This window comes from Dipodomys merriami, unplaced genomic scaffold, assembly GCF_024711535.1.
Source record: "Dipodomys merriami isolate MVZ:Mamm:240054 unplaced genomic scaffold, mDipMer1.0.p SCAF_4, whole genome shotgun sequence".
In the NCBI taxonomy this organism is placed as follows: domain Eukaryota; kingdom Metazoa; phylum Chordata; class Mammalia; order Rodentia; family Heteromyidae; genus Dipodomys; species Dipodomys merriami.
The window spans coordinates 39,614,239-39,758,417 of record NW_027205603.1 but is presented as its reverse complement, the minus strand read 5'-3'; the positions used below and the strand labels follow the sequence as shown (position 1 = coordinate 39,758,417).

At 41.6% G+C, this 144,179-nt stretch overlaps 3 protein-coding genes, 1 long non-coding RNA gene and 1 pseudogene across 7 annotated transcripts; 2 read left to right on the top strand and 3 right to left on the bottom strand.

Moving 5' to 3' along the window:
- The first annotated feature begins 32,689 nt into the window (after positions 1–32,689).
- On the top strand, positions 32,690–82,506 carry LOC138805766 (uncharacterized). Of its 4 annotated transcripts, none has more exons than XR_011365638.1 (5): positions 32,690–32,799; positions 55,958–56,011; positions 56,621–56,758; positions 57,656–57,767; positions 81,779–82,506. It is a non-coding gene; the product is annotated as an uncharacterized lncRNA (long non-coding RNA). The 4 variants fall into 4 exon arrangements; XR_011365639.1 differs by lacking the exons at positions 32,690–32,799; positions 57,656–57,767 and adding exons at positions 52,141–52,290; positions 69,183–69,289; XR_011365636.1 differs by lacking the exon at positions 32,690–32,799 and adding an exon at positions 52,141–52,290.
- Vxn (vexin) lies at positions 38,503–61,130 on the bottom strand. Its single transcript, XM_069990827.1, has 6 exons — positions 60,666–61,130; positions 56,609–56,664; positions 52,039–52,195; positions 47,554–47,615; positions 44,093–44,184; positions 38,503–41,068 (listed from the first exon to the last, which is right to left on the bottom strand). Exons 1-6 carry the CDS (start codon positions 60,730–60,732, stop codon positions 40,882–40,884), a joined length of 621 nt encoding a protein of 206 aa, XP_069846928.1. The 5' UTR covers positions 60,733–61,130; the 3' UTR covers positions 38,503–40,881.
- Positions 70,018–70,553, top strand: LOC138806252 (deoxyuridine 5'-triphosphate nucleotidohydrolase, mitochondrial-like; annotated as a pseudogene).
- Adhfe1 (alcohol dehydrogenase iron containing 1) lies at positions 74,045–112,414 on the bottom strand. Its single transcript, XM_069990826.1, has 14 exons — positions 112,341–112,414; positions 108,492–108,529; positions 106,704–106,750; positions 105,300–105,353; positions 104,230–104,384; positions 103,623–103,819; positions 101,826–101,903; positions 100,122–100,227; positions 93,306–93,458; positions 90,743–90,841; positions 88,087–88,165; positions 87,761–87,857; positions 84,859–85,016; positions 74,045–77,496 (listed from the first exon to the last, which is right to left on the bottom strand). The coding sequence occupies exons 1-14, from the start codon at positions 112,394–112,396 to the stop codon at positions 77,413–77,415; spliced, it is 1,401 nt and encodes a 466-aa protein (XP_069846927.1). The 5' UTR covers positions 112,397–112,414; the 3' UTR covers positions 74,045–77,412.
- A 1,593-nt stretch (positions 112,415–114,007) lies between these two features.
- Rrs1 (ribosome biogenesis regulator 1 homolog) lies at positions 114,008–116,203 on the bottom strand. The gene has a single exon (XM_069990825.1). The coding sequence runs from the start codon at positions 116,135–116,137 to the stop codon at positions 115,043–115,045; it is 1,095 nt and encodes a 364-aa protein (XP_069846926.1). The 5' UTR covers positions 116,138–116,203; the 3' UTR covers positions 114,008–115,042.
- Between the last annotated feature and the right edge of the window lie 27,976 nt (positions 116,204–144,179).

The window sequence follows — 144,179 nt, the reverse complement described above, 5'->3', positions numbered from 1 at the left end:
ATAACAGTTATGGGCATATATCTCCACATACGATGGAGATCCCTGCACATCTATGTTTATAGCAGTACTATTTACAACAGCCAAACTATGAAATCAGCCTAGATGTTTGCCAGCTGATGAACAGATGAAGTAAATGTGTTGGATCTATATGTGATATATATATATATATATATGATATATATGTGATACATATACACACATACACAAGCAGTATTATTTAGCCATAAAGAATTAAATTATATTGTTTCCAAGGAAATGGTGGAACTGGAAATAATCATATTAATGGGAATAAGTCTGACTGAGCAAGACCAATATTGCATTTTTTTCACTCATATGCAGAATGTAGACAGAAAAATAAAGATGATTGGAAAACAGGGGACTGTTTGGGAATAAGAGGAGTAGCAGGAGGGTGAAAGGAGAAGGTGAAAGGGGTGAATATGATTCAAGTACTTTATGTGTGGAAACAGAATAATGAGTCCATATATTTCTGTACTGGTCCTAGGGCTTGAACTCAAGGCCTGGGTACTCTCTCTCTGAGCTTTTGTGCTCAAGGCTAGTGTTCTACCATTTGAGCTACAGCTCCATTTCTAGTTTTTTTGGTGGTTAATTTGAGAAGAGTCTCATGGACTTTTCTGCCAGAGCTGGTTTGGAACCTCAATCCTCAGATCTCAGCCTCCTGAGTAGCTAGGATTAGGGGCATGAGTCATAGGTACGTGGCTAAAACTGTATTTTATAAAGTGAGAAAGGAAGATAAAGAGTAATAGAGAGGATGAATATATTTTCATATGAGCATACATTATATTGTGGAAATACCACAATATAATTCCTTGATATAATTAATTTACACTAATGATTTTTTAAAAAGAAAAGGAAATATCTATCCCCAGAAATGTATTGTGATTTCCTTTTTAATTTCAAAGCAATAATAAATGCGGTTCCTAATTTTGTATTCTTTTTATTTTGGTAGTCCTGGGGTTTGAACTCAGTGTCTTACCTTTGCTAGGCAGGTGCACTATCATTGAGCCACACCTTAGTGTGCTGTGCACTAGTGATTTTGAAAAAGGGCCTTGGTTTTGCACTGGGATCATGCCTGGACCACAATCATCCTATTTTATGCTTCTTATACCTGGAATCATCAACATACACCACCATGCTCAGTTTCTTCAGTTGAGATGGAGTCATGTGAAACGTTTTGCTTGGGGTGTCTGGAATTACAATCCTCCAGATTTCAGTCTCCTAAGTAGCTGAGATTATAGGTTTGAGTCATTACTCTAATTTTTATATTCTTAAAGAGGGCTTCCCAATTTTTAAATACTGAGACCCATAAAAACCTACCTCTGACCTTACCTTTAGGTGATAAGCCACAGAGTTGGGTTTGCATTCACACTTTCTGATTCTAAAAGCTGTAATTTTTTTTTTGGGGTCCGGTCATGGGGCCTGAACTCTGGGCCTGGGCCCTGTCCCTCAACTCTTCAGCTCAAGGCTAGCGCTATACCACTTGAGCCATAGCTCCACTTCCGGCTTTTTTCTTTTTGCTTATGTGGTGCTGAGGAATCAAACCCAGGGCCTCAGGCATGCAAGGCAAGCGTTCTACCACTGAGCCACCTTCCCAGCCCCAATATTTTTAGACTATATAAAAACACACGAAAGTAAGAAGAGGACATGGAGTGAAGCAATGAAGGCAGAATATGGGAATTACAATTGCAGTGATGTAAAATTTTCTATCTGGTAAAAGACCAAGAGGAAAACATTTTCAAGCTAAGAGCAAACTGGTAGCGTTTGTAGCAATTCTTCGGCTTTCAGAAGAATTTTCTGAACTCCTAAGTTGTTTTAATAGTGTAGACAAACTGGAAATGCTGGCTTTACAAGCTACCGTACTAATGGTTCAAGTTTTATAAACACCTATTGAACTTAAAAATTCAAGTAAACTTTGGCAAGTCGTTTTCTCTGGTGGTCTGATTTATATTATCTTGGTGGAAGAAGTAAGATAGAATTTTTCTTCCAAATACCTTTGGTGATTTTTATTTTGCAACAAACATTTGATATGCACTGTGTTTAAGTACGTTTTTCTTAGTAGAAAGGAAATCATATCCCATAGCACGTGAAGCCTCATTTGTATATAAAGGAGATGGTAGAACTGGATGAGAGCCAGGAAGGGGGGCCAGGGTCCCCATCCTTGACCCAACAGCAGTCTACATTGGTTAATACAACCTCTTTGAGTTTCAGCCTCCTCTTCTACAGAATGAGAACAGACATAACTTACTTCTGTGCTAGGATGAAATGAGTTCGCGATGTGTGTGTGCCTGCCACCTAAGAAACTGTGTACAAAGATGAGAGATAATTAGTGGCCGAGTAATCAATTATTATGCTATTAGATCAGGAAAACAGGGCGCTGTAAATAGAAACCCTGACTCAAAGTCTAAGAGCAGGTGGTTCAATTAGGTAGGACAATTAAGAGGGTAGGAAACCTCATCTGTCTTGTTTACAACTGTAGTTCAAGCACAAAGTATCCTGCCTGGAATATAGTGTGTGCTCAATAGATATTTTGAGATTTGTGGGAAAAGTATATAAGGTTAAAGAGGTGTTGTAAATGCTTTGGGATCCATAAAACCTATACCTATACATTTATCTATGTATCCATATATGTATATATACCTATTGTCTATGTATCTATGTATTTATCTTTCTCCTATATGCTGATATACAAGAACTATTTGGGCTACTCTGATGGTTTCAGACTGAGTTCTAATATTAGGATAAATTTGATCAATGGAGATGGTGGAGGTACATATTAGGCAGAAAGAACAAGAATAGGTAAAGGCTAGAGAAATGGAAATCAAGGACTCAGAGAATGACAAATGGCCCACTTTAACCTTGAGAAACAGTACTGTGAAAATACACATTGGGGCAGTCCTTTAAAAGCTCAAACTTTTATCCGGAAGGCATTTGGAAGCCTATACAACTCTGAGTGGGATCAAATAATAATGTTTAAGACCTAGAGTAGATGTGTGGATGCAGTTTGAGTGTGCATCATTCCTAATGAAGAACAGGAGTACTTGAACTGGCAACAGGTGAGACATGCCATTAGGAAAGGCTGACTTATTGACGACCAGTTCCAAGCTGTGATGCTATTACTGGTTAAAATTTACTCTCTCACTCAGTCCACTATCAAATACACCTTGGGTAAAATTAGTTTCTTAGGTAATGGTATTTATATCCATTGATAATTGCATGATTTGACAATCGTATGTACTATGGTTGTTTAAATGAACATTTCTGTTCCTGGGAAGTATTTCAGTAAAAGAGCAGTTTTGTTCAATAGTTAAGGGTAAAAAGTGTATGTGTATGATTGTGTGATTGTATGTGATTGTGTGATTATGTGTGTGTCCATACACACACAGAGAGGAATACTGAAGCAAATATGTCTAAAATGTTATCAACTGGTGAAACTAGTTTGAAGGGCTATTTGGAAATTTCTTGTGCAATTTCTTATTTTTTTTTCCTTAGTGTGAAATCACTTAGCCAATGTGTGCATTTAACCAATCAGAAATAGTAAATATAGTTTGTGTCTCTGTATACATCTTACTGTTTACTTTCCAAAGGAAAACATATCTGATGGCACCAGGGAGCCAGAAATGAATTTGGGGAGCAGGAGTCATGTGTGACAATTACCAGGGACTTCTGATCCACTGCGAGCCTGTTTGTATGGCTAGGGTCCTTTCATAAATCTGCCCCACTGTAACTTTATTGTGTGTGCCAGTCCCGGGGCTTGAACTTGGGGCCTTGGCTTTTTTTTTTTTTGCTCCTGGAAAATGCTCTATCCTCTGAACCACAGCTCCATTTCTAGTTTTCTTTCTTTTTTTCTTTTTTGGTGATTCATTGGAGATGAGTTGCAGAGACTTTTCTGTCCAGGCTGACTTCAAATTGAGATTCTCAGATCTCGGTCTTCTGAGTAGCTAGGATTATAGGCATGAGCCATGGGTGCCCAGCTCTCTATAACTTTTTATATGGTTTGGAGGGTAAATATTTCTCAAGTTTTCTGATGCACAGGAAATTATTTTGAAGGTGTAGAAGTAGGGTTGGGTGGGAATATTTGGACCAAGACAATAAACTATATTTGATTGTCCGAATTCTAGAATTCAGCTTAATATTGTTTTTCAGTATCTGAATTTGGATGAAGAACTAGAAATAGATGTCTTGTTGAAAATGTTTTACTAGGTATATTTTAGATTACAAAATGAAGAGTTCAAGTCATAATATTTCTTTTCAAAAACAATGAAGACAGTCCTTATTTAGTAAATCTACTAGACCTATATGACTATTCACATTCAACTCCCCAATTTTTTAAAATCAAGAAATAGAATCCAAAATGTGGGTTACTACTCGGGGTTCTTAGAGATGACATCCAATCCCAAAAGCTGCTGAGAAAGATCTTTAATGTTCACTATCTTCCAAGTACTTTCACTATTGGAGATGTTTATTATTATTATTATTAATATTATCATCATCATCATCATTTTTTTCTTTGCAGGTCCTGGGGCTTGATGTCAGGACATGGGTGCTGTCCCTGGGCTTTTGTTGTCAAGACTGGTATCTTATCACTTGAGACACAATTCCACTTCTGGCTTTTTGGTGGTTAATTTGAGATAAGAGTCTCATGGACCTTCCTGCTGGGGCTGGCTTTGAACCTCAATTCTCCTATCTCAGCCTCCTGAGTAGCTAGGATTATAGGCATGAGCCACCAGCACTATGATATTTCTTATAATCTTTAGTTGTACAAAGGGGTTTCAAGTCAACCTGTCAGATTATGGATACAGTGTATCTTGACCAGTGTCACCCATTCCAACATTTTCTCCCATCTTTCCCAATGTGGATAGTCTTTAACGACATGAAACTTGGTGAAAATTGAGATTTAGCTCTTGTTGTCTGTTAAGTTTTCTTTTGGCACAGTATATCTGAATCTCCTTTTGCAGTGGATAGGCAGGTAGTTGTTGTGTTATATAGAGTAGGTAAGAATATGGAAGCGATAGATTTCAGTTAAACTGAGGTATTGCCGCCTTGATTGTGCTTCAGTAGAGTAGCAATTTTATATGTGGGATCCTCATAGCCTATGGAGAGCTGTACTGAAGACCAGAGGGACCCATGGGGAAACAAGGCTCAATGCTTTCTCAGCAGCTGCAAGGATTTTCTCCTCTTATAACTAGGGAAAATGGCTTTAAATGACAAGGCAGGATGTCTACTTAGAACTAGCCACAAAGCTCACTTAGCTAGCTGAGGAGGTACAATGCTGGGTGACAGAGATGAGGGGAACTCTAGAGGCAGAAGGTCTCAGGCTGTATAATTAAATCATCAGATGTCAGCTATCAGTTTTCTCCTTGGTGGTAAGGAGAGAGCTACCATTATATCTATGATTATTTCCCCTCCCTTTTCCTGAAATCAGAAGATGGAATACATCTGGAAAGAGCTACCAGAGCACTACCCTGTTCAGCATTATGATCTTTTTTTATAATTCCTATTTGTTTTCCTCACTTGAGACAAAGTAATTTCCTGAAACAGGAAATTTTATTGCAAAATTGGAGTGCTGAAAGAAAAGAAAAAAAGGGAGAAGAGAGTTAGGTACCTTTGTAAAGGTGGCTGTATGGATTAACCAGCAAAAGTAATAACACTAAAAATAGACAGGACTTAGTTTCTACTACAATATCACAATTTATTACACGTATAGTAGGAAATGAGTATTGTATTTATACCTGTAATATTGAAGGGATATAAAGAAATAGCCATACCAAAGGACAAAACCTGAAAAAGTCTTGAACTTTAGTGTGCTGGCTGTTATGAAAACTTGGGCCAATGTGACTACCCTACCCTTCCTTGCTTAGTACTCAGTGTCCACTGACAGCCCTTTTGAGGTTCTGTAGTCCCCATGAGAGCTGAGTTTTCAGGGGAGGATGATTCAGAGGGCAGTGGTAACAGCTGTAACTGAAAGGACCATACAACTTTCTCTCAAATGAGGACAATTTGGAACTTGAAGTCTCTGTAGTTCTAAGTATTTGTCTTGGTGATAAGGCAAACAACACTGATATGTGACTCTCGGTTGTTTTTGAAAACAGGATTTGAAATCAGAAGACCTGTGTCGGCTGAGGATCTAGTTCAGTGCTAGTGAACTTGCCTAGGGTGTGCAAGATCCTGGGTTGGACCTCCAGTACCACAAAACAAACAAGAAATGCAAAGATCTATGTTTACCTTTCTGAATTTTGATTTCCTCAGCTCTAAATAGAGCTTCTTCCCCCTCCTTTTGCTTTTCTTCCTTCAATATGGATTGACTGAGCTCCTATTTTGTCAGTTTCATTTGAGGAACCCAAGGAATGAAGAACCTTCCTAGTTCTTGAGGTACTCCTGGCCTAATTTTAGAAACAGAGATAATGACAATTCTTGCTCTCCATGGTAGTTCTTCCCTCAGTCTTTTGATGGGTGTAACCCTTAAATGAAGTCCCCAAGTCAGAATAGATGGGAGAAGCCATTTCAGTAAGGGGCTGAAAAACATCAGGACTCAACCTTCTGGAGTGAGGATCGGTCTGTAGGGCGTCTTTTCCTGTGTAGCACCTGGAGCACTTGAGTTGGGGCCCATTACTGTGTGAGAAGAACAATGCCTACAAACTCAAGCAGTCCTTTAGGGCTGCTGCAATACCCTCCTCTGGGGATGATCCCTTCTCTGGGGGGTCATTCTCACCTCTCTTCTTGGGCCTCTATTCACTGTTTGCTCCATGTTCCAATAGAATAGAGACACACAACCACAAATATCATATCCTATTCCTGACAACCCTTACCAAGTTCCCCAGGTAGCACCCTCGTCTATTCTCTTTCTCTCCCTTGTTTCATTCTGTGGCTCACCCTCCCTATCCTGTGGGTCCCCTGCCTTCCATCCTGCCCCCGCCCCCTCAGCTTGTCATCCTAAAGGCCTCTCTGCTCTCCCCAGCATCCCTTATTACCTGATATATTCATGATCCTCCTATAGTGTGGGCAGGTTTAAAGTAGCTCTCCTGTGACCCTAAGCTCTTTTCTGTGGCTCTTCACAGCACCACTCCACTTCCTCACCCTCTCATTTGTTCTGGTAAAAATTCTACCCATCAAACCTAATGCCCCTTTGCAGTCCTGATCTCCTTAGAAGCATTGACAGCCAAGGATCTTTCCTGCCTGAATTTCCCCTTCACCTGCCTCTGGGATCCGTCTGCCTTTTCTTCTGGCTGTCCCTTCCCAGCTTCCTCTCCTGCATCCTATATCCAGCTTCAAAATACTGGAGTTCCCAAGAGCTTTCAACTGATCAACCAACCTTCCCTCCCTCCCTCCCTCTCTCCTTTCCTTCCTTCTTTCCTTCTTTGCTTGCTTGCTTGCTTCCTTCCTTCCTCTCTCTCCTCCCTCCCTCCTTTCCTTTCTTCCTTTTTTAATAGATTTTTTTTGGTCAAAGGTGATGTACAGAGGGGTTAAAGTTATATAAGTAAGGTAATAAGTACATTTCTTGTCAAACTTGTTACCCCCTCTCTCATTTTTCTTTCTCTTATCCTGTCCCCACCCCCCCAAGTTGTACAGATCATTTCTGACATATTGTCTTGTGAGTATCACTGTTGCATTGGTTCCCCCTTGTCCTTTATCTCACCATTCTGTTGTTCCCTTCCCTTCCCTAATTCAAATAAATGTATATACAATACCAGGGTACCAAAATCAAATACAGTGCCAACAGGGGCTAAACAATAAGAAGAACAACATTCCAAAGAAACAAGAAATCACATAGTACATTAAAAACAACAACAAAGAAAAACCTCTTGTGTCCATGTCTTGGAGTGCATTTCACTTAGCATCATCTTCTATGGTCACTGGGGAATCACACCCAGGGCCTCACCCTGGCTGGGCTAACACTCTCCTCGTTGAGTACTATTAAACTTGTACTATTAAAACTTGTTTCCAGAACTTTCTTCAACATAAATTGTATGTTTGGATATAAAGTCAATTTCAGAGAATCTGGGCAAATTTGTAAAAAGACAAACAAAAAATCGTGTTTCCGAGCTCAGAAGAGCACCCAGCATGTACCTGGCCGCTCCACCGCGCGACCCTGCCAGGACACTGCGCTGCCGTGGAGCGCACAGCAGCACAGCAGCACGGATGCAAGCTCTGAGCGGCCCGGCTCCTACACCACCTTCCTCCTGCCGAGGCCCAGGCCAGGCCACCCACCCCTGTTGTCAGAAGCGGCTGCGTGTGACCCCTCGGCCCCGGTGCCCGCGTCAGGCCGGCAGACCCGGGCTGCACAAGTGCGCAACCGTCCCGGCGCAGCGGCGAGGAGGGGCGGGCGGCCGTCTTTGTGCGTGCCAGACGCCAGATGGGGCGCAATTAGGGACGGCACCAGCGGGTCAGATGGCAGGCTCCCTGCAGACCTGCTGCAGACCAGCAGCAGCAGCAGCACGTATTTTGGCGGGAATGGGGAATTAAAAATACATAAATACATAAATAACTAAACGCGCTTTTTCTTTGCCCAGGCCCTTTGTCTTCCGGACCTGTGTGCCTCGGGGCGGGGCTGCGCTCACAACCAGGCTTTTTCCTTATGGGATAAAAGCCATTTGCTCTGTTGGGATCCGGGCCAACAAACGAGGGGGAGGTCCCATCTGGCCTTTGAGGGCAGAGACCAGAGCGATGTTTGCACTCGGTGAACACGGCTTTGTTCTTGTTCGAAGGGTATTGTCGAAGGGCTTTGAATGGGAAGACTGGCAGTGATGATGGATTATGGATTTGTGCTGGGGCCAGGCTGGCCCCAGGAGTGCCCAGGGTGGGTGTACCTGCAGATAAACAACACTGTGGGAAAGAAGGAAGGACACCAGGACCCTTCGAGAGAAGTCTCCAAGCACATATTGGCCCAGGGGTGTTGGTCAGAGCAAGGCCTGACAGGCGAATGTGGGCAAGCGCCCTTCCATGTGCGGATGGAGAGCCAGCGGCAGGAGCGGCAGGAGGGGCCAGCAGCGTCTTGCTCTGTCTGTGGCTGCATGCCCCTAGCCTCTACCCTCTGGCATGGACGTTCTGTTTCTTTACGTTGGGAAACAGAGTCAATTATAGTAAGTCTCACTTATCTGGGCCTACAGCTGGCCCATGATTTCCAGTGGTAAATACATAGGAATTGAACAGAACAGCTGGTGTTGTCCTGGGAGAAAGATCAGAAGAGAGAAGGCACAGGATCCACCATTCCATGGGACTGGTTCTCTTCAGGTCTAGGTGCTCTTTCTACAAGGCCATATGTCTGCAGCAGTGACCTCAGTCACCACAGATAGCATGTCTCATCACTGAAGCAAGGAGCAATGCATAAAGGCAAAGGAGGCATGAGAGAAGGGAGGCCTGCAGTTAGTATAAAATAGGGAGGACAAGCAGATGGAGATGAGGGTCCCTATCATGGGGAAATGACAAAGACAGGAGGGCTCCAGGGGTACCCCAAAAGCTACTTCTCACTTGTTTGTCCATAGCCAGCCAGCTTGGATCCTACCTGACCTACCCAAGTCTGTCTGTCTTTCCTTCCTTCTTTCCTTCCTTCCTTCCTTCCTTCCTTCTTTCCTTCCTTCCTTTTTGTAGGTTGTGGGGTTTGAACTCTGGATCTGAACGCTGTCCCTCAGCTCTTCAGCTCAAGGCTAGTGCTCTACCACTTGAGCTACAGCACCACTTCCGGCTTTCTGGTGGTTTATTGGAGATAAGAGTTTCATGGACTTTCCTGCCCAGGCTGGCTTTGAACTGGGATCCTCAGATCTCAGCCTCCTGAGTAGCTAGGATTAGAGTTGTGAGCCACTGACACCCAGCTCCAAGTCTGAATTTCTAAGGCACCATCTTAGTAATATACATGGGCGGGTGTCCCTCATAATTTGGGTGGTGAATCACCGATCTTCTAAAAGGATGAAATCTGTGTGGAAGGAGACAACCATGCCAGAAAGATGCCTTCAGAGTTTCAAGGATTGTGTCTTGACACTGCATATCTGTGTGAGGATAAAAGAGCCCTGGACTGGACTCTACACCCTTCCGATATGACCTTGGACAAGCCCTTAGTCTACTGACCCTTTGTTTTATTTCTTTCTTCTGTGTCCCCTGTCCTCTGGTGACAGGGCTTCTATTTATTCATAATCAGGAGAGAAGAATAGACTATCCACAGGGTCAGGGGAAAAACGGAATGGCTCTTTGAAAGTCATGCCAGTATCCATTAGGGAGACATGGTTTGGTGACAATGATGGCTTTTCAGCTTTTATGATGGCTTCTTTCTAGAGGATGAGCCACTCTTTCCCTCCCCTGATGCAATGCCAAGCAGCCAGGTATCCTTAGGTTTTCTTTCTTTTCACTTTTTCTTTCTTTTCTGTCCTTTCCTCACTAACTCTGAGACACTCAATAGAATAACTAATAACTGCATGTGACAATTCATCACTTGAAATGTGGCTAGTTTTCAATGGGATGTTCTCTAAATTAGAGTCCATACCAGATTTCCAAGATTCAATACAAAAAAAAGAGTTAATATCAGGTGCTAGTGATTCATTTCTATAATCCTAGCTGCTCAGGAGGTTGAGAATCTGGGGATTGTGGTTAGAACCCAGCTTGGGCAGGAAAGTCCGGGAGACTCCTGTCTCCAATTAATGACCAGAAAAACTGGAGGCAGAAATGTGGCTCAAATGGTAGAGCACTAATCTTGAGTGAAAAAGCTCAGGGATGGTGCCAAGGCCCTGAATTCAAGCCCTAGAACTGACACTAAATACATACATGCATACATACATACATACATACATACATACATACATACATATATAAAGACATAGGGGACAGCAGTTTGGCCTTAAGTTGAAGCCCAAGTACCCACCCACAGAATGTTAAGCATCCCATATGTTGATTGCCTATGGAAACGCTAAGTGAATGCGTTAAAATTAATTTCTGTGTTTTTTAAAGTATGACTTCTAAAAAGTAAACTTATCTTTGTATAGTGCATTACAATTGGATACTGCTATGTATTAGGAAAAATGACAACCTTTTTACTGTCTGATGTTCATGCTTCCTCCGAAGCCTGACTGGTCACACAACAGAATATCAGATCTGTTGTTGTCTTACCTTTCACTTCAATGTTTTTTGACATGAGGCTGCCTCATCACTTTAGAAGCAAGGCTGTGACTTCAGATGGACAAGGACTGTTCTGAAAATAGAAGCTCTGGGTCCTAAACTCTGGGTCCTAAGCATAAGTGATTAGAGAAAGAGATATATCTGCCAAATGCCTTTTAATTAAAAAAATTTCCCCCAGTTTTTAGTTTTTTGAGATAGTGTTTTATGATGTGACCCAGGGCTGGTATTAATCTCTCAGTCCTCCTGTCTGAACCTCCCCCGATGTTGGCATTACAGATGTGTGCCATGATCCTTGCCTCTGCCAGTCACCTTTAATGCTTTAATGTGCTCTGATGCCATATTTAATGGTATCTCTTTCTTTCTTTCTGTTTAAATGAAGGTGTTAGAGGATAGTTTAACATGGGGAAAATCTGTGGTCACCACTTGGAGATAGAGGCATCCTAATTTCTCTTTCTGGGCCTGAATCCTTCATCAGGAAGGACCTCCCCTCCACCACCCCCCCCCCCAGCGATTCTCCACTGGGATTACAAAAAGGAAGGCATAATTCCTTCTCACCTTCACTGGGAAGCACTGAGCGTGTCGCACTTCGTTCCTGTGGAGGAAGTGATTTCACACCACTCTCTTGTACTTTGGTCTAGGCCAAGCAGAATACGTTGTGTTTCCTTAACTTCAAACTCTCTTCTAAAGGTTTAAGCTCTCATGGCATTTCTGTTTTTATGAGTGAAAACCGGTCCTCAGAACAATAGATGGGAGTGGAGATGGGGCTGGGAATGTCCAGGCTGGACTGGGCAGGTAGCCTGCACACTGCTGTGGTCCGGGGTCTGTGAAGGCCCCCTCCAGCTGTCCTGTAGCCCACAATGAAACTGTAACTGGCCTTTCCTGGGAACAGAACAACCTTACGGATGTAGGGGACCAAGAAGCCCTTACTTTCAAGGGTGGGAAAATGTCAAATTCTCCTTTAGCTTCATATTTTGGTATAGTTTTACAAAAGCTGTACAGTTTTCCTCTTAGAACAGCTCATATCAAGAAACAGTGCAGGGCTGGGAAGGTGGTTCAGTGGTAGAGCGCTTGCCTTGCATGCATGAGGCCCTGGGTTCGATTCCTCAGCACCACATAAACAGAAGGAAAAAAAGCCGGAAGTAGCACTGTGGCTCAAGTTGTAGAGCACTAGCCTTGAACTGAAGAGCAGAGGGACAGCGCCCAGGCCCAGAGTTCAGGCCCCACAACCAGCCAAAAAAAAAAAAACAAAACAAAACAAAGAAAGAAAGAAAGAAAAAAAAAAAGAAACAGTGCAGACTACTTAAAAATAATTTAAAAATTAAGAAAATATGTAAAACTAAAAAAATACAGATGAGATAACTGTCAAATGATGTTTCTTATCATCCTCTTTGGGTTAAAGGGCATGATTGGTGATAATAATGGAAACCCCAACTTTATAAACCGGTGGCTTTAATGCTTAGAGTCAGCACCACCTGTGCTCTGGGAATGGGGCTTGGGCCACTTTCTAGCCTTATACTCCAGTCCAGTGGAGACTGGACTGGAGTATAGCTGGCCCATAATAACTTGAGATGCTGAGCATCTATTGGCTTCGTGGCTGACAGGAAGTGGAGAGTAGCAGGCTGGAAAGATATGAAAGGAAAGTATAATGACTATGTCTTTCACTGGGAATACAAGAAGTGATAGGTCTTATAATTCTTACCCACTTTTGTTCCCTCCCTCACCTGACCAGGTCTTTAGGTACTCGTGCACATTTAGCTCGTGTCATTGCCTTAGAAAAAAACCCAGATACTTCTTGAACTGATGTAGGAAATGAAGCTGACACCACAATGTGTGTACCAGGTCTGGTGTAGTAGCCTAGCAGGACAGCTGCAAGGCAGATGAAATGAGATCTAAGAGCAAATGACTCCTGACCACCTCAAAGCACACAGGCTTCATTTTCTAGAACTGGATCTTCTGAGAGTCCATCAGCCCACGCTGCCTTTCAATGAGAACCTATTTTTCTCCTTCTCTTTTCATCTTTGAAACCCCACACACCTGCATCCCTCTCAGATGGAATAATGGAAGAAGTGGAAACACAAGATGTACTTAAAGAAAAGTACTAATTTTGGGAGATTATGTTGTGGTTAGACTAATCCCACAATACAGAGAATTTCGTTTTGATCATTTTCTGCTAATGGTTTACTTTCTTTTTAGACTCTGTTTAAAGCATGCTTTAGGATCTCAGGGTCTCTAAACCAGCTCACAAATATGAATGTGCATATACCAGAAAATGGCCTTATTAAATATGCAGAACTCCATTGTTCAATAGGTTTCGGTAGAGGCTGTAATTCTGCATTTCTAACAAGCTTCAAGTGGTAACTTACCTCTGGTTCTGTGGACCATACCTCCAGAAGCAAAGGTTTTATAAATAATTTTCACATTGTATACAGTAACTTTATCAAACCACCTCTCTTATTTTGAATTTCCATAGTATCTTGTTTGTGCTGTTCTCTCCCCCACCCCTCTCTCTCTGTGCTGGGACTGGTACCTTCCTTCCCCTCCCGTGTGTGTGTGTGTGTGTGTGTGTGTGTGTGTGTGTGTGTGTGTGTGTGTGTGTGTGTGTGTGTGTGTGTGTGTGTGTGTGTGTGTTGGAACTGGTGTCTGAACTCGGCCTGGGCACTGTCCTTTAGCTCTTTTGCTTAAGTCTAGTACTCTATCACTTGAGCTACAGCTCCACTTCCAACTTTTCTTCTGAGTAATTGGAGATAAGAGTCTTATAAAGTTTTTTTCAGCCTGGGCTGGCTTCAAGCCATAAATCCTCAGATCTCTTCAGAGCATCCCACTTTTCTTGGTGAGCTTCCTGTCTCCCCAGAGACAACCAGAGTCAAGAAACAGTGCTTAGCCTGCTATTCTAAACACTTCCTTCTTGTCAGCCTTTCTTCTACTCTTTCCCACCATCTATTCTTCTCCCATCGAAGGCACCATTTTCCAAACCCCAAGCCCATTCTTAGACCTTGATGCTTTGGTTTTCCTCTCTTTATTTTTTCCCAAACTCTCATTCATTCACTTAGCAACCTCTTATGTCTGCCCCTGAACAACGCCAGCCTTCCATGGGTCTTTCTGATGTCCTAGGCAGCATGGAGGGAGTCAGTCCTCCCTGGGCCCTGTCTCAGCTCCTCTTCTATGTATCTGCATGTCACCTTGCATTGTCACCAGAGCTCTACCTTTGTCACACCTGCCTTCTCCCATGTATCTTTAGCACCCAGTGGATTCAACTCACCATGAATGAAGTCAGCAGTTAGCTGGCTACTAATCACTACAGTGCCTTTCCCCTTCTCCTGCCAATACAGAAGTAATTTATATCCATCTAACACCCATTGTGTGCCAAGTTCATTCCTTTTCTATCTTATTTATGCTTCTCAACTTCTCCATGTATAGTAGGCGTTATTATTTTTACTTTTCCTATGAAAATATCAAGGATCAGAAAAGTTCAGTCACTTGCCCCAGGGCTTCCTGAAGTTTCTGCCTGCAGAACGGGGCCGGGGAGGAGGGACAGAACTGAGCCATCTGCTGCAAGCTGGCGTTCTAGAAGTCCTGCTGCCTGGGCTGATAACACGTGTCTTCTCAATAAGGATGGCAGCATGGCCAGGGAGGCTGCCAGTGATATGAGTCATTCATTCCTCAATCAAGACTTCTGATGGCAGTCTTGGTTCCACCAGAATTTTCCCTGTCCTTGCTACCCTGAGGCCTTAAGTGGAGGGCACAGTAAGTCCAGAGCTTGCTGATTTGGTAGGTCAGACATTGAAGATGGGGCATCATTTCTAAACCACAAATAGCCAAGTTATTTCCTTTCTCAAGGCGGGGGAGGGGGTCAATGCTAGCCACACTCATGTAGCCACCAAGTGAAACAATTTTCTAAAGACTTCTGCTTTTGCCTCCTCTTTTAATCCAAAGACAAGTGATTTCATGCTTGTTTGTCTAGTGTTTCAGATACACTGCAGCTGTGGGCTAGGGAGCTGACCTGGGAACAGATCAGACACACTCATGTAGCATCTCTGCAACCTTGAGCAAGCTATTGATCCTTTCTGAGCTTCCAACTTCTCAGTTAAAAAATGAGGTTGGAGGGAGAAAACTAAGAGTATAGGTGAAACAAAGAATGGTCTTAGATTGGCCACTCACAGTGTGCAATGGGGAGGGCCACACCTTGTCTTCCCTAACTTACATCTGCCTCATGTCTGCTTCTCAGTCCTTTTTTTGTTTGTTTGTTTTGCTGGCCAGTCTTGGGCTTGAACTCAGGGCCTGGTCACTGTCCCTTAGCTTTTCCACTCAAGTCTAGTACAGCTCAAGTGCCAGCTCTACTTATAGCTTTGTCCTGGTTAATTGGAGATGAGTCTCATGGATTTTCCTGCCTGGGCTGGCTTAGAACTTGGATTCTCAAACCTAACCTTCCTGAGTAGCTAGGGCTACAGGCGTGAGCCACCAGCAACTGGCCTCAGTGCAGTCTTTTTTTTTTTTTTTGGGTCCGGTCGTGGGGCCTGAACTCTGGACCTGGGCAGTGTCCCTCAGCTCTTCAGCTCAAGGCTAGCACTCTACCACTTGAGCCACAGCGCCACTTCCGGCTTTTTTTTTATGTGGTGCTGAGGAATCGAACCCAGGGCCTCGAGCATGCAAGGCAAGTGCTCTAACACTGAGCCACCTTCCCAGCCCAGTGCAGTCTTGTTTAAGCAATTCTAGAATCAGGTTGGCCATAAATTATAAATAAATATTCAATAATGGATCTAAGTATATGAGAGGTGTCTTAAAATTTGAGTTCTCCTACTGGAAAGCATGGAGAATGGGGAAATGAGGTGAAGATCAAATGAAAGTGACTAAAGTTAAGGATTTAGGGCCAGTCTGATTACTAGCATTAAAAGCCCAGCTTTTATTGCTGTTAGCTATTTTTTAATGCCCTATCCTAACCTATCATAACTTCTGGGTGAGAAGCCCAGGAGTAAATATTTATATACACTCATCAGGAAACTTTAGTAAAGATTAAGACTCAAATGCGTTTCTTAATCTTGTAAATTTCACTAGCAAAAAGTGTGAATCTCTCTGCTGGTCTATAGTTGGTACTTGCCATGCCTGTCGTTTATCTCTGTCTGAAGATGATTAGCTGATAGACATTTTGGCAGGAAGACTGTAGAGATGTTCAAAAAAGCTGTCATTACTGCTGTCACTGACAGCACCTAAATTTTTAACCACTTCTGATTAAAAATAAGCAAGAAATCAGATTTTGATATTCTGGTATGGATACCTGGCATTGTGTTTTTTTTTTTTTTTTTAAATTGTATTTTATTTTATTTGAGAACATACTGTACAGAGGGGCTACAATTACATGGGCAGAACAATGCATACATTTCTTACCAAGCATTGCAGCCTCCTCCTTTGTTTACCCTCCACTTCCCTTCCCTGCTTCCCCCCTCCCCCCACCCAATTTTACCACCTGGCATTGTGTTTGAGCATTCAGAAATTCCATTTCACATCAGGAAAATGGTTGAATCTGATTTGCTGTGACAGAGGGCATTTCTTACAGGCAAAGTGGTTTGTGAATTACATTGACATGGTGGGGCCACAGCATCCAAAGGTGTGAGGCCCCCCTCTGCCATATACATGGCTTGGCTCTATCTTTTCCACCTACCTGTACCCTGCCTTGTTTCTTCTAGGAGTAGGAAGTTAAGGCATTACACTAAGTCTGAGAGTCACAGGGCCTTTTGTAGTCACTGTGTTACACAAACACTTTTGATCCAGCTGTTAAGAAGAAGGCTGTAAGAAGCAAAAAAGGAAGGGGATGGAGGCATGGCTCAGGTGGTAGGGTTCCTGTCAATGGTGAAAGTATCAGATATCAAGGTCAAGTCCAGGTCTTTGACAAAAAAAAAAAAAAAAGCTGTGTGCCAGTGGCTCACACCTGTAATCTTAGCTTCTCAGGAAGCTGAGATCTGAGGATCATAGTTCAAAGCCAGACTGGGGAAGAAAAACCTGTGAAACTCTTCTTTTTAAGAAAACATCCTTTGGGTTTTTATTTAGCTTTTTTTTAATTGTCAAGGTGATGTACAGAAAGGTCACAGTTGCATAAGTAAGGTGACAAGTACATTTCTTGTCAAGCTTGTTACCCCTTCCCTCATTTCCCCTTCCCTCAACTCCCCCAAGTTGTACAGATCATTTCCAACGTATTGTCTTATGAATATTGCTGTTGCATGCTTCCCCTCCTTGTCCTTTGTGTCACCATTCTGTTGTTCCCCTTCTCTTCCCTAATTCAAATAAATGTGTATACAATACCAGGCTACCAAAATCAGATATCATGACAAAAGGGGATATACCATAGGGAGAAAGAACATACAAAAAAAAACCCCAAAAATCACCTAGTACATTAAAAACAACAACAACAAAGAAAAACCTCTGTGTCCATATCTTGGAGTTCATTTTGCTTGGTATCATCTTATATGGTCATATGTACATAGCTATTGAGATATTCTGCTCATCTGATAATATTATCTTCTACATAGACTAATTATTAAAAATAAGAGAAACCATAGGTTGACCCATTGCAACAATGAGATATACAAGACACTATGTCGAAAAACAAACTTTACAATTTAGGAAGGGAGGAGGGAATGGGGGGGAGTGTAGGTGTGGAGATAGGAGGGAAGGGATGGTAGGGAAAAACAAAAGAGGAGGCAACAATGCTTGATAAGAAATGTACTCATTACCTTGCTCGTGTAATTGTAACCCCTCTGTACAGTATTTTCACAAAAAAAACTTATTTAAAAATAAATAAATAAATAAATAAGTAAATGGGCTAAAAACTTAAAGAGAGACTTCTCTGATGAGGAACTAAGAATGCCCAATAGACACATGAAGAAATGCTCAACTTCTCTGGCCATAAAAGAAATGCAATTCAAAACAACATTGAGATTCCACCTTTTCCCAGTTAGAATGGTTATAATCAAGTGATCTAATAACAACAGATGCTGGAGGGGCTGTGGCCAAAAGGGAATGTACTGCACTGTTGGTGGGAGTGTAAACTTGTCCGAGAGACTCTTATCCCCAATAAAAAGAACACTAGAAACTGGAAGTGGAATTGTGACTCAAGTGGTAGAGCACTGGCCTGGAGCAAAGAACTAAGGGACCAATGTCCAGATCCTGAATTTAAGCTCCAGGGCCAGCCTGCGTGTGCGCGTGTATGTGTGCATGCGCGCGCACACACACACACACACACACAAACAGAGCAAATTTTTTTTTCACATGAAGGTTAGTTTTTAGATTATTTTACTACCAAATAAGAACTTCATCCATCCCAAGTCTTCATCCAGTTCCTGAAACTCACCATGTCTGTTGCTCTAGAATACCTCTTAGATTGGGGGTGGGGGCAAGATAGGGGTCAGTTATGTGTGTGACGTCTCCCCAGAAGGGAGTAGTGATTGAAAGCCACAGGAAACAATATAGTGCCATGTTTACCACACATATGCCCTTGGGAAGTGCAGAATTTTTGGTAATGCTTCAGCTCTTCTGAGAACCAATCCAAGTCCTGAGAGCTTGTACCTCAAGTCAAAGTACCTATACTTTGTGATTTTTCAAGCTGAATTTTGTTTGGACACTAAAGAGGGGCAGGGGCAGGGGCAGGGGAGAGAAGGACATACTCATCCATTCATAAGCACATATTCACATGAGATCCTGCCTTTTTCATACAATACTGTGTCTTACATCTCATTTAAAAATAAGTGGTAAGACTAACAAAGAAGAGAAAGAAAGGGAAGAAAAAATCCTGCATAAATGCTGGTAGCTGAGGATGGACAAACATTTGGATGCACACAGGGTTTGGTGATACAAGAGTATTGGCATGCAGTGGGACATTCATTTAGTGATATCATCTCCCAAACATCTTTGGAACCTTTCCTTTAGTAATTGTCCTTCAGTCTGCAGCACAATTTGTTTTCTTGTATTTGTTAATAGCAAACCCTTGGGAGCCCTAAGAACTGCCTATGTACCCGAACTTGCCAGTATAGTCATTCTGGTGTTGACTCTTTATAGAGCAAAAAGCAAACCAACCCTTAACACAATCCTCACCTTCTTACTGCCTGCTTTGTGGTATTAAAAAAAAATGTGGATTCAGGGGCTGGGAAGGTGGCTCAGTGGTAGAGTGTTTGCCTTGTCTGCATGAGGCCCTGGGTTCAATTCTTCAGCACCACATAAGCAGAAAAGGCCAGAAATGGCGCTGTGGCTCAAGTGATAGAGCGCTAGCCTTGAGCTGAAGAGCTGAGGGACAGCGCCCAGGCCCAGAGCTCAGGCCCCACAACTGACACACACACACAAAAAGTGAATTCAAGAGATCCCTTTATGTTTTAGAAAAAGAAATGCATATGTGGCATCTTGCTTTTTTCTGACATACTTTATTAAGTGAAATCCAGGAAATTAAGATAACAGACCTATTCTAGCCACATGAGACTACTTACCACATAGTAATTGACCTGTTTCTTACTGACTTGTCTCTCTCTCCTCATTGTTGCTCCCATCTCCCTAGGGTATTCCACGAAGGTGTAAGTCAGGTATGTTTGTTTTTGTTAACTTACATATCTAGAGATACATTCTTGTTTCACTTCTCCCTTTTTTAATATGCTAGAAATTGAATCCAGAGCCTCACAAAGTGAGAATAGTGCTTTATCACCGAACTATAGCTCCACTCTTTACTTATGTGTCTAGAACAGAATTTATACATAGTAGGCTTTCTATAAACATTTGTTGAACGAATGAGTGAATGACTTCAGCTTTTTATGTAATCTTTTTTTGTAATTGTGAAAATACTGTACAAAGGGGTTACAATTAATTCACCTTTTTTTTTTTTTAAGAACTTCACTGTGGTTAGGAAGGGAGCAAATACACATCCAAGAAATATGTAGGGAAGATCATCAGGATATATGAGACCGAATTTCAGATTGCATGGTGGATTATAAGTGCTATTAGAAGTCACAGGAAGGAAATATCAGTGAGGGAGGAAACAGACTTGAGCTGAAGCTTGAAGGAAGTGTGACTCAGGCGTAAAAAAAAAAAAGAATTTGGGTAGGTATCAAGGAAGGAGGTAGAACTTTGGTTAGAAGAATGGTAGGCAATGCTACAAGAGCTAATTCTCCAAGCACGCACTTGTAAAGCATTTAGTGAATAGGGCTGAAGCTGCCATCTTTTGGGAGACAGCTACAGTTTTAGCCTGAGAGCAGTAAGAGAGGAGAGCCAAGCAAACAGAAAGAAGGCCAAGGAGGTAAAGAGCACTCTGCAAGTGTTTTGGGGGGCCAGAATCACAAGAAGAAGAATGTAAAGAAAAGGGGGACCCCATTTTTCATCACTTAATAGGTTTTGAGTTGCTAGTATGTTTCTTGGAGTAGTTACTGCAATTTGGACAGTTGCCAATGTAGGTGCTTGCCTTGCTCAGGCTTAACTAATTTCAGCATGACAGATTGTAAATTACTCTGCCGTTCAGTCCCTTAACATTTTCTTCCAAAAATGTATCTCCTTTGTGAAATAATCTATTATCAATTTCTGTTTAGAAAGAAAAGGATTCCTGATTTAGAGTAATTGAATGTGAATTGCATTCCATCATTATTAAACTCAGTTATTATTCATTACTGCTTTGCTAAATCTTGGCTTAAAGGAAATGTTAAAATTTCCTTCACTTATTAGGGTAAAATTCTAAGTCCTGGCTTGCATAGAACAGGCTCTGACTGTTTCTTATTCATTCTGGCCTCCTGCCTGAATTAGCAATTGCCCCAGAATTTTGTGTGTGTGTGTGTGTGTGTGTGTGTGTGTGTGTGTGCCAGTATGTTCGTTTGATCTCAGGTCCTGGCCACTGCCCTTTAGTTTTTTTTACTCAATGCTAGTATTACCATTTGAGCCATATCCCTGCTTCAGGCTGTTAGCTGAATGTAGATAAGAGTGTCAGGGATTTATCCTTCAGGGGCTGGCTTTGAACCTCAGTACTGAGATCTCAGCCTCTTGATTAGCTAGGATTACAGGTGTGAGCTACAGGCACATAGCCACCCAGTTTTTTTGTTTTTGTTTTTCTGATCCTGGGGCTTGTACTCAAGGCCTGGGCACTGTTTCTTAGCTTCTTCAGTCAAGGATAGTGCTCTACCACTTAAGCCACAGCTCCACTTGTAGCATTTTGCTGGTTATTGGAGACAAGATTCTCATGGACTTTCCTGCTTGAGCTGGCTTTGAATTGAGATTCTCAGATCTCAGCTTACTGACTGTGAGCCACTGACAGCCTTATCCCCTACGCCCAAAAAAAGTCCAAATCAGCAAAAAAGAAAAGCAATGGTTATATCTTATCAGGTTTGGCATGGCCCTTAACTTCCTTATGTTCTATTAGGAGATTCTGAACTCCACAGAAGAAGCCTCTTCTCTTGCAATGACACTAACTCCATACATTAAGTGAGGGCTCAAAACAAAGACAGCTTGCTAATAACGCAGCTCTGGGAAGACAACTTGAAATTGTGGATGTTAGATACTCATGGAGAAGCAGCAGCAGCAGGAGAGGAAATTAAATGGTTTACTAACATTTGCCTCATTCTAAAATTCACACAGTAGACTATGTGACATCCAAGCTGTGCCATAAATAGCTGTTTTTTTGTGTTTATAATTTATGACAGGCTAATATTCCTGTGATTTGACTTTCTGTATTGCCCATGTTATTTTTTATGTTTAATATTAAGGGAGTAGATATTTAGAGAGTTAACTGGTCTCATGAGGTGGCTTATATCGGGATGTGAAATTTTTGGACAAGTTACAAGTTTTTGGCATAGTAATCTTGATACATTGTGGCCTCACAAGGCTGATGTTAAAACTGACCTTTATGTTTAAGCAAACAAAACAAAACAAAACAAAACCAACAACAACCCAAAACACTACTTACTTATTGGTTTGTCCTGGTGAGGAATAAAAGGGATGATTGATTCCCATCACAGGTGTAGTTAATGCAGTGCTTTAAGGTTTGGAGCACTTGCAAGACTGTGGTAGAAACAGACATTTGAGGGCACCACACATTGGAATCACATGTTTCTGCGCAAGAGCCAACCTCACTGCATGCACTTTGACTACAGTGTTAGAAGTGTTCTTTAGCTGAAGTTGTGACTCAGTGGACTCTGGGTAAGAGTAGACATGGTTCACATTCCATTATTTGTAAAAATTCCTGTATTTGCTTTCATTATTTTTGCTACATATTTTATTTGTGTTTACTTGTTTTAGGGAACTTAAGAACACATATGAAAGTAAAGGTGCAGTAAAATGAGCTGCTTGGTATTCAAGCACAGCAGCAAACAAAAACCTCGTGTATGTAACTTTCTTTTAGTTAGTTTTGGTAATTTTTTTTCTTCTTTGATACTTGCATAACATGCAAGTTAAAATGACTTACAATACTGAACAGGAAAATAACTTGAGAGGATTGCTAGCTTTGTTTAGTGTCAGGAATTTTTCATGAGCAATCCAAGAATGATGATAAAGGACACATGAATTAAGCAGAATAAAAGGTAAATGGAATAAAGGGTGTGTGTGTGTGTGTGTGTGTGTGTGTGTGTGTGTGTGTGTGTGTGTGTGTGTGTGTGTGTGGTGCTGTGTTTGAACTCTTTGTGTTTGCTAGACAGTTGCTTTACTGCTTTTGCTTTACAGCAAAAGTTTTATAAATGGAAAAAATCTATACCTAATTACATGTTGCTTAGTGTAGTAGGCTGAATATTGTGAATATCATTACTCCATGTGGCAAAAAGAATTTTCAGACCTGACTAAATTGAGGATCTTGAGTTAGGGAGATTATTCTGGATATTCCACGTGGGTTTGGTATAATCAAAGGTTCCCGCAAGTGGACACAGAAGCTCTGAGTCAGTAGAGGTTACTACACCAGATCAAGAGACAGATATGAAGTAAAAAGGGGGTCATAAGCCGAAGAATACAAATGGACTCCAGTTACTGTACAGGACAAGGATTAGATTTCCTTTAGAGCCTTCAAAAGGAACACGCTTGGTGAATATTTTAACTTTAGTAAAATTGATTTTAAGCTTCTTATCTCTGGAACTATAAGATAATAATCTTGTATTGTTTTACACTATCGAACTTGTGGAAATTTGTCATGGTAGCCACAGGTAACTGATATACTTAGTAATGCTTTTTAAACATTTACAATAAAACTCTGCTAACAATCAGCTTACAAAATAAAAATTTCCTGGGCTTAGGTGGACATACTAGAAACCCAGTAATTAGGAGGCAGAAGCAGAAGAGTTATGAATTTGAAGCCAACAGGGTGAGATACTGTCTCAAAAAAAAAGGGAGGGAGGGAGGAAGGAAGAAAGGAAGGGGAGAAGAAAGGAAAGTGGGAAGGAAGAAAGTGAATAAAGAAGGGAAGGAGTGAGGAAAGCAAAGGAAAATAAAAAATGAAAACTTCATCTTTAATGAAAAATTAAGGACCAAGAGTGTAGCTTGATGCCAGATCATTTGCCTAGTATGCATGAGGTTCTAGATTCAATCTCCAGCACTTGAGAGAAAGAAAAAAAAGAGATATTAGATTTTTGTTTCTCAAGAGAGTCCACAAATGAACATGTAACTTAAGAGAGTTTATTATGTGCTGTATGCAGTTATCTCTATTTTTTTATGTTTTAGTTTTTTGTCCCCTTTGTCTTGTATATTAGTTTATCTGATCTATGGAAGGGAAAGGGGCTCTCAGAAACAGCAGGACGAAGAATGAACGAATGCAACAATCATACTCACTAGATACTATGTTAGAAATGAACTGAACAACTTGGGGGGAGGGGGTGTAGGGAGAGATCCAGGGCAAGGAAATGAGTGTTTGTAAACAGTGTTTGAAAAGATATGTACTCATTACCTTCCTTATGTAACTGTAAACACCTCCCTCCCCCCTTTACAATAAAGATATAAAAAATAAAGAGAAATCTCACTTTGAAACTGTTTTTATAAAAAGAAAGTTTGGTCAGCACTCGTGATCCACAGTGTGGGGCCATGGCCATGGTGAAGTCACTGACCAGGAAAAGCAGAAGATGTCCATTGGTTGCTACTCAAAAATTTGCTTATATTTTGAAAAAACTGGGCAGGAAGACAATGAAGCTGAAGAGGCAGATCATTCAGTTACAATGTGACTTTTCATTTAGAAAAGCCTTTTTATTTCTATTTCTTTTAAAATTATTTTACTAATTTAAAATTTTAATTCCATAAATTTCCAATTTCATGAATGTTAAAAAGCATTGCTAAACGCATTCATTTCCTTTTCCATTACTCACATTTTCTATTTCTTTTCTATATGCAAAAAAGAGAATCCTCTTTTTTTGGCTTTTCATCCTTTTTATAGCCTTAATATATGAATTGTACAAAGGGGTTCCATTGTTATATACATGCATGTGATGCATTTTGATCAAATTCACTCTCTTTTTTTTCTTATTCCCTCTCTTCTAAAACACAAACTCATTGATATTAATGTGGTGGCATCACTAGAAAAATCACAAAGAAACTTTATGTGTTAAGAAACTCTCTGGACCAGAAATAGTGTTCCATGCCTGTAACCACAGCTAAGTGGGAGGCGTAGATCTGAAGCTAGCCCTGAACAAAACAACAAGAACCCAGCTGAAGCAGTCTGGTGCAGGTGGCTCACACCTGTAGTCCTAGCTACTCAGGAGGCTAGGATCTGAGGATCAAGGTTTGAAGTTATTATTTCCAATTAACCACATAGAAGCTAGAAATAGAAATATAGTTCAAGTGGCAGAGCATGAGATTTGAGTAATAAAGCTAAGGGACCAGTGCCCAGGCCCTGAATTCAAGCCCTAGCTCGCACAGAAACAATGAAAGAATAACTGAAGTAGAAAAGGGTTGGAGAGTGTGTTTCAAGCAGCAAAAATGAGGCACTACATTCAAACTCCAGTATTGCCAAAGGAGGGAGAAAAATGTTGGCTGCATCTAGATTAAAATCAGCTGACTCTAATTGGCTTCTGGTGGAGGAGGTGATGGTGTGTGAGACCTTCTTGCTATAAGGGCTTATTTTAGTTGGAAGCTTTTAGGACCCATGGTGTTGCACAGTGGATGCTGAACCTTGCCCGTGAGGGAGCTGTGGTTTGTGCAAACCTCTAGTATGTGTTTTAGGAGTTAGGGTAACCCTGGCTTGGGAGGCTCCATGTAGACTTGGGACGCATTTCTCTGACCCACTCTGCAGAAATGTTCTGAAGATTCCACTTCCTGTTGCTGCTCACACAGGATCCACCTCCGCTGGTTGTGTAGAATTTTTGTTTCCCCACCAGTCAGCCCTTGCTCATTGTGGATTGTGGACCTTCTCTTTTATCAAAAGATTCTGAACTGATTCTTTTTGCATGAGGACTTGGGTTCTAGACTCAAAGGATGGAGGGACAAGCCACTGTGGCTCAGGTCTTCCCTACGAATCCTAAATTTTTGCACTCAGCAAAAATTTGTCTCAGTGAACAACTCTGGATACTCAAATCCCCAAAGCAGAACAAAATAAAATACTTCTCTCATTTATTTTATAATAGACACTTGTTACAGCAAATTAAGAAAACTACACTGTGTAAGTAATAAAAGTAAAATCACCCCCAATCCCACATCCAAAGGTAATCTCTATAAAGTTTTGGTTACTGCATACATAATATTTATGAGCTAAGGTAGATCAGGGAAAATGAGGCAGGGGAAACAGCAGCCAGGATTTCAGAGACAAACACTATTAATGAGCACCTCGATTAGAAATACAGACATTACTATCTTTTTTGCTTTAAGCCTTACACTCCCTCATAAACTTCAGTGTTGGTTAAAAAAAGAAAGAAAGAAAAAGGAGAGAATTGCTTTTTCCCTCTCACCTTTCTTGCTTGTCCAAAAGAATTACCATTATTGGAAACCCGAATGAATCTTAAAGGAAGATACTCATCCTAAAAGGCATAAAATCAAATAAAAAGAACAACAAAAACACTTGGAAAAAATGACTCCTGTTAACCCAAAATGTGTTTAAATTTTTTTTACTTATCTCAAGGATCAACACCTTCCTTGAAGGGAGTGTGGGGGCAAATCCATCATTTCTTTGAAGGGATGCCTAGATATCAATGACCAAAGTTTAACAGCAAGTCAGTCTTAAAAGTCTCCTGACGCTGGGCACTCAGGAGGCTGAGATCTGAGGATCCCAGTTCAAATCCAGCCTGGGCAGGAAAGTCCATGAGACTCTTATCTCCAATTAACCACCAGAAAACTGGAAGTAGTGCTGCAGCTCAAGTGGTAGAGCACTAGCCTTGAACTGAAGAGCTGACGGACAGTGCCCAGGCCTAGAGTTCAAGCCCTACAACCAACAACAACAACAAAAAAACCCAGGATATTTTTACTTTTCATTCACATATCCAGCAAATATTCATTGGGAGACCCAGGTATGCTCTTGGTCAAAGCAAAGCAAGTCCCAGTCCAGGCCTCTAAGAACTATGACTTGGAAGGTGAGATTCTTCAAATAGTTGTGGTATCAACATTTCCTGAAGTAGCAAGAGTGATACTCTCTGTACGCTCCTGAGAACCCACTCAGCACATGAACATAGAGTATGTGAATGTGATACCAGACTAGAAAGAGGGCATCTATGAATGGAGTACTTGCAAAAATATTTGTCTAGATTTTTCTTTATTTTGCTAAATCAAATATGCACATCTGTCATAAGTTATACATAATTTTGGTTAAACATACATAACATACAGTTTATCATCTCTTTCTCACTAGCTCACTCTGGCTCTTTTTTATGACAATCTTGAGGCTTAAACTCATATAATAATTATATATGACATTAATCATATATATAATATTAATTATATCATACTAATACATTAATTATATCAATATATAATATATAGTGCTAGTACACTAATTATATTAATATATACTAATTGAACATTAATATTTTAGTTAAATATTAATGTTAAAATATGCTGTAAGGTTATATTAACATATAATAGATAAAATATTAATACAAAAATATAATAAAATATGTAGGAAAATGTGTTCTTAAATATTATATTACATATATTAAAATATATAGTATATGTTTAATCTAAATATTATTGTAAAGGTGATGGGTACGGAGAGGTTACAGTTAATAAATCAGGTCATGAGTACATTTCTTTTTGTACAGTATCTCCACCTCCCTCATTTTCTCCTAGTTTTCCCCCTTCAGACAGCCCTCCTTCCCAAGCTGTATAGTTCATTTCTAACATAGTGTCTAGTGAGTGTCACTATTGAATTGGTTCACCCTTTGTCCCACCATTTCTGTGCTTCTGCTACTCCTCCCCAAATCAGATAAACTTATACACAAGACAAAGGATACAGAAATTTTAAAAAATGACAAATGAAATGAAAGGGCATGATAACTGCTTTGCAGTACAATAAAAAACAATAAAACCCCTCTTGTTTCCATTTCTTGGAGTTCATTCACCATTTTAAATGATCACGTGTACATAGCTTTTGAGCTCTTGTGATCCTCCCTTAAGAATATCCTTCTTTGGTCAGTATGAATGTTAAGAGTGCTATTTAATCAATCATGTCCAGTTGTAATTATTTGTCTTTTACTATCTATTAGGTTTACTTGTAGATTTATAGGCACATTCTAATAATTACAAATGATGAAAAACATGTAGTCTAGGTTTCTTTGGTTCTGGCATACTTCACTTAATATAATTTTTTCCAAGTCTTTCTATGTCATTTTTCTGAGGGAAGCATAGAATTCCATTGTGTGCATATAAATATTATGTGTATATAATATTTATATTATATATTAAATATATAATACTTCTTTAATATGGCTCAAGAAAAGTGATAGGTGATATATATATATATATATATATATATATCACATTTTCTTGATCCATTCATCCATTGATATGATTCCATATCTTAGTTATGGTAAACAATACTGCAATGAACATGGTGTGCTGGTGGCTTTAGTGTGGACTGGTTTGTAGTCAGTTAGGTAAATGGGGATTACTAGGTCATAGGGAAGCTCTATGTTTAGTATTTTGAGGACCCTTCATACTGCTTTCCAGAGTGGCTGAACAAGTTTACACTCCCCTTTGGGAGTATGTTATTATTACTTTTCTAACTGGGGTGAGGTGGAATCTCAATGTTGTTTTGAGTTGCATTTCATTTATGGCCAGAGATATTGAACATCTCTTCATGTGTCTATTGGTTATTCTTTCTGGGTTGTGGGGCCTGAAGTCTGGGCATTGTCCCTCAGCTCTTCAGCTCAAGGCGAGCGCTCTACCACTTGAGCCATAGCACCACTTCTGCCTTTTTCTGCTTATGTGGTGCTGAGGAATTGAACCCAGGGCCTCATGCAGGCAAGGCAAGCACTCTACCACAGAGCTACCTTCCCAGCCCTCTTATTTCTTCTTTGGAGAAGTCTCTTTAAGTCTTTAGCTCACCTATTAATGGGGTTGTTGTTTCTTTGAGGATTTGTTTGGGGGAGTTTAATTTTTTTGAATTCTAAGTATATTTTTAGATATGAGGCCCTTGTGTGCTAGTGAAGATCTTCTCCCTGTTTGTGAGCTTTCTAGTTATCTTGCTAGTTATGTCCTTTGCCATGCAGAAACTCTTCAGTTTGATGCAATACCACAATATCCAGTCTTCTTTGATTTGTTTTGATTCTGGATCTTTACTTAGGAAGTTTCAACCTGTGACGAGGAACCCTAATGTTTTCCCTATCCCTTTCTGCAATGTTTTCATGGTATCTGGTCTTACATTGAAGTCTTTGACCCATTGGAATTGATTCTGGTGCAGGGAGATATGTATATCTAATTCTGCCAGCACCATTTGTTGAAGAGGCTGTCTTTCTTCCATCTTTTTTCTTTTTTTTTGGTCCGGTCGTGGGGAATAACTCTGGGCCTGGGCACTGTCCCTCAGCTCTTTAGCTCAAGGCTAGCACTCTACCACTTGAGCCATAGCGCCACTTCCAGCTTTTTTCTTTTTGCTTATGTGGTGCTGAGGAACTGAACCCAGGGCCTCAGGCATGCACAGCAAGCGCTTTACCACTGAGCCACATTCCCAGCCCCCCAAACTGTTTTTATTACAATGACTCTGTAATAGAGTCTGAAGTTTGTTGTTGATATTCCTCCAGCACTGTTCTTCCTGCTAAGGATTGTTTTTGCTATTCGGGGTCTTCTATTATTCTATATGAAGAGTGCTGCTCGATGTTGATGGTATTGCATTGATTTTGTAGTTATTTTGGGGCAGTAATGCTGTTTTCATTATGTTAATCTTTCTAATTCAGGAACATGGGAGTTTTGTCCATTTCCTTAAATCTGCTTTAATTTTCTTTTTCAGGTTTTAAAAGTTTTCATCATAGAGGTCTTTGGTAAGTTAATTCCTAGTTTTTTGTAGGTTTTTTTGAGGCTATTACTAATGGAGTTGCTTTTCCTGGACTTGCTTTTCCTGCCCTTCTCATCATGTGATGAATTTTATGGGTTTTTATTTATACCCTGCTACTTTGCCAAAGTTTCAGATGAGCACAAGTAACTTGGGAGAGGAATCTATGGGGTTCTTTAAATACAGGATCATGTCATCTGCAAAGAGGGAGAGTTTTATTTTTTCTTTCCCTGTTTGGATCCCTTTTATGTTTGTCTCTTGCCGTATTACTTTAACTAGGAATTCCAGTACTATATTGAATAGGAGTGGAGAGAGTAGACATCCTTATCTTGTTCCTGTAAAATATATAATATTAAATATATATTATATTTTAAGGTGTATAATATATTAAAATATATCATATTAAATAATATAAAATATATTATAATATATAAAATAAAATATATTTATATATGATATAACATTATAAGTAATATATAATATATTATGTTATATATTATATATTACATAAATATTAATATTCTTATATTTAGTAATATTATATAATATTGTACACAATCTATAAAATAATATATTATATGAACTAATTCAGAAGTGATACTCACTAGATACTGTGTTGGAAATGAACTATAAAATTTGAGGGGGCAGGAGTTTGGGAGGGATAAAATGGAGAAAATGAGGAAGGCAGTGACACTGTTTGAAAAGAAATGTACTCATTACCTGACTTTTGTAACTGTAACCCCTCTGCACAACACTTTTTCAATAAAAAAAATTAAAAAAACCCAAATATATACTATAGTGTCAATATATGATATAAATTAATATATTATTATATTAATTATATACTTATACAATTATATTATTTACAATATATTATATGTTATTTACTATATATAATATATAATCTATAATCTATAACTAATTATATATAATATATTGTAATAAATATAACATATTTTATATAAATATAACATATGTGTAATATAATATAAATATACTATATACCTATAAATATAATATATTTATATCATGTATAATTTATATATTATTAATACAATATTTAATATATCATGGATATATTAATATTATATATCAATAGCTATATAAACACATATTAATATATAAACACATAATTAATATAAACACATATTAATATAAACACATATTAATATATTATTTAATATATAGATTATAGTATATATAATATATTATAAACATAAGTGAATATACTATATATCAATACATATTATATTGCAATATAACATATCAATCTATGCTAAATGTTAATTAATACTTATATAATATATACCTATATAATATAATATATTATATATTAAATAATATATATACTTAAAATATATACTTATATGATATATATTTATATATAATTAATTAATATATTCCATATTAATATATGTTACATAATAGTATAATACAATATTATATATTCATATATTAATTAACACATTAAATTGACATATTAATGTTAATAAATGTCAGGTATAATATTTTAACCTATAATATATATTATGTATAATACTAATTGTATATATTCTTAACTTGGCAAAGCATCCATTATTATTGTATTCCCTTGGTAGGTATTCTGAGAAGAGCACCTATACACAAAGTTTAAAGCTGTTTTCTTTTTCTCCCTCTCTTTGCCTTCTCTGTCTTTGTCTCTGTCTCTGTCTCTTTGTCTCTCTTGGTTGGTATCTGTTTGCTGCCTCTGGTGTCTTGGTCTCTGTGCCTGTCTCTCTCTTCCTCTGCTCACCATCTCCTTGACCAGGCTGATATCTACTCAAATTCCCCAAACCCCTTACCAAAGAGTCCAAACACCTTGGCTACAGCAAGGTGTGTTGTCATGGTAAGAGTTTCCTGGCACCTTTTCTTCAAATCCTTTCTAAAAGACTTAGTCTTGGAATGCCCTGAGGCCCTTGTCCTTTCTTTTCTTGGCAAAACCATATTAGTCTTTGAATACCCAGCTCAAGTGATTCTCTCCATCAGATGTTCTCTTTATTTTCTCCAAGCAACATATAAATGCATTTTAGGGTCATGTGACTTGTCTAATTTGCTCAGGTATCTTCCACTAGATTGTTGCACTGTCCAAGAGCAAGAGCATTTTTAGTATCCATGATTTCCAGTGCTGTTTGCTGGATAATGAGTTGACCTAAATCTCAATATCTCATAAAGAAAGTATCTTTAAAGTTTGACAGGAAATGTACTTATTATCTTAATTATGACACTGAAACCCCTCTGTACATCACCTTGACAATAAAAAAAGAAATGATCACTTTGTGACAGTAAGCTCCTCTTTTCTTTTTAACTTTCTTTCTGCCATCTCAGATTCCTACATCTAATATGCAGCTCACTTTTTTCTTTGTATTATTGTCTTTAAGTTGTTGTACAAAGAGGTTGCCATTTAACAAAGCAGTTTATGAATACAATACATCTTGATCAATGTCACCCCCTTCAACATTCCCTCCTCTACCCATCCTTTCCCTTACTCTTCTTAATTTTTATAAGATGTGCATTGGATTCTTGGCTGCATTCTTTCTTTTCCTCTTCACTCATCTACCCCTTTCTCCCCTAAGTCCACCCCTTCACCTCACTTTTTCTAGAACATACTTAATAACCTAACTTCTTCCTCTTGATTGCCCCATATTCCTGTTTAGGCACTGCTCAGTTCTGGGTTTCCTTAGGATGACTGTTGCTTTTTGTTGTCTTCTAGAGAAGGCAAAGTCTGCATTGCAAAACAACATTCAATTTTGGAGATGGGTGAGTTTCTGAAGTCCCTGTCAGAAATCCAGGTTTCAGTGTGGGGGAAGATTCTCCTGGAGGTCCCTGGCACTGAAACTGTCCATAAGGTGGAAATCAGGCCTGTCATTTATTTACAATGCTACTAACCAGAGTAGAGACTAAAATGTCCCCAGGCTGAAGAACTTTCTCATGTGGAGAAGCTTACTGGTTCTCCCAGAGCCCTGCCCCCTCTCGCCACACATGCCCCAGGGGATTTTGTATGGAGGAGCTGGGGCTTTGACCTGTGTAGCTGTACACTGTTTGTGCTGTTGCCCTGGACACAGGGGTAACCAGGGAGCCACTATCTTTCACAATCACTCACCTGCTGAGTAATGGGCTGGCACAGGGCCTGGGCCCCTGTCTCATCCTCCTGCCTTTCTGGAGTGATTTCCTACCTCTGAAAATTAGCTATGCTTTTGGTCAGGAACACTGAAAGAATTAGGGTCAATGAAGAACCATCCCATTGTTTTGTTTGGAAGACCCACTGAGTTAAGGTACTTTAAACACTTAGCCTGGTATCTAGCATAAGTAAACAATCAAAGTTAGTCCTTGTTTTAACACAGCTGTATTGGTCTTCATGTAAAGTAACCTATTCCAGCCGGACTAGAGGGTATAGGTGGATGTGTGGGTTTAGCCTGAGGAGGTACTAGGGGGGGTGAGGTGAGGGTTGTACCTGTCCAGAGACAGGACTGTTTTCTGCTCTCCTTCTGGGGCTGGAGGAGCAAAGAGTATGGGTGCATCCTTTCTCCTCCAAACTTCCTACTTCTGCTAAGTTCCAACATCCTGAGGAAGAACAAGTAGCAGATGGAGAAACATTTCACAGCTATCTTCAGCTACCAACAATTGCAAGCAGCTTGAGAGCCTGACCAGGTCCTACAGAGCCCAGATGACATATTAAAAACAACCACCACCACCTTGGCTTTGTTCTAGGGTTTTTTGGTTATTGTTTGTGTTTTAGTGTTACTGGGGCCTGGGTGCTATCCCTCAGTTTTTTGTTTTTTGGGGTTTTTTTTGTTTGTTCAGTGATGATCTACCACTTGAGTCACAGCTCCACTTCTGGATTTTTGCTGTTTAATTGGAGATGAGTCTCAAGGACTTTCCTGCCCAGGTTGGCTTCAGACTGTGATCCTCAGTTCTCAGCCTCCAGAGGAGGCTCACTGCTAGCTAGCTATTAGCACTTGACTCTAGCTTCTTTAAGTAGTACTGAAATTGGGTTTTTAGACTCCAGGTTCAAACTCTTGGAGTCCCACACTTCAGGTCTGGCTTTAGATGCCAAACAAAGAGATGAAGTGAAGGGTAGAGAAAGGAGATTTATTGTGTGGCAGCCACAGAAAGACAGCATTTCAGGACTGAATCCGCCATCTTCAGGGATATAGACATTTGTCTTAGCTTTAAATAGACAAGGAAATGGCCACAGGGTGAGAGAAAGGTATGCATAGTTAAAACAATCCCAAGCGCCGTTGGTGGTCTGATAGAGCCTTAGCTCATTCTTCATCTCCAGAGAAATTATTACCATTTCATCACTTGAGCGGTGTAGGGACAAGACTTGAGGGGATCAGGGACAAGTCAATCACCTTTGACAGGTCGGTAGCTTTTGGCTGTTCTCTTCCTTTGTAGCAGTTTTATCTTTTGCTGCAAAAATGATAAGAAGGTATTGCCTGTCTGAGGGGTAGTCTTTAGTCACCAGATGCTTAGTAGGTAAATCCTATTATTCCTGAAACTGATTTAAAGTGACTGCAGGAGAGAATCACTCCTCTCAATGGGCATAAATGAAGAGCTGAGCTGGGTATCTAGCTTTGATCGTGTTTTTTTTTTTTATTGTGAAAATACTGTACAGAGGGGTTACAATTACATGAGCAAGGTAATGAGTACATTTCTTACCAAGCACTGTTGCCACCTCCTTTGTTTCCCCTTCCAATCCCTTTCCATCTCCCCCCTCCCTAGTTGATCCCCCCCCTCTTGATCCTGTTTTGAGTTAATTCATGGGCCCTACAAAAGCAACTTTGAATTTTCTTTTTTACAGTACCAAGAGTGAAGGTCTCTCCACCTCTCAGTCCTGGGAGGGTGGACTGTCTAGACAATGGGGGACAAAGTTCTGTCCCTCCTCCCAGCCTGACTCTACACTGGCACCTGCTAAGGGCCGAGTCTCTGGGGGGATTTTTCATGACACACAAATCTCCTGGGTTATTTGGGGATATGGGGTTTGTGTGTGAGGCTTCAGAGCCTGCTTTGCTAGTGAGATCACTCTTCTTTGTACTATTACCTTACTCTCTTTGGCCTGGGCAAACAGCAGGAATGCTTGTGGGGAATGTTTGTTTGTGAAACACTGAAACTTCACCTAGTTACATCCAAGCAAGTCAGCTTGCTGCCAGACCCTGTCTCTTAGCCAAACTTCAGTCCTGGGGATACAGTGCTCTGTCACCTGCTCAAAACCCCAAGGGCTAGAGGCTTATGCAGAGGATGGGCAGGACCAGTTTCCCTCCTCTGGGTTAGAGCATGTAGCCAGGGCCTGTGGTCTCCAGGCCAATGTGCTCTCTCAGTTTCATGTGAAGGCTAATTTTGCTGGAAGCAAATGAAGGCAAGAGGCCAAAGAAAGCATTTGCCAGCAATCAGGCAGCTCCTGCAGACAGAGTCATTTGACTTCAAAAGAGTCAGCATGCTTCATTTGTTGCTTGTGAACCCAGGGCCACTGGCCTCTACCTGCCTGGCAAGGCATGTAGCCACCTTAGAAGGAAGACCTTGGCCCTGTCTGCCACATCAGGAGCAGGTAGCCTGGTGCTCAGCCAGGCTGGGGCTCCTGCCTGCCAGCTGCTGAGGAGCCTGGTTGCTGGGCTCTGGAAACAATTCTATTTTCAGTCTCTGCCTAAGCTTTCCAGTCCTCACTCCTCCCTTGAGCTGCCTGAGTCACGCCTCCCCACGCCCAGCCCTGCTTCTTTCTGAATGGAAAATATCATAATACCATATGTTAAGAAAGCAATTCACAATTTCCAAAGCCTTTTATGCCCAAGCTCTTTTCTGGTCTTTTCGTCAGCCTGAGAGGTTGACAGGGCAGGTAATTTAATTCATATTCACAGATGAGACAAAAGAGATGCTCAAAGAAATTCAACTGCTTGATCGCTGAACTTTCCCTCTGTGTCTCTCTCGTAAACATGAGGCTAGGTCTCAGCACCAAGCTTCCTGCCTTGAGTCTGGGTTTGTCCAATGCTCTGACTGTCTAGGAGCTCCATGGTTATTGTGATAGCTGGTAGGACACCCTGGACAGTTGAGATCATTTTCTATCTTCTGCATGAAAGACCCTTCTGAGCTGTGTTGTAGTTTGAATCTAAGACATTTCAAATGTTGGTGAGAGATAAGTCAGACTCCCCATAAAGCAAAGGACATAGTCTGCAGTTCCCTCTCATTCAAGCTCTCAACCTTTCCCTCTCTTGGTAGTTCATGCTACCTTCCATACCTAGGGAAATCTCATCTCCAGTCTTCCATTGGGCAACCAGTGCCAACTGGAAATGTAGGAGATGCTTTGGAGTGTTCTGAGCTTGGGCCATTATCAACCAGTGTGAAAGTGCTCCAATGTTTTCATATCTAAGTGGCCACACTGGTGCCTAATACGTGGGCACTGGTAATTTTGTTTAATCTTCTCTAGGTTATTTGGAGGAAGGGATAGCAATTTCTTTTCCACGACTACTGAGGAAACTAAATTCTTCTAACATTCCAAAGCAGCTGTCATACTCAGTGTTTCTGGCAGCTGGAACTTCAGAGGATACTGCAAGAAGACACGAGGTCTTGGAAGTAGAGTCCTGGGTGGCTGAAGATCATGGGGTCTCAGGCCCCACTGGACTCAAGGCACAGAGTATGAGAAAACAAGGGAAGGGGACAAGAGACAGCAGAGAGGAGTATTGTTTGACTGGGAAATGGCAAGTGTGTGTGTGTGTGTGTGTGTGTGTGTGTGTGTGTGTGTGTGTGTGTGTGCGTGTGCGTGCGTGCGCGTGTGTGTGGAACAGCACAGAAAACCAGAACAAGCTCATCTTCACCCACGATTTCATTGTGGTCAGAACTACTCCTAAGAGATATCAACAAACTACTTCCATGGTCTCTTGCCTGCAATGACTATTGTCGCTGTGCTCATCCTTGGAGCACTATCTGTGGCATTTATGATGTTATAAATAGCCATATCTTGTTTATCAAGGACTGATAAATTCCTGATATCTTCAAAGCCCTTCTACTAATCATGCAGTTGCCTCATTGGGAAGAATCCTAGCTCAGTAGAGTATGATGTGAGCAAAGGCAATTGATTGTTCAGTGGACCTCTCCTGGGGCCCAGTAGGTTAAATAGGAAACTAGACACACTCCAGGTGTCTCTAGTCTGTTTGGGGACAAGGCAGGATCCACATTCCCCATCCTTCAGGCCCTTTCAGGCCCCTCTAAGGTTACCCCTGGCCACGTTCTAAGGTTACCCCTGGCCACATTGGGGTAGGATTTGCCTAATGGCAACTGTACTTCAACAGGCTAGCCCAGAATTGTGCATGGTGGTGCACAATCCAGCTACTCAGGAGGCTGAGGCAGGAGGACCATGAATTTGAGGCTAGCCTGGGTAAGTTAGAGTTTGTCTCAAATTTTAAAAAATGAGAAAGAGAGAGAGAAAAAGAGAGAAAAAAGAGGAAGAGGAGGAGGAAGCTGGGCATTGGTGGCTAAGGCCTATAATCCTAACTACTCAGGAAGCTGAGATCTGAGAATTGAGGTTTGAAGCCAGCCCAAGCCAAAAAAACCATCTGAGACTCTTATCTCCAGTGAACTTGCAAAAAAGAATTTAAAGCTAGAAGTAGAGCCGTGGCTCAAGTGGTAGAGCTCCAGCCTTCAGTGAAAAAGCCAAGTGAAAACATGAGGCCCCGAGTTCAAGCCTCAGTACTAGCATACATGCACATGTACGCTAGCCTGTACACACATACTCACCCACAAAATATGGGGAGTAGCTGCGTGTCAAAGTGCTTACACAGCATGTATAACACCCGCGGGTTTGATCACTTGTAATGGAAAAGAAGAAAAAGGGGAAAGGGAAGGGCAGAATAAGCCCAGAACTAGGGACTTAACACTTTAGTCTCCAAGACTGCCAGGGTCAGCTCTAGGCTGTGGGGTGTGGGAACCGCCTATGATATGGGGGTGGTCTGAATCTCTCGGCATAGCTCCTCCACAGACCCCAACAAAGGGACAGAAATGCAGCTGGCTCAGGCTCAGCAGTGACAGGTTCCTTCTGCTGTCGTCATTCTCCATCTCCCAGCTCCCTCCCAACAAGGGGTTCGTTGGTGGGAGTCTGGTCCAACATTCAACCTGAGAAAATAAATACATACATGAGCAGGGCACAGTCTGATCTGCAGCGCACACCGTCCTACGCATCACTGTGCATCACAGTCATGCATTTGTCACAAACCTCCTGGAGGAGGCTGGCATTCTGATAAGAAACTAAAGACAAAATGCAAATTCAGATCCTTCCAAGAGACATCTTTGCCTGTGTTTTTCCTTGCTTGTCCCTTGGTCTCTGCCAATTTAGTGTCAGAGATGTGTCACATGATTCTTTTAAAAATCGGGCTCTGGCTGGTGCTGCTTTTTCTACCCACTGCCCATCTGCCGGCTCTCCAGGCAACCTTGGTGCTGGGTGGGGTGGGGAAATCACCAGAGAGTGTTCAAGTAAGAACTGAAATATTTGACTGGGCCTTGGTCCTAACAGAGGCAATTTTATTACCCTAAATGTCCTGGAAACCCTGTTGCCTCTGGCACAGGGAGACTCCAGGCCTGGCCATTCCCAGACGGCCTGTCTGCAGAGGGCTTTGGCAAGTGGTTGGGCCGTGAGTCATGGGGGCAGTCTGCAGTAAGGCTACACTTGAGGGGCACAGAGGAGGAAGTATGCATCTTTCATAGGAGGCTAGAAGGCTGGAAGGGATCACTGGGCTCCCAAGGTTTATGGTGGAAACTGAGGGGGGTCTCATCAGAGTGGGGAGGGTAGTTTAGTGGACAGGTGCCCGGGCTAAATAGCAGTGGCCCTGGATAAGGGCCCCTAATATCCAAACAAGACATTGCCTTAAGGCAAAAAGACATATTGGGTTCTTTCTTCCTTTTCCTCCCATTTCTAGGAGCTAGAAGGTTCAAATATATAATTCTTTCCCTGTGTGAAAATCAACTTCTGCTCAATGAAGGACCCTCAGACACATCGTTCCAGTGGTTTATTAATTTCACAAAGCACACTTTTATTTGAATTGGCCAAATAATCTGTTTTATACAAGGCAAACACGTCACCATGAAATATTTAAAATAAATGAATTCCATCCAACATGAATTTCCAACTGCCAAACAAAAGGTGTCAGTTATACATTAAACAAGTTAAAATACATAGTGGTAGGAGATTCTGTGAGGTCAGGCATAGATCATCTGCTTGCTTCCTGATGATTCTGCACCCCAGCTTCTCCATCACAGAAGATCCAGGACAGCTCACTAGGGCAAGCTCCCCCTTGAGAAAGCAGCACCTGATGCTCAAGTTTCCAAACCATCTCTGAACACATCAGTCTAAACCAATGGCCTAACGAGCATAGATTAGCCAGGGGAAAGCCCAGAGGCAAGCCATTTACCTACCACAACCTTCCCCACCTCACCCCAGGGTTCACCCAGAGATGAGAAACAGGAAACTCAAGCTACCAAAAGATCATTGAACCACCAAAAGTATCAGTTAAGTCTGAGACCTAGAAAGAGCAAACTCTTCATTGTATCAAAACTCGACAATTTTTAACACAGTCTTTGGCTAAGTTTTACCACAGAATTTCTGTTTTTACCAGGTAGATTGGATTAATTTAACCTCTTAACTAATAAAAAAAAAAAAAGCCTTCTTGGGGTTAGAGTTCAGGTGGCCATGAGAAATATGCTTGGCCAATGCCACACCAATCCCCTCCCCAAACAGGCATTATTCATCAATCACTGCACTAGTCTACCTCAGAGTTCTCCACACAGCCCTCCAGGGGGCCAAATTCGTTCTTAACCTTAGTTCTTCTCTATTCTGAACTATTTTGTGTGAAGGAGTAAATATAACACAGGCATTGACAGGTGCCTTCACAGGAGTCATTTAACCCTTTGAATTGCTAGCTATGTATAAGTAAGTAAGGCTATCTAACAGCGTGGTTAGAAAGAGTAGGATAATTTATATGACTTGCTCAGTCTCATGCCTAGTACATTGTAGGCATTTGATAAATGCTAGTGATTATTACCATTATTATGATTATATAATCATTTTAAGGCTACTGTTGTTGACAATGGGGTTGATGATGACATTTCTATTGTAAAAAGGAAAACATATATCTTAGGTCAAACCATGTGAAATGGATATTCAGTTGTTTTGGGTCCACAAGAAAAGGCAATTTCTTCTGGATCAATCTAATGAATAATTTTGTTTGGTTTTATTTATTTTTAATATGTTTTTATTGTAAAAATACTGTACAGGGGTGTTACAGTTACATGAGTGGTTCTATTTTTGAGACAAGTTTTCACTAGGATTCTTTCACAGGCTGGCTTGAACTTTTAATCCTCCCACACCTCAACAATCCAAGTAGCTGGGATTACAGGCATGTGCCACCACACCACAATTTACAAATCTAATGTATGATAATGTATCTCATTTGAATCAATTATTTCATCTTAATAAGATTTTTCTCTTCAAAAGCTGTCCCTGGAGACATATTCCCACCCTTTAGAAAGTTCCTTACATCAGTCACTATGGAAAGCATACAGATGGAATCTGCTAAAGAGAAGTTGAAGGCCTAGTGACTAGGCCCAATACCTGCTATCTAAGCATATAACATCTAGCAGCCTCAACATCCCCATCTGTAGATTGGGGATGACCATACTTTCTTCAACAGAGGTTTGTGATAAGAAGAGGAGCAGAATGGGCAAGCACTTTTAGAATTTAAAATCATTCTGCAAAGCAAGTTAGATTATGCCACTTTGTGAAACATTAACGTTTACTTTTAAACTGGTTTACTATAGAAAAACTTCACATAAAACAGAGAATTCATGCAATCATGCCATGTGACTATCAAAATAGACCTTGATGCTTCTTGTCATGTAGATAGAACCTCTCAATAAGTAATACATACTGCTTGATCATAAAAAGAATCATACCTCATCAAGGCAAGTAAACACAAGATGGAAATAGTAAGAACCACTGCGTTTCACAAGTGAATCAGATGTCAATCTTTTACATTATGCTTATAAGGAAGAGAAGAACTGCCTTCTCCCTTCCTTGGCAGTCTTTAAAATGGGCTGGGAAGAGTTGATTTTGGTTTGATTTTGCCCGGAGATAGGGATGTATACTAAATGACCTCTCAAAGTGATTTTCAAAACAATGGCTTCAGCAGTGCTAAGTTTTCTTTTGCCTTCTAAGGACTTTCCTATTCCCTAAAGCAGGACTGCAGCTATGGAGGAAGATGATGTGTTTGGAGCAGCTACCAGCAGAGTGGGTGTGGCTCAGTCCCAGTCCTCAAGTTTTCTCCCCACATCCTGTGAACCTGGGTTAATGTGAGACACCCAGACAGGGTCAACCTTTAGTCAGCCTCAAAGGCGCTGTTAGTGGCTCCCACGTATTCGGACTTCTTCTTGTGCCTGGTCCACATTTTCCTGAGGATGCCCGGGACACCACAGGAAGCACTGCTGCCTGTCAGCGGCAGAGAGGCTTCTGCCCCCTGGGGAAGGGTTGGGTACTCTTCTGCCATCTTCTTGAAGTGTCTAGGTCTAAAGAGAAGCCAGAGGTGGGTGGGGACAGTGGTCAGGTCATTGAGCCACACTTAATTTTTGCCTTTAAGAAGAGTGACCTTCTTCCCTCTCCTTCCCTCTCCCCTCCCTTGGTTTAGTCTCCAGCATGGGGGAAGAGAGGAAAGAAAGGACAGAGAGAGAAGAGAAAGAGAGAGAGAGAGAGAGGAGAGAGAGAAAGAGAGAGGGAGAGAGGAGAGAGAGAGAGAGAGAGAGAGAGAGAGAGATGAGTGACTGAGCTTAGAGAGAAAGGAGTCATTCAGAGATCTGCAATTTAAATCAGTGGAAGGTTGGCCTCTGTCCAGATGTGGGGTCTACATGAACAGTTGTGTCAATAAGAGTCAATGACTCTTATTTAGAATGATTTGTGAACCAGAACATAATACAAGCTACGTGACTTTTTAAAAAGTTTCTCCAATGAAGTCTCAGTACATTAAGTAATAACACATAACTTGCTTTTATAATTCTTTTGGTAACTTCTGATATTCCATCAAAATGCTCCGTACTGTCCATCCTGGAGGCCTCTTGCTCAGCCTCCCGCAGCTTTAGTAATGCAGCTCTTGGGTTGATATTAGCTATGCTGTGAATATGGTCAGTCTTCTTCAAGATTCCTGTTGAAACTTAGTCTCTGTTATGACATGTTAAGAGGTGAGACTAGGTAGGACCTTTAAAAGGTGATTAGGGCTTTGCCTTCATAAATGAATTTATGTGATTAATTTGTTATTGGTTTCTCTCAAGAGTAAGTCTGCTATAAAAGCCAGTCTGACTGTGTGTCTCTGATATTCCTATCTCTGGACAGGTAATGTCCTGCACCTCCCTGGGACTCTCGTCATTCATCTCTGGTGTTAGTCCCCTCCTGGGACCACAGCTGTTAGAAAAATAAACCTCTTTTTAAAACATAACTTTCCCTGAGCTGGAGGCCAGTGGCTCATGTCTGTAATCTTAGTTACTCAGGTGATTGAGATCTGAGGATCCCAGTTTGAAGCCAGCCCAAGAAGGAGAGTTCTTGAGATTCATGTCTCCAATTAACCACTAAAAAACTGGAAGTAAGCTGGGTGCTGGTGGCTCACGCCTGTAATCCTAGCTACTCAGGAGGTTGAGATCTGAGGATCGCAGTTTAAAGCCAGCCCTGGCAGGAAAGACCATGAGACTCCTATCTCCAATAAACCACCAGAAAACTGGAAGTGGCGCTGTAGCTCAAGTGGTAGAGCACTAGCCTCGAGCTGAAGAGCTGAGGGACAGTGCCTAGGCCCAGAGTTCAAGCTCCAGGACTACCATGTGTGCACACCCATGTGCACACCCATGCACACCACACACACACACACACAGAAGCCCTTACTCAGTCTATGCCATTGTGTTATGAAAACAGAAATGGATTAAGTTGATATTTTAGCTGAGGATATTTCACATAGACACTAAACATTTCCCAAGTACAGTTTTTCTAACTTCTGGATTGGAAGCATTTAAAAAAAATGTTAACAATGGTTTAAAATAAGCTCTTCATACATGATTTTATTCCATTCTCACAATAACCATTCAGGATGAGTTCTATCTTTCTTCTGTTTTTTCTTCTTCTTGTTGTTCTGTCTGTGTCTGTCTGTGTCTGTGTCTTTTTTCTTTCTCTCTCTCTCTCTCTCTGCCAGAACTGTGGCTTGAACACAGGAGCTGCTTGCTGCCCCTGAGCTTTTTTGTTCAGAGCTGGCTTATATTACTCGAGCCACAGCTACACTTCCAGTTTTTTAAGGGTTAATTTGAGATAAGAGTTTCATGAGCTTCCCTTCCAGGGCTGGCTTCCAACTATGATCATTAGATCTCAGCCTCTTGAGTAGTAGTGTGAGCCACTAGTGCCTTGGATTCTTTTAATTTTCTTTCTTTCCTTCCTTCCTTCCTTCCTTCCTTCCTTCCTTCCTTCCTTCCTTCCTTCCTTCCTTCCTTCCTTCCTTCCTTCTTTTCTTCTCCTTCTTTCTTTCTCTCTTTCTCTCTCCTTCATTCCTTCCTTCTTTCCTTTTTTTGTGCTGGTGCTGAGTTTTGAACTCAGGGCCTTGAGCACTCATTCAGCTTTTCCACACATGAAGGTACTCCACCACTTGAGCCACACCTCCAGTTCCTTTCTATTAATTTTGAAATAGGTGAGGAAGTAGAGTGCTAAGTAACTCCAATGGCCTGTGCCAGTGGCTGTGGCAGGATAGAAAGCAGGTCTGAATCAAGAGCCTACATGCTTTGTCATCTCCTAAACTTGTCTGATACCTTCACGGTGGGGGTGTGGTCATGGGGTCATTAAAGTCCGTGTTGAATTGCAGACTTTCACTGCAGAGAAGGCTGTGAGGGGTGTTGGGGAAATATCCAGGCCTGCTATTCTAGCGACTGGTCTGGACAAGCATTAACAGGATCACTTGGGTTAGAGTTTAGTTTGAAACCTCTCTGTATTTTATACATTTCTTTTTTTGAGACTGGAATACATGTTTATTTTCTATTAATAAAAGTGAATCATGACAAAGTGAATTCTGGCTTCCCCTCCCCCATTACTCCTCTGGGATTCAATTTTCCAATATTGCCAGGAGCTTTTATACATTTAGTGAGAGAATGTAAGGAAGTTAATTTTAAACAACTGTCATATAGGCTGTTCACTGATTTTCAAGATCACCCAAAGCTGACTATCTACACATTTCTTTACTTGTGGGAAGAGGCCCCTAAACAACATTAGGCATTTCTGACACCATCCTGACACTGTGCATAGGAGAGGCTCAGGATAGGGCTCATGACTCCCATCTAATTAACCAAAACTCCTCTGGAATGACACTTCTTCATGAAGTAGAAAGCGTGAAAAACACTTCTGCTTACTCCTCGGGAGATAGCTGATGAGGGCCCAGGATGATGGCCCTCCTTTACAAGGTAATTTACAGATGTCAGGGTTTTGGGTGAGCCTCTTGAGAGTCTAAACTTTGGGCCACCCGTAGCTCTCCTGTGGCACAGAAAGGATTCAGGGCTGGAAGACACAGTACTTACCCTCTCCCCAGAACAGCTCCATTCTCTGAGCTTGGGGCTGCCGCCTCTACCACTGCTGGAGCTTTCACTGAGATCCGGGCCACAGGTGGGATCTGTGTGGAGGGAATGGGATGGGACTGAGGACATGTCCACTCTGATGCTGCCTGGAGCCACTTGAGAGAGGAAACACCCCTTACTTGGGCAACAGTCCTCATCCCGCTGTAGGCCTCAGATACCACAATGGGCTTTGTGAGATGGACCCCATCTGACTCAAGGGTTTTGATGAGTCCTGAGCATCCCACTGGCCTTCAGACACTTGAGGGAGGGCCATTCAATTTGTATGAGAACCATCACCTCCCACCTCCATCACTGGTGTCCAATTGTCAAGTCCTGAGGATTCTGGCTTTCCACATTTGTTTTCCTGAATTTCTCAAGGGGCAGTCACTTGGGACTTCCTTGGTTGTGACCAGACCAGCCATATTTTCCACGCTTCTCCTGGATTCTAGAATTGTCAGGAATTCCCCATAGTAGTGCAGACAAAAGTCAACTCTGTAGCCTGCTCTTCAAAGTTCTGCCATATTGAATTCTACTGTATCTATACAGCTTGGCCTTCTGGGATTTCTCTTATTCTCTCTGTGTCAGTAGTCCTAGCAAGGTGTGGTTTTCCTTTCCCAATGCTCATCCATAGCTCTGTACCCTTTCTTTCCATCTCTGGATGGAGAACTCATTTTTGCCTGCCCTTCAAAATTGTTTTTTTTTTTTTTTTAGAAAGTCTTCCCTGAGGCTGGTCCCTGAGGTTGATCTTTATGTCTACATGTCTCTGGAGTACTGAGTGTCTATGTGACACATTGTAGCATCTCACACTTTGTGTGTGTGTGTGTGTGTGTGTGTGTGTGTGTGTGTGTGTGTGTGTCTACTTGCTTCATTTGGCTGGACAGTGAGTGGCAGAGTCTAGGACTTAACCCATTGGGATCTCTCCCTAGCCTTTCCACAGGAGGCTGCCAGCACTAAAGAAACATGTACTAAATGGGAAATTAACTGATGACCTCACTAGGGCTAAGTCCAGAGGTTGCTTGGTTAGCTGACACCTGCTATGTTTTGTTCTTCCATCCCGAAAGTTTCAAAGTTACCACATCCCTGAAATCTTCAGGAAATTCCAGGTCAAGGTCAGCATTATTCACCACCGCCTCTCCTGAGCGGCCAAAGGTTGTCGGCAGAGTTACTGTGCCACCTTGTGGCCTCTCCCAAGTGTTCCCTCTGCAGGGTGCCAGTGAGTTGGTGAATGTGACACCCAGGGATGGGCAATGGAAAGGCCTTCCATTCACTTCCTCCACTCCTTTTCCAAGTTCCCTCAGTCCCACTCACATCACATTCAATCAGATTGAATTGTCTGGGCACTAGATTTCTGTCCTGCCTAAGAAAAATGAGCTTTCAGCGCCCCGTGGGATATAACCCTACTGCTCTCCAAACTGGAGGATCATCTTCTTCCTGTTTGTCTTTACCTCTCTATCTGCATCGCCATGCTATACTAGCCTAGTTCCTTCTGGGCCTCTGCTGTAGCCTCTGCCTCTCTGACGTGTGCATTATCTGAGCCCAGCCTAAGGGCTAGGGAATTTGACTTGTTTTCCTTTGTACCCATTACCCAGCCATCTTCAGATCCTCTGAGCTAGCTCCCCCCATCCCATCTCCTTTCTAGAATGCTGATGACCTAAATGAGGTCCAATTTATCTTAAAGGGAGGAGGAATTGGCCTCAAATAACTGCCTAGTTCTCTCATTGTACTATCAGTACATCTTGTTTTGTTATGGTCTCATTATGCTGCCCTGGAGTGTAACGAACCACCTGCCTCAGCTCCCTAGGTTACTGGGATTAGAACTGTGTGCCACCACACCTGACCCATCTGTACATCTTGACACCTCCAGCCACTGACAGCCCTGTTACAAGTGAGAGAGAATGCCAGAGTAGGGCCCATAAGTGGACAAAGGAGATGTGTCCCTCAATCCCCCTTCAATGAAGGATGAGCTGCCCAACCACAGGATCACGTGCCAATGGTGGGTAGCAGAAGGTTTTTAGTTTCTTCAACTATGCCTCAGCTGCAGAGGGTCACCTTGCCCAAGGTCATGCCCTCCCTGGGGCAGCCCACACTCCATGACTGAGTGAGGATGGAGCATTTAAAAGCTCATCCACTTTATCCTAGCTCAAATTGGAGAGGCAACACTTACCCAAAAGGTGTTGGAGCTAAATCATGGCTCAGCTACTTCCTCCACCCAAGCCCGAGTCCCCACTGCTATTGAGCCCTAATCTACATCTTCCACTTCAAACTCCAGATCACAGAGTCTGCTCCCTGATAACTAGACTTGTATATAGCAGATGTTCCCAGAGGCACCCCTGTCCTGAGAGACTGGTTGTTATACAGTGAACGTTGTTCCTTCTTGGATTCCTGTGTTGAAGCCCTACTCTCGAATGGATGGTTGGAGAGGTGGTGGAGGGGTGGGTAATCTTTGGGAGGTAATTAGGTTTAGATGATGTCACGAGGGTAGATCACCTAGGATAGGATTAGTGCGTTATAAGAACAAAAGGATTTCAGAGCTTTGTCTCTCTGCCTGCCTGCTGCCTGCCTGTCTCTCTGTGTTTGTCTCTGTCTCTCTTTCTTTCTCTCTCTATAGATGAATAAAGAACTTTTTTGTACGTAAGGGTCCCGGGACTTGGACTGAAGACCTAGGCACTGTCCCTGATCTTTATGCTCAAGGCTTGAGCCACAGCTCCACTTTCAGCTTTTTTGGTGATTAGTCTTTCCTGCCCAGTCTGGCTTCAAACTTCAATCCTCAGATCTCAGCCTCTTGAGGAGCTAGGAATACAAGTGTGAGCTAAGAACATTTACCAAGATGGTAGCCATCTATCTACCAGGCAGAGGGAAAGGGGAAGGAAAGAGAGACAGAGAGACAAAGAGACAGAGACAGAGACAGAGAAAGACACAGAGAAAGACACATCGAGACAGAGACAGAGACAGAGAGAGAACTCTACCAATCACTGAGTATCTTGGACTTCCCAGCTTCTAAAACTGAAAAAAATCTTGTTCTAGACCCTTGGCCCATGATCATTTATTAATGCATCCCAGCATGACGAAGACACTCTATATTGTGGAATTTTGTTGTTGTTGTTGTTGAGAATCTACATCTCTTACTCTATCACCATACCCAGATTAGTTAGGCATTCCCACCTGGCAGGACCAACAATAGAAACCAGTTCTTTCCCTTAAGTATGAGATGCCAGTTGAGTCATAGCTTCTCACAAGAAAGAGAGACACAGTTAGGAATATGCCACAAGTGCACAAAGCAGGGTGAAAGGGCTTTCCACAGCAGAGGCCATGGTTTTGCTTTTCTAATAATCCTCAGGCAAGGGCAAAGGATGCTTAGTCTCTCTTTATGGTGCTGGGGACACAGACATGGTGGGATATTTAAAGCCCAGGTTTATTTTACTTACCAATGATTTCCCGTATGCTCGATTCCCACACAGGTTTGATGCTTTGAGTTCAGAACTCCCCCCTGAAAAGTTGAAGGAAGCAGATATTACACAGTGGTACTCACAGTTCTGCCTCCCTCTGGTTCTGCATCAATTATCTTTTTAGTAAATCAATCACAGAAGAGAATTTCTCAAGGCATTGGTACCAAACAATAAAGTCAGGCAGTAGGATCAGGCAATGGTAATTGCTGAGAGGGGCTACTGGCACCCCTATCAACCTCCCAGGGTGGTGGTGGTGGTGCTGAAACTAAGGCCTACATGGGAGAGTCAATAAAATCAATTTAAAGAGAACAGACTTATGGAAGCAGTGAGCACCAATTCTCCATGCCTTCAGCTCCTCTTCCTTTCCTCCAGCTTTAGGTCACAACAAGTTAAAAAGGTTAGAGGAGTTACATTTTTGTTGCCAGGATCAATTACATAACACAGTGCTCTTGGTCACCCTCTAAATGAGAAACAGAATCTGCCATGGGAAGTTCAGCCCATAAATTGGAAGGCTTATGGGATCAGAATCCTGAGACTGGCTACATGAAAGGTATGGACAGAGACTCTCTCATTTTTAATCACTACCACCCCTGTGTGTTTTTATTCTAGTACTGGGGCTTCAACTCATGCTCCCTCTCAGTTCTTTTGTTCATGGCTGGTGCTCTACCAATTGAGCTACACAGTTCTGACTTTTTGCTACTTGGAGATAAGAACCTCTTGGATTTGTCTGTCAGTCTCCTAGTAGCTAGGATTACAGTATGAGCCATCAGAGTCAGTTCTAAAGCCTTTCCTGGGACACTTGATCAGGAATAGTCTGGTCTCAATTGCACTTCAGCATGTGGAAACATTTCAACATTAATAAAATGAAAAATTACACAACAACTGTTAAATAAAATTTTGTAGGAGGCCATGTATTTGGACTGGGCACCTGCTCTGGGGCCAAGAGATGAAGGCAATAGAGATTGTAGTTCCAATAACTGAACTTTACTGGTTTCACAAAGTCCTGACAGCCACTTAACTGACTGGATCATAACTAACTAGTTAAGTGGGCGATGGACTAGACTATCGACAATTAAGTTGTTTTCTATGCTTCCCTTCTGCTTTACTGTGAGTTGGTTTGATCCTGTTGTTGGTTGTAATTCAAAGAATCTGTTCTGGTTTGAGGCACTGTCTAATTCAAGTCATTTTTAACATTTTATTTTGCTTGCTGAAATTAACTCTGCAAAATTGAATTGTCCTAAGAGGTTTTTTTCCTAGTAAGACTACCAAAATCAAACTATCACCAATGATGTTCTTGAATAAGTAGTGGTAGCAGCTAATATATATTTCACTCTGTGTGGGTCAGGCATTGTAGAGATCTCAGTGGTAGAACAGTGGGTGCTGTAAATATGAACAGTGGTCTCAGCTAGGAAAGGACCTCTCAGCTTGTTTGCATGAGTTGGTTCTGAGGTCCCTGAGGTCATCTCAGTGAAGTCTCACAGGCAGCGGATTTCTGCCAAGCACCTGAGGCTTATGGTGATAGGATCTAGGTGTTAGGGATGGGGGGAACCTAAGGTTCTCTAGATTCCTTCGAGAAACTCCTCTCTCATGAGAAGCTGTATCATCCTATTTCTAAGGCTCAGTAGGAAAACAAAAAGCAAGACCAGAGACATACAGCTTTCTGAGAGGAGGAAGTAAGACAGGAAGTAAAAAGGAGGGGCTGGTGCCTAGACTTTTCTTTGGAGAGCACCAGGGTCTGTTTTTGGCTCAGAAATGCTCCCTCCTACCCACTCTGGAATCTATCAGATTGGAGGCACTGAGGAATTGAATCAATGCCCAGCTCAATCTATTTCTTTTTTTTTTTTAAACCTGACTAGCATATTCTAACATGAGCTGATTGTCAGGCATTGGGCAGATTCTCTCTATTTTATAACTTTCTGCTCTTGTTTTTCAGACTAAAAGATGAACAAGGGTTGTCTAAGTTGCCACAGACTATTTAGAAACGCATGAAAGTAACCAGACTTGATGATGGTACCTGTCTGTAATCTCAGTACTCAGGAGGTTGAAGCAAGAGGGTCATGAAGTTTGAAGACAGTCTGTCTACATAAAAGATTCTTTAGAGAGTGGTATGCAAGTGACCTCAAAAAATGAAACCGTTGGACTGGGAGCGTGGCTTCTCTGGTAGAATGCTTGCTTTAGCAAGCATGAGGCCCTGAGTTCAAACTCGAGTACTACCAATAACACATACATATACAAAACAAACCAATACAAAAACTAAACAGTTGGGTAGTCCTTCTCCCCTGGGGGAAGAGACACTGGTGGGGGACTCAGGAAGACCTGAGAGTTTGTCTTGGGATCTGTAGCTGACAGGTAGAGTGACTTTGTATATAGGGCAAACAGTTTCTGCAGCACAGTGTTCTCCTCTTTAAATTGGTAGAGGTTCTTTATCTCCACTTTTCATGAGAACCATCGAAGGGAGAGGCGCCTCCTAAAACAAAGACTGATGTGTTCTAACCCTGGAATTTCAATAAAATTGACATTTCCAACCAATTTCCAGCTGCTGCTCCTGAGATGGCATTTTGAGAACCATTGTACTGGTATGTCTAAGTGTTTGCTACTTAATCCATTATTCCTGAGAAGGATCAGCACCTAGACCTGAAAATTTCTTAGATAGATAAAACCCTGGGGCTCACCTAGTCCTCCTAAATAAAAATCTGCATGAAAATGAAGACTCCCAGGTCATTCCTTTGCATGCTGAAATTTGAGAAGCTTGACTATAAGTTTACTTCGTGATTTTGTAGCAAAGAGAAATCTTCTGCCTCTTTTTCCATACCCACATGCACCCACCCCCTCACCTATACATAGACACAGAAAAATCTATCTTCTTTTAATCTGCAAGGCAGATTGTGGTTTCCCAATGCTTTCACTCTGTATATGTCCATGTATATTTGATCACTTAACTAGAGAATCTAGCTTGATTTATGTGTTCTTATACATTGGATCAAAAGAGCAGACAGGGAAATTAAGAACAACAAAAAAAGGTAGTATAAAAACAAGAAGCACCCTGCATCTTGTATATACATTTATCTAATTTGGGGAGGGAAAGAGGAATAACAAAATGCTGAAACAAGGACACAGGATGACTCATTGCAACAATGATACTCACAAGACACTATGCTGGAAACGTGCTTTACAACTTGGGTCGTGGGGAGAAGAGTAGGGGAGGGCAAGGATAGTAGGAGAAAAACAAAGGAGGGGGTAACAATGTTCAACAAGAAATGAACCTATTGCCTTCCTCTTGTAACTGTAACCTCTCTGTACAGTATCTTTACAATAAAATAAAATTCTTTAAAAAAAGCAAATAAGTGGGGAAATGGGCAAGAAGAATAGGAAAAGACCAGAGAAGGAACATACTCAATGGAGTCCTCTATACTATACAAAATTGTTAATGCCCAAAAGCTTTGAGAAGGAGCCCTGGACTTTCTGTCATGCATTTTTGGAGTTAAAGCATGAATCAGTTTAGATTTGGGCATAACAAAAAATCCTAAACTATCAATAAAAGCCACAATATTATTCTAGATTTCAATGGTGGTATCTTATTTCAACTTCTTAGTGTGGAAGTTATTTTTTAAAATAGCATCCAAGCCAGGCACTGGTGGCTCATGCCTATAATCCTAGCTACACAGAAGGCTGAAATCTGAGGATTGAGGCTTGAAGCCAGCCCAGGCAGGAAAGTCCCTGAGATTCTTATGTCCACTAAGCTTCAACAACAAAAAAAAAAAAAAGAAGAAGAGGAAAAAAAAAGAAAAGAAAAAAATAAAAGGTCAGAAGTAGAGCTGTGGCTTAAGTGCTAGAGTGGTAGAGTGCTAGCCTTGAGCACAAAAGCTCAGGAACAGTGTACAGGCCCAGAGTTCAAGCCCCAGGGTAAATAAATAAATAGTATCCAAAACAAAATTCCAATATTTCTATTTTTCAGAACAGATTTCAAAAATTAAATGTTTTTATTTATCATCCAAAATTAAATGAGAAGCCTGCCTGCCTTCCTGCCTTCCTTCCTTCCTTCCTTTCCTTCCTTCCTGCCTTCCTTCCTTCCTTCCTTCCTTCTTCCTCTTAGTCTCTCTGTCTCTGTATCTGTCTCTCTCTGTCTCTGTCTGTCTGTCTCTCTCTCATATATATAACACGAGCTTCCTTCCCCTTTATGGGTCATGGTTTTCTCCCTCCCAGAGCACAGTGATTTACATCTTCTGAATGCTGCACCTGCTAGCTGTGGAGCCAGATGGCTCGCGCCTGCCACTTCTCTGGGTGGAAGGTGCTGGGTGTTGTAATTGATGCCCTGGAGCAGGTGCTTTTGTAGTGAATACTCCGTTTATTTGGGGAAAACGCAGGTGCTCACTCACCTGTGTGACTGAGACCACCGGTTGGACTCTGGGCAGATCTCGGCACCCAAAGAGGTTTAGGGGGTTCGGAGGTGAAGGACTCACTTACCAGGCCTGGTAGGCGTTTTGGTAGGATGGGCGCCCGGTGGCCTGGCTGTCTGGAGCCGGCCGAACCTGTGGCTGTCTCCGGCATCGCCCCTGCGGTCACCGCGGTAAGGCAGCAGCTCCAGGGCCCGAGGCGTGTACAGGTCGGACTCGATCACCACCTGTCCAGCGGAGGGCGGACAGCGAGGTTAAACCTCCGCTCAGCACTCAAGCCCTACAGCCCCAGGACCGGAGGCTTGTGTTGGACCTTGTGTTGGTAAAGGAATTTGTGTAGACTTACTTAGTCCAGGGAAAGCAAGCAAGGGGACAGAAATGGTCTTTTCAGCTGACTTCAAACTGCCAAATAACGGCGAGATGGGCGACAAAATGAAGGTCCTAGCGTCCCTCCAAAGCAATCCATCACAGGACCCAAACCCATGTGCCCCAATAGGGTACATCAGCTGCTCCCTGGCCAGACATGCGTTGGTAACAGGACAGGCTATTAGAAGTGGGGATGGTTCTGGAAATCGGGGTTTTGTGGTATTTGTAGAGAGGGGGACAGCACCTTTGTAACTGCAGAGGACTAGGTTTTGGGTGCTTCCGTGAAGGAAAGACATCAGGAAGGAAGTGTTGGGCCCAGATTAAAAAAAAAAAACCAAACAAACGGAAATCCCCACCAGCCAAATGAGGCAGGAATGCTCCCCAGCACTCGCATTCCCTCGCACCTGGGCCTGTCAGGGAACATACAGCTGGCACAGCCATGTTTCGCCGAATGCGGCTGCTCCATGGAAATCCCAGCAAACCAGGACTGATTGCTCACTGAGATTTCTTTTTTAAAAATCCACTGCAGCAAAACTATTTCAGGAAGATCCACAAAGGGAAGGCCCCCCTCTTGGGATAGTGTCCACCACCATGAACCTTAAAAATTGTAATAAAAATACAATTAATCCTTTGCATTTACGGGCTCTGTAGCCACAGGTACAACCTATTGCAGATAGGAAGTGTTTGAGAAAATCCACATCCAGACTTGGTTTATTTCCCTTATTCCCATTCTCTGAACAATGCAGCATAACAAAAGTACTCGGCATTTCATTATTTTAGGCAATGTAAATCATCTAGAGATTATTTAAGGTATATGAATGGGCTGGGGTGTAGCTCAGTGGCAAAGTGCTTGCCTAGCAGGTACAATGCTCAGGGTTTGATCCTTAGTACCATTAAAAAATAAATAAACAAGGTGTATGAAGCTGGGCACCCGTGGCTCACACCTGTAATCTTAGCTAGTCAGAAGACTGAGATCTGAAGAGTGTGGTTTGAAGACAGCCAGGGCGGGAAAGATTCTTATCTCCAATTGTAAGATTCTTATCTACAATTAATCATCAAAAAGCCTGGAGTGGAGCTGTGGCTCAAGTGGTAGAGCACTAGCCTTGAGCAAAAAAGCTCAGGAACAGCACCCATGCCCAGTTCAAGCTACACACGCACGCGCACACACACACACACACACACACACACGTACGCAAATAAGTGGATGTATAAATTTTATACAAATAGTACACTATTGTATGTCAGAGATCTGAACGTGTGGTACCTGTGTATGTCCTAGAATCAGTCCCCCAAGGGTACTGTGGTATGACTATACTTAGGGAAATAATTTAAATGTAAAAACTGGAGACAAAGAAGAGTTGCCATTTTCTCTTAATATGGAGAGTCATGAAGGGAAATCTTAGCAGTCTGGACTCTAATCCTGCATATTTTTCCATATCCAGGACAGTAGGGTCATTCATTCTGAGTGCCCTCACCCTGAGGAGCTCCCAACACTGCAGCTTCTCTGAGTGTGCACTGCCCAGGGCTGGCTCCCTCCTCCCGCAGCTGTTCTGCAAGGACAAGGCTCGCTCTCTGCCAGATCCTGGGCCCACTCTGCCTCTGTGAGGGAGGCGATGGCCCCAGCTCCACAGCCCAGACTTCTGCAGATCCTCTGCACTTGTCCACGTGTAACACAATTGTGTTGCTTTTGGGCGGTGCTGAGGCAAAACCGAATTTAAGGAATTATGATAGGGTGCAATTTCAACTGAGGGGAGAAAAACCTGAATCTTTAATAAGCATTGTTGGTGATAAACAGGCCATCAGGGAAATGAATCTCTGCTCATTTCTGGAAATGAATACTTTTCAGATCAAAGCTTCAAGTTAAACAAACCACAAGCACAAATATAACACATTACCTGTGTTACATGGCATGGGGATTATCTCTATGTTCATAAAATTCTTACAAACCTATGAAGTTTAAAAGAAACAGTAAATTGGGCACTTAAAAATATAAATAGAGGAGCTGGGAAGGTGGCTCAGTGGTAGAGTGCTTGCCTTGCATGCATGAGGCCCTGGGTTCGATTCCTCAGCACCACATAAGCAGAAAAAGCTGAAAGTGGTGCTGTGGCTCAAGTGGTAGAGTGCTAACCTTCAGCTGAAGAGCTGAGGGACAGCACCCAGGCCCAGAGTTCAGGTCCACGACAACCACCACCACCATATAAATCTATCTATCTATCTATCTATCTATCTATCTATCTATCTATCTATCTATCTATCTATCTATCTATCTATCTATCTAGAGAGGGAGAGGGAGAGGGAGAGGGAGAGAAAACGCACAGGGTTCTGATGGCTCACACCTATAATCCTAGCTATCCAGGAGGCGGAGATATGAGGATCATGGTTTGAAATCAGCCTGGGCAGGAAAGTCCATGAGACTTTTATCTCCAATAAATTACTCAGAAAAAGCCAGAAGTGGTGCTGTCACTCAAGTGGTAGAACACTAGCCTTGAGCACAAAGAGGCTCAGAGACAGTGCCTAGGCCAGGAGTTCAAGCCCCAGGACTGGCAAAAAAAAAAAAAAAAAACCACAACAATAATAATAAATAGTGAATAGGCTTTTAAATTTTGAGATATTTAGAAAACCTAGATGGCATTCTATAAAAATTTCCTATCTTATCTCCAATTAACTACCAAAATGCCCAAAGTGGAGCTGTGGCTCAAGTGGCAGAGCACTAGCCTTAAGAGAAAAAGCTCAGAGACAGCACTCAGATTCAAGCTCCAGGACCAGCATACACACACACACACACACACACACAAATTGTGACTAATAGACTCCAGAATAATCAAAGGAACCAATTTCAGTCTCCCCTTTAAAATAAAGTGCAAAGATATATTGATAGATTTTTTTTTACACAAATCTCTACTTACACAACATAGCAGTATTAGGCTCTAAAGATGCTGCATGTATCAAAGTACCAAAATGTTAAAGAAATAAAAGCCAATTTTGGTGAGGTTGAGGTAAATGGTGGCTGGAATTCTCCCCCCCCCCACTTTTTTGCCCATAGTACTGGGATTTGAACTCAGGGCCTGATGGCTGCTCAGATAGCTTGGCTGGGACTCTACTACTTGAGCCATGCCTCCAGCCCAACATTTTCATTTGCTGTTTAATTAGAGATAGAGTCTCACAGACTTTTCTTACCAGGCTAGCTCTGAACCTTGATTCCCCGGGTTCTCTGCCTCCTGAAGAGCTAAGATTATAGGTGTGAGCCACTATTGCCTGGTGAGTTTTCTTTTCTTTGTGCTGGTCCTGGGGCTTGAGCTCAGGGCCTGGACACTGTCTCTGAGATTTTTTGCTCACTCTACTGCTTGAACCACAGCTTCACTTCTGGCTTTATTGTTACTGTTATTAATTAGAGAGAAGTCTGACAGACTTTCTTGCCTGGGCTGGCTTCGAACCCACAATCTTCAGATCTTAGCCTCCTGAGTTGCTAGAATTATAGACGTTAGCCATGAGTGGCTGACAGATTTTTTAAAAAAATTAACTCTATATTTGCCACATCTAGCCAGTGTCACTCAGTTAGGAATGCAAGTATTTGGGGAATGGGTAGATGGATGAATAAAACTTTTCTTTTTCCTTTTTGCCAGTTGTAGGGCTTGAACTCTGGGCCTGGGCACTATCCCTCAGCTCTTCAGCTCAAGGTAAGCATTCTACCACTTGAGCCACAGCACCACTTCCATTGGTTAATTGGAGATAAGAATCTCATGGATTTTCCTGCCCTGGCTGGCTTTGAACTGTGATCCTCAGATCTCAGACTCCTGAGTAGCTAGGATTACAGGCATGGGCCACCAATGCCCAGCAAAACTTTTCTTTTAATCTGTGGATTCTGCTTCGAGAACTATGTACAAAGGAATTAATAAAAAAATTGCCTTTCTACCAATAAGTTCATTACTGTGCTATCTATAGTAGTGAGAAGATGATCCTTAGCAATGCCATCAATAGGATAAAACCTAAGTCAGGGGTACCACAGACCATTTAAACAAGAAAAAGCATGCAAGCAATGAGTTTTACTCTGTGCCTGGGGAAAACAGCAGAGGAGGGGAATTTGCTTCAGGCTATATGGTGTTTAGTTGACATATGTCAGTTATTTTAGTTAAGTGGAGGACTGAGAGTACAGCCACAGCCACAAGATACATAGAATGTCTCCTTGTCACTGGAAATGAGGAGACAGAATGAAAAAGTTGGTGTTGGTTTTGTATTAAATTAGTCAAAGAAAACCCAGATTTACGTTTCCTTACATTCTTGGTTAGGAGGTGTTGAGAGCTTTTGACTCTTCTCCTGGCTGGACTGGACACTGTAAAGAGAGAGAAAGAAGAAGGTTCAGAGACTGCCCATGAGGCTCAGATAGCTACACTAAAAACACCAAGAAGAGTTTCACCTGGAAGGAGGTAGGGACATGGTGGGGGAGGGGAGAGGGGGGAAAGAAGATGTTATTTAACTTAAACAATATCAAACTTCATAGCAGCATTATTCACAATGGGTTAAAGTCAGAAACAACCCAACATTCATCAACTTGTGAATGGATGCACAATTATGATATATCTATACAATGGAATATTACTCTGCCTTGAAAAGGATTATGAAATCCTGATACATGCTATACATGGAAGAACCTTGAAAATGTAGTAGGTGATATAAATGAAACACAAAAGGATAAACATTATATTATTATTCCACTTACCTGAAGCACATAGAGTTGTCTAATTCATAGGGAGAGAAAGTAGACTGGTAATTACTAGTGGCTAGGGAATGGGGGCAGATTATAGTTTACTGGGTAGAGTTTTAGTTTAGTATAACAAAAAATTCTGGAGATAGATGATTTTACAACACTGCATATGTACATAATACCACTGTGCTGTGCACTTTAAAATGGTGAGGCTGGTGAATTCTGCTGTGTATATTTTACCACAATTTAAACAACAACAACAAATAAACAGCTTAAAAATTAGCCAAGAGTGGTACAGGCCTGAGATCCCAGTTATTTGGGAGATGGAAGTATGAAAATTGTGGTCAGAGGCCATTTGTGTGGGGCAAAAGTGAGACCCTATCTGAAAAATAAGTGAAAGCAAATAGAGTTGCGGGTATCGTTCACGTGGTAGAGCACCTGTCCAGCAAGCACAAGGCTCTGAGTTCAAAACCCAGTACTGCCAAAATAACAGCAACAAAACAACAACAAAAGATTGACTATTAACAAAAGACCCTATAGCACTTTGTGGGGAAAAGTTGTCAATTTTATTGCACAGTGAGATATGTATTTTCCACAATCCATATTTTCCACATTCCAGGCATGTATTTTCCACACTGCGGCTAAGATGATCTGCTAGAATGGGGACTCCTACACATGCCTGTCCTGATAGAACCCAAATGTCTTCTTATCTCCTATCAGATGAGTAACAGGCGAGTGTTGTAAAGCCCTTGCCTCTGTGAAGTCTGGAGGACTGGACACTGGCTAACAGCGAGGGTTCCTGGCTCGGTCTGCTTGGGTGAAGATCTGAACTTGACCCCTTGCCTGTTGTGTGAGGAGCAGATGACTCACATTCCCTCTGTGTCTGGCAGGGAAGACAATGGCATTAACCCCAGAGGTCTGTGTCACAGACTAAGTGAACCAACCTTGGTAAAGCCCTTGCTCAGATGTGGCAAAGAGCAAGTTCCTAGGAACTGGAGGTGGTGACTAGGTTTTCCTGTGACAGGAGCGGGGAAGGAGGAAGGTGTAGGTGCCCACCTGGGTCCTGGGGCTTGGACTCACTCCCTTCCCTCTGCCTCCACTGTTCCCTGACTCTACTCCCCTCCCTCCCCTGTGGCTCCCTCCCTCCCCAGAACTGCTTGCTTTCAGCGCAGGAAATCACGTCTGGTACACCTTCTTAGTAAAACCACAGCTTTCATCTTTTGCATTTACTGAGAACTATATGTACAAAAATCTTTTCCTTCAAGTTACAGACTTGGTCTAAGTAACTAGACATTTGCTGTTGCCAAATTCTGAAGTGTTCAAGAGGGTTCTGTTTAGCCCGATGTGGGTGGCTCACGCCTGTTAACCTAGCTAGTAAGAAGGCTGAGATCTGAGGATTGCCATTCAAAGCCAGCCCAGGCAGGAAAGGCCATGAGCCTCTTACTACCAATTAACTCCCAGAAAATTGGAAGTGGTGCTGTGGCTCAAGTGGCAGAGCGCTTGCCTTGAGCTGAAGAGCTGAGGGACAATGCCCAGGCCAAGAGTTTAAGCCCCATGACCAACAAAAAAAAAAAAAAAAAAGAGGGTTTTGTTTTATTTTTATTCAGTTACGTCCCTAAGCTCCTTTGCTCAAGGCTAGCACTCAACCACTTGAGCCACAGCATCACTTTGGACTTTTTCTGTGATTCACTGAATAGTCTCAGGGACTTTCTTGCCTGGGCTGGCTTCATACCACGATCCTCAGATCTCAGCCTTCTTACTAGCTAGGATTACAGACGTGAGCAACCAGTGCCCTGCTAGCGTTCTGTTGTAAGATGTATATATTAGACTGTGCCAACACGTGTGTGTACTGGAGGGAAGGATGTGGTGAACTATTTAGATTCAAGAAAGCTCTCGAGCGTCTCTGGGTGATGGCTTACTGTCTCAGCTCTTGCACTGTTACTGAAATTTGGAGACACAGGTCTTCTTCATCGACTCCAGTATATTGATGGGAACTAAAGGAAGAGGCCACGCAGTTAATGGTTGGACAAAACCTATACTTTTTTTCTTTTCTTTCTTTTTGGCTATGTTGCTCAGGCTGGCTTTGAGTGATCTTTGTGCTTCAGCCACCTAAGGACTGACATTACAGGCATGCATCACCTACCCAGCTTACGACCACACTCTCTAATCACTAGGCTGCTCTGCCCATACTGCTGAGGTTGTTCTTAGGAAGGTTTCACTGTGGCATACTGATGATCATGGCTCCCTTGTAGCCTATGCTTAGCCCTAGGCTAATAATAATAACTAAATAATAACAAATAAACAATAACTAATAATGATAATAGAATTATTATCAATAATAATTATTATACATAATAACTAATTACTATTATTATTGAGATGCAATAATAGTGAATAACTAAAACTGCAGTGCGTGATCTGGCTTGTCACACAGGAGGAGCCCGTGGTACATATTTACCCATCCCTCGCTTACTGGTTTCTTATTCTTAATTTTTCCCTCTTAGAGTCAAGGCTACCATGTGCACCTTACATGGACCTCCACACACACCACATACATATTTATCTGAGCATGGAAGTGCTTGGCTCAGAGGCTTTGACTTTCAGAAGCTCTAGAGAGAATTTTAACTCCTACACATGGGCAGACTCCCAACACTCCCCCGGCACCCCCCTCTCCCTCCTCCTTGACAGTAGATGTCTACAGCTTAATTTCTGTGCTGCTGGCTGTCTCTCTGTGGCTAGGCCCAGTCTCGCCCTCCCCCCTCCCCAACCCCTCCCCCCCAGCACTGGCCCTGTCAGTGGCTGACACAGAGGGAAGAAAGCAATTGTTTGAATGTCGAGTCACAACACCAGCAAACAGCCCATTTCATTCAAGTCTGACAATGAGACCAGGGATTAAGCCTGAGCCAGGGCTCCCCTAGCAAGACAGGAGCTGCAGGACTGAACTGGGAACAAGAGAAAGGGTCAGATTTGGAAGGACTAGGGGACTGCCTTGCAACTGGACACTGCACCAATGCAGCCTCATGCAAAGCCCTCTCTATGGGGACTCCTGGACTTATAAAGTCAGGTGTTGGATTGCATTTTTGGGCTGCACTAGGTCCAGGTGACCCTTGGAGGGGGGGAAGAGGAGGGTCTGGGGTGAGGTCAGCCTGGGGTCAGGGCACTATTGAACAGCTTCACTGGACATCAGGCCAGTGCTAGGATAAGATCTCCAGGCATCTCACGGCATAGCTGGAGGTCATAATTAAGAGCCAGCTGCTTCTCCTCTCCCATCCCATTTGCTCCTAGGAGAAGCAGAAAAGAATCTCTGTGGCTGCCCTGGGAATTTCTGATGCCTTCACCAGGATCCTGTTGTCACTTTCCCTTAGCCTGTGGAGGGGGGGGGGGGGGGGCGCGGGTTGAATTCGCTGAGTCTGGGAGCACGTAAATATCCTGCTTTTCCCTGGGTCCGTGATTGATCTTCATTCTTGTGCCTCCTTGGCAGGGGGTTAAAATATACAAATGAAAGACCATCAACACAGAGAAAGCCATCAGACATGCGGGCCTGAGGGGTCACCGGTGTGCCACGTGATGTCTGCACTCTCCCCCAAAAGGTGCCAGGCTAGGCGACCGCCAAGGACAATCGTACTCACCTTTGGAAGGAATGACAGTGGTGAAAACTTCTATATTTTCATCGCTGCAGCTGTAGATCTGATGCATCCTTCCAGCCCCTCTGCCTGGCGTGCCTGAGCAGCGGCGCTCTGTGTCTGGACCACTAGTGGCGAGGCTTCCTAGCCCAGTCTGACTCTCGGAGCATTTGTTGTGCAGGTCCACAAAAGACAGGCTGGGGCTGTGAGCTCATCTCGTTCCAATCTTCGCTGCAACATTTTCTAATCCCATCTGTCCTCCTTTTCTTTCTTTCTTTCTTTTTTTTTTTTTATGAATCCTATTACTGCAAACCTTTCATTGAGCGTGGAGCCTCTTGTCTCCCCCTTACACCACCCCCTCCCCGCTAGGATGTACTTGACATTTTTATTTTGCCCTGTCTGCCGCAGTGAATTTGGAAGTCTTTTGTGAAGTGATGGAGAAAAGTCGCCCACTTCATTCACGCCAAGCTTGGCTGGAGAATTTCACCAAAAAGGAAGCATGAAATCTTGATACCTATAATTCTGCAACTGCAAAGGGGCTTTCTGACCTCCCTCCCCCACCCCTCCCACCCTGCCGCCCACCCAATGCATACCAGAAGAACAGGGTATGCAGTGGTCTTGGGCGAACTTGGCTTCCTCCAAAGTTTCTATTTTAAACCAGAGAACTATTTCTACAGAGCTGGCACATGACAAAGCTGACCTTTCCAGAGTCAAGTACCTATAGCTCCCTACAGGTGTCTAGGGGTGGGAGGCAGAGTGCACTCATGGAGCCCAGTCTCTTAAGACCATAGTTTTATTATCCTATAGATCCAAATGCACTGATTGAGTACAGTCATAGGTTATGTGTGCCCTGTATTTCCCTATATATTCCTTCCCTTGTCTATATATACACATGAAGTTATGGTTGAAGTACATATGTATCATGCCAAACCCACTGCCTGTTATTTAATACCATTACAATGCCATCATAAGGAAAGACGCATGCAGAGAAAATTTCTCTCTAATGAATCTTTCTCTCTCCCTTTCCTCTCTCTCTGTCTCTCTCTGTCTCTGTCTCTCTCTGTCTCTGTCTATCTGTCTCTCTCTCTGTCTCTCTGTCTCTCTCTCTCTTTCTCTGTGACAGTACTGGGACTTGAACTCAGGGCTTCACCTGAGCCATGACTCTAGTTCCATTTTTTATTTTGTTTTGTTTTTTACTGGTTAATTAGAGATACAGTCTCTCAGATGTTTCTTCCCTGGCTGGCTTTGAATGTCAATCCTCAAATATCAGCCTCTTGAATGGCTACAATTATAGATGTAAGCCACTGGCACCCAGCTAGGAAATCACTTTCACTTGCTTGAATTTATTTATTTGTTGTGGTTCTGGGGATTGAACTCTAGACTTCAAATAGGCTAGGAAACCTTTCCCTTCCATCTCTTTAGCCACTTGCTCAGCCCAAATATGTATAGTTTCCCCTTGGAACTGGTGTTTAAATTCAGGGCCTCAAGCTTGCTAGATTGGTGCTCTACTACTTGAGCAATGCTTCCAGGTCTGTTTTGGTGGTTATTTTACTTTGTTTTGGCAGCACTGGGATTTGAACTCAGGGTCCTGTGTTTGCTAGGCAGGCACTCTACCGCTTGAGCCACACTCCCTACTGATTGTTTTTGAGAGAGGGCACAGGTCTAAGCTGTGATGTGCCTACTTTAAGCTCCAAGTTGCTGCTGGGATAACATGAACATACTACTCAGTCAGCCGCACTCACTGAAGATGGAATCTCAAGAAGTTTTCTGCCTGGGCTGGCCTGGACCCTCTTCTTTCTAATCTTAGCCTCCCATGCAACATGGGATGACATACATCACCTCCCCTATCTGTGGATTAAGATGGAATCCCATAAATTTTTCTCATAATTTTTTCCATCTTAGTTGGCCTCAAACTGAGATCCTCTAGATCTCAGCCTTCCAGGTAGCTAGGATGACAGGTGTAGTGTCCAGTTCTGGAAAAAAAAATTAATAAAAGTAGTACCATTGTTGTCACAATGTTAAAATTATAGAAGGGTATGCAGGAAAAAGTAAAACCCGCTTCCCCAAATATACTTTTACTTCCTTACTTTCTCAAATACAAGTCTCTGTGTTAAATTGTCCTTATGAGAAAATCGCCTACAGAAAACAACTTAATGGAGGAAGAATTTCTTTTGCTCATGATTTCAAAGGTCTCACTCCAAGATTGGCTAGATCTCTTGCTTTGGGCTGCCTAAGGGTCAGAATCTCATGATGGTGGATATGTGTGGCAGAGGCTGCTCATAGGAGGCAGAGCAGGGAGTGAGCAGGGGCTTGGGATGAGGTACAGCCCCAAGGACATCTCCAGGGATCTCCTTGTTGTACATATGCCTGGCCTCTGAAAGTTCCCACCATTTCTCAATGATGCCATCAAATTACAAATCTATCAGAGATGAATCCATTGATTAGATCAAACAGACTGGATCAAAAAATAATTGATTAGATCAAACATTGATCAGATCAAAAAATAGTTGGATCCACCAGCTGGGGACAAGGCCTTCAACACATGAGCCTCTTGGGGAACACTTTATAGCCAAACCACAACCGTCTTGCTTCCTTAAAGCAACCACTATACAAATGCCTGATATTTGCATATTTTCACGCTTATTCATTTATATATGTGTGTGTGTGTGTGTGTGTGTGTGTGTGTGTGTGTTCTTTCTTTCTTTTTTTTTTTTTGTCTGTCATGGGCCTTGAACTCTGGGTCTGGGTGCTGTCCCTCAACTCTTCAGCTCAAGGCTAATGCTCTAGCACGTGAGCCACAGGACAACTTCCAGTTTTCTGGTGGTTTATTGGAGATAAGAGTCTCACGGACTTTCCTGCCTGGGCTGGCTTTGAACTGCGATCCTCAGATCTCAGCCTCCTGAGTAGCTAGGATTACAGCACCCAGCTATATATGTTCTTTTATAACTAGAAATCAAGTTAATAAATACCACATGCACACCTGTGTGCAACATATTTAGTTCTCATTTTAAAAATAAGTAGGCAGGAAATTTCTGAATTATAGAAATGTACATACTATTTCTTGGTAGATCTATAGCTTATTTCCATTTTTAAAAATTCAAGAAGGTAGATAATCGGCTTTGGCCCCCTGTCCATCTCCCTGGGAAGCTTTATATTTTGCTTTGCAATAAACTTCTCTTCTGCTAATAAATAAATAAATAAATAAGAGGGCTGGATGTAGTGATTCATATCTGCAATCCTAGTTCCTTGAGAGGGAGATTGGGAGGATTATGTCTGAAGATTGTAAAGCCAGCCAAGGCAAAACAGCTAGTGAGATTACATAAAGGTCAGTCAACTGGTAGTTCAAGTTTATAATCCCAGCTAGGTGGGAGGCATAAATAGAAGGATTGCCATCGATGCCAGTCTGTTCAAAACAGTAAGACCTTATTCAAGAAATAATTAAAAGAAAAAAATCTGTTGTCATGGCTCAAGTGGTAGGTAGAGTTTCTGCTTAGAAAACCCAAGTTCAAAATTGTTTAAATAGGGATACAGGTTGACCCATTGCAACAATAAGATATACAAGATGTTATGTTGAAAAATGAACTTTACAACTTTGGACGGTAGGGGGTGGGGAGGGGAAAGTGGGAGGGAGATGGGAAGGGATGGGAAGGGGAAACAAAGGAGGAGGCAACAATGCTTGATAAAAAATGTACTCATTACCTTGCCCTTGTAATTGTAACCCATCTGTATGGTATTTTCACACACAAAAAAATTAGAAAACCCAAGTTCAAAACCCCAATACCATTTCCCTACCCTCCCCCACGAGAAGAATGCTGTGAAGTACCTTTTTTTTTTTTTTTTTTTTTTTTTTTGCCAGTCCTGGCAATTGAACTCAGGGCTTGGGCTCTGTCCCTGAGCCTCTTCGTGCTCAAAGTTAGTGCTGTACCACTAGAGCCACAGTGCCACTTCCAGATTTTTTGAGTAGTTTATTGGTGATAAGAATCTCTTGGAGTTTCCTGCCTGGAATGGCTTTGAACCTTGATCTTCAGTTCTCAGCCTCCTACGTAGCTAGGATTATAGGCATGAGCCCTAGTACCTGGGTGTGAAGTATTTCTGTTAATGGATATCTTTAAACATGTTCCCTTAATTCTTCTAAAAGCAACATTGTGGGAATGCAGGTCATAGTGTATATTTGTTTAAAGTTCTGAGTAATTTTTCCAAGTTACCTTTGTTTTTTTTGTTGTTTTTTTGTCGGTAGTGGGGCTTGAACTCTGGGCTTGGGCTCTGTCCTTGTGCTCTTCAGCTCAAGGTGAGCGCTCTACCACTTGAGCCACAGCACCACTTCCAGTTTTCTAGCAGTTTATTGGAGATAAGAGTCTCACGAACTTTCCTGCCCAGGCTGGCTTTGAACTGAGATCCTCAGATCTCTCAGCCTCCTGAGTAGCTAGGATTACAGGCGTGAGCCACCGGTGCCCAGCTTCCAAGTTACCTTTGAATAGTTCGGTATCAGTTACCACCCTTAATCACTGGTAGGACATGAGAAATATATTTCCCAAATCCTTGGCAATGCTTGATATGAATCCATCTTTGTGCTTGTATTCCTGCCCCTGGTACTTTAGAATCCTTGGTGTGTGTGTGTGTGTGTGTGTGTGTGTGTGTGTGTGTGTGTGTGTGTGTGTGTGTGTGTGTGTGTGTGTGTGTGTGTGTGCTCTATGAAACTTCATTTGGAATGCATACTGTATTGTCCATATGCAATAGTAAGTGCATATTATGCCTGCAAAAGCTTGAGGTAACCACTGTCTAGGACAAGATTAAACCTAAGGTGTCAGGTGCTCTGGTCTTCAGTCTCCTCTGAAGTTCTGGGAGTTCACTACGGTGGGTTCCGTGCTGCTGCACTCTGACTGCCACTGTTAGATTTGGCTTCTGTAATTCCTCCAGGGGTAACTGATTTATGTGAATAGAAGACTTTCTTTAACCTAGCAGGCTCTACAAAAATGCTTGCTACTAATGTGATGAATAGGAAATACTAAGCGGTGCAATCTCTGTGTGTTCCTCCAACCTGGAGTTCTGGAGGCTTAGCCCATGGACCGTGTTAGAAGAACCCTTCCCTCTTAAAACAGCCTTGAGGCTGGAACCCACCAAGCCATTGCTCAGAGTCTAGTGTGTGTCTGAAACATCCAGGGAGCTTGCTAAAACACAGGTTTCTGTTCCAACAGTCTATGCAGGAGTGTTTCAGGTCCCAGGGCACATTGGAGACAGCATTTCCCTTTTCAAAACCAAAAGCATTAGAATTATAAGAAGCTCTGGTCATCCCCTGAAATATTTAAATCCAGTTCTATGATCAATCAGACCAGGAAGAGCTCATGCTTGAAGCCAGCCTGGACTACATACATGAGCCCTGTTTACCTTTCCTCAACTTTCCCCCTCAAAAAAGAGGGTTCTTGATGAGCCACCGTAGTTCCCAAATTGTGCCCAGGCAGAAACATAAGCCTCTCTGGGGACCTTGCTTGACATGCAAATGATCACGGTCCATCTGCCTGCCAAGTCAGAAACTCTGATTTGGGTGGAGTCAAGCAATCTGTTTGAATGAGCTCTTCAGGGGATTCTGACTCTTAATAAGTCTGAGAACTTCTGGTGAACTAAGCAAAAAGGGTTCATGTTTTTAATATTATATATTTTTAGTAGCATGCATCAATTATACAAAGGAGGTTTCATTGTAACATTTCCATGTATCTGTATAACATACTCCATCCACCTCACCCCCAACCACTCTCCCTAATCTCCTCCTCCCTCCTTTCTTAAAACAATTTCAGCAGGTTTCATTGTTCTATTTTCTCTTTCTTTCTCTCTCTTCTTTCTTCCCTTCCCTTCCTTCTTTCTTTCTTTTTTTTTTGTGCCAATCCTAGAGTTTGAACTCAGGGCTTGGGCACTATCCTTAGCTTTTTCACTCAAGAGTAGCTAGCGCTCTACTCCTTGAGCCACAGGTACATTTCCAGCCTTTTTTTTTAGTTAGTTGGCGGTAAGAGTCCCATGCACTTTTTTGCCTATGCTGGCTTCAAACTACTTCCTTCAGATCTTAACCTCCTGAGTAGCTAGGATTACCAATGTGACCATATATATATAATTTTGATAATACAAATACAAATAAAAAATGCTTGCTTTTTGTGTTTTTTGTTTGTTTTGTTAGTCATGGGATTTGTACTCAGGGCCTGGCCATTGTCCCTGAGCTCTTTTGCTCAAGGCTAGTGCTCTACCACTTTGAGCCACATCCCCATTTCCTGTTTTCTGGTGGTTCTGTTTTCTTGCCCAGGCTGCCTTGAACCATAATCCTCAGATTTAAGCCTCCTGAGTAGCTAGAATTACAGGCATGAGCCACTAGAGCCTGGTTCCATGCCATATTTTGATATTTACCTTCAGTCATTTTGAAAGAGAGTTCTTGATAGAGCTCTGATATTTGTATCTGTTAGACTTACTAAGTATCTTGGTAAACATCCACACATGCCTAGATAGACTAGGTATTCTTTCTGATCCCAAAGCTCTGAGGTTGTTTCCATGAGTGTGTGGTTTTAAACATACTCAGAGGGTGCTGAGTCAGGGGCCAAGCAGAGGGCTACTAGCTCTCGACCTGAATGGTGGGATATGTGTCACTTTCTGTCCTGTGCTGGACAGTGCTAATCTGTTTACATGTATGGAACCCCATCACATGCTAACCATAATGATAAGCAAACATTACTGTTGCATATCTATTATATATCAAGCACTTTAGATATGTACTCTGCAACCCTGCAGGGGAAACTATCTAGGTCAGTAACCTAGGTCAGTCATAACTCCCAAATATGGACCCTCACCTCTCCAAAAGCAATCTCTGCAGAGGTCTACAAGTCTCTGGGCATTGGAGAACGCTCTGAATTTCACCTTTAGCAGCTTGTTTTGTAAAATGAGCCATAGTTATAATTTTAGAAAGCCTAACATGCTACTTTCAGTTCCTCTGAGAGAAAGAGAGATGGTTTCAATCTTTAACTTATGCAAAGTTGTGTATGAAGACCCTTATGATCACAGGCAGGTGCTTGAGTAGAGTTGTCAGCTAAAATACAGGCCAATCAAGTGACATTTTACTTTACAGTAAATAGCAACTTACTATTTACAAGTAATGAGTGTGCCTAAAATATTGCATGGGCAATACTTAGACTAAAAATTATTTGTTGTTTAATGAAATTTAAATATAACTAGTCATGTTGGGTTCTTATTTGCCAATTAGAGCAAGTGTTCTGGGACCAGGGATGCATGTACCCCACTTTCCTGGCAACCAGTGGTGCTTGTATTAGGTGGTGCTCACACTTGTAATCTCAGTTACATGGAGGCTGGAGGAGGAGGACACTGGTCTGAAGCTGAACCAGACAAAAATGTGAGGGAGGTCTTACCTGAAAAATAACCCAAACCAAAAAAAAAAAAAAAAGAAAGAAAGAAAGAAAAAAGTAAGACTGGGGACATGACTCGTGGCTATAGTAATAGAGCACAAGCCTATCGAGGGCTAAAGACCAGAATTCACATTCCAGTGCTGCCACAGGATGAACACATCTATATTTTCAGTCAAAACACTTTACACACTGGCAAAGATCAGTTTTAACATACTTAATAAAGACTAAGATCACTCCAGTTGTTTATAGTATAATCACACTGTAACTATTATCTGTAATGTGAATCTTTACACATGTGTTCTCCAGATTTTTAAAACTTACCATGAAGAAAAAAATCCTGTGGGTCAAAGTAAATGTTTATCAAAACTTTAAAATAAATCAACTACCTCATGAATGATTTTTCATGTCAATTACATGTTAAAATAGTCATATTTTGGTTATAGTCAATTAAATATACTCACATGTAAATTTCCAGGGCCTATGCCAGGCACTTTACCATTAAACTACAGTCTTAGCCTTTGAATGCCCAATATTTTCCTCTTCCTTCCTTCCTTCCTTCCTTCCATCCTTCCTTCCTTCCTTCCTTCCTTCCTTCCTTCCTTCCTTCCTTCCTTCCTTCCTTCCTTCCTTCCTTCCTTCTCTTCTTTCTTTCTTTCTGTGCTCATACTGATACTTGGAACTCAGGGCCTGGGTACTGTCCCTTAGCGTCCTCACTCATGATAAGTCTTAGCACACTGTGCTTTGGGCTGGTCACATTTCAAGAGATCAATGATCTTGGGTGGCTCATGGCCACCATGTTGGAAGTTGCAGTTCTAGAGGTTGTCTAGTTTGTCACATCTCTTCAGGCACCAGGACTTTGGACTTGATGATTTCAGTGCACCATCATGCCCTCAAGCAGGTTAGGCCCTGTACTTTATTGTAGTTCTCATGCCAAGTAGGGATGCCTCTGTTTCTCTATTCCACAAAGGCTATGTGTTTTATTTAGTGTAGGGATCTCCATGTTCTGTGCAGTGTTGGGGAGAGTAGGTCCTTAGTAACTTTATTTGGAGTAAATTATGGCCTATGCTCTCTTTGGCCTTCTGGGACCATAGATTCCTTTCTCTTTCTCTTCTTTTCTTTGCAACAGTGTCAAGGCTAATGCGGACAAACTTATCATCCCTGAGGAATCCAGCTGAACCAGAAACAAGGTGTCCTGGGAGGATTCAGAAGGAACAGAACAGACCCCAGCACAAGGTGTTTCCACTTCCCTTCTGTTCTCCCTTCTCATTGTTCTTACATTTTCTATTATTTTGACATCAACCCATTAATTAAAGTACCTAAGAAGAGCATCCATGAAAAGAAGCCATGGAATACAGGAATGGTGATAACAATGGTAATTCACTATTGTAGAGGGCTGGTGTATGTGTGTGTGTGTGTGTGTGTGTGTGTGTGTGTGTGTGTGTGTGTGTGTGTGTGTGACTGGAGCATCTGTAGGCTTCCTGTGGCCACTCATGTCCTGGGCTAAGGGGCTGGGACTCTAGCGTTCTGAGTGGGACTCTTAGAAACCACAGCAGGTGTTACCTGATTTCCCTGTGAAATATGTGCATCTCTGTCAGTGATAGCTTCGTCTTCACTCGTTAAATATTTGAACTCTTAGTAGACAATTCTCTCTTTGAGAAAAGATGGACTTGAACAAACATGTTTATGCTGAACGATGGATGATACCATTTTCTCCAGTTATCGTCGATTTTTAAAATACCTTATTTCTCTGTATAATAATTTTAAATAGCGCTCACCTGGCGCCGTCTCTGTCTCTGTCTCTCTCTGTCTCTCTGTCTCTCTGTCTCTCTCTCTCTCTGTCTCTCTGTCTCTCTGTCTCTCTGTCAGTCTGTCTGTCTGTCTGTCTGTCTGTCTGTCTGTCTGTCTGTCTCTCTCTCTCTCTCTCTCTCTCTCTCTCTCTTCCTCCCTCTCCCCCATTGGCCATGCCCTGCTCAAAAGAGACCCCCGCCAGCTCCCCCTGCAAGAGAACTCGACCTGCTAAGGAGGGCGACATGCGGCTCTGCTTTGTGAGGCTCTCCCAGCACGCCACGACCCCAACCCGGGGGTCCACATTCTGCAGGCTACGACCTGTACAGTGCCTATGATTATACAATACCACCTATGGAGAAAGCCCTTGTGAAGACGGACATTCAGATAGCTCTTCTTTCTGGGTGCTTTGGAAGAGTAGCTCCACGTTCTGGCTTGGCTGCAAAACACTTCATCGATGTAGGAGCTGGTGTCATAGATGAAGATTATAGGGGAAATGTTGGTGTTATATTGTTCAATTTTGACAAAGAGAAGTTTGAAGTGAAAAAGGGTGATTGAATTGCTCAGCTCATTTGTGAACAGATTTTTTTATCCAGAAATTGAAGAAGTTCAAGTCTTGGATGATACTGAAAGGGGTTCAGGAGGTTTTGGTTCTACTGGAAAGAATTAAAATTTGGGCCAAGAATAGAAAATGAAAAGGCATACTTTTTATTAAAAAGTAATAGATTTTGCATCAAGTGTTTTTGGTGTTTTGCACTATAGTAAACTTAGTAGTTTTAACTTGTAAAAAAATAGTTTATTTTCTTAACGATAGAAGGAAAGATTACTTCTGTCGGGATTATATGGAAACTTATTTTGTGTTTCTGCAATTGGTAGTATGAAAATCTATCGGCTTTGTGAATACTTGACAAGTTTCAAAAAATCAGATGTACAATTTAATTCAATAAAGAGTATCTCTTAGGTTCTGCTTTAAAAAATAATTTTAAATATATGCATTAAACTACAGTCTAATGGTCCCTTGGGCACCCAACCTTTTTTTTTTTTTTTGGCTTAAAAATTATCTTTTAGTAGTTGTACAAGAGGATTTTGGTTCAACAGGTCATTTTCTGAGCACAAGGTGTCTTGATCAATGTCACTTCTTCCATCTTTTCCTCCCATCCATCATGCATTTTTAACACCAATCAATTCATGGCCAATCTTGTTTATCCATCTCTGTACCTATGCTTTCATTAAAATTTTATCTTGAAGCCAATCCTAGACATTATATTGTTTCATTTACAAATATTTGAGTATCTAGCTGAGAAAGTTTAACCTTCAAGAATAATTTTTCTTTACTACTTTTGTTTTCTTTCATGAGATCGTTTATAGGCTCAATATTATGATAAATTCTTAGGTCTTTAAGTGGATGGCTTGTTAATGACATGAGCAACCAGAGTTGCTATTACTTCTTGATTTATGAAACCACATGTTTGGCTTGTATGACGGATGTCATTTACATGGGGCGTGGCAGGCTCATTCATCTGTCTTTGCCCAGCGCTCTTCAGTCATGAATGCACTCAACAGATGGGGAATTTCATGCCCACAAATGGAATTGTTTATCCTCTCATTGTTCCCATGTCAGCAATCAAACTAAATCCATTACCCACCAATGAAAAGATCAGCCTGCTGCCAGTTCAGCTGAGGAAAAACCTGCAGCCATGCTAAAGGGATTTGGAGTTTTAGAAGGGATTTTAAAAGGTAATAAGAAGCCATATAAAAATTAAGACTCCAGAGTCCAGTCTGTCATTCTGAAGTTCATGGATTTAGGGCTGTAACTGGGTAGGACTAGTGATTCAATACTTTAACATAAAATAGACTCTAGACACTCAGGATTATAAATACTGTCTTTAGCTAATATATCATATCTAGTGCTAATGTAGCTTTTTACTGTGTGTTGATGGCTTTATTATTTCATTTAAAAATCACAAGCACTCAAATTGGATTTTTTTTGTTGTTGTTGTTGGTCATGGGGTTTGAATTCTGGGCCTGAGTGCTGTCCCTGAGTTCTTCAGCTCAAGGCGAGCACTCTACCACTTGAGCCACAGTGCCAGTGGTTTTCTGGTGGTTAATTGGAGATAAGAGTCTCATGGACATTCCTGCCTAGGCTGGCTTTGAACCGTGATCCTCAAAACTCAGCCTCCTGAGTAGCTAGGATTACAAGTGTGAACCCCTGGGGCTCCCAGCTCAAATTGGATTTTGAAAAAGGAGAAAATGTCAGGATCATAAAAGGAAAGCTGCTAAGATGTTACTACTGATAGGAAAACTTTATTTTGTGTGGACAGTTGTCTGCTCTTTATAGTTACTCCACATTGGATCAGCTAAAGGGTTCTCTTGTACATTAACCTGAAAAAGCAGATTTTAAATTCTTTGCATTTCCCAGACTGTTCTTCTAATGTTCTCAGTGCACCATGGGCCAGAACTTTAAAGAATGAATTCCAACCAGATGCTATTGGTCAGGTGCTCAGAAGGCTAAAATCTGAGGATTGTGGTTCAAAGCCAGCTTGGGCAGAAAAGTCCGTGAGCCTCTTATCTCCAGTTAACTACCAAAAAGTTGAAGGTGGATGTATGGCTCCAATGATGTAATGCCAGCAAGCTTTGAGCAAAACAACTGAGGGCCAGCACCCAGTCCCTGAGTTCAAGCATGCACATGCGCGGTCACACACACACACACACACACACACACACATACACACACACACACACACACACACACACACACACACATGAGAGAGAGAAAGAGAGAGAGAGACAGAGACAGAGACAGAGAGACAGAGACAGAGACAGAGAGACAGAGACAGAGACACAGAGACAGAGAGACAGACAGAGAGACAGAGAGACAGAGACAATGAGACAGAGAGACAGAAAAGGAGAGAGAAAGAGAGAAAGAAGGAAAGAAAAAGAAAGAAGTGTATAGGTAGAATATCTCTCATTTTTGTTTTTTGCTAGGTTTTTGTTTTGTTTTGTTTTGTTTTAACCAGGATACTACAAGCAAGAGATGTTGTTTCCACTATTCACTTGTTATGGCATACAGGCTTCTTATTTACTCACTCAGAAAGAGTCAATTTGGTCAATTAAAAAATGAGGAAGAAAAAAGTATAGTAGTTGTTTTATTTTCTCCTTTCCACTCCACTCTTCAAGTGCATGTTGATGACCTACTGCTGCATCTGCCAGCTCTTGCGCCAGCTGGCAAAGATCTGCAATCATCAAGTCAACATTTTTTACCCCTTGGTGACAGATAAGAGGAGACTGACAAGAAAAATGACCGGTGGTACACAGGGTACAAGTAAAGACACACAAAGAATGTTATGGGAGTTTAAGGGAAACTTCAAGTTCAATTCCTGGATTTCCCTACGGAGGAGGTTGTGAGGAGAGGGTAGGGCTGAGGAGTGAAGAATGGACAGGAGTTTGCAATGTGGTTTGGCAGGGGATTTCAGGCACAGGGACTATCTGACCAAAGCTATGGAGGCCAGAGACAGTTCCTGGGCATGTGGGAACCTGATGAGTCAATGTGCCTTCCATTACATCTTCAGAATAGACATGAGAATAGACAAAGAGACAACGGCAAGGGCATGATGACCCTGTCTATATGGAAAGCCAGGAGAAGACACTGAAAGCCATACAATAATTTCTATTTTATCAAAAATCATTCTGGCTGGGCACCGAGCTGTCCCTTTTGTGCTCAAAGCTAGTGTTCTACCACTTGAATCACAGCTCCAATTCTGGATTTTTGAGGATAATTGGACATAAAAGTCTCACAGACTTTCCTGCCCAATATGGTTTTGAATAGCAATCCTCAAATCTAAGCCTCCTGAGTAGCTAGGATTACACATATGAGTTCCAGATACTTCATAAAATCAGACATTATCAGCAGTTCACTGAACATGCACTGTTTAGCTAATGCCTCCTCCAGTATTTGGAGTGAGAAACTATAGACCTCTACCAATGTCCCCGAGCTTTCAGAGTGTAGCTATTGATTCTTTTGCAGTTAAATCAAAGTAAATTGGCCACATAGGGCCTCTGTACACATACATATGCCCCCCCCACGTGTGTGCGCGCACACACACACACACACACACACACACACACACACACACACTGAACCTATATTAAACATGTATAGACTCCCCGCTATTCTTCAAACAGTACAGCATAACAACCATTCATGGGAATTAACTTTGTTTCATTTCTTGTTGCTTTGTGCCAGTATTTATTTTGAAGAGACCTAAGATTGAAGGAGGAGAGAGTAAACACTTACATTAATGGTGAGGTATTATATACACAATTCGTAACTATGAATCAATATGATTACATTACATAGTAAAAATTCATTGTGAGGGAACTTAATTCAGTTAGAATATGTAAAGGCCTCATATATATTATTCATTCAGTTTTTGCTACGTGAGTGGTTGACTAAATTTTAGAAGCAATCTTAATTGCCTCTCATCAGGGTGAATTATTAAAATCCTATTCTATAGACTCCTGTTTACCTGTAAATGATGATTTATAAAGATTATATGGCAATATGGCAATTGCCTAAAATGTCATGACTTATAAGAAATGCTAAAGGTTGTACAGTCACAACAGAAAAAATGGAAAGGAAACATATCAAAAGTCAACAGCTGTGTTTGGGTAATAGGATCATAAGTAATTTCTTTCCTTTCTTTTTTGCTAATGATTATTTTAGTCAGATTTTGGAAGCATTTACAAACTGGAAACCAATGAAAGGCATTTCAATTAAAAAGGCAATATTTAAAGCCAGAGAGAATGAAACTGGGTTACTTTGAAGTTAACTGTCCTGCACATAGTTTTATGGGATCTCACATGGGACAAAGTCTGTTACTGCAATTTATAGAAAGGGAACACATTTATTGTGAAAAGTGATTGGGGGGGGGTGATCAGAAAAACAGTGGGATAATAACAAGAGACACGAGACCCGCCCACCCCCAGCTGCCAGTAATTCAACTTATGGTTTCAAGGACTGATTTCTGTCCATTCATTATGGCTGGAGTCTGGGGAATGCTTCCCCCAGGCCATTGTGATGGTGATGGCTTGGTTCCTCAACAGTTCCCAAAGGACCAGGCACTTCATGGCAGAGCGCTGGCAGCTGTCTGGTGTGGGGTTGCTGGTTATCAGAGACTTACTGCCTGTGCAATGTTGACCTGGAGGTGAAAAGTCTGCTTCTCCTACATCATCCCCAGAGGCAACAGCGTCTCATTAGGGTAGTTTCCAATCCAAACAACCATTAATCTTTTTCAGGGTTAAAGGTCAGGACAGCAATTTTTGCATATATATGTACATACACACATATACACACATACGTCTCTGTTTTGATACTGTACTTGTCAGTATTTTATGAGAGTAGACGTATTTCACTGACCACTTGAAAATACCCCACAGCTACGTCCAGAGTTATGTAAACAATGCCTAATGTCTCTTCCTGTACATGGAGAAAGGCAGCTACTTTCTGTGTACTTGACAATATATCACAGAAATATGGCTAACTTAAACAAGTTAGTGTTTCACACATGAAGTAACTTATAGATGTGTATGTACATTAGGTGAGAATGCAGCCATATATGATATTTCCAATATCATTCCTTTAATTTTCTATGCCTCAGTGAATGGAGCTATAGTTCTAGAAAATTTTAAAGAAAATGAATAGAAAATTTGGATTTGAAATTGTAAGAATTGTTGTTTTTGCAACCTGAAAGTATTACAGAAATAAGCCTAATAGTCTTGTCTCACACTTTTTTAAAAGCTAGCAAGTAACAAAACATGATTTTTAGAGAAGTTGTCTAACCTTGTTAGCAAGGCTCCAGTTCAAAACTCAGTATTGCAAAACAAAAACAGAAAAAAAACTCTCCCCCTTTCCCCCCAACCAAAGCCAAAACAAGAGTGAATGCATGGTTCATACCAATAATTCTAGGCTACTCAGGAGACTGAGATCTGAAGAACTAAAGTTCGAAGTTAGCTTGGACAGAAAAGTCTGTGATTCTTTACTTCCAATTAATCAGCAAAATGCTGAACTGGAAGCATGGCTCAAGTAGTAGAGTGCCAGCTGTGAACATGAGCATGAAGCCCTGAGTTCAAGCCCTTGTATTGACACCAAAAAAAGAAAACAAACAACAAAAAACTAAGCAAAACCAAAACAAAATGCCAAAACAAAATGTCACATATTTTCAACTTGTAAGGACCCAAATGATGAGTGTCAAGATAAAAACCATTAAAGCTTCCTAAATCTGTTTCTTAGAGTTGGACCTTCAAAGTCTTTCCTCAGAGTCCTTCTTAATATGAATACCAAAGGCTTTTGGTGAGTCATATTGGACTTCTGGCTACTCTAAGGAAAGATATCACTTAAGAGAGATAAAGAATTCACTTTTGTATCTCAAAATATTTTCTGTTAAAATTTTCAAATTCAAAATCTCACAAAGGAATGGTGATTCATAAAATCTAGTCACAGCCTCTTCAAGTTGAAAGAGGCCATGGTTGAATCAAGTAGGACTCAGATAAAACTGGGGCAAAACCCAGGGCCGTAAGTTCAATACTGTCTTAATGATATCATATTGAACTCAGCATGTACAGTAGACTGTCTGGGCTATGGGTTCCACTTCTGCAATTTCTATTTGTAGAAACATGTTTATTTATAGTTGAAAAAGTAAAAATCTGATCATAACCTATAACTTTCCTGCAACTTATTTTTTGTCAATTTTTATATAATATATATATATATATATATATTGCCAACAGATTTTTATTCTTATTAACAAGGGCATAGTATACACTGATTAACATACTATGATTTATTAATGAATATTTAGGTTGTTTTGATTTTTTTTGTGTGTGGGTGCCAATCCTGAAGTTTGAACTAAGGGCCTGGGCCATTGTCCCTGGGTTTTGTTTTTAGTTTCTTGATTTTTTTTTCCTAAGGCTTGTACTCTAGCACTTGAGCCAGAGTTCCACATTTGTTTTTTTAGTGGTTAATTGGAGATAATACTCTCATGGACTTAGGTTTGAAGCTGGTCTGGTCAGGCTTCAAACTACAGTCCTCAGATCTCAGCCTCATGAGTAGGTAGAATTATAGGCATGAGCCACCAGCATCTGGCTTACTTCAAATGTTTTATTATTCAAAAAATTCTTGATATATTACTTCACATATATGTGTATTAATATTTCTATAGGATCCATTTCTAAACATGTAGTCCTGGACATAGGCTATGTATATTTACATATTTGGTAGATACTAAATTCTTCCCACTTGACACAAAGTACAGACATGCTATTGTGTAGAGGTTGGCACAGGAACACTGACCCCTGAAAGGTGGCCCAAGGGTCTGACACAGTGGGCATTTGTCCAGACTGCTCGATGAAAGTAGCTTGAGTGTAAGCATCAGTGAATCTCCTGCATGATAAATTTAGGTCACATTCAAATCAGCAACAGTTAGGTGTGAAGAATTAGCTAGAGCTCTAGCCAGATCTTGCTCCATGTTCAGAACTACAATGATAAATGGTAATTCTTACAATTGTAATGATTATTAGTACAGTTTCATTGAAGCTTCAAACAGAGCAGATAGATCCTCTTCTGACTGTGGACGGGGTGCAAGCTTGGTGACCCTTTCCTGCAACAGTAAACAAAAGGAGTTACCCATGCTCTGCAAGTGACAGTTCATAAAAGCTACTGGGATAATTAACTTGATCACAAGAAAAGTCACATCTTTAAAGAACATCTTATTTCTGGAATGCTTTGCATGAGCTAACTTGAAACTCAAGATTTTATCAAGTAATATCTTTATTCCATGAAGTTTTCTAAAGCCATTGTCCCTTGCCTTCGGCCCTGGCAACAGCCTTTTTCCCCAAGGCAGAGCTTCAAATGAGCCACAGAGAAAATGCCTCCAATAAAGCCCAAAGTAAGATCGCCACAACCCCTGTGAGTTGTCCACTTCAGAAAGCCCTGTCTAGCCCCAGTCAGGGCTGCCAAGGAAAACGCAAATAATCTTCCTGGTCTTGACTTCAAGACCAAATATTATTATTTATTTTTGTGCCAGTCCTGGGGCTTGAACTCAGGGTTTGGGAGCTGTCCCTGAGCTTCTTTTACTCAAGGCTGGTACACTACCACTTAAGCTACAGCTCCACTTCTGTTTTTGTTTTGTATTTCATTGGAGATAAGAGTCTCCTGGACTTTCCTGACTGGTCTGGCTTTGAATTGTGATCCTCATATCTCAGCCTCCTCAGTAGCTACGATTACAGGTCTGAGCCACTGGTACCTGGCAAGGCGATTTATTCTGCAGCTTGGATTTATGGTCTATTTGAAGGGACACAAGATGTTAAGGCTATGTGCAACAAGTGATTTTCTTTCTCTCTTTCTTTCTCTCTTTCTTTCTCTCTTTCTTTCCTTTCTCTCTTTCTTTCTCTCTTTCTTTCTCTCTTTCTTTCTCTCTTTCTTTCTCTCTTTCTTTCTCTCTTTCTTTCTCTCTTTCTTTCTTTCTTTCTTTCTTTCTTTCTTTCTTTCTTTCTTTCTTTCTTTCTTTCTTTCTTTCTTTCTTTCTTTCTTTCTTCCTTTCTTAATGTTTAAGTTCTACTTTTCCACATGAATTCAGTGATTATGAGTGAGATCAGCAAAGATGACCTGTGTATCTTTCAGGCTATTTGTACTCCCTCAGTGGCTGCTCTATTATCCCTCTGGGCTAAAAGAAATGATGACTTTTTTGTGGCCCTAAATGAAATTAAGACATGTGCCATTTGGGGAGTTTCCATTTTCCTAGGTCTCTGGTCCGCTTCCTGGTGGTAAGCACCGTTTGGGAGAACAATTGGTTGCAGAGGCTCCAATCCTGTCTGTGGCTCCTTGCCCATGCCCATCATAGTTAATACTCGACAGGCTCAAGCACTCAGATGCTCAACAATTACTTGTTCAGTTAATGAAGATGGGGGAGGGGGGTTAGGGGAAGTGGCACCTCAAAGGCCGCGTGTACCAGAATGCTGAATCACCCACCCTTCCTTTTTTTCCTCATCTCCCAGATGACATCCTGTAGCTCAGACAAAACCTAGAAGCTGTTCTTGAGTTCTCATTCTCTTGCTTTGGAAGTTCAACTCATCAGAAAGTCTGTCTGATGTACTTGAGAATCAATCTGAGCATGTCTTAGCTGTTGAACCACAAGCAGCTCCTGTGGCACCTCATGTCCCCGTCCTATTTGGAACACCTCCTTCTATGGGCTGTTTCCTTTTCTGCTTCCCTATTGCCCCCTAGAGTTCATCCTCTCCACAGCAGCCTGACAGGTTTATTTTCTGGTCCTACTGTTCCTGTGCCTCGTGCCCTCAGACAACTTTCTCTTAAGACTAGAACAAAATCATGGCCTGTGATGCTGGCCCTGACCAGGTCATGCTGGCTTCTGGCTGTCCCAGTGCTCTCTGCTTCCATTGCTTCATCTCAGTCCCATTGTTCCTTTTAAATATTATGTCTTTCCCCGTTGCCTGGCACACTTCATGGGGTAGCATGTCCATGAAGAGCACTTTGAACAGAAGACTTAACCACACTCCCTGGGATTTCCTCCTTATTGTCCCCACCCCCAAGATTACTGTCTCATTACTCAAGTTTTCCTTCACACCATCAGTCTTTGTCTGAACCAATTGTATTTATATTTCTTATAGATCTTCATTGCCTGTCACCCCTCACTGTAAGTCCCAGGAGGGCAAAAAGGACTGTGACCATATAATGAATTGTGTAGGACAGAACTCAAAAGTTTTTTTGTTTTTGTTTTTTTTCCAGTCCTGGGGCCTGAGCACTGTCCCTGAGCTTCTTTTTGCTTAGGGCTAGCACTCTACCACAATTCTGGCGCAATTCTGGCTTTTTCTGTTAGTGTGGTACTGAGGAGCTGAACCCAGGGCTTCATGCAGGCTAGGCAAGCATCTGCCACACTCCACAAATTCCAAGACCTTAAGTACATAGAAAGATGGAAAATGAAAAGATGGATACATTAAAAATGGTCTCAAAATGTATCAAAAACCTAAACATAAGAGCAAATCCCTTAAAACTCCTAGAACTCAAGTCCAATCCTCATGACATAGAAATGGCAACTCTTGGATATGACCCAAAAGCATGGCAACAATAACAACAATCCAGATAGCCTGGGCTAGATGAAAAGTTCAGACTTTTATATATCAAAAAGCACTAACAAGACAATAGGAAGATAGCTCACAAAATGGAAGAAAATAGTTTCAAACTGCCTATCTGATATGGGATGAATGTCCAGAATTTTAAAAAGCCTCTAACATTCAACATCAACAACTCAGTTCAAAGATGGGCAAAAGGCAAGTGAAGATGTGGTTCAGGTGGTAGAGCGCCATCCTGGGGTGAAAAAGTAAGAGCACAAGGCCCTAGTACCCCAAACACACACACACACACACACACACACACACACACACACACACACACACACACACACACACACACACACAAGGACAAAAGACTTGAACAGAATCTTTTCCAAATAAGATATATAAATAGCTAGTAAGCATATGATAAGATGACCAACACTATTTGTCACTGGGGAAATGCAAATCAAAACCTCAACTAGATCCCAGTTCACACAGAAGGCTGGCTGCTATTTAAAAAATGGAAAATCACAAGTGTTGGTGAAGACATAGAGAAATTAGAACCTTGTGCATTCTTCATGGAATGTAAACTAGTACAGCCACTAGGGAAATCAGTTCAGCAACTCCTCAAAAACTTCAACATGGAATTACCACTCAAACTAACAATTCTACTCATAGGTCCCCCTAAGGGACTGAAGGAAGGGACTTAAAAAGATAAATGCACAACAACGTTTATAGCAGCATTATTCATAAGAGCTAAAGTGGGAAAGAACCCAGGTTTCTATCAACATATGAATGGTGAAACCAAGTGTGATGCATCCATACAATAAAATATTATTCAGACATGAACAAGAATGTGGACCTGACATATGCTACAACATGGATTAATGCTGAAGATGTTGAGGTGAGTGAAATAAGTCAGTCACACAGAAGGAGAGCTGTTGTACAATTCCACTCACATGAAGTACGCTAGAAGAGGCAAATACAGAGGTAGAATAGAAGTTCCTGGAGACTTGGAGAAGGCAAGAACAGGGAGCTTCTGTTTATTGTATGTAGAGGTGTCTGAGAAAATAAAAAGGTCTTGGAACTGGAGAGCTGCGGATGCTGTAAATAGTGAATATACTAAAAAGCACTAATAATGGCTAATAGGGTAAATTTCCTGTTAAGTATATTTTACCACACTGAAAAAGGTTGAAAACAGAATCATAGTCCTTTTGTACAACTCCTTAATAATAACTAAAAAAATTAAAAACAGAAGGATGGAAGATATTTGGGGGACATTGTAGATGAAGATGGGTGGGGCTGGGCACAACTTTTAGGAGTTCTAAAAATCCACTGAAGAGTTTTGAAAACCCATTGCAAGGCAGGATTGCTAATGCTTCTTATTTCAAATTAACCACCAAAATGCCAGAAGTGGAGCAGTGGCTCAAGTGGTAGAGCACTAGCCATGAGCAAAAGAAACTCAGGGATGGGGCCCAGGGTCTGAGATCAAGCCACACACACACAAAAGCTGTAGACCAGACCTAAATGTGTGTAGATGGCAAGCTGTAGATTGCAGCTAGGCGGTAGATTTCTCACCTAGCAAATGCAAGGCTCTGAATTCAAAACCCCCTATACCTTGCCATCCCTAAAGCTGTAGTTCAGTGCTGCAGGCTACAACCACATAGTGAAGCTAATCTGTAAAGCAGTCGGCTACATGGGCTTATCTGATGAGGCCAAGGGTCCTTAACAAGATTCTGTTTATCTTTGATGAAACACTTCAGGATCCTCTGAAGTCCCTCAGGCCAAAACTATTTTGAATTTCTCTTTCAGGCCTCCAACCTCCAGGGACGAGAAAAGAAGGCAAAGACATAAAGCACGTGACCTGCTACTAGACATATCAGTTGTGCAGAAGCCAAATTCTCAGCACGAAGCTGTGTGAAGGAAGCAACGTGCTATTATTTATAGACATGTAAGACCAGAGAACAACTGATTAGCATGGGCACTGAAATAAATTCAGACTTCTGCTTTTAGTACATTCATAAAATAACATTTCAGCTGGCCTGTCTACCAGAGGGTGGAAGTGTTCATTTTGGGGAGACAGCTCTCCTTGGTAATGAAATGTTTTGATTTGGAGTGTAAATGTTTCTTTCCAGAAACATTTCAGAAGTCCAGCTTGGAGAACTCATTTTTATTCTTGCCTGGTCCCCTTGCACCCTGGCTGTGGCAATTGGAAGCCTCTGTACACAGGGCTGCTGTGTGTTGCCACCAGCATTGGGCTATGGTGTTTGGTCAAGAATACAGGCCAGGTTGTTCTTTCCAGAGAAAACTGACCCCTTCCCCCGCTCTCCCACCCCCAGCTGCGGCTGAACATAAACGAACCTTTATCAAACCTGGACTGCAAGCAATAACCCTTCTGGCAATGTTCATTGCAGGGACTAGCATACTCCCTCACCACCTTAAATCCTGTAAATACTAATAAGTAAAGATTAGTTCGCTGTATATGTGACATTCTGAGGTTGCCCTGGTGTTCTTTTACAATGTTCACTGCTGCCAGAAAACAACACAACAACAACAACAAAACCCATATAATTCTTTATCTGCAGAATGGACAGATTCATTTCTTCTAAGATTTCCTTCAAAATCCTCTTAAGTCTGTGAATTCATAATATCTCAATCTTATCAGCTCCAACTGGGAACCAGTGCAGTTTAATTAAAATTAACCATGTTTCTCCTAAGCATGAAAATGTGGTCATAGGTGGGGAAAGGCAGTCTTTGCCTTCTGGCTGCTTGGCAGATTCAGCTTGAGGAAAACCTGGCTTTCTACTCTACATCGGGCTTCCATCCAAGACTCTGCTTCCCATCTTTTATGAAGGTCAAAAAACTCATTTTGCTTAATTCCGGTTTTGTGTCTGGGATTCCCACTACTGTCAAGCATTCCAAATGATACCTAATGAACTTGTGGATGGTCTCAAGTGTTAGTTTGAATCTGGAATTGCTTTTGAAAGTGAAGATGTGAGCAGAGGAGGATCAGAACAGTCAACACTTGTCGGTGTGAGTTGATAGTTCCAAGATGCATTGCAACCAGCACTTACTAAGAATATCACACATGTTCATCTGAAAATCATGGATGGCATATTTGCAAGTAGGCAAACATATATACTCCTCCATACTTTTCTGGACTAACAAATAGAACTTTTCATATGGTCCTTTGATGAACAAATAGCCTTGCTGGGACTATGCTACATTAAAGTCTGTGGTCCCTGGACAGGCTTCATGGCAATTCTGTCTGGCTGTTCATTGATTTTTACCTACTTGGCTTTTTTGGACATAAACTAAATCTACATAAATATTATCTTATGTAAGTGGAGAGGTCATCAACATTTGAAACACTGATGAAGTGAAGGGATCTTTATGGTGAACAGGATCTTTGTACATTGGGATCTGAAGTACCAGCTCAAAATAGATCCGTAAAAAGACTAGCTCTCTTCATGAGATTCTTGGGAGAGAGACTTTTACATCTGTTATGATTCTACCAGTCCTCATAGGTTAATAGAATGACTGAATAAAGGATGGTCTTTATTAACATTTAACTAAATGAAATAAAATCTAGATACAAAATAGGCAATATTCTAAATTCATTCAAAAGCAATTTTGTAATAGTGTTTTGGTGGTACTATGTTTTGGGGCTTCATGCTTGCTAGGCTAGCATTCTATTACTACTACTACTACTACTTGAACCATGCCTATAGCTAAAAACTTTAGCGGGTTGTATTGGAGAGGCAGTCTAGTAAATGTTCTTATTCAGACTAGCTTCAAATCTTGATCCTCCAGATCTCAGACTTCTGAGTAGCTAGGATTACAGACATGAGACACTGGTGCCCATGTAGTAGTCTTTATAATCAAAAGTAATATTAGTGGTTTTTCGGGAACAGCTTTGCATGGTTTTATTAGAGGACCCTTACAAGGCTGAAATGGGCTAGGCACAGTGCCTCGTGTCTAGGAGGTAGAGATCAAGAGGACTGCAGAGCTGGGTACAGGTGGCTCATGCCTATAATCTTAAGAGGCTGAGATCTGAGGATCATGGTTTAAGGCTAGTCCAGGCAGAAATGTCTGTGAGGCTCTTATCTTCAATTAATCAGCAAAATGCTAGAAGTGGAACTGTGGCTCCAGTGGTAGAGCACCAGCTTTGAGCATAAAAGCTAAGGAATAGCACTGAGATCTTGAGTTCAAGCTCAGTACTGGCATGAGAGAGGTGGGAGGGAGGAAGAGAGACAGAGACAGAGAGACAGAGACAGAGAGACAGAGAGACAGAGACAGAGAGACAGAGGCAGAGCGACAGAGACAGAGAGAGACAGAGAGACAGAGACAGAGAGAGACAGAGACAGAGACAGAGAGGAATGGAGAAAGAGATTACAATTAAAGGCCAGTCAAGACACATAAGCTGGGCATGGTGGTGCACACTTGTGATCTCAGCTGCTCAAGAGGAATATGTAGGAAGATTGCAGTTGAAGGCTAGCACTGGATAGAACTCTGATACCCTACAGAATAATAAAGAGGGGGCATGGCTCAAGTGGTAGAAAACCTGCCCAGTAAACACAGGGTCCTGAGTTTTAACCCTAGTACCACAAAAAGAAAGAAATGGGAAAGGGGAGCTTGCTATAACTTGAGATCAATTTGGCTGTCCTGAACTTTCATAACAGACCTTTTCAGTTTTCCAGTTTCATGGTGTTATAGAAGAGACATAAAAGCAAAGGAGCTTGGGCCCAGGGTGGAAGAGTCATGCTGTGTGGCTTGGGGAAGACCTGGGAATCATTGGAAGACCTCAGGGTTTCCATGCCCTCTAATATACCCCAGTGGAGCGTGTCTTTCCGGAAGGTCTCTGCTTGGCAGCACCACACTGCACCTCTTACCTGGGGTAGGGTTCCTTTCACTAATGCAGGGATGTCAGCCTTGGAGTAACCGATGGCCGCTAGGCCATTGTCCACATTTAAGTCAAAAAGGAATTCCCGGAGCGTGTCTGCCAACACAGGCCCAGCATCCTGGATCCTAGTAGTGCGGGTATTGCCCCCTAGAAGACACAAATGCAGACTGTGAAGAGAGGCAAGAGAGGAGCAGGTTCTGGATGTTGTATTCTTAATATGAGACCGAACACATAATGCCCACTCAATGCTATCTCCAGACTCCAGGATGAAGGCAGCCCTGGGCTTTCCTCCAGCGGAGATGGGGTGGGGGCAAGTCAAGCACATAGAAGATGCATTGGCAAGGCCAGAGGAGAAGCTAAGAGCTACTGCAGGAGAAGTCACTAGGATCACTTCCTTGTTGTTCACATTTCCAAGGAACGAAGTCCTACCTGCTCGCTCAAGTATGCTGGGAAGAAGAGGAACAGAGCCAAAGAGGTACAGAAAGAGGGTGGGGAAGGGAATGGCATTGAGATGAGGCATAAGGCACACTAGTAGAAGAAATACAGCTCTCATGTGACTTTCAAGGCTTGGAATTGGCTGACATCTTGAGGTGTGCATGTCACGTGTCTTTTCTTAGTGCATCACTTAGCATTTGCCCTGTTGCCATGTACTGGAGTGGAATGTCTACGACTCTAAAAAATGAAGTCTTACGCTGCCTGAAGTCAATCCAAATGCCTGCAAGAGAGATGGGAATGTGCAGTCTTCCTCCACAGGGAAGCACGTCAGGGGATCGGTTTTAAGCTCTCCTTCCTTCCTTCCTTCCTTCCTTCCTTCCTTCCTTCCTTCCTTCCTTCCTTCCTTCCTTCCTTCCTTCCTTCCCTCCCTCCCTCCCTCCCTCCCTCCTTCCTTCCTTCCTTCCTTCCTTCCTTCCTTCCTTCCTTCCTTCCTTCCTTCCTTCCTTCCTTCCTTCCTTTTCCTTTTTTTACAAGTTTGAACTCAGGTCCTGAGCATAGTCCCTGAGCTTCTTTTGCTCAAGACTAGCACTCTACCACTTGAGCCACAGCACCCCTTCTGGCTTCTTCTGTTTATATGGAACTGAGGAATCGAACCCTGGGCTTCATGCATGCTAAGCAAGCACTCTACCACTAAGCCACATTCCCAGCCCTTAAGCTTTCCTTTCTATGATGTTATAATGTGTTAGTAAACAGGAAATGGCATGAATAGAACCACACACAGGTTCCATGAAGAGCAACTGGATAAAAGGCAAAACTAACCTGACAAGATTGGTCTGTAATATTCACCAGCAGCTAACATGTGAATTCAGTGACGCATGATAGAGTGTTTCTGATACGTTTATGTACCTAGGAGGCTGTGATAAAACACATTACCAAAGCTTCTGGGATTTCCTATGAAGTTTTTTTTTGTGGGGAGGGGAGGGACAGAAGGAAAGAGACTATATTGGCTTAAAGTTAAGATAATCAATGATCACATAATCCAAACATTTAATTGCAAAGTATGGGATAATTTTAGTTTCCTGTGCAAGAAGCAGCAGTGGGTTTTTCCAGTCTGCCTTTGTCTAACAACAAAGTAGTTGCTTTCTCAGTAGTGTGGATGATTGTCTAGAATGGGACCTTTAAGTTCTAAGACTTTCCTTATTTTGATGCCAACAGGTGTTACAAAGGCAGCTGTATGCCACATATAGTGGAATATAGTACTCATCCCAAAGTAAAAAGGCACACACGAGATACATGGTACATTTGGCAGTGTGTTCTAGCAGCTCACTCTGAAAATCAAGCCTGGGGCTGGCTCTCAATCCTGGGCTTCTGAGCACAAACAGCGAGTGTGAGGGAAGGGAAGGAGGCGGTACACAGAGGATTTCTGTGGTCATCCTTGCCTCCTTGGAAAGCATCCTTCCAACGGCCAGAGCTAGAAGAGCATAATGAAAAGTTCTTTCCCTTCCTACCCTAAACATGAGTAGGGGAATAAGATGATTTGCAGAATTAATACAGTACTCAATTCTACTTAAAAGAGTTCTCATTTCAGAAAAATACCTATATTTTACTTTCCACTTTATCTACCCTGAACATGATTTTATTTCTGGTAAGATTCAAAAAGCATTTGGCTATCTTATTTCTAAACATATTACAGTATACAAACTGATCCATTATTTGGGAACTTTCTTTTAATAAAGTTTATTGTTGTTTAACTTCTCTATGGGTGGAAATTTGCCATTGCTTCCTGACTTAGATGCATTTTTATTATCCATTTACTCTAGCAAAAGTCAATTGTAACATTAACAGTATATACAGAATTGTATATACTTTCTTTGGGAATGAAAAGAGGAAATAGTATTATACAAACTTAGCAGAATCAATATTTGGCTCTCTCATTTTTAACAGACTCTTAGAAAAATAAAAGACAGTATTTTAGTGTTGGCTAGGGCTTTGGGCAACACTGACGTTTTATTATTACACTACCTTAAAGCAGTATTTTTTATGTTCCTCATGTTACCTTCAAAAGCAATTCAGAGGAATGGTCCCTACTCATGTAGGTAACAGATCTATCTATCATCTATCTATCTATCTATCTATCTATCTGTCTATCTATCTATCTATCTATCTATCTATCTATCTATCTATCTATCTATCTATCTATCTATCTCTATCTATCCATCCATCTATCTATCTATCTATCTATCTATCTATCTATCTATCTATCTATCTATCTATCTATCTATCTATCTATCTATCTATCTATCTATCTATCTGTCTGTCTATCTATCTATTAGTACTGGGGCTTAGACTCAGGGCCTTACACATTTGCTTGGCTTTTTTGCTCAAGGTTGGAGCTCTACCAATTGAGCCACACCTCCATTTCCAAGGATAACAGATTTATGAATAATGGTTCATACCCAAAATTTCTGCCGTCTCTAAGTGCCGCTCTGGAAACATCTGGGCTGTGAATGTGAACACTGCTGGAGATGTGAGCACCACAGAGAGACCATGGGGCTGGGGAGAGATGGACAGAAAAGCTATTCTTCCTTCTTAGTACTCTACATATGTAGACTTTACCCTGCAGTTAAGAATTGACAAATATGAGCTAGGGAGTCTAGCACACTAAGCTGGGGGTTCATGCATGAGGCCCTGGGTTTGATCCCTACTACAAAAAAAGTTGACAAATATACTTATGGACATTGCAAGGAATATATGATTTAGTTAAATTAGTTATTATTTTTACCACCAATGGATGATCCACATTGTAATCCTTTGCTTTATACGTCTTCACTAAACCTGAAATTGGGTAAGACATTCCATGGCTAGAAGAGAAGACAAGAATTCTTACATTGAATACAGATCCCAGAATTCAAGTCAATAACACAAAGACACTCTTTAAGTCTGCCCTTCAGTTTGTGGACAGTACTGCTACTATACAAAGTTATATGTTCTTTATCTTGGATATAAGGATGTACTGTGATGCACTCCAGCCTCTGACCTGGTCAGATTAAATGATCATAGAAATCTATGCCATTTAATGACATGCAAACTGGACTTGCCAGTAATTTATCCCACCAATAATTGATAAATCCTTTCAACTGTTATATATGAATGACCCCCTCCCTTCGTCTGTGTGTGTGTGTGTGTGTGTGTGTGTGTGTGTGTGTGTGTGTGTGTGTGTGTGTGTTGCCAGTACTGGGGCTTGTACTCAAAGCTTGGGCACTGTCCCTTAGCTTTTTTACTCAAGATTGGCACTTGACTACTTTTTGGAGATAAGGGCTCATGGACTTTTTTGCTTGGCTGACTTCAAACCAAGATCCTCAGATCTCAGTCTCCTTAGTAGCCAGGATGACATGCATGAGCCATGGGTGCCAAGTGACAATGGATCCCAATGCATTCTTCCAGCCTGAGAGGCTAGGCTTGTCAGTTTAACTGATTAGTCTTGCTTGATTTTCTTACCTTAAGGATACATTTAGATGTAGTTGCCATTGAAAACAGTTATGTGTTTTTTAACTGAAAAAAATCTTTAAATATCCTTTTAGAAAATTTTTATTGCTATTATAAAGATAATGTACAGAGGGGCACAGTTATATAAGTCAGGTGAAGAATAATTTTATATGCTCTTCAATTCTTAGTAAACAAATAGGAAAATATTACAGTGATATAGATGACTTGGAAGATATATAACAGGTGAATATATTTGCAATTCATATAGAGAAGATGAAATTCTTCACATTAGCAGAATGCTTGGTATGTTTTTGTTTGTTTTGTTTTGTGCCATGCCTGAGCCTTAAACTCAAGGTCCAGGCACTGTACTAGCACTCTTGTGCTCAAAGTTAGTGCTCTATCTTGAGCCACAGCTCCACGTCTGGCTTTTTGGTGATTACTTGGAGATAAGAGTCCTATGGGCTTCTGGCCTGGGCTGGCTTCAAACCTCAATCCTCAGATCTCAGCCTCCTGAGTAGTTAGGATTACAGGCATAAGCCACTAGTGCCTGGCTTGGCAGTTAATATTGGATGATCTGTGTTTGTCATGAGTTACATTTTATAGAGAGAAATATTTTGATGAATTATAGGAATATTTATTAAATATTTATTATTTATTAAATATTTCATTCTTCATGAAATATGTAGCTCTCTAGAAAGATTGAAAACTTTGGGTTGACCGCTTTGAATAGTTGTTTGTGTTCTTTGTCGAAAATAAAAATGATCTATGCTTCTCTTTCCTTCTAGTTATTCAGATACTTAATTCACAATCATTATGCATATAGTTTTATATATTGCTTTTGTCACTTAATATTCTTTGTAAACATTTTCCCACATAATGTGTTTTAAAATGATATTTTAATCCTCTTTTATTTTATTCCTGAAGTACTGTACATTAGTTAGTCATTTTGTTGTTGGGAATCTTTACACCCAAAAAAGTTCAATTATAAATAACACTTAAGCAAACATCCTTAGGAAACTAATTGCTCATATTGTGGGAATTTCTTTAGGCTAGGTTCTTAGAAGTGAGTTAGTGGACCAAGCTGTATAAATATTTTTCAGGCTCTGGGTGTGCTCTACTCACTGGTAGTTTTTTTTTCTCAGGTTAAATACAGAATTACCACATGACCCAGAAATTATACCCCTTGGAATAAAAGGAGCAAAATAAAAACATGTGTGCATAAAAACTTGTACAGGAATGCTCCTAGTAACATGATTTGTAATAGCCAACAACTCAAATGTCCATTAACTCATAAATGGATAAATAAAGTACGGTCTCTTTATCTAACAGAATGGTATTTGACAATAACAAGATGAAGTGCTTATATACAAATGAACCTTGTTAACATTAAATAAGCCAGACACAAAAGACTACATCTTCTGTGATGTCATTTATATGAAATACCCAGACTATGGAAATCTATACAGATAAAAAGCAGTTCAGACCCAGATGCGGTAGAGATGTGTGTAAACCTAGCAACTTGGGAGGTGCAGGCAGGGGGATAAGGAAGGGAAGAAGAGGGGGAGGAGGGGAGGGAAGGGAAGGAAAGGGGTAGTTTTTTTAGTACTGATGGAGGTCCAGGAATTGGTGGATGACAGATAAGGTAATAAAATGTTGGAAGGTAATAAAATGTTCTAAAGTTAATGGTTGTAGACCTTAGTGTGGATACTGAAAACCATTGACTCATATAGTTTAAATATGTCAATTGCATTGTATCTGATATATCTTAAAAAGCTGTTATAAAAAAATCCATGACACAATCAATTGTATTCAAGTTAAGAAAATATTAGAGACCTTTACTGTCTTCCTATTATAGCATGCTTCAATTTTACCACTTGTCCTCCATTACAAATATTTTTAAAAAATGAAAAGCAATAGTTTGGGTAAAGAAATGAAATCTCATATTGACTCACCACAGATGAACACCGGCATTTCCAAAGCCAATGCCAGCAAAAGAACTGGCCAAATGCATATTAGACCTTGCTTCAAGATCGTCAGGATTTCTGACAGCCCTGTGAATTATATAAATACCAAACAATAACACATCAACATTGGTATTTCCTACTGAATAAAGGAATTGCCTTAGGGAAAGATCTGGAAAATGAAATGCTATTCAGTAGGAAGAAAACATAGGCAAGCTATTCAAACAACACCTTGTCTTTGAAATGAAAACTGAAGGGAAACACTTTCTCATCAACGAGATTTCACCAAAGCCATAACAAGTACATTGTCAGCTGATCATGTAATACAAAAGTGCCTTTGCCTGCAGGAAGCAAAGCCAGGGTCCTGCGACTGTGAGGGACAGCTGCTCAAGGGCAGTGGCCTGGGACTCATTCTTTCTCTTCCACTGTCCATGGCCCTGATGGTAGCTGTGAATGGACTCTGGAAACGCATTCTCAAACAAAGCTGAGCCTGTCACCAAGGGCTACCTGTAGGCCAACTCCAGCCAGCCCAGCCATCTATCTACTTGTGACATGGATCCCTCTTGGCACTTATGGAAGCTGCACCCCTGTCCTCAGATTGTGAAAATGTGATGTTATCCTAGGATAAGGCTCATCCTGGTACCGGGACTTGAACTCACGGTCTCTTGCTCTTGCTTTTCTTTTCTTTTTTTTCCCCCTGCTTAGGGCTAGTGCTCTATCGCTTGGGCCACACCTTCTCTTCTGGCTTTTTGCTAGTTAACTGGAAATCAGAGTCTAATGGACTTTTCTGCTTGGACTGGCTTTGAACCATGATCCTCAGATTTCAGTCTCCTGAGTAGTGGTGAGCCACCAGCACTCGGTTCCAGTGTCATTTTTGAAAAGACAATTCTCAGAAGCCCCTTTGAATTCCAGCACTGCCTTTCCTGCATGCATGTCTTAAAAATTCAGCCCCAGGAAGGCAGTCTGAAGGCTGCCAAGAAAATCACTTCTACTTGGGTGTTTCATGATCTTTCCTGGAGGAAGGGTTTCTGTTATAGCATAAAAGTGCTGGGGCCTTTTTTCCCCCTGCTTTTCCTTGGAACAGTTAATAGTTTGTGTCTTCTTTCTAAAACTCAGTGTTAGTTCCTTATTCCCTGAATAACAAGGCAAAGTAGCTGATGCCAGGGTTTTAGCCGTCCACTGTCCTCACCCCCTCACCTCCTACCATAGCTGTGCCAAACCTTCTGTCCTGGTTATACAAACTGGCTCATTTGTCAAATAAATAGGCCTCCCAGGAGTCTGATATGGTTCTGTGTCCCTTTCCTCTTGCCCAGCTCTTGATTCCAAGGCCCCTCTGTACAAGAGCAGCTTCTAAGCCAAGGGTAGAGGAGGCATTGTGTCACAATATTTAAAAGAAAAAAATGCATTTGAATTGAACTTGTACAGAATTTTTGTTATTATTCTTTAAACAATACAGCACAATAACTATTTATACACACTTACATTATGTTAAGGGTTATAATGGGAAGGCGTATGTAGTTCTTATGTAAGTGTCACTCCATTTTATATGAAAGGGACTTGAGTACCAGTGGATTTTCCTGTCTGAGAGGCCTTGAATCAAAGCCCATGAATACTGGGGGGAGGGGGGAATGGATTTATATTTTTTGTCTCCTCAGGAAGTTATTGTTATTTGTCTTCTCAAAAGTATGGCTATAAATGAGTGTATGCATCTGTATTTTTAAATTTTTATTGTAATTTTTTTGTGTCGATCCTGGGGCTTTAACTCAGGGCCTGGGCACTGCCCCCAAGCTTTTGTGCTCAAGGCTAGTGCTCTACCACTTGAGCCTTAGCTCCACATCTGGCTTTTTGGTGTCTAATCAGAGATAAGTGTTTCACAGCCTTTCTTGCTTGGGCTGGCTTCTAATTGTGATCCTTAGGTCTCACAGCCTCCTGAGTAGTTAGGCTTACAGGGCTGAACCACCAGAGATCAGCAATTAATTATTGTTTTAAGAAATAGGGGTCTCACTATGTTGCCCAGGCTGCCTTAAATTCCTGGATTCCTTCTATCTTCCTGCTTCAGTTCCCACCGTAGCTGAGACTTCAGGTGTGCACCACCACACTTGGTTATATCCTTCAAAACCTTTCAGAAATTATTTTTATAGTTTCTGCCTTTTAAATCTCCTGGGTCAGAAGGTTCTATACATTTACTTTTTGAGTTTTGGTATATGTGAGTTTGTTAAATGGCTGATTTCTATGTATCTTTGGGAGGGCCTGGATGGCCTGTGTGCTTTCATTTCTGCCCTGGTAGCCAAATCTCTAAAGGCATCTCACCTCAGCCTAGCTTTGGCTTTGAGACTTTCATGAAGAAACCTGCTTTAACTATATCTGTATCCTTCATAAATTAGGGGCCTCCACTGTCTCCTGAAAATGGTTATTTTCAGATTATCCAGTTTTCCACTTGCATGACTGATCTCAAACTCCCTCAGGATAGCTCACGAGCAGGCACATCATATTTCAGATATGGTGGGCAGATATGGTTTTTCTGTTCTGTCTCTGTCCCTTTAGGGTGACATACCTCTTCAGATACTTAGCAACGATCCTCAGTGCATGCACTGCCCAGATGTCACTGATTGGGTTGCTGCCCTGGTATGCTGGCCGAGTGATGGGATTGGAAGGGCAGGGGCTCCGCATGTGGTAAGGAAGGGCAGTATAGGACTCCAGTGCGTGGCTAAAGATAAATGTTGAAAATACAGAGTGAAAGCATTGTGTCCCGCCTTCCTCCCATCCAATCACAAATCAGCACTCACTGTCCTGCAGATATGCTAATACATTCCACTCAACTCTTGTCTACAATAGTCATTGCTTAGTATGGAATTCAAGTCAACTTTACATTCACAGCACTGCAGGATTTTTAATGAGTTATGAGTATGACCCATCTATGGGTATACATAATTAGGAGCAAGAAGTTTCTAGTGTAATCCTATACAGAGTGGTGGTTACTGAACAGCTCAAAAAAAGCTAAAAGAACGGATTTTGCATGTTATTTCCTCCTAAAGAAGTAATAAATGTTTGAGAAGACCGATGTGTTTAACCTGATCACATAAGCGTAAAGTGTAACCATGTCACCTAGTATCCGATCCTTTATTTATTTATTTTTTTTGCCAGTCCTGGGGCTTGAACTCAGGGCTTGGGCACTGTCCCTGCACTTCTTTTGCTCAAGGCTAGCACTCTACCACTTGAGCCACAGCACCACTTGCTTTCTGTGTTTTTGTGGTACTGAGGAATTGAACCCGGGGTTTCATGCATGCCAGGCAAGCACTCTACCACTAAGCCACATCATCCATATTTTTTTGTCATTTTATGTATTAGTGAAATGCACTTAATTAAAAAATATGACACTTGGCCCTTTTCTAGTTTAAATGTCTTTAGGAGGCTGGATTAATGAAGATTTGAGCCAAAAAACAAAGCACTGAATCTAAAAAGTGACTTTGTTGTAGACCAATGTCACATTGGTCAAAAACCATACCAGAAAAAGAGAATCCTCACTTTACAGACTCCTCTATTGAAAGCATTATGCACTCATCTGCAGAATATGGCATTAAATAAGCCGGGTGCCAGTGGCTCACACCTGTAACCCTCAGATCTAAGGGTCACGGTTCAGAGTCAGCCCAGACAGGAAAGTCCACGAGACTCTTATCTCCAATCAACTACTCAACAAAATGGGAAGTAGAGCTGTGGCTCAAGTGATAGAGCACTAGCCTCGAGCAAAAGAAGCTTAAGGACAGTTCCCAAGCCCTGAAAATAAAAAAATAAAATAAAATTAAATAAATAAAAAATAAAAAATGAAAAGATGGTACAAAACAGCACCATCGAGGTCTGGGGACACAATAGAACATAAAATGTGTTTTGCATCAGTTTTACCTTTCAGTATTGGATTTATTTTGAACAAAACATTGGAAAAGTTAAAAAAAAAACAAACCTCAGTTTGTAGATGGATGCTATGGCATCATGGTTCTGAAGAGGGAAGGGTATGAGAAATGCAAGCATGAAGTGCATGCTCAGGGAAGATAAGGTGGTGGTCCACAAGGCCCAAATCTGACCCCTACCTGGCAGCATGTCTACATTACATGTAGATTCTAAATTCAAGAGTTGATCTGTTTCTCAAGGGCAGACTCACATGCTGAGCTGAACTCAAACAAACATGGGCAAAACATGGCAGTTAGATGATCCATTTATAATAAGAAACGCAACTTGTGCATGGGTCAGGTATGTGAGTTTCCCAGCACCTTCTTTCCCTATGTACAAGCCATATGATGGCCACTTTATGATGAAGGCCCATGAAGTCCTCCTCACAAGGGAAATTACCCTTGAAGCTCAAGGCTAGACTATGACCATCTTTAGCAAGACCACTGAGTCTCAGAGGCAGATTCTTTGGGCCATGTGTCTCACTTGGCCAGCCCTTGGGAAAGCAATATTCTAGTTTGAATCTAAATATTCTTCTAACCTCATGGAGTAAAGGCTTGCTTCCCTAACTAATAGTCCTAACTAATATTGAGAAGTGGTAAAACCTTTAGTACTGGGGCCCAGTTAGAAGAAAGTTAGGTTAAGCCAGGCACTACTACCTACGACTAAGATCTAAGGACTGAGGTTCAAAGCCAGCCTGAGCAAAAAAGGCTGTGAGACTTTTATCTCTAATGAACCACCAAAACATCAAAAGTGAAACTATGGCTCAAATGATAGAATACTAGCCTTGAGCAAAAAAGCTAAAAGAATAACAGCCAGGCCCTGAGTTTAAGTCCTAGTATTTGCATAGACATGGTGCATGAGCTTGTGTGTGTGCGTGAGCGCGTGTACACACACGGAATTTAGGTAATTATGGGTGTGTCCTTAAAGGAGAACAGTTTTCTGGGCAGCAGACCACAATTGAAAAGGCAGACGAAGGACATGGATAGAATTAGGTATAGATCAGAACTGTCACCTCCCTTCAGCGTGAATGTCACTCAGCAGCAGCTAACTCAGAACCTGTGATGTGACAGTCCCTCTGGCAGGGCTAGAGAAGGGAGTAAGATGGCCTTGTCCTGATCAAACTTAGTGTAGCGGGGAGACAAGCAAGTGAAGAGAGGATGGCTACCCAATAGAGAAGAGCCCATGGGAGGGCCAGCAAGGGCTCCATCAAGGAGCTGATGCTCTATGGAACTGGAGACAAGTTATCAAAGGTAAAGAGCTGAGCACTGAAACAGACTGAACTATAAGAAGTTTACTTTCAGATAGTAGACATGGAAAGCAACCCTGACCACCTGCCAAAACTTGTAAGGTAGAAAGATGTGTGTGCATGTACATGGAGATGTGTGTCAAGGATTCTGTACATGTGACAGTCATATTACAATGTGGAAAGCTTGTTGAGGCCATGAGGGAGGTGAGATGGAAGGCTTATAGGACAGAACAAAGGAAAACAATAAGAAAAGACTGCTGCAATGGTCCAAGCATGAACTGGGGCAAAGCTGAACAAAGATAGGAACAATGAAGCTTGAAAAAATGGGTACCAGAGAGATTCAAGCAGGACAGGAGACAGAACGTGCTGAATGCAAGAACGTTTCATGCTGAGTCCTGCTGTGCTCTGAGACAGTAGACCAGAGAAATTCTGGTGTGTATAGTGTAATGAATAGAATTACCACATTTCTTACCAACTTGGAGATGCCACCATTTTGAAATCATACTGTTGAATATATTTATAAGATATACTGTTTAAATAAAGCATACTGCTGAAGATAAAAATAATTAATCACGAATTTTAAGGTATGTCCTGATTTCAGAGATAAGAAAATGTGCACATGTGAATGGATGAATTTGGGGTGGGGTGTGCTGAATGTAAAGCCCTGTGGGAACTCTATGAGGCCAGGGAATGAATGTTTTGGACCTCAAGAGCAAGGTCTATGGAGAAATGTGGACTCATGGTTGTTAGTACATTGCAGCTGGAGCCAGAGAAATGCACAATGAGACTGGGCAAATCAGTAAACATCTGGAACTCAGTTTTCTCTTTCTATCAGTGAGAGTATCCTATCTCGTAGCACTGCAGGGAAGTGCTAATATATAATACATACATATATATATATAAGTGCTAATATATATGTATTATATAGAATATATATATATGTATATATATATACATATATATATAGTGTGGGCTCCAACAAGGACAAGAATCACATGATCATCTTAACAGATGCAGAAAAAACATTTGACAAGATTCAACACCCCTTTATGATGAAAGCTCTGGAGAAACTAGGAATCTGTGGAACATTCTTCAATATAATAAAGGCTGTATACAACAAACCTAAATCTAGCATTACACTTAGTGGTGAAAATTTAAACCATTTCTTCTAAAATCAGGAATGAGACTAAGATATACACTCTCTCCACACCTCTTCCATATAGTATTGGAATTCCTAGCCAGAGCAATTAGGTAAGAAACAAACATAAAGGGGATCCAAATAAGGAAAGAAGAAGTAAAACTCTCTCTTTTTGCAGATGACATGAACATGTATTTAAAGAATCCTATAGACTCCACTCCCAAGTTACTTGAGCTGATCCCAAACTCTGGCAAAATGTCAGGGTATAAGCTGTTCACCAGTGGCTCACAACTCTAATCCTAGCTACTCAGGAGGCTGAGATCTGAGGATCATGGTTCAAAGCCAGTCTGGGCAGGAAAGTCCATGAGACTCTTATCTCCAATAAACCACTAGAAAACTGGAAGTGGTGCTGTGGCTCAAGTGGTAAAGCACTCTCCTTGAGCTGAAGGGTGCAGTGACAGCGCCCAAGCCCAGAGTTCAAGCCCTATGACCTACAAAAACAAACAAAAAAATCAGGGTATAAGATTAATCCACAAAAATCAGTCACTTTTCTGTATACCAACAAAAAGAAGATTGAGGCTGAAATCAGATAAGCAACTTGTTTTGTAATAGCCTCAAAAAAATACCTAGGAATTAACTTAACCAAAGAGGTGAAAGACCTCTATGATGAAAACTTTAAAAACCTGGAAAAGGATATTAAAGAAGATTTAAAGAAGTAGAAAAACCTCCCATCCTCCTGGATTGAGAAGATTAACATCATGAAAATGGTAATACTGCCCAAAGCTATCTACAAATTCAGTGCAATACCCATCAAATCTCCAAAACATTCTTTAATGAAATAGAAGAAGCAACCCAAAAATTTATATGGAATAATAGAAGACCCCCAAATAGAAAAAAACAATCTTTAGCAGGAAAAACATTGCTGGAGGAATTATCAATACCAAACTTCAAACTCTATTATAAAACTGTAGTTATAAAAACAGCTTTGTACTAGAACTGGAACAGGCCAGAGGACCAGTGGAATAGAACTGAAGACCCAGAAATGAAACCAGATGTATGGCCACCTAATTTTTTATAAGGGAGCCAAAATCATCAGATAGAAGAAAGTCTCTTCAACAAATGATACTGGCAGAACTGGCTATACTTGTATAGAAAACTGAAGTTAGATCCTTATATATCACTCTGCACCAGAATCAACTCCAAATGGATCAAAGACCTCAAGATAAGGGCAGATATTCTCAAAATATTACAGGAAGGAATAGGGGATACACTAGGGCTCCTTGGCACAGGTTGAAACTTCCTAAATAAAGATTCAGAAATACAACAAATCAAACAAAGGCTGGATAAATGGGATTGCCTTAAACTGCAAAGTTTCTACATGGCAAAGGACATGGCTAGCAAGATAAATAGAAAGTTCACAGATTGGGAGATCTTTACTAGCTTTACAATAGACAAGGCCTCATATAAAAAATATACCTAGTCAAAAAATTAACCCTCCCAATAACAAATCCTCAAAGAAATAACCACCTTATTAACAAGTATCCTAAAGAATTAAAAAGAGACTTCTCCAAAGAAGAAACAAGGATGGCTAATAGACACATGAAGAAATATCCAACATCTCTGGCCATAAAAGAAATATAAATCAAAACTACATTGAGATTCTACCTCACCCCAATTAAGATGTCCATTATCAAGAAAACAAAAAATAACACATGCTGGCGGGAATGTGACCAAAAAGGAATACTACTAAACTGTTGGTAAGAATGTAAACTGGTTCAACTGCTCTGGAAAGTAGTATAGAAGTTCCTCAAAAGATTATATACACACACGGCTCCCCTATGATCCAGCAATCACATTCCTGGTCATTTACCCAAATGATCACAAATATGGCCACACTAAAGCTACCAGCACAACTGTGTTCATTGCAGCATTATTTACCATAGCTCAGATATGGAACCAACCCAGATGCCCCTCAGTAGATGAATGGATTGAGAAAATGTGGTATATAACACAATGGAATTCTATGTTTCCATCAGAAACAATGACATCACCTCATTCATAAGGAATGGAAAGACTTGAAAAAAAATCATATTAAGTGAAGTAAGCTAGAACCAAAGTAACATAGGCTCCATGGTTTCCCTCATTTGTACTCATTAGTATATGTCTAGGATGGTCCTAGCAGAGGATCACAATAGCTCAATAGCTATGTACATATAACCACATAAAATGATGCTAAATAAAATGAATTCCAAGATATGCAAACAAGAGGCTTTTTTTTTAATATACTGTGTGAAGTTATTTCTTATTTCTTTTTTTTCCTTTGGTTTCTCCCCTGTTGTCACTGTTTTTTATTTTGGTACCCTATGTCTTGTAAATACATTTAGCTGATTTGGGGATGGGAAGGGGAATCACAAAATGGTAAGACAAAGGATAAAATGTGAGCCAACGCAAGACACATAAAGGCACTATATGGAAATGAGCTTCACAACTTGGGGGTGAGGGTAGTTGGAGGAAGGGAAAGTGGGAGAAAACGAGTGAGGGAAGGGGTAACACTGTTTGACAAGAAATGTACTCATTTCCTTACCTATGTAGCTATAACCCCTCTGAACATCACCTTTACAATACAATTAAAATTAAATTTAAAAAAGATGCAGTCTCAAGCACATGTCTGGACCAATGTTCTGAAGATACTAGCTCCCTTCCCTGCCTTCCTCCTTGGTGTAGCCTATGCCTTCCCTGCTCTGTGTAGTGTGGTCCTGATATGCTGCATGTCACCTTGAACTGCTGTGACCCCCAAGGCCATGGTGGAGGCAGTGGTCCATCCAACAGGGTTAGCCTCTCCTTGGATTGCATCTAATCACCCACCTTTCCAGCTTCAGTGTGTCCTTCTAAGAAGGGAGGCCATGACAATCAATGTGGGGGATATTGCTGATCACTAATCAATGAAGGATCATTAGTGCCTATAAATAGGTATTTGCTTAGTAAAATACTGTGATAGATTTGGTCCTGAAAAAGCCCCTCTAGATGGCATTGGTACCTACCACAGCACATCGAAGCCACTGTTGGCAACCACCTGGCCAGGCATGTGGAGGGTATGCAGAGGGTCAATTAGTCCCAGGGTGGGTTTGATGGCTCTCGAAGCAATGCCTAATAGAGGTGAAAGGTATGGGCAGTGTTTTAAAGAGATTAAATAACTTTAAGACAATAAATTACTCTAAAGGAAAAGCACCAGACAAGGTGTATTGTTATGTAGCTAGGCAGCCAGAAGTAGAAAGAGATTTGGAGCAGAAAACTGGCTTTTCCAGTGGTATGCTGGAAGCTAGCTCCTAGTAGATCCCAAGAGAGAAGTATAGATTATTTCTTCTTACTTTCTAGAAGAGTGACACCATTGTTTAAGTAGAGAGAATCAGGGCTTATTTTTTTATTAAATTCCAGAGAGCTGGTTTACTAGTATACCACTGAACCCATTGTACATCCTACTTCATGTCATTGGACAAGTCACTTTGATCTCTCTGACATTAGAATTAACTTTTCTCCCATATTTCACTGCATGGGATTGAACCCAGGCCCTTGCACATGCTAGGCAAGTGCTCTACCATTGTGCTACACCTTCGAGCCACATTAGACTATAATAACACACAGACCTTCTCTCTCACAGAGATGTTGTCGAGAATGAATGATATAAATATATAAAAATATTTTAAGAACAGTAAGGTAGAATTTAAATGTTGTCTACTATTATTATACTTAACATTATCCAGGGATCATGTAGTTTAATTTAAAGAAGTTACTATAAATATCTATACAAAGGCAGACTTAAGGAGACAAACATTTCTATGTTATCAACCAAGAGCCAATGAGAGGCTGAGAAGATAGGATGCAAGTGACTAAAAAAGCAGAAAGGAGAAGAGAGATGGGGATCAGGAACTAGCTAAGAGGGATCATGATACGACTTTATAGAATGTTGGGACTGTTCAGTGTCTTTCTTGCGGTATTGGTCACATAGGCATGCATATCTGCCAAAACTTATTAAACTAGACTTTTCAAACAGGTACATTTTTATTACATTAAAAATCACAGTTCAAGATAGTTGATGTAAGATATAATGAACGTAGACATGTTGGTCTACATCTGGACTCCTAACACCTGGACAGGAGCATGGTGAGTTCAGAGCCTGGGCTACATAGCAAGACATTGTCTCAAAACAATAGGAACAGAAAGAAAAACAAAATAAGATTTTGGAGAGAAGGAATATGTATTTATCATTGATATAGTCACTAATGTGAGTAGAGTGGCCAATTAAGAGTCATGGTGTTTCAGAATTTTTTTTTTTTTCAGAAGACGTTCACTGTGTACTTGGGGAAAAGAAAGAAAAGGTTTGTATACATATATTTCTTTCCTTAACTTCACAAGTCCTTGATTTCTAAATGACAGCATTAAAAAAAAAAAAAAGGCAGAGGGGCTAAGGTGTGGTGGCCGCCTGTCATCCCCGCTATTCTAGAGACCTAAATAGAAGGATCATGTTTGGAGATGGGCCTTGGGCAAAAACATGGAGATCCATCTAAAAAAATCCTAAAATGGAAAGGGCCTTGGGGTGTGGGTCAAGAGGTAGAGTGCCTGTTAGCAAATGTAGGGAACTCAGTCCAACTGGTAAACAACTACATCCTCTCCTCCCCATACACACACAAAGAAAAGGAATGAAAAGAAACAGAGAATTACAAGTTAATCATGAGCAAAGTTCTTACCCGTTTTTACTTTCAAGTGTTCATAGTCAAAAATGGCCACCCCCGTCGTTTCACTCCCAGTTCCTGAGGTAGTTGGGACTTGAACGAAATAATATTACTTTTAGGAAAGCATTTAAACAATCGTCACGGAGCTCTTCAGCCTTAGATGTTAAGAAGTTAGAGAAAGAAGCTTTGCTGATCTTTCTGCTTGGCTGATCATCTGTATAACATGCATGTAAAGTATAACATGCATGCTTGTATTTGTATTTATTTGTATGAGATATGTGTTTTCATTAGCATTTCGGATGTTCTGTGTTTGTATTAATATACAAGGTCTGTGGTTATATTAATTAGCATACATGACGTGTGTATCTACATCATCATGCATATAGTTAACATGTGTGCTGATGTCTGCATCAACACACAAGCATGTTTAATGTGTGCCATGTCATTATTAACACACATGTGGATTCAATGTGCAGTCTCTATATCTTGGTTAACATACATGTACAATATCCATGTCTGTGTTAACCTGTGTAGGTGGTTAGCATACATGTGTGCTTAATGTGCATGCTCTCTGTTCTGCACAAACCTACATGAATCAGTATGAATGAAGTGCGTCTGTGTGTTGAATATGTATTCTCTGTGTTGGTGCTGATACACACACATGCTATAGTGTGCATGTGTGTGTTCACATGCCCGGGTGTTGATCACCTGTGTATCTGTGATCCCTGTGTCTGTATTAGCAGCAGTGAACTGTAGGAGCCTCAGGCTCCCCCAGCACCCCAGCTCCTGCAGCTGTAGCTGAGCCAGGTATTCAGACGCTGGCTGTTCTCACCCTCTGGTAGGAACACTCATATTTGCTGTCCTAAAAGACATCTTTATTCCTTCTTGGCAGCCAGCACAGGAATGCTCTGGCCTGGCTGGACCCTGTGGTTTTGTAGTTCTGTCCAATTTCTAAAGTTTACTAATCACCCCTCTCTGTGATGAGGACACAGTTCCTCTAGAGGGCTGTATTCTCCAGCCCCCAATTATGCTGCTTCCTGCTGCTTCCTCATTTACCTCAAAGCAGTTCACCTGCCACCAGCTCCAGGGGACTGTTCACAATGGGGAAGGAAAGGGGGAACGTGAGGAAAAAACTTCACTGAAGCTATTCCCCCACTACCAGTTCATGCATTTTAGCTATAAAACTTTGAAGAGGAATAGTCCCACAGTCATCCAAATGAGCACAGAAGAAAGACTGGAAAACCTCAAAGTCCCCTGTGGAACACACACACTATTTTGATATAGATTTGTGTATGCCTTGGACAGCTAAGGAGCAGATGTCATCCAGACTGGTGTGGCCTTGTGGGTCACATGTCCCAGGAAAGAGACAAAGCCTGAGATCAGCTATAGAGCCATTATGTTGGGGAAAGGGTTGAGTCATTGAAAAAATGACAATGAGTATTCTCTTAACTCCACAGTGGCGGGCGAAAATGGGACAAAGCAGATGGGTTTAGAGGACAAGTCTGCCCACAGAGGGATGGACCAAATGTCACTGGGGGTCTCCCCTCTTCTCCACAGGGGGACAAAATAACCTCATTCTGCACACTCCCTCTCACTGACCCAAATTGCCTCTATCTGTGCAATAATGAAGATCAGAATTTTAAAATAAAACTGCTGTCTGTTTGGGTCTCCAGATAAAGTGCACAGTCGAAGCAAACAAATCAGAAAGTTTAGAAAAACAGACTTAATAATGGAGAGCTGGCATCTTTCCTACTGTCTTTTTTTTTTTTTTTTTTTTACTAGTTGCAAAATGAAACAAAAGCAGTGTCTTACCTGCTATGAGAGGCCTCAGAGACACTGTCACAGGCTTTCCCTTCCCAATAGGGGCATTGACATAATCAAGGAACTCAGAGTGAGGGCTGGATGCATACAGATTAGCAGCTTTACAGGTGTCCATAGTAGAGCCACCACCCACAGCAACATAGGCATCAAAGGCTCCCTTTTTGGCAAACTCTATTGCATCCATGAAACTTGGAGGATGGAAAACAAAGAACCATTATGTAATATACATTATCTATCTATCCATCTGTCTGTCTATCTATCTATCTATCTATCTATCTATCTATCTATCTATCTATCTATCTATCTATCTATCTATCTATCTATCTACCTATCCAATCTATCTACCACTTGAGTCATGCCTCCACTTCTGACTTTTTGGTGGATAGTTGGAGGTAAGTGTTTCAGGGACTTTCTTGCCTGAGCTGGCTTCAAACTTTGATCCTCAGATCCCACTGCTTCTTGAGTTTCCATATAGGCATGAGCCACAGGCTCCCTGCTTTATGTCATACTTTTCAGAAACAGTTGTGAAGCCATTAAATATAACCTAGGTCAAGTGTGCAACGACAATGAGCTGTGCTAGCTTACACTGCCAAGTTACCTTGTATCTGTTGGTTCTACTCGCACGGCATCATAAACCTGAAAGTTGATGCCATTCTTCACTAGGGAATCCATAACCGTTCGGACAGGAGGGAGCTGGGAGAGGTTCTTGTCTGTCATCAAGCAAACATTTTTGGCCCCCATGTTCTGTAGATCCTACAATAACAAATAATTTGTAAGTTGGGTTTAACTGAAATAAAACGGTGATACTCTTCAGATAATCTTAACATTACAGATACTTAAACATAAAAGGCTGCTAGTCCATTGCCAATGGCTCACACCTGTAATCCTAGCTACTCAGGTGATCTGAGGATCATGGCTGGAAGCTAGCCCAAGTTTGCGAGACTCTTATCTCCAATTAAACACAAAATACCAGAAGTAGAACTGTGGCTCAAGGGTAGTGCACCAACTTTTAATGAAAAAATTAAGGGACAGCACCTAGACCCTGAGCTCAAGCCCCAGTACTGGCACTAAATGGGTTGCTCATGTATGTATTTTTACCTACTTAGGAGGCTGAGATTGGGAAGATCTTGGTTTCATGCCAGCCTGAGGAAGGAGGGGGAGTTCATGAAATTACCCCCATCTGAACAGAAAAATCTGGGCATGGTTGTGTGAGCCTATCATCCCACCTGTGGTGGGAAGCATAAACAGGAGTTCTTGCCTATTTATAATATATATAAATTTATATATAAATTACATATTTATAATATATATTAGCAGGAAGCCCTGAATTTAAACACCAGTACTACAAAAAGAAGAAAGAATGGACAAAAGAAAGAAAAAGAAAGAAAGAAAAGGCTTGATTTTGTCCATTAGTAATTTTTTGGGGGGGTTAAATTGTTATTATAAAGGTGGGTGATATACAGAGGGGTTATCGTTACGTAAGTCAGGTAAAGAGTACATTTCTTTGTAGACAATGTCACCCCTTCCCACACTCTGTTTTCCCCTCACACCCCTACCACAAGTTTTCAACATAGTGTCCAGTGAGTAGCACTGCTGTGTGTGTTAGTAATTGCTTTATAAGGTGTGTAACATTTACAGTAGAAGATTGCAGACATCTCAAATACTTGCCATGCCCACTTCCTTTGTCACTCCTGCTCCATATCTAATATTTGAAACAGCCATCTAAAAAAGAAAGAAAAACATCAAAAATATCTATGGTATATTAGACAGTTGGCCAGTTCATTTCTAAAAAAACAACCAACCCAAACTGAAATGGTTCCTCATTGTCCAAATACTATATTATACACTCCCATGTCACTTAACATCTGGCCTCACACTGCTGTAAAGAACTTTGGTCTCAGTCACATTGGAATTTTGTATTTGTCCTTTCCTAAATAGAGTATAAACTCTTAATTGTTCCTCTCACTTCAAAAGCCTGCTTTCCTCTACCTCCACATCTAAATTTACTCTCAATTTTCTTATTTTCATTTATATATATATTTTTTGCCCTTTCCTCCACCCAAACACCCTTGCATGCATGTAAGATAGCATAAGAGACTAAGAGAAAGATGGCATTTACAGGTGAGCGAAGAGATCTCATGCTGACAGATATTGGGTCATTTTCGGATGGAAGATAGGTTTTGTTTGATCTATGTTAAGTTAAATTGTTTTCAAATATGCCAATACTCTTTAAAAACTAAGATTTAAAATATCTAATATGATTGCTATTTTTCAATCTCTCTGGAACAATCTAGCAGCACTGGGGCTATATCCCTCAGTGGCTGAGAGGAGGCCATAACCTTCAATGACATTTTGATTTATGGCTCCTGGACTTATGAGGGGGCAGGGATTTAAGCAAATAATTATAATTAATTATGTAATTGCAGTGTGATAAAAATATACCAGAATTAATTGTTCCTTTACTCTTGCTTCAACAGATTAATTTGATCACTTTTGGGATTTCTTATAACAGAAGATTCAGCATATATCATATATAATTTGGAGAGTGTATAGTACTGGAAGTTTGCCCTATATTAATTAATTACCCTATAATAATATTTTATCTAGTTATTTATAATCAGTCAAGATAAATAAAAGCCTACAGAATAAGTTTCTCTCTCAATTTTTTCTTATTAATGTTAAAAAACAGACCTGTTCTAGGCAATAATCTAACATTGGTTTCTTGAGGACAAAGGTAGTTTTATTAAGATTGAAATTTCTCTTATCTCTCTGGGCTTTAAAAAGTTACTACTACTAAAATTAGATCAAACCATAACAACACTGTGGGAATTTTTTCCTGAAATTATTAACTGTATTCCCTCCAAATATGAAGAAGATGGAAGATATGTTAGATATTGTGTTCTCAGAAAATTTATATTCCATTATCCTTACAAATAGGACCTAATCAAATAGAGATCATGGAACATTGGCTAATAACAGATTTCAAATGAAATACACACCGATTAGCATTATACTATATTTGTATTTTTTTAAGATCACTCATAAAAGAAAGAGTGGATTGGTGAAATCTACCTCAAAGGCATAGTCTGTTGTTTTCCCTGAAGGTGAAAGTCCAGGAACTAGAAATAGAGAAATGAGCATTAGCATAGGACTTAAAATAAACATAAATATTGTTTATGAATAGTAAAAACCAGTAATAAACATAAGTGCTTTGCCTTGCCTTGTCTTGCCTTCCTTCTTGCTTGGCAGCCCTGGGGTTTGAAGGCAAGGGCCTGAGCTTGCTAGGCAAGGGTCAATCATCTGAGTGATGCCTCAGCCCTTTTTGCTTTATTTTTCAGATAAGGTCTTACTTTTTTTTTTTTTTTTCCTGGCTAGCCTTGGACCACTCTCCTTCTACCTTTGTCTTCCCAAGTATCTGGAATTGCAAGTATTCACCACACCACTCTTTGTCTTATAAATTCCTTAAAGCTGCCTAAAAAATATTTTTCAGGGGATTGGGAAGGTGGCTCAGTGGTAGAGTGCTTGCCTTGCATGCATGAGGCCCTGGGTTTGATTCCTCAGCACCACATAAGCAAAAAAGAAAAAGCCAGAAGTGGCACTGTGGCTCAAGTGGTTGAGTGCTAGCCTTGAGCTGAAGAGCTGAGGAACAGCGCCCAGGCCCAGAGTTCAGGCCCCATGACCCGATACCGCCCCCCTCCCAAAAAAAATTTTCAGGCTTCATGATCGCACATCAAATTGAAGCCAACATTTGCACTTAAAGATAAAATATAAAAGTGATTTGATGTTGATTTTGTGAAAATAAGGTGATTGAAAATATTTCCTCCATTGAAATTAAGAAATACTTTTGAAAATGTAGTGTAAAATTCCTATAGATTCACATTATTGTTTGAGAACAACTATTAGTAATTAAGTAAAGTCCTGCTTTGATCATTTAAGGTAACTTTTTCATATAAATGACTTAGCATAGTAAGATAGTTATATTTTTATGTTGGGTGCTGGTGGCTCACACTTGTAATCCTGGCTACTCAGGAAGCCGAGAATCATGATGCAAAGCCATCTTGGGCAGAAAAATCTGTGAGACTATTTTTTCCAATGAACTGCCAAAATCCAGAGGTCAAGGTTTGGCTCAAGTGGTAGAGCACCAGCCTTGAGCAGGGAAAAGATAAGCAAGACTACAAAGCCTTGCCCTCCACATACTTCCTCCCTTCCTCCCCCCCCCCCAAAAAAAGCACAAATGATAGTTACATTTCACTCGCTTATAAACCAAATCTAGTTTTCTTTGTGAAATTTCAACCTGAATTATTGTTTGTGTGTTTATGTGTGATGCTAGGACATGAATCAGGGCCTCATGTTTGCAGGGCAGGAGCTTTAATACTAAGCCATGTGTCCAACCCTTTTCTTGATGAAATGTAATAAAAAAAATACCTTAAAATAAACTGTTTCTCTGTAAAGTATCAGGTTTTAGTACAGTGAAAACAATTTTCTGTGTAGTTGGAACAAGGAAGGCCTACTAGTGAATTTTATCTTTGTTAATTGTATTCCCTCCAAATATAAAATTACTGCTTCTTTTGTCTCAGGCACAGTGGTTAGTGACCAGCGAGGCCCCATGGCAGCCTTGTTTCTTTGTTCTCTTAGTTACCCTCTCTCCTCTTCTCCATAGGTTTCCCTGGGGTCCTCTGCTTAGGATCCTCTATTGTTAGGCCCCCCTCCTTCCTGTCCCTCTCCTCTATTTAGATCTAATCTTTTCTTCCAAGAAGGAAAATCATTTTCTTTCTTTTCTTCCAAGACTGGCCCACGCGTATTATACTTGCTGATTACAGAAACAAAAATTGTGGTGATATAAAAAACCAAATGTATTACCTTGGGAGTAAGTATGAGAATGAGTTGGACACTGGCATCTAGGGAAAAGAAAACAGGACAACACAATGTGAAACTGGAACACAAAAAATGAGAAGCCTTGCAATATTGTGCAACAAATTAGTATCAATCAAGATGGGGGGTGTTGTTTCATTACCATAGCCTCGATAAATTAAAAGTAATAAATTCATTTGGAACTAAATGCGCGTGCACACACACATAAAGCTTTAAAGTAACTCTCACATTGTGTTCTAGCCCTAAGAGACTATGAACTGGTAGCTTTTGGCAAATACCATGCACTGAAAAGAACCCAGAAATCACAGTGGATTAAAAAAAAAAAAAAATCACTTGGCCAGGCACCTAGCTACTTAGGATTCTGACATGGTTCAAAGCCAGCCTGGGTAGGAAAGTCCGTGAGACTCTAATCTTCTCCAATAGACCATCAGAAAAACTGGAACTGGTGCTGTGGCTCAACTGGTAGAGCACTCGCCTTGAGCCAAAGAGCTGAGGGACAGCGCCCAGGTCCAGAGTTCAAGCACCACACCAGTGCCAATGGCTCATGACTATAATCCTAGATTCTTAAGAGACTGAGATCTGAGGATCCCAATTTAAATCCAGCCCAGGCAGGAAAATCCATGAGACTGTTATCTCCAATTAACCAGCAAAAAGCTGGAAATAGAGGCATGGCTCAAGTGATAGAGCACAAGCCTTGAGTGAAAAAGCTAAGGGACAGCAGCATCCATGCCTTGAATTCAAACCTCAGCATTGGAGAGAGAGAGAGAGAGAGAAAGAAAGAAGAAAGAAAGAAAGAAAGAAAGAAAGAAAGAAAGAAAGAAAGAAAGAAAGAAAGGAAGAAAGAAAGGAAGGAAGGAAGGAAGGAAGGAAGGAAGGAAGGAAGGAAGGAAGGAAGGAAGGAGAAAGAAGGAAAGAAAGAAAGAAAGAGAGAGGGGGGAAGGAGGGAGGGAGGGGGGAGGGAGGAAGGGAGGGAGGAGAGAGGGGGAGAGAGAAACAGAGAGTTGACTTAGGGTCTTTCCAAAGCTTTAAGATCATTTTCCCCTCCACAAACACGTTTATTGAGTCGTGTGGAGTGAAGGCCTGCAGGGGTGGGGGGAGCTGAGATAAGCACTCTGGGAATGCATTTAGATTCCCTGTTTCTTGAGGCCCCAGCTCTTAAAGGTTAGGGACTTCAATCACATTGACCTGTGATTAACTGTCATCTTCCACCATTCTGGGGACTTTCTATGTAATTTCCCTGCCTCTTGAAGGTGTTTAGTTTTTCTTTAACCAGGCCTCTCTGGACCCACAGGCCTCTCTGGACCCACAGGCCTCTCTGGCCGCAGCCCCAGGCTAAATGCACTCCCTTTGTTCTGAGATGTCACCAGATCACTGCCCCAGGAGTAAAAGTCACAATCTTTTCCAAAGACCTGCACCCATTCTCACTTCTCAGTTGGCTTCCTCACAGACTGTCCATGTCTTCCTTTCTGGAAACATCCTTCCTTCTCTGTCCTGGCTGTCTTAATTATTGAATAGTCCAGTCCCTCCTCTCCTGGCTTTTCCTTCTCTGCTCAACGTTTCTTTTTATGGCACAGAGGAACCTTGTGTGGTTTCAGTAGCTATTCAAGTGAGTACATAACTTCATTTTCCTCTCACCCCGCCAAAATTCAAATTTGTAATTAAATTATCCAAGGGAAATGGTGGAGGAAGAAAAAGTGGATTTCAATAGTCCTCTAGATCTTCAAACTTCCTGAGACTTGTGAAGTCAAGACAATAATGAGTCAAGGCTGCCACCTAGTGGCTGGACCCACAAGAGGCAAAGGCTTGTTCCCTCTCAGGTGAGCTAGCCATACTTTCCTAACAAAATATCAAAACTTGAACTTTCTGATAGCACATGTCTTCCTCCTACCCCTTTGCCAGCATCTCTCTCAAGCTCTGGGACTTCTTGAGGATCCTGTCTTGTCCCCTCTTGCCTTCAGAGGACCACCATGGGTATTGTATTTCCTAGTAGTGCTCTATTCTCACTCCATCCTTCTCTATGAGACTTAAAGAGTGTCATGTTTGAAATGCTCAGGCTTGTTCACCCTGATCCCCCTCCCTCTTGTTCTGTATTTGCTGGCTCCATTTCCTTACCACCAGTACATTCCTTAGCCCTGGAATCAGGCCACTGTGCCTCAAGCCCAGCTGTCTTGTGGGACCCTCACTTCTTAGACATTCCAGCACCTGGCTCTCAGAGTGTAGCAATGAACACTGAGCCACCTTCCCTTAGATTTTAGCCACCTTTTTCTTGAGTGGGTAAAACAGGGTAAGACTCTCTGCTTATCTTAGTTGCCTCTCATTATTCATTGTTCTGCTCTTTTCGCTTTCTCTCTTCCCTTCCTTTTGAACTCCCTTCCTATCTTCCTCCCTCCCTTGCTCCTTCCTTCTTTCCTTTCCTTCTTTTTCTCTTTCTTTTCTTTATCTTTCTTTCTCTTTTTTCCTCCCTCCCTCACTTCCTTCCTTCCTTTTCTAGTACAGGTGGCTTGAACTCAGGATCTTGGCAATCTCAGAAGCTTCGTGCTGTCCTTTAGCTTTTTTTGCTCAAGGGTAGTGCACCAGTACTTGAGATGTATCTCCACTTCTGGCTTTTTAGTGGTGAATTGGAGGTAAGAATCATGGATTTTGTCTGCACTAGCTGGCTCTTTGAACTTTGATCCTCAGACCTCAGCCTTCTGAGAAGCTAGGGTTACTGGTGTGAGCCCCTGGGGCCTTGCCTTCATTGTTCTTTCTCTGCCTCCTTCTCCACTCTGCCCATTCCTTCACTATTAGATTCTGTCCTCAGCTGCCCCAGCCCTGCTGACCCTTCCTTTGTCCTTACTCTTTACTCTACCATGCGCCAAGGCTGCAGATATTTCTTTTGAACTCACTTTTCTTTGGGTCCTTGCTCCTCTGGCTCTGCTGCCTCCTCATCTAGATTTCTACTAACTTCCTAAGCGGCTTCTCCTGGCCGCACCATTGTCACCTTCATTCTGGTGTGATCAGGGCATATTTTGAATGTCTCTTCTTTGCCTGTATTTGCTTCCATGGCAAATAAAGTTCAACAGGTCAACAGGTCCTGCTATTCTCATCTTGCTTCATCTCTGGGTTTTAGCTTTGGGGGGAAAAATTCTTTTCCTTCAGTAATCCTTTTTCTTCCCTCCTGGTTGCAGAAACTTATTTTTATTTCCTTGTTTGGAATGTACTTCCCTTCCCTTTCCTACTAGGTAACTTTTCTTCTTCATTTCTCTATGATCCACAACCTTCCCCTCCCCTCCCCCTATCATCCAAACTGCTGTCAAGTCTTGCCACAGGCCTCTGTTCTCTCCATCCTGTTCCCAGTGTGGACTGACATAATTCTACTCATACTACACTCCCTTCCTGTGCAACAATTCAAAAAATGTTTGTCTTAACTTCTTGTGGATTCTTCCTTTCTGGTCTATCTGCGGTGATCTGCAGGAATCTGTAGCAGGCTGATTTTATATCTCTTCCCTCATCTGATCAGCTAGACTGACTCCTAAGCCTTTCATTGATGTATACTGAGAAACAAAAAAGTAGTTTCCAGCATAACTATCTGCCCAATAAACGTGTGACTTGGATACATATGTCCGGGCTGTTGTGCCCAGTTCTGTACTGCCACCAGGCCTTGTCTTCTCCAATGGTCAGTTTCCTTCATGGGAGATTGAGAAGAGTAAAACTTGTCCCATTACGAGGCATATGATAAGGCCATGTCCTTAGCAAACACTGCAGTACCTGCTTTCTTATCGAAGGCTGCGCAGCCCGGTGGAGTATAAACCGGGCATCTGCATCTTGGGTCCCCACCCGCCCACTGCCCGCACTCACGCTGTGCTCTGCAGAAGCCTCAGCAAGTGTGTCACCCGAGCCCGAGCGGCGGCCATGGCTGCACCGACAGAGAACTCCTGGCCTTCGGCAAGCCACACCCCCGCTGCTGTCCAATCCTGGCCACTGCCCTCCTCCTACCCCTTGCCTAACGCCTGCCTACCCGCTTGGCAAGGTCATTTGGCCCAACTTGGGCAGAAGTGGCTCAGGACTTTCTCAGTGAGAACTGGACCACAGCTGCGTCAGCTGCTGAGTCTCACCTCTGATACAGGAAAGGCTCTAGAGGCTCAAGTGTCACTTTATCTCACCGTTTTAATTTTTTAAAAGTTGGGGACTTGGGGGGGCTGGGAAGGTGGTTCAGTGGCAGAGCCCTTGCCTCGCATGCATGAGGCCTGGGTTCCATTGCTTAACACCGTACAACAAAAAAGCCGTAATTGGCACTGTGGTTCCAGTGGTAGAACACTACTAGCCTTGAGCTGAAGAGCTGAGGGACAGGGCCCAGAGTTCAGGCCCATGACCGACAACACACACACACACACACACACACACACACACGACCGACAACACACACACACACACACGACCGACAACACACACACACACACACACACACGACCGACAACACACACACACACACACGACCGACAACACACACACACACACACACACACACACACACACACACACGACCAACAACACACACACACAGTTGGGGAAAGGCCCAGAGTTCAGGCCCACGACTGACAACACACACACACACACACAGACACACACACAGACACAGTTGGGGAAAGGCCCAGAGTTCAGGCCCACGACCGACAACACACACACACACACACACACACACACACACACACACACACACACACACACACACACACACACACACACACACAGTTGGGGAAAGGTAGAGGGTCCGAGGAGTTCTTTTTCCACTCAATGCTTTCCCTTCTGAAAACATTCTGAGCAAAACTGGCAAGTTATTGCATTAGTATGGATACTTTTCTAAGGCAATCAAGAACCTTGTAAAAAGTCTGAAAAAAAATCTAAGGGTGTAACTCACTAAAACAAAGACTAAAAACAAAACATAAGTTAAAAATTCAGGGCTGGGAAGGTGGCTCAGTGGTAGAGTGCTTGCCTTGCATGCATGAGGCCCTGGGTTCGATTCCTTAGCACCACATAAGCAGAAAAAGCTGAAGTGGCACTGTAGCTCAAGTGGTAGTCTAACCTCGAGCTGAAGAGCTCAGGGACAGCGCCCACGTCCAGAGTTCAAGCCCTACAACTGACCAAAAAAAAAAAAAGCTAAAAATTAAGACCTTTGTAAACAGCTTTGTTTTTGATGGTTGTTCTAGATGACACCATAGTTTCATAGTAGTTAGAACTGGGACTTTACTGTACTTTGAAAAGGTGTCTGGAACAATACCTTTACTGCCAGGCCCCAGTAACAAAGTTTGTTAATGATGGGAAAGTCAGTTATAACCTAATTTGATAATTAGTAATCTATTATTATGAAATACGAATTAAGCTTTTCCTTCATAGCAACCTTAAAAGCAATCTTATACCAAAATACCTTGAGATAGTGGGTGACAAAATGAACTCCCAGTTTCCTAACATGAATCACAGCACAAGGAACAAGAAGAAGAAAAAAAAGACACACCAGACTCTGGATCTCCTGTGCATCATTCTCAGGAGTTATCTATTTGTACAGAGATAAATTCAAGATCCAAACAGGAGACTGATGGAGGGGAAAACCCATTTCACTTAATTAAAACAGTACAAGTGGGGCTGGGAAGGTGGCTCAGGAGTAGAGCGCTTGCCTTGCATGCATGAGGCCCTGGGTTCAATTCCTCAGCACCACATAAGCAAAAAGAAAAAAGCTGGAAGTGGCGCCGTTGCTCAAGTGGTAGAGCACTAGCCTTGAGCTGAAGAGCTGAGGGACAGTGCCCAGGCCCAGAGTTCAGGCCCCACAATCTGACCTCCCCTCTCCCCCCCCCAAAAAGTACAAGTTAGCTGATGTCTCAGCTAATAAAGACTGTGGATTTCTTCTCCCCCAAAGCAGACTCTACTTGAAAAACTTGAGGTTACAAACACAGCCAATCACCATTATTTGTAGTGTAGTTCCAAGTTATTATTTACAGGAATGTGTTCAATGCTGGAAAGCATGAAGTCTTTTCTTACGCCATTTGCACTGTTTTTAGTATGTTTATTAAATAAAAAAGAACGGTTTACTTTTTTTTAAGTAAAAGTGACCTCGATGAAACCATTATAAATTTAACTGCTTTGGTTTTAGAAAATATACAAAAATACCCTATACTGGGAATCTGGACCACAGGCTTCAAGAACCATTTCTACCAAGTCGAAAAGTTACAAGCAACGCGAGTACAGGCACTCTTTCATTAAAAGTTTACTGTTAAAAATAACTGTGAAATCTCTCAAATAGGACCAAGTCTCACCCCGTACAGAAAGTTACAATGAAGAAAAGTAAAGATGGCTATTAAAGAATTCCCAGCAATTTGCCCTCCATTCATATGTGCTCAAATACATCCAGCCAAAGTCAACCAAAGTGTTAATGGTGGATGAACAGTACAGTCCCATATTAACATTCTCTGGAGGAGGGGGTCACCCTCCTCCAACTCCCCTAGTACAGTACTTAAGTATGTATGCGGTCCTCTCCTGGCCTTCCAGACCAGTCAGGGGGGAGAGGATCACTTCCTCCCCTTCCCTCCTTGCTGCGGCCCTCCTTTCCTCTTGCCACCCACGCCAGGTTGCCTGGAATGCATCTTGCCGCCCAAGCCTCCTTTCCTCTTGGGGGGGCCGCTACCGCCGCCCTTCCTCTTGCCCCCGGGCCCCTGCCGGCCCCCTTTCCTTTTGCCCTTCTGGCTCATTTTCCTCCTCTTGGCGGCCTCCTCCTGGTCCTCCTCCCTCATCTGCTTATTGGTGGCCCTGGTCACGTCCAACTGGGGCTTCTTGCTATTCATAACTCGAAGCAGCTCCAACTGGCTCTTTTTCTCGGCTGCAAAGTCTCCGAAAAGGGGTTGAAACTTCCTCTTCTTGCCGGCGCCCCGGGGTGCCTTCTCCTTGGGCAGGCGCTCCTGGAAGCGCCCCAGGGAGGCGGTGGACACCTTGGCCACGTGCATGGCGCGGCCCAGCTCCTCCTTACTCTGGTGGCCGGTGGGGCGCAGGCCGGCGGCGCTGGGCAGCTGCTGCTTGTGCGCGCGGGCCAGGTTGCGCAGGCGGTTCAGCTCGTTCTTGGCCACGCGCTCCTTCTTGGCTTCCATCCGCTTGGCGAACTGGTCCTCCAGGGGGTCGGCGCCGCCGGGCACCTCGATGAGCCACTCTTTGGTGTCGTCCCGGGCGCGCTGGTAGCCCCAGCGGCGGCGCCACTGGCCGCTCGCGTCGTCCCACACCAGGTTGGTCTTCTTCCTGGGGCGGATGCCCTTGAGGCGCGCGAACTGCTGCCAGCGCGTGAGCGGCCGCGGCCGCGGCAGCGGCTTCTCCCGGGGCAGGCGGGTGGTGGGCTCGGGCAGCTGCGCCACCAGCGCCTCGTCCACGCGCGCGCTGGGCAGCTGCCACAGCCGGTTGATGAGCAGCTGCGCGTTGTCCCGCGCCAGAGCCCGCAGCGCGGCCTCCGGCGCGGGCCCGGCCGACCGCAGCGCCGTCGGGGGGTTCCGGTCCACCGCCAGCAGGTTCCCCAAGTCGAACTCCAGCTCCAGCTCCTTGTGCACCGTGATGCGCCGCAGCGTCTCCGCCTCGGCCTGCGCCGCCTCGGCCAGCAGCGCTTCCACGCCGTGACCCTCCATGGCGGCCCCGCACCAACCCCTCACTCACTCGGGGCCGCGGCTCAAGTGGAGCGGCACAGCACCACCTCGTGCGGACGCTCAACCCGGAAGAGGAGACGAAGGTTCACTTCCGGGGCAGCCGGGACCGCCTCCCCAGCCGGGTGGCGGAGGGAAGTGGCCGGCAGAGGGCGGCATTGGAGAGCTCATGGGTTTCGCGTTGGAACCTTCGGGCCGGAGCGCGGTGGTGGGCGGACCCGGTGTGACGGGCGAGCTGCGGGCCGGGTGTGGAAGCGGTGAGTGCGGGGGGCACGGCCGCACCGCCCTCCGCGTGCTCGGCGCGCACCGCGCGCGCACCGGGCGCTAGTGAGTTCCCGACCAGCTTGGGGTCGTACCCCGTCCCGGCAGGAACCAGCCAGCCACCGCGCAGGCGCAGTGACACGGTCTGGACGCCGGTCCTGATCTGTGCCACGGGTTAACCCTCGGCCATTTCATTCGTTTAGGCGTTTACAAGACCCTGTGAGGAATAGTACTCGCCTCTCGGGCCTCTGGTAAAGATGGTGCGCCCCCCGTACTGGCTCACGTCTGAGGTTCCAGCTACCAGGAAGGTAGTAGGTTGGAGGTTTAGAATCTAAGACCCACGCGGAGGAAACACGAGTCTTAACCTAAAAATAAGAAGGCAAAAGGCCTGGGCATGTAGCTCAAGTGGCTTAAGTGCCTTCCTAGCAAGGGTGAGGACTGAGTGCAAACTTCATTACCAGAGAACAAAACACAAAACAAAAACAGCCCCCCCCAAAAAAACAAAAACAAAAACAAAAACACTCTCAAAGGTTAATATACTTTTTTTTTTTTCTGGTCCTAGGGCTTGAACTCAAGGCCTGGGCACTGTCCCCTCAGCCTCTTTGTGCTCAAGGCTAATGCTCTACCACTTGAGCCACAGCTTCACTTCTGGCTTATTGGAGATAATTGGAGATAAGTCTCTCTCGCCCAGGCTGTCTTCAAACCGTGATCCTCTATGTCAGCCTCCGGAGTAGCACGGATTATAGGTGTGAGTCACCAGTGCCCAGCTCCTCTTATTGTTTTTAGTTGTGTTAATTTCCATTGGTGAAAAAGGGTTATGAAATGAATTGATTTATGTGAGGCTCTACAACTAGGGTATGTGGAAGCAGTAGATCTTAAATTCTTGAATTAAGAATATATACATATTCTCAGTGGGCTGGGAAGGTGGCTCAGTGGTAGAGTGCTTGCCTTGCATGCATGAGGCCCTGGGTTCGATTCCTCAGCACCACATAAGCAGCAGAAAAAAAAAGCCAGAAGTGGCGCTGTGGCTCAAGTGGTAGAGCACTAGCCTTGAGCTGAAGAGCTGAGGGACAGCACCCAGGCCCAGAGTTCAGGCCCCATAACCGACCCCCCCCCACAAAAAATACTCTTGAAGAATATATACATATTCTCATACCAGATGCTAGTGGCTCACACCTGTGAGCTATTCAGGAGGCTGAAATCTGAGGATAGATATTCAAATCTAGCTTAGGCAGAAAATTCCAAGAGATTTCATCTCCAATGAACCAGTAAAAAATTTGGATCAGAGGTATGGGTCAAGTATTTGAAGGCCAGCAAACAAGCCTGATACCCTTAGTTCAAACCCAAAGTGTTGAGAATTACCTATTTCTTTTTTTTTTGGGGGGGGGGGGGTCTGGTTGTGGGGCCTGAACTCTGCGCCTGGGCGCTGTCCCTCAGCTCTTCAGCTCAAGGCTAGTGCTCTACCACTTGAGCCACAGCGCCACTTCTGGCTTTTTTCTTTTTTTTGCTTATGTGGTGCTGAGGAATTGAACCCAGGGCCTCAGGCATGCAAGGCAAGCACTCTACCACTGAGCCACCTTCCCAGTCCGAGAATTACCTATTTCTTTATTCATTTGTTTATTCATTTATTCCTTTCCCTGAGCCTTTGCTTTAGTATTCAGCATCAAGTCTTTAATATCAGTAATTCTATGAGGCCAAGTCTAGGACAAGGTTCAACGTTCAAGTTCAAAGTTTTAAGCCTTTAGCTTAAAACTTTTGGGATTTGCTGAAATCCCAACTGAGTGATTGACTCATTCACTCAGTAAACATTTAATTGAATGACTTTTTTTTATAAGCCAGACACTCTAAATAGAGGTAATTGAGACTTTGTACAACACTGGGAAAGTAAGATAGCTAGGTAAAGAGAAATAGTGATCTTTCTTTCTTTCTTTCTTTCTTTCTTTCTTTCTTTCTTTCTTTCTTTCTTTCTTTCTTTCTTTCTTTTTCTCTCTTCTTTCTTTTCCTTTCTTTCTTTCTTTCTTTCTTTCTTTCTTTCTTTCTTTCTTTCTTTCTTTCTTTCTTTTTCTCTCTTCTTTCTTTTCCTTTCTTTCTTTCTTTCTTTCTTTCTTTCTTTCTTTCTTTCTTTCTTTCTTTCTTTCTTTCTTTCTTTCTTTCTTTCTTTCTTCTTTCCTTCCTTCCTTCCTTTCTTTCTTTCTTCCTTTCTTTCTTCCTTTCTTCCTTTCTTCATGTCAGGGCCTTGCATTTGCTTAGAAGTCCTCCGTACTGCTCTTCATTCTTACTACATGGAACTGAACCTCTAATAGGAAGAACAATGATGTAGGATTTAGTTCTTCTGTTAATCTTCTGAAGTAGAGAGGAAAAAGAGTAGTTTTTTCTTCTTTCTTTTTTTTTTTGGGTCTGGTTGTGGGGCCTGAACTCTGGGCCTGGGCGCTGTCCCTCAGCTCTTCAGCTCAAGGCTAGCATTCTACCACTTGAGCCACAGCGCCACTTCCGGCTTTTTTCTTATGTGGTGCTGAGGAATCGAACCCAGGGCCTCATGCATGCAAGGCAAGCACTCTACCACTGAGCCACCTTCCCAGCCTCTTTCTCTTCTTTCTTACTGGATGACTTGGTCCGGATTATACAGGTACTTTTTTTTTTCCCTCTGGTACTGGGGATTGCTCTTAGGAGTTTTTCTTTTTCTTTTTTTCCTTTTCCTTTTCTTTCTTTCTTTCTTTTTTTTTTTTATATCAGTTGTGGGGCATGAACTCAGGGCCTGGGCACTGTCCTGGAGCCTCTTTGTGCTCAGGGCTAGTGCTGTACCACTTGAGCCATGTACCACTTCTGGTTTTTGAGTGGTTGATAAGAGATAAGAGTCTCAGAGGACTTTTTCTAGCTTGGAACAGCAATCATTAGATCTCAGCCTCCTGATTAGCTAGGATGGTGTGAAACATCAACGTCTGAAGAACTTCTTTTGCGGAGTGCTTTATCACTTGAACCACACTCCTGATCCTTTTATATTTAGTTTGTTCTTCAGGTAGAATCTCTTGGTAACTTTGTAGGGCAGGCCTGGGCCTTAGTCCTTCTGTCTGTACTTCTGGAGTAGTTGAGGTTACTGGGGTGTATCACTAAGCTTTGCCTATTTTGCTGACTTTTGTCCAAGCTGGCCTCAAATTCAGATCTTCTTGTCTCCACTTCAGGGGTTTATTACCATATCCTATCCTAAGGTCAGTTCTTAATTCAACTATGGTTGTTTTATGGCCAGTGTTTTTTTAAAATAAAAAATGCATTTTAATTTACTTGAAGACTGATTTTTATTTCCTCATAGTTCTGGACACATAACACCATTGAATATATGAATAAACTACTAAATTAAAATGGTATTGGTGTTGGCCATGTCGGATTCAAAGTGAACAAAGACTGATATTTGGGACTTAAAAGAATTTTATTGAGGTGAGTGGTTAAGTCATGGTCTCTAGCTTATATTATATAATCCTTGTTTTAGACAAGTCTATATACAGTGTTAAGACAAAAGAATCTTAGCTGGGCTCTGCTAGCTCACATCTGTAATCTTAGCTGCTCAAGGGTTGGAGATCTGTAAGTGAAGATTTGAAGCCAGTCCTGGCACAAAAATCCTCTGGACTCTGTTACCAATTAACCAGAAAAATGCTGGACTGGAGGTGTGGCTTAAGAGATAGAGCATCAGCCAGGAGTGAAAAAGCCATGTTAGAGCATGAAGCACTGTCCTTTTTTTTTTTTTTTTTTGCCAGTCCTGAGGCTTGAATTCAGGGCCTGGGCTCTGTTCCTGAGCTTCTTTTGTTCAAGACTAGCACTCTACTACTTGAGCCACAGTGCTATTTCTGGCTTTTTCTGTTTATGTGGTACTGAGGAATTGAACCCAGGGGTTCATGCATGCTAGGCAAGCACTCTACCACTAAGCCACATTCCCAGCTCAAAGCCTTGTTCTTTATCAGAGTTATTTTTACTTGACAGTGTTTTCTTTCCAGATGGTGATTGAGAAGCTAATTAAAAAATGGTACCAGCTCATCCATACAAAAGAGCACAAGGCCCTGAGTCCCTGAATTCAAGCCCCCAGTACTGGTGTACACCACATATGTACAAAAAGATAAGGAAAGCCTACTAGGTACTTTAGTTCTGTAAATTCAGAGAGACTCTTAAGTGTGCTCATTAGACCTCATTTCTTTCTCACTGTACTTGTTCCCTGTGGCCTGTGATACACTGGCATGGTGTTTATTCAGCTACTATGCTGCATATGATTTTTAGAGGCACATCTTTATTCCTTTACCGAGCTCTAGTCTGAACTCTCCAACTACTTGCTGGGCTTTTTCTTCAAAATCTAAACATGTCTAACACTACATAACACATAATCTTTCCTCAAGTTTGCATTTTCTTCTATCACCAACCCACCATTTTTTCCTCCCGCAAATGTTGATAGATTCCCTTTGATGCCTGAGGAATTGTGCCATTGAAAATGCAATGATTTGTGAAAACAGTCTCAGTTGATGTTAGAAGTCATTCTTGATTCTTTTCTTCTTATCTCCAGAAGTCATATTAGGTTTGTCTTTGTATTGTTTTCTTTCTATATCTGTTGCAGTGACCTTACCAATACTGGTTCTTCAGACCCTCTTTCTGTCACTAATTTTTGGTGAGGGTCTGAGGAGTTCCCATTTTCAAACAGGGACTTTCCACTCAGGTTTTACCTTATGCAGGTCCTTGACTTTGAATTCAGAAAAAAACTTCCAGACAAATTATAAAGTTACCTTTGTGAAAGTTACTGAGAAAGCAAGCCCAGAAGCAAAAGCACACTCTCTTATGTCTATGTAGTACTGGGGCTTAACTCAGGGCTTAACTCAGGGCCTTGTGCTTGGTAGGCAGGTGCTGTACAATGTGAACTATACTTCCGGGCCCTAAGGATACTCTTAGAATGTGGGTACCCAAGTGAGATACGCTGGACTGGCTTGATATTGGGTATTTATGGTGGCAAGGTAGGGTTTTAAAGGTGAAAAGGATGCTCCTTTCAAGATAGATGTCTTTCTGGAAAATACTTTTTTTTTTTAATCTTTTGAAAACACATTTGTGATCAAAAGAGTCATTTTAACAAGCATTTTATTCCAAGGTTTGGTGTCTTTTTTTTTTTTTAGGTTTTTCTACTTTATTCATTTATTTGACAGCACTGCTTTGTGAACTAATGTTTATGTTTAGTTCTGCTGCTTTTATGGCACAAGATATCCTTTCAAAATGGTACCAGTTTTCCTTTAAGGACTATTTTTAGCAGGTTAACAACTTTTAAAGGTTAACAACTTACAGGGCAAATGCTTTAGCTATACCTTTTCTATTTCATACTTGCCAGTTACAGTATTTACAAAAGGCTAACAATGTCAACGTAAAAATGACCTTTCACTCTTCCTCATCCATATCTTAGTCAACGGCTAAATCAAGGGTCTCTCTCTTCTAGGTTGTCATTAAGTACTCTCTGTCACAGAACTTTTAGGGGTAGTGGAATATACCCAAATTAAGAATTACTTCATTTTACACTTGTCTTATACACCCTTAAAATCAGGCACCCATGTAAATACCTACATCCCTAAACTGAATCTCATGCTCTTCTCCAATGGGATCAAAAACAAGGGGAAGGAAAAAGCCTTTGACTAAGGTTTGGTGTCTTTTAAAAAATATATTCTTGCTTAGTGCCCAGGGCATAGTAATCATTTGGGCAAATAGTCAACATCAGAGGGAGAAGATCTGTTCCTTTACTAAGGCATACCAGCTTTTAAGGAAAGAACAGTGCTTAACTTATTTCAAGGAATATTGGATGGAGCCTTGTCACCTACCTGTGCTATGGATGGTTCTCATGGAACCAGGGAAGCTGCTAGAAAAGTCAGAAGAGGGTTACCCAACAGGAGCTGTAGCCTTCTGATGACAGTCTATAGAGAGCCCAGGGCACACTTGCCCTGATCTTGCTCTCTTCATAACTTCTACTCTTTTGTCATAGCTTTTTGGTAGTCAAACCATCTGTAAGCTAGGGTCAGCAAGGCGAGTTGAGATGAGGCAGAAAAAAATAGGGAAAGTGAGGCTTGGAAACAGCAACCAGGTATTCAAAGGTAAGTATTCTTAAACATTTTATTTTATTTTTTTTGTGCTGGTCCTGGGGCTTGAACTCAGGGGTTGGGCGCTGTCCACAAGTTTCTTTTGCTCAAGGATAATACTCTATCACTTGAACCACAGCTCACTTAAGGATTTTTTTTTTTGTAAGTAGCTTATTGGAGATAAAAGAGTCTCACAGAATTTCCTTCCCCGGCTGATTTGGAACCACAGTCCTCAGATCTCAGCCTTCTGAGTAGGTAGGATTATAGGTATGAGTCACTGACACCCAGCTTAGTAATTTTATTGAAAAGCACACTGGAGGCAGGTGCTAGTGGCTCATGCCTGTAATCCTAGCTACTTAGGAGGCTATAATCTGAGGATTGAAGTTTGAAGCCAAGCCTGGGCAGGAAGGTCTATGAGACTTTTATCTTCAGTAAACTACTCAGGAAAAGCCTAAGTGGCACTGTGGCTCAAGTGGTAGAACAATAGGCTTGAGCATAAAAGCTCAGGGATAGAATTTAGGCCTGAGTTCAAGCCCTAGTACTGGCACATACACACAAAGCACACAAATACTGCTTGCTTTCCTTTAATATTTACAACCCCTCACTGAGTGAAGTTTTTCTCCTTCTGACCCTCTCTATAAAATCCTTAATTGGGACTTACTACCTTTGGATGCATTTGTTCAGTTGACCTGTGTTGATTTGATTAAGAGGTGAGATGTTTATAGTTCTCCTAGATCTTCTTCCTCTCCATTCTTTGTTTAAGGGACACTCAAGGAGAAAAAATATAAATTTAGTAAACCTGATTTTGATAGCTCTGGGCCCAAGTGATAATGGCAAAACAGTCTAGACCTGTGTGGAGAGAAGATAGTTAAAGATATGAAAGTAATACTTTTCATCTTCACTCAATCTTTTTTTTTGAGCGTGTCATTTTTTGATTCCACCCTAGCTTGGATGTACTTTGTGTTTCTTAGTTACCTCTTTGTGAGACTGCAATGATTCAGCTATTTTTAAAGTCCCACAGAGAACATTATTTTATCTTTTTTGTTGTTATTGTTGTGGGGCTTCAACTCAGAGCCCGGGCACTGTCCCTAGCTCAAGGGGAGGGCTCTACCACTTTGAGCTACAGCACCATTGCCAATTTTCTGGTGGTTAATTGGAGATAAGAGTCTCTCAGATTTTCCTGTTCAGGCTGGCTTTAAAGTAGGATCCTCAGATCTCAGTCTCCTGACCAGATAAGATTATAAGTGTGAGCCACCAGTGTGTGGCTATTTTTAAAAAGTGTTCTTGTCTAGAAAATTCAGTGTGCTGGTAATTGGATAAAATAGCAGAAAGAGCCCTTATAATACATTATTTCCACATGATTCATTTTTACTGATTTATAATTTTATTTTGGAAACACTTCAAAGCTTTAATTTTGAAAAGTTCTTAAAATTTGTGTTCAAGTGCTTCAGTTTTAGTCAGAACCTGTATGAAAAATTCCATTATTTTATTTAACCAAGAAACAGTATAGCAATATTTTTTACTTTTAATTTTTAAGTTAAATTATTATTTTTTTTGTAGGTCATGGGGTTTGAACTCTGGGCCTGGGCGCTGTCTCTTAGCTCTTCAGCACAAGGCTAGTCCTCTACCTCTTGAACCACAGCATCACTTCTGGTTTTCTGGTGGTTAATTGGAGATACAAGTCTCATGGACTTTCCTGCTGGGGCTGACTTTGAACCGGGATCCTCAGATCTCAGCCTCCTGAATAGCTAGGATTACAGGTGCGAGCCACCGGTGTCCAGATTTTTGTATCACTGGTCTAGAAGCAAAGTAAGCACTTTACCACTGAGCCACCTTCCCAGCCCCCAGAATGTCTGTCAAACATTGTGTATCTTAACATATAAAAATTATATTAATCCTTTGAACTGATTTGTTTACTTTTTGTAAAAGATGATTCTTGCTTTCTAAAAATTGGGCAATGAAGTTTTCTGCATGTGGCATAATTTTGTCACTGCTTATAACTTGGTAAGAACCAGTGGCTGATGTTTTTTATTCATAGAACATTATTACTAAGATAAACCCTGGTGGCTCATGCCTGTAATTCTAGCTTCTCAGGAGGCTGAGATCTGAGGTTGAGGTTGAGGTTCAAAGCAGACAGGAGATTCTTTTCTCTAATTATCAGTAAAAATCTGGGAGTAGAGGTATAGTTCAAATGGAAGAGAACTAGTCTTGAGCAAAAAAGCTAAAGGACAGTACCCAGGTCCTGAGTTTAAGCCCCAGTGCCAGTGTGCTCACTCACACACCCATGTGTGTGCCCTCCCCTGACATGTACACACACAAAAAATTACCATGTTGCAAGGAAATGAGATTGTTGTTTTAGTCTCAATTTTACTTCTAGAAGGAGGTCAAGATGTGGGTGAAAGATATATGTAAAGAAAATCGGAAATTACAAAATTTTAAGAGTATTTTTACTTCAAGTATCCAGTAGCATAGAAAATTAGGTCTACTCATTAAACTATTATTTGAATTTCATTTTAACTTATGAAAGTAAAATATCAATGCGCAAGAAGTTCTTCTGTGTTGTTTTTAATAAAATATGAACTTTACTTGTAAACTTTATTAGACTAGTCTTAATTAAGACAATGCAATTGAGTCCTAGACAACCTTACCTCAAGGAAAGCAACTTTGTTGGTACCCAGGCATTAATTTGTCCGTGTAATCATAGACCATATGTAAACACAAACAAATCACTTCCTTGTGAAGTAGCTGCCCATCAATATTTCTTCTGAATTGCCCATAGGAGCAATTCTAAGAATATTCGGGGGAGTTATGGCTATGGCTGATAAACATTAATTCTTGGTCCTTGCTGACCACAGATTGTTTCTAGAGATTAACCCTTTTCTTTTAGAACACACCTATGAGGAGTGAAAACAATGGATAGGAATACTAAAACTGTAACCACAGACGTGAAAAAAAACTCTGTGGCCTACACATCATTTTTCTAGGTATTTTTACTTGCAGTAAAGGAAAGCATTTCTTAAGTGGCAATTAGGTGTTACTGTGTCCTTGTGGGCAAGGTGCTGCAGCCTCATCTGCTTCCTGAGCCTCTTGGTGATGCAGGGGATCTCATAGCTTACAGCATGTGTACTTTCCCCCAATATTTGAATAGGACTTATTATTTGTGTGCATAATAACCCTTGCATTTCCCAGTATTTATTTTCTTGGTCTCATTATTTGGGATAGAAGAAATTTCCAGCTGAAGAATAGGACTTATAGGCCCTGGGTTCCCTTTCCTCAAAAGCTGGAGGGAGGGGGAGCTCATAATTTAGGTCTCAGGTTTATTCACCTGGAAAGTGAGGGCTTTTTTTGGGTTGGGGGGCGGGGATAAGTTGGTGTTTACAGGTTTACAGCTCTGTGATCTTTTTCTTTTGTTAAAAACCTACATTCAAGTCAGGTGCTAGTGGCTCATGCCTGTAATACTAGCTACTCAAGAGGCTGAGATCTGAGGGTTGTGATTCAAAGCCAGCCCAAGGGAAAAAAAGTCCCCATGAGACTCTTAACTTCAATGAACTATTCAAAGCCAGAAGTGGTGCTGTGCCTCAAGTGGTAAAGCACTCTCCTTGAGCAAAAGAAGCTCAGGAGCAGTGTCCAAGCCAGAGTTCAAGCCACAGGACTGGCAAAAAAAACCCCAACACAAAACAAAGATTAAAAAAACCAACCTACATTCATCAAGCACTGCAATATTATATTAAGTGAAGTAAGACAGACCCAAAGAAACCCAAAGAAACATGAGTTGCATGTTTTCCCTCATTTGTGGTAAGTAGATTCTGTCTCTAAATCTACAAGTTAATACACTGGATGGTAAAAAGCAAACAAACAAAACCAACCCAACCCAAACCAAACCCAAACAAAAAGACACATGATAAATTATATGTATCTCTAGGCATTCACACAGAGACCAAAGGAGGGTATTAGGAGAGGCTCACAAGGCCCAATAGATATCTGCATGTGATCATATAAAATAATTTTTACTGGAGCTTGGAAGGTGGCTCAGTGGTTGAGTGCTTGCCTTGCATGCATGAGGCCCTAGGTTCGATTCCTCAGGACCATATAAGCAGAAAAAGCTGGAAGTGGCACTGTGGCTCAAGTAGTAGAGCGCTAGCCTTGAGTTGAAGAGCTGAGGGACAGCGCCCAGGCCCAGAGTTCAGGCTCCACTACTGACAAAAATAATAATAATTTTTATTGAAATCAACTCCAAGAAATGGAAATGAGGTTTTATTTTTCTTTGTTCCTATTTTTGTTTTCTTTTCCTTTATGTTGTTTGTTAGTTTATTCCCTAGCTTTTTCAATCAAGGCTGGTGCTCTACTACTTAAGTCACAGCTCTACTTCCACCTGTTTTGATGGTTAATTAGAGATGAGAGTCTAATAGGACTTTTCTGCCTGGGCTTGCTTTGAAATGTGATTCTCAGGTTTTAGGCTTGCTGAAATGTGAGGATTACAGGCCACCTACCTGCAATGAGCCACCAACATTTGATGCCAACTGCATATTGTGTGTGTGTATATGTGTGTATGTATGTATGTGCTGGGCCTTGGGTTGAACTCAGGGCCTAGGCATTATTCCTGAGCTTTTGTGTTCAAGGCTAGCACTCTACCATTTAAGCCACACCTTCACTTTTGGCATTTTGGTGATTAATTGAAGATAAGAGTCTCCTGCCTGGGCTGACTTCCTGAATAGCTAGGATTATAGCTGTAAACCACCAGCACCTGGCTCCAATTGCATTTTTTAAACAAAGAAACAGTCTTGTTTAGTATTAAGTAGTTAGTATTAGGTTATTATAATAAGTCTCAATAGGAAGGAGTGGAATCATATTGATGGGAAAGTCTTGTTAGTGAGACTCAGGAATAGAAGCCATATTTCAGGAGAATTGTTGGCTCATTTGTTCATTTACTCATTAATCAAAAATGTATGAGTATGAACATGAGGTAAAATGGGAGATGAATTGAAATGAATGACTTTTGTTGTTGTTTTTTTTTGTTTTTGGTCAGTCTTGGGGTTTGAATTCAGGGCCTGGGTGCCATTGCTGAGCTTTTTTGCTCAAGGCTAGTGCTTTGCCACTTTGAGTCACAGCTCCACTTCTTGTTTTCTGGCGGTTAATATGAGATAAGAATCTCATGGACTTTCCTGCCTACACTGGCTTTGAACTGCAATTCTCCTCCTGACTAGCTAGGATTATAGGCTGGAGCCACTAGCACCTGGTTATGAGTGAGAAATGTTTTAAGCAGTAAATAGCTTCAGCCAAGATCAGAAATGTAAAAATGAAAATGGAAACAAAAGCAACCAAACCTCACAAAACAACTATGTTATATATTTGGGACAGAACAAATCAGAGCTGCTGAATCATTTTCAGGGACAGCAGGAAATGAGGCTACAAAGAGCAGGTGGGGCCAGAAGGGGTTCATGCTTTGCTCTGTATTTATTCAAGACTTAATGGAGGATCTACTACTGTGTGCCAGGTGCTGTGCTGGGTGGTAGGATGTGGGATGAGAAAGATAGCGTTCTACACTCCAAGGAGCTATCGGCATTGAAACTATCGGGATGAAATAATTTAAGCTTGTGTACTAGTGGAAAGTTCCCTATAGTGGCAATCAAAGATGGAGTTGAAAGCCAGAAGTGCAGATGAGAGCCTAGACTGTAGTTGACAGAGGAGACATAATAGACATACAGGCATCTGGAAAAGGTGGAAGAGGCTGAACTTAGGCCAGTTACTGCTGGCCACATCATTCCTTGTGTGGCCATAATATACTGCAGTTCTTGTTTCTGCTATTTATGTGTGTGTGTGAGAGAGAGAGAGTGAGAGAGAAAGAGAGAAAGAGATAGAATGAGAATATACTTTGTTATCCATGACTTGAAGTATCATATCATATTTCTGCTACAGTCAGGTTAGAATTTGTCATAATTGACATATTAAAAATTATGTAGAGGCTGGGAAGGTGGCTCAGTGGTAGAGCACTTGCCTTGCATGCCTGAGGCCCTGGGTTCGAGTCCTCAGTACCACATAAGCAAAAAAGAAAAAAGCCAGAAGTGGCTCTGTGGCTCAAGTGGTAGAGCGCTAGCCTTGAGCTGAAGAGCTGAGGGACAGCGCCCAGGCCCAGAGTTCAAGCCCCACCACCGTACTCAAAAAAAAAAAAAAATATGTAGAGGAATTAAATTATTTTCTAAGATTTCACCAAAAAAGCTTCGTCAGTAAATTGCCTCATATAGCTGTTGTAAAACTAATTACTAAGTAAGACAATATTGCATTCTTGAATTTTAAAAAATATATGTATATGTAGTTTGAAATATTTATAAATTACCAGTTTTTGTTGCCTTCATTGTCTTTTAGGAGCAATAGAAATAAAAAGGAAATAACAACTGCCATTCTAACAAAGAATGTATTACCAGATATCCTTGGCTTTCTCTCTACTCTTGCGTGATATCTCGTTTAAAGCTGTTTTCTTACAATATGCAACAAGAGTTTATTCCCTTGATAGTATCTTTAATAACAGACAATTTAGCAGACATTGTCAATACCTTCCAAATCTCAATTTTTTCTAAGCGAATATGTATGAAGAACATTTTGTTACATTATATTACTCTGTTTATAGCTCCCAGGTTAGCTATGTAAACTGTATTCTGTAGTTTTTCTCCTAAGCCTCTGTGACAGCATCTCATGGTAATTGCAGCCTTGAAAATGGACATATAATAGGGCATCTTTATTTCTTCCTTGTTTTAGTTTGTGTAAGGAACAAGCTGACAAATAGTTGGTGAATATCTAAGCAGCAGAACACAAGGTGCCACAGAGACAGCAAGATGACTATACTTCAGGAACTGTTCATCTAACTGAGAAGAGAAAGTCCTACAATGCAAAGCATGGCAGACCATCCCAGACACTGCGGTATACTCTGGCACATGTATTTAATCCCTCAGACCTCAATGCTGGTCCCAGTGTTCTTCATTGGCTACATATGGCCTATTTATGTGTGAAAACAAAACCAATCAGCAGTATTTTGGGAATAAGACCAAATATCTTGGACTGGAGTCACAGCTCAAGTGGTAGAGTGCCAGATATGAGTGAAAAGGATGAGTGAGAACACAAAGCCTTGAATTTAAGCCCACAGATGAGCAAGCACATGTGTGCATGCACACACACATGCACAACCCCACACCATTACCTTCCAAGGGAAAGAAGATCTGATGAGATATCCTCTAAGTGTGTGTGAGAGATCTTTTCTGATATGCTTATTAGTAACCAATCAGTAAGGAATGAAAGTTACAAAGCTTAAGTATTTAGCTTTCTATTGCTACAACAAAATACCTACGGCTGAGTAGTAAATAAAGAAAAGAGGTTTATTTAGCCCATAGTTTTGGAGGTTTAAGAGTTTGGTACAGCCGGGCGCTGCTTGCTCACACCTGCAAGCCTAGTTACTCCGGAGGCTGAGATCTGAGGATCATGGTTCAAAGGCCAGTCCAGGCAGGAAAGTCCATGAGACTCTTATCTCCAATAAACCATCAGAAAACCGGAAGTGGTGCTGTGGCTTAAGTGGTAGAGGGCTTGCCTTGAGCTGAAGAGCTGAGGGACAGCTTCTAAGTCCAGAGTTCAAGCCCCATGACTGAAATAAAAAAAAAAAGAGTTTGGTGCTGACGTCTGCTCAGTTATGATGAAGGCCCTCTAGCTGTGTCATGTTATGCTAATTGGCACCATGAAGACACTAAACATAAAAAGAAAAGATCACATAGCCAGAAAGGAAGCCACAGAGACTTGGAACAGCCAGTCTTTTCCTTTAGACATCAACCTTCTTGAGGGAACTAAAGGCCTGGGAGAACTATGTTAATCCTTTCCAAGAGCAATCCCCCAATAACCCAGTCATCTTCTATTAGGTTCCACCCCTTCTGGTTTTTGTGCTTTGTTTTTGCAGGTCCTGGGGCTTGAACTCAGGGCCTGTGTGCTGTCTGTAAGCTTCTTTTGCTGAAGGCTAGCACTCTCCCACTTTGAGCCACAGCCCCACTTCTGGTTTTCTGGTGGTTAATTGGAGATAAGAGTTTCATGGACTTTCCTGCCCTGATTCTCAGATCTCAGCCTCCTGAGTAGCTAGAATTACAGGCATGAGCCACCAGCTCCAGGCTTAGGTTCCACCTCTTAAAGGTCCCATCACCTCTCAACATTGCCACACTAAGGACCAAGCTTCCAGCACACGAGCTCTATGTAACCTATAGCAATTTGTAAACTTGCTTTGTGCCAAGAAAGAGTCAGAAAGGTAAGCTCAGGCCTGTAATCAGTGTTTCTTCATTCAGTGACACTGCTATTTTCTCTGTATGATTTGCATAGAGAAGAAGATGGGCATTTTCTTCTAATTATATTCTCCACCTAGGGCCTGGGCTGTGTTCTCCCATTAGCACAGAGACAAAGCCAGAGCAGGGTCTGGCACTTTCCTAGGAAGTGGTTAGAGTTATGACTATACCATTTCCCTTCTCTTCCCTGGGACCTATCCTCTTTGGTTACAGAAGTCAACTCTGAGCCCATTTTGGAAATGTTCTGGGCCATTGACCTCAGGTTCCCTTAAACCCACACAATCACCATTCTTTCAGATCTCTCAGTGCTGTGCACTCACTGAATTTAGGTGCAACCTGTAAATCATGCTTATTCATGTTTTGTATGACTGACTTATAAAAATAAAATGTGATATTACTTTAGAACTTGAAGGCTAATGAAAAGCGAACATTATAATTTAAAGTGTAAATCTTTAGTATAGTTCAAGACAGAAATACTTAGAATCTGGGGAGGGGAGAAAGCCCTAGTAATACATGTTTGAACCTTATGATATTAAAATGGCACAGGTGGTTTCTAAGGGTCTTCTGACACCAGCTTTCTCCTAGTTCAGCATGCCAAGTTAGGTGGTCCCTTTTCCTCCCTCCCTTTTTCAATCCATCCTTCTTTTCCCTTCCATCTTCTGTCCCCTTCCCTTTTGGTGATATAGTAAGTTAAAAATGTAGTTTCAAGGTACTGGACCTATGGATCAATGAAGCTATTTTAAGAACAGTAACTAAGCCAGAAGCAAAGGCAGCTCAGGGGCAGTGCCCAGGCCCTGAGTTCAAGCCCCAGAACTGGCACCACACACACAACACACACACACACACACACACACACACACACACACACACACACACACACACACACACACACACACACACACACACACACACACACACACACACACACACACACACACACACACCAGTAACTCTAGTATTAAAAGGCCCAGACAGGAAACACGCATGAAGGAAGCTGGATGAGCGCAGCTAATGGAGGTGACCTCAGCAGTCTGATTCCTGCCATTGGGGATTATGGTCTACATATTGTGGCTCTTTGTAGGCATCTTTGGGTTCATGGCTTATCCAGTTTGGGAGTTTTGGGAATTTTACTTGGTAATTTAAGGCTAACTTGGGCCTTAAACAATGACAAAGAACCCTGTTAGTATAAACTCTGAGGTGTTTCTTTGAAAGGGAACCTGAGTGATCTTTTCAAGCGCCTGGAGTGTTAGTTGATTAATCAATACAGTGTGCCGAGCAAACTAAAAATAGTAAAATCGAAAAAAATCAAGGTTAGAAAGAACTGAAAAGCTGTCATGTCAATATAGGTTCCTCAATGTTGGCAGAAGAGAATAAAAAAATCTGGCCAAGAAACAGCAGTGTTTCCTGAGAACACGCTCATTCACATGAAAGGTGCTACAACTTGGAGCAAGAGAGATTGATCTTTTTTATTATAATTTTTAAATCAACTTTAAGTAGTTGTACAAATCAAACATGTCAGTTTTTGAGTACAATATATCTTGATCAGCCCCTTCCATTGTTCTCCATCTCTCTCAACCCTACTCATGTGTTGAATATTATGACTGTATTTGCACAATCTTCCCTAGTGAGATCCATCTTGATGGGAACTGATCACGGTTGCTATGGAGATGAGGCAGGAAATGATTCAGAAGGTTTCCCAGAAAAATATTTTTCAAATATTGATAAATCCCATCCATATGTGTTAGTTTAAGGCTATTGTTAGATGAACTAGATGTGGAAGGATTCCGAGTGACTTTGTCTTCAGGCTATGCTGTAATAGGTATAAGCATGGAACTTCCAAATGGCATTCAACACAGAGTGGAAGGTTTTCATATTTAAGTATACATAAAAATCACTAGCAATAATTATTACAAAAATTGTTATTATGCAATTCTGGGGGTCTGCAGATCATGGTGAGTTTTTGTTGTTGTTGTTGTTTGCCAGTTCTGGGACTTAAACTTCAGGCCTGGCTGCTGTTCCAGAGCTTTTTTGCTCAAAGTTAGTAGACTACCACTTGAGCCACAGCTCTACTTCCAGTTTTTTGATGGTTAATTGGAGATAAGAGTCTCATGTCCTTTCCTGTCCAGACTGGCTTTGAATCAGGATCCTCAGATCTCAGCCTCATGAATAGCTAGGATTACAGGCATGAGCCACTGGTGCCTGACCAAACCATGTTTTAAGACAGAAGTAAAATGAAATGAACCCTAAGATATATATTCAAATGTTTTTTTCTTTCATGCAATTGTTTCTAATACATTTATAAGATTATTTCTTTGTTGCTTTGTATGTCCCTCCCCCACGGTATAACCCCTGCTTTCACTGTATTTGATGTTGTTATAATTTGTGGAGGGGAAGGAAAAAACAAATCGTTTAAACAGGGATACAGGTGGACCCATTGCAATAATGAGACATACAAGTTGTTATGTCGAAAACGAACTTTACAACTTTGGTGGGGGGATAGGAGGGGGTGGGATGGGAAGGGGAAACAAAGGAGGAGGCTACATGCTTGATAAGAAATGTACTCATTATCTTGCCCATGTAATTGTAACCCCTTTGTACAGTATTTTCACAAAAAAAAAAATAAAGAAGAAGTAAAATGAAAGAATGGGAAGTGTCGTGGTAGGGCAGGGGTGGGGCTTTCTTGATAAATCATCTTGTTTCTACTCTTTGAAAACCATCCCTTCAGCTACAAAATGTTAAAAAAAATTCCTTGAAGAACAGAAAATATGTTTTATCATTGTTTAGCTCCTTTATCCATCTGGGCAGGACTCCAAAGTATGTATTTTTAATCCAGAACTTCTGCATATATATATATACAAGTGTATGTATGCATCCAGAGGCTGGAAGGTCTACCCTGCTGGCTGCCTTTGCTGTCTCCCACTTCTCAGAGCCACACTCATGTCTTCCCTCTAAGCCTTTTCCAACTGCATAATGCGTTGCCTAATGACATACTACTGGCAATGCCTTTCTTCAAGCTGACCAGGGCAAAACATTGGAGTCATCTTTGGTTCTTTCTTTCATACTTCCTATCTAATTGAACAACAAATTCATTTTCCTCCACCTCTTGCCACATGCTAGTCCAAACTTCCAACCATCTTTTACCTGGATATTACACTTCTCCCAATGTGTCTCTCTGCTCCTACTCTTGTTCCTTTATATGTTTCCAGCTAAAGTTTCTTGTAAAATTAAAATCACAACCTGTCTTCCTCCAGGTCCTATAGTTATTCTTCAGTGTCATCAGTCACAGCAGCAGAACTGATATTGACCTACAAAATTCAAAGTTCTCTGATCTTTAATGTGTGTGTGTGTGTGTGTGTGTGTGTGTGTGTGTGTGTGTGCATGCGCACATGCACACATTTGTGCAAGTGCTAGTACCGGAACTTACACAGAGGGTCTTACATGGCTTTTTCATCCACAGAGCTTGCTCTCTACCACTTGAACCATGCCTCCACCTCTGGCTTTTTGTTGGTTGATTGAAGATTTTGGAATTGTCTGCCCAGGCTAGCTTTAAACCTAAATCTTCAGACCTTGGCCTCCTGAATAACTAGGACTATAGGCTGGGTATAGTGAGTCAAGCATGTAATCCTAGCTACTTTGGAATTAAAAGTCAGAGATGGTGGTTCAAGGCAGGTTTCAAGATTCCATCTCATTCAATGGCTGGGCACAGTGGTACATACCTGTTAACTTAGTTACAAGAAAAGTACAATAACTGGACCCGGTGGTGATCCCTTTATCACCCCCAGCAATGCAGAGAAGCACAAGTGAGAGGATGACAGCGGAGGCCAGCCCCAGGCATGAAGTGAAAACCTACGTCGAAAATAACAAGGGGCTACGGTAGGGCTCAAGTGGTAGAGTGCCTGCCTAGTAAGTATAACACCCCGAATTTGAATTTAATCCCTAATATCATCACACCCCCCATTTCCTCATTTCTTCTGCAGCTCTTGGTAAAGTAATCACCTTTCTTTTTCAAATAATTTCACTCTTCTATGTACCTCATTTAATTAGTCTGTGTACCTCATGTAAGTGGAAACATGCAGTATTTGTCTTTTGTACCTGATTTATTTTACTTTGTATAATATCTTTAGGTTTCATCCATGTTATACTCAGAATTTCCTTCCTTTTCAAGGATGAATACTATTCCATATAACCACATTTGTATGTACTTTCAGTAATCAATGGAATAGTGTTTTTTTTTTTTAAATCTTTTGGCATTTTTTATCTTTCGTGAATTATGCTGTTATAAACATTGAGTTTCTTCTTTAAATTCTTTTATGTCCTCCCCATCTTTTTACAACTTATACTACCATTTATTACAGCTGATGTATGGATTCAAGATATATTTTATTTCCTATTATATTTTAACCTCTTAAGAACAGGGCCTATGATTTTGTTTTTTCATTCAACACTTATATACTGAAGACTGCTGAATACTGAGCCTTATGCTAGACTTTGGAGAAACATGGTGCAGGATGAACATCCTCTAGCTGCAAGACCCTCCTGGATTTAGGAGATTTTTCTTTGTTGTTTTATCTAGTACAATGTCTCCTACACTGTAAATATTTAATAAATATTTGTTGACTTACTGACTCCATGTATCCTCAGGGGTTACTGAAAGTGTCATGTCACTTATTGATTAGCAGTAAACAAAACAAAACAAAACCTGTGAATATATTGCACTGCTGAGCATCAAACCCAGGGTCTCACACATTCTAGATAAGCACTCTGTCACAGAGCCACATCTCAAGCCTAGTAAAAAATATTTTGAAAGATGCTAGCTCTGTGTGTGCCAGTACTGTGGCTTTAACTCAGAGCCTCACAGTCACGAGTGGTTTTCTTGCTTACAACTGGTACTCTATGACTTGAGCCATACATACATCCAGTTTGGCATTTTGCTGATTTATGGAGTCTCATGTAATTTTCTGGGTTGGCTTTGAACCTTGATCTTCCAGGTCATACCTTAACATGTGTGAGTCACTGGTACCTGGCTTGAATCATTCTTTTTTTTGTTCATTTTTTATTTTATTGCAGATAGGATGGTGCTAGGCATACAGTATGGACTCGATAGGTTTCAAATAAATGATGATACCAGAATTCTTTCTAATGAAATCTGACAGAAGCTAGATATTAATACACATATATTATGAATGGAAAAATGGAGGCATTTAAGAAAAGTCAGAAAGAAGTGACCAAGTCAGGAATAGAGCCTGGGTCTCCTGATCTGCAATCTGATGCTTTGTGTCCTCGATCACACGAGTGCATAAAATTAGAACTGATGTCCCACCTTTCTGTGAAAGATGTGAACTCTAATTAAGTGTAATCACACATGGTATGGAGAAAGTTTAAGACCATTAAATTTCCTAAAAATGATAATGAATCAGATTCTAAAATAAGCGTGTTAAATGCTATTCTTAAATTAAAAAGATAGTAGCATATGATGATGAATTGCTTTTCTTCTGGGAGGGCTGAGGTGTTACTGTGTAGCCTGCTTGGGAAGGCCTTGTAGGCTGTCGGGTTTCATATATCATTTCTCTGCTCATTTAGCTCAATCCCATTCTGGGGTCTGAAAATGGTATCCAATTCTTGACTGTCAATGAATTATTTAGGCCTTTTGTATGTTTTTGGGCAACTTGGGCAATATTTAATCCTATGTTATACAAGTTAAAGTTCAAATCCTCTTATTTCATTCGGCATTCTGGCTAAATTTTTCATGAGGAAGACTTTGAAGCCTTTAATTATTGAAAAATTTTTGGATTGTTTGGATTTTAGAGCCAAACTCTTCAATGAAACCCACAATACTTGATATATCTAAATTCACTTTATTATAAAACCTAAGTAAAACATATATTGAAAAACATAGGAGGCCACAAACTAAATTCATACCCAATCTTAGGTGAACAGTATTTGAAACTATTATTAGTTCACTAATGGCATAGAGAACAGATTATTTTAATTTATAAGAAAATTATTTTATGTAGACATAATGAGTTGGGCATTTTAAGAAGAGTGATTGAACAGAAAGTCTCCTGAAGAATTTGAAGAAAATAGGATGAACTCCCCAATTCTACCAGTACTGGATCTCCAAATTATAAAGGATTTGGACACCACTAGAAGGAGAATGAGACTAACAGTCAGACTGGTTGCCTTCATTGATGCTCAGCCTTTCTAGATAATGGATGTTTTTGCTTTATGACAATAGGAAATGTCAGAACTCTCCAGACTTACTGTAATTTGACATAATAATGCAGATATTCCATCAGTGAAGTTTGTGTATTTCCCATTGGAACATTTTCTAGGGTCCAAGTGAAATGGCCAACTGATGGCCCATGATATTACATTTCCTTACCAACCTTATCGCGTTGATATTTGGCAGTACAGATGGAGAAGTTTGTTAGGGTAGAGAGACTGAGGCTGGAGGTGAGGGAAAATATGGGAGGACACATCTAGAGCCATTTATTCTCCCCATCAACTATGATTAGAAAACAGAAACAAATGCTTTTGGTAATTCTATGCTCTATTAACATAAACAAGAATTGGCCCATGTATTATGCTAAGTTCTTTAAATATTGTACCTCATTATATTCTTACACTATCTCCAGGAAACAGGCATTATGCTCTATATCTGCTTTATGGTTCAGAAAACCAAGATCTGGAGAGAGTGACTTTTGAAAGATGTAGCAGCAAGAAAGGGCAGACACTACAACTCGAACAGGTATAATCTAGTTCTAAAACCACTGTGCCATGCCAGGCGCCAGTGGCTCACACCTGTAATCCTAGCTACTCAGAAGGCTGAGATCTGAGGATCATGATTCAAAGCCAGCCAGGGCAGGAAAGTCTGTGAGACTCTTATCTCCAATAAACCACTAGATAACTGGAAGTGGCGCTGTGGCTCAAGTGGTAGAGCACTTGCCTTGAGCTGAAGAGCTGAGGGATAGCGCCCAAGCCCAGAGTTCAAGCCCCATGACCGACAAAAAAATAAAAATAAAAATAAAACCACTGTGTCATTCATCATCTTCAGATTATAGTATAACCTTTCCACAATCCTAGAACTTTCCACACATCTGGATTGTCTCTCTAAGATTAGACAAATGACTGGTAGTAAGGTTTAGGTATAAAGTGGTTCCAAAGGCTGATGTGTTGAAGGCTCCCAGCTGGGACGCTATTGGATCATGAGGTTGCTACATCATCAATGGGTTAATCCACTGACGAGTTCATAGCAGGATGGACCCTCTCTGACTTTCTGTATCTCTCTGCTTTGTACTGCCATGAAGTGAGTAGTTTTCTTCCACCAGGCTCTTCCTCCATGATGCTTCTGCCTTGTTACTGGCCTCAAAGCACTGTAGCCAGCTGCCCATGGCCTAAAACCTCTGAAACATGAAGCAGAATAAGCCTTTTCTCCTTTGAGTTGTTCATCCCAATGACAGTGACTAGAACAGCTGACTAGGTCACTTTTATACCTGCAAACAAATTTGACAGAAATGATGACAAGATATGAATTCTAAATGTCTACATTTTCTGCTTTATGAGAATCAGTTTATAGAATATGTGGGCTCCTATGGCACAGTATGGGTTGTGCCACTGATAGAAGAGAGAAATTTGCCAGATCCTTATTTTTACAACTCCAGATATTCCTGTGCAGTTGTCATCAAGTTGTTACTTTAATATCACTGTCAATCATGTATACATTACAGCAAAACATACCTGACATGCTCATTAAAACAAATATCGCATTTGCATAATCACTGTCAATACAAAGATGAACATACAGGGGCAGCTGGAACACTAATGAGGTTTGTGCAGGCAGCAGCACCCTCCTCAAGGCGCAAGTGTCCTAGGAACCTTCATGGGCCACTGCAGCCTGCCCTTCTCACCTTGCTTCTGACAGGAGAAACATCTGGTCTAGTCTTCCTAACTGGAAGATTACAGAGGTGGATAGAAGGAGCAATCTGTTGGAAATTAAAGCTAGGTGTGAGGAAGTGCCATTTCTAGAGGGGAAAAGGGAGTATTTTAAGAAGTGGTATTACTAAGTAGGAGGGAGGCCAAAGGTGAGCCTTCAGGAAAAGCCATCATTTGGCAGGATGGTTTATGTATTGGAAGATGGGGTGATTTAGTGCTGTACTTGAAGGTCGAATGAAATCGCAATCTAGGCTTGTCACAGTGAACAGGCAAGAATGTCTGGAATAGGCAGTGTGATGCCCAGAGACGGGTACAGAAAGTCTAGGGTTTGCTTCATGGTTTCCAAAGTGCTCTCTGTATATCATCTCATTTGGTCACTGGGACCCCTCCCCATTGTGAGATAGTGGATAGGATTCTTGGATAGGACTCCAAGGCTGTAGCTGGCTACCTGATCTAGCTCACGTTGATAGGAAAAGTTGGAAGGGAAAATGAAACTCAAGATTCCAAATTCTTAAGACTAAACAAGAGGAGGTTCTAACAGAGAATTGTCCCCCTTTTTAGGGAGAGAGAATAGGAAGCTGAGGTCTGCTAGAGGACCTAAAAGGACTACTAGTGGTAAATGAACATAAACAGAAGGGCCAAGGCAGGGGAATGGGAAACAGCACAGCAGTCACTTTGATAAGGTGACATGCTGAATACATTTTACCAGTGAAGTCAGGGTTATCTCCATTTAAAGGGTGGCTCAACCAGGGTGAGTGGGTAGGTGTGGAGAGTGGGGAGGGAGTAGGGTTCTGGGTTGGATCTCTTGTGGGTGATGGTAATAAGGTGCAGGAGCATAAGCAGATCATCCAGGGCTAAGGAAGGGATGAAGTAAGGATTAAATACCATGGTACCACTGTTCAGCACAGAAAGCAGTTCCCTTGTAAAGCAGACTGAACACTTCCACTGCTGCAGTGGTGTGGGGAAGCCCTGTATTGGCAATGAGGAGATTAATTGGCATCAGAGCTTCCTTCCAAAATGCAGCATCAACATTTTTAAAAGTAAAATGCTACTGTGGTGACTTCCTTTATATATATATATATATATACACACACACACACACACACACACAGAGACATATGTATATATAAATGTTTTTATTGTAAAAATACTGTACAGAGGGGTTACAGTTACATGAGTACATTTCCTATTGAGCCTTGTTACCTCCTCCTTTGTTTTTCCCTACCACATCCCTTTCCTTCCCACCTCCCTTGCTCTTCCCTCCCCCCTCCCCCCTCAAGTTGTAAAGTTCATTTTCAACATAGTGTCTTGTACATCTCATTGTTATAATGGGTCAACCTGTGTCCTTATTTCAGCATTTTGTTATTTCCCTTCCCCTCCCCAAATTATAAAAATGTATATACAAGATGTAGGGCAAGCCGGGTGCTGGTGGCTCATGCTTATAATCTTAGCTACTCAGAAGGCTGAGATCTGAGGATCACGGTTCAAAGCCAGCCCTGGCAGGAAACTCAGTGAGACTCTTATCTCCAGTAAACTACTCAGAAAACCGGAAGGGGCGCTGTGGCTCAAGTGGTAGAGCACTTGCCTAGAGCTGAAGAGCTGAGGGACAGCACCCAGGCCCAGAGTTCAAGCCCCATGACTGACAAAAAAGAATAAAAAAAGATGCAAGGCACCTTTATCAGTGGGTTTATTTGAGATTTTCGAGGTGGCTTACCACACCCCTTGATACCTCTCCCTATAGGCAGTTCCCTTCCTAGCTATAGGTGTACCTGATCCTAGACACAGCCTGGTGGCCCCACTCCACTGATCAAGGTGTCAGATTTCTTAGTTTTGTGTAGGCGACCATGCTCTGAGCAGGGAGTGCCGTTCTCAGACAAATTTCACAAGGGCAAGGACCTTATCTACCCTGGTCATGGCTGAGCTCTCAGCACTAGTTCCAGCTTGGTACAGAGTTGGAGGGTAAAGAATAAAAGAAAGAGACTGTGTCAAGGAAGATGTTTTTGGAGTTGTGGGTTGCTAAATTCTTAAAAGAATTTACCAAGACAGAAGAATAAGAAACACAAAGGCTTTCTGGGACACAGGTATAAGAGAGACGCAGCCGGCAGCTAGGCAAAGGTGCATAATCCCATTGCTGGTGCTGCTGCTCCTGCAGACACTGGGTTGACATGGGGTTGGGACAGGACTTAGTAGGGATTTTGTTGTTTGGCTGTCTCCTTTTTTATGGACTCTATTGACTCTTTTCAGACATGGTATGATTTTATGTGCACCAGAACATCTTGAGAGCTCTGTTTTCACATCTACATGTCATCTCTTACATTTGTGGGACTGGCTCACCTCCACATTCCACTCATATCTTGGTATTTTTCACAGAGGCCTCATTCACAACTTGTGAGGGGGAGGTGCTGTCATCTCCAGGATCATTTTGTCCTATTCAAGGAGAGGCTTGACTCCAGCTCAAAAGCCTCCAGAACCCTGCTGCTTCTTGCATTTGACTATGTTACAAACGGGGAGAGAGTAAATGTGATGTCATATCTAAGCAAGGGCCCCCAGGTCCTTCCATTGGTTTGAAATGATTGAAAGACATAGTCTTTTGGATATTGAATATATTCTATGCATGTCAATGGTGGCCACCAAATTCCCAGAGTACTGGCAATAAGGCAGTGTTTTTTTGTTTTGTTTTTTGTTTTTTTGCTGGAGAATAGAATATCATGATATGAATCATGAAGGCTTGTCCTATACTCTACTGCAATGTAAAGCTTCTTCTGAGGGCTACCACTATATCTTTTACAATTTGTTTCTTTTTTTTTTATTTTTTATTTTTTTTTGGGTCCGATCCTGGGGCCTGAACTCTGGGCCTGGGTGCTGTCCCTCAGCTCTTCAGCTCGAGGCTAGCGCTCTACCACTTGAGCCACAGCACCACTTCTGGCTTTTTTTCTTTTTGCTTATGTGGTGCTGAGGAATCGAACCCAGGGCCTCAGGCATACAAGGCAAGCGCTCTACCACTGAGCCACCTTCCCAACCCTACAATTTGTTTCTTTTTGATACAAGATCTTGCTATGTAGTCCCACATGGCCTTGAACTTGCAATCCTCTTACCTCAGCCACCAACTTCAGGGATTACAGTCATGTCCCACCATACCCAGTTCAATATTAAGTTACTTTTTTTTCCTTTTAATTAACCAAGTAGTTTGGGTCTTTCACAGAATCCACTCAGATTCTAATTTTCATCTCATTATTTATTTAAATTTTAAAAGACATGACTCATTTGAGTATTCTTTATTTTTCATAGGGGACTACTGGAGTTTGAACTCAGCGTCTCTACCATTTGAGCCATGACCTTTTTGCTTTAGATTATTTTTCAGCTAGGGTCGTTATTTTGCTTGGGTTGGCTTTTGACCATGAATCATCCTTCCTTTGCCTTCTGCATAGCTGTGATTACTAGTGTGTGTCACTGCACCTACTTTCTTTTTCTTTTCTTTCTTTCTTTCTTTTTGTTGGTCATAGGGCCTGAACCCTGGGCCTGGGCGCTGTCTCTCAGCTCTTCAGCTCAAGGTGAGCCTTCTACCACTTGAGCCCACAGCGCCAATTCCAATTTTCTGGTGGTTTATTGTAGATAAGAGTCTCATGGACTTTCCTGCCTGGGCTGGCTTTGAACCATGATCCTCAGATCTCAGCCTCCTACTTTTTTTTTTTTTTGAGTCTTGTTATTTGCTCAGGCTACTTTGAACCATGATCCTTCTACCATGTAACTGGGATTACAGGTATGTCTATGCCCCAAATGTTCTTATGATTCCCTTTAATATAAGATTCTAAGGATGAATTGATATATGAAAATTGATTTTATTTATTTATTTATTTTGGCAATACTGTGGTTTGAATTTAGGGACTCCTGCTTGCTAGGTAGGTGCTCTGCTCCATAAACCCATGACTCTAGTCCAGTGTTAGTGTTTGAAAGCTTTAAAATAATAGCCTATTCTAATCTTGCTTCTGAGCTCCTCGCTGTGCTGAATAATTTAAGGTCACTAATAACCTCTAGTCACTGGACCGATGTTAAACTCTCCATCCAAGGAAATATTTCCCTTAGTTTCTGTAATACTACATTCTGGTTTTTCTTACACTTAATGTGGTATTTTTCCTTCTCAGTTCTACACTTTTGTACTTAGTGGTTAAATGTTGGCACTCCCAAGGTTGTAGAGTCTCTTCTTTCTCAAGTGTATACTCACAATATTATGCCTGGCTTCAATTGTCTTCCACAAACCAATGATTATGAAATTATAACCCTATTTCTTACTCTTTACTTCCTGAATAGCCATTAGAACATTTCAGAACATGTCTAACTTAATTTTTCTAAAATTGGACTGAGCTTTCTTCTAAACCTCTCCTACACTGACTCTATTCCAGTGTTTTCTATTTCAGCCAGTTGTGTCACCAACCAGTCAGTTACATGGGTCATCAACTTTGGAGCTATTCTTGGCAAGTCATTCTCCCTTTTCTCTACCACTAAGGCACTCCTATTGTTTTTACCACCTGTGATAGTATGAATGATGGCCTTCCTCTAAAATTCACTTTGAAACTTAATCAATAGAACTAAGAAGTATGACTCTAGGAAGTGCCTGAGTCATGAGATCTTTTCCCTCATGACTGGAATTAGATGCCCTTATGAAAGTGCGCTGGAGTTTTTCAGTCTTGTTTTCCCACCCTTTCTACAATGTGAGGACACAATGAACTTCTCTTTGGAAGGATACAGCAATAGGATACTATCCTGAAAGTGGAGATCACACCATTACAAGATAACAAACCTGCAGATTTATTGATTTTATATACCCAGACTTTAGAACTGTGAGAAACAAATTACTATTCTTTATAAATTATTCAGCAACAAATATTTCATTAAGGAGGCATAAATGGACTGAATTATTCAAATAGTTCTTAATTTATCCTATTATTTTCATCTTCATTGTCATCACTTACCATCTGTCACCTGGGCTACTTCAGTGGTCTACTGAGTAATCTCCATATTTTTGCCCCAATCTCCAATCCAAACTCCTGTTCAAGCAGTGAGGTTTCCAAAATGTTATCTCTGATCATATTATTCCTTTCCTTTAATAGATTATATCCTATTTCTCTTAGGATAAACATCAGAATCTCTGAGTGACCTATAAGGTGTGAGCTAGATCTTACTTAGGTAGCTAACCTCATTTTTCTTGTATTTCATCTCTTTCTCTGTTCCATGTACACTAAATGGAGCCACACACCTTCCTCTTCATTTCCCATTTATTAAAGGTGAAGAAGATACTAAAGGAAATGAAGTGGTCTTCTGAAGGTCAAAACAGTGTCCTACTTTCCAGGTCAATGAGTTTTCTAGCACAGAGCCTACAGTGCTTTAGTTCATGTTATCCTATTCTGATGTTGCTAAGAGAAGCCCTTAGAAATAAAGGAA

Bases quoted from the DNA above. Each gene is read 5' to 3' on its own strand.
- Vxn (XM_069990827.1), bottom strand. From the start codon at position 60,732: ATGCATCAGATCTACAGCTGCAGCGATGAAAATATAGAAGTTTTCACC. The intron at 44,185-47,553 runs GTAAGTAAAATA...CCCTCCACACAG, and splicing joins GAGCATACGGGAAATCATTG to ATCCCACCTGTGGCCCGGAT. The intron at 41,069-44,092 runs GTAAGTACTGTG...GCTTCTCTTTAG, and splicing joins GGAGCTGTTCTGGGGAGAGG to ACCTAGACACTTCAAGAAGA.
- Rrs1 (XM_069990825.1), bottom strand. From the start codon at position 116,137: ATGGAGGGTCACGGCGTGGAAGCGCTGCTGGCCGAGGCGGCGCAGGCC.
- Adhfe1 (XM_069990826.1), bottom strand. From the start codon at position 112,396: ATGGCCGCCGCTCGGGCTCGGGTGACACACTTGCTGAGGCTTCTGCAG. The intron at 100,228-101,825 runs GTAAGAACTTTG...CACCTCTATTAG, and splicing joins ACACTTGAAAGTAAAAACGG to GCATTGCTTCGAGAGCCATC. The intron at 85,017-87,760 runs GTATGAACCATT...TGTGTCTTCTAG, and splicing joins AGAGACGGCAGAAATTTTGG to GGGGCAATACCCGCACTACT.